The sequence below is a fragment of the Oryza brachyantha genome, chromosome 8 (genome assembly GCF_000231095.2).
Source record: "Oryza brachyantha chromosome 8, ObraRS2, whole genome shotgun sequence".
Classification (NCBI taxonomy): Eukaryota; Viridiplantae; Streptophyta; class Magnoliopsida; order Poales; family Poaceae; genus Oryza; species Oryza brachyantha.
The window spans coordinates 8,659,730-8,802,796 of NC_023170.2; the positions used below are offsets into that span (position 1 = coordinate 8,659,730).

Sequence of the window (143,067 nt, forward strand, 5' to 3'; positions counted from 1 at the left end):
TGATGTGACTAAATACTCATACATGTGAGAGGAATAGAAAACTATATTCTATTAAACTCGTATCATGTCCTATCATGCTATGATTATGAAATGTGTGACACTCATTTAATATTACAGATACTTACCCGTTATCCAATTATCCGAGCATGAAATATGTCTAGAGTCCAAACATGTACGAATGTGGTTGCATAAATCATCTAAATTAGTATTACTAAGATACATATCACCAGAAATTTTGATTCAAATAGATCAAGTGAGAAAAAAAACAAACTTTTAGGCCCATTTGATACAAAGAAAATCCATATAAATTTTAAAGGATTTTATTTCTATAGGAATTTTTCGATCAAAGCTCTTTGAATCAAATGAATGATCCTATGAAATCTTATAAAATTCCTATAGAATGTCTCTTCCCATATACGTTTTGGAGGAAATTTAACAAGAGATAGAACCTAATGGAAAAAATTGTTTTGAGTCTTTATCTCCTTAAATTTCTATGTTTTTCCTGCGGTCCAATCAAACAGTCATTTCTACATTTTTCTTATATTTTGCAATACTCTGTTTTACACCTGGATTCCTGTTAAAATCCTACGTTCTTTCTATTCCTCCGTTTTTCATTCCTGTGATTAAAAAGGGCCCTATAATGGAAATCATGGCTTGTAACACCAGACTAGACAGCATGTAAATTCCCAGTCTATACATGGAGTACCAAAATTTTCTTGAGTGTGATATTATGGCACGGTAGGACTCTCTCATACTGTTTACACCTACTTTGTCCTATTTCTTTTTTTTTTCCAAAAACAGCATTGGATTGTCCTAGGTATACATAGCCGTAGTAGGCCGTGCTGTACCTATAATTGGAAATTGGCAACTTGCACGTTTAATTTTTAGCAAATCACGCCCACATTCACGTGATCTACACTCCACGAGCAAAAAAAAAAAGGTAAAAACGTCAAACAAATATACCAAACAAATTAAAAAAATATCAAGATCCAAATGTATAGAAAAGTAACTTTTTTTTTCTGCTAAGGGTATAAACGCACTGCATAGATTCTCACTGACCCAAATTCCCCCAAATCAAATCCAAAAAAGATAAGGGAAAATTGCAAGGATACCATTATAATTTTACGAAATTATAGATATACCATGCTGGCCCACGTTTCATTGCCTCGTATGAGTCCTACGTATCATTGAGATACCGATGACATATCTAACTTTGCAAAATCATAATGACAAGGTTAAAATTTTTCAAAAAAAGTATATCACATAACCAAATTAAGTAAAAAGCCATGGACCAAACTGTAAAATGGCCACCACCACCGCCGCTAAACTTAGCCAAGCCTAGCATCGAGTGCTCGCCGCATTCGCAGCGCAGCAACGCGCACGCGGCGGGGAGACGAAACCCCACCCCACCCCGTGGAGGAAGGAGGGGAGGGGGAGAGATGGGGCGGCGGCGGTCCGTGCTGCTGCTCCTCCTCGCCCTCACGGTGCTCTCGCCGCTCGTGCTCTACACGCGCCGTCTCTCGGCGGCGCTGAACCCCGCCATCCGTGAGACACAGAGTTCCTCTCTTCTTTTTCTTTTCTTTTTGGGATTTGACGGCCTTTTGTCGGGCGGTTTCTTGGGGTGGGGGGGGGGGGGGATTGCGTTTCTTACGGGGTTTTGTGATTTCTTGCAGAGAGGAGGGATTTGCCTGGCGAAATCGCGAATCAGGTGCGTGCTTTCGGGGGTTCTTCAGAGGGATTTGGGATTCTTGGGGAGGCGGGAGGGGGGGGGGGATTTGTTTGGATTTTGATGGGAACATTTTTGGTGTTTCTGTTGCTAGGTCCGTGGCGTCAAGGCTAGCAAGCTAAATGCGCTTTCTCTGGTAAATTTCTTTTCTTTTTTGGTGTTCTTTTTTCTTGGTCAGGCAGATGAGTAAAACTGGAGAATTCTTTTTGGTTCAGGAAACTGTGAGTTCTTTGAAAGAACCCGTTGGCATCGTCTTCTCGGAGGAATCGCGTGAATCTGGAAGCAAATCCACTGAGCCTGGTAGCCAAGCTTTTGGATTTATTTTCTTAGTTTTGTTTACATCTTCTGTTCGTACATTCATGGAATCAGTATGTGAAATTTAAATGTTAGGCTTTTCAAATTATGGTCTTTCGATTTTTTGTTCACAGTTCGTTTGCATGGCAACTGTTTGTAGAATTGCTATTGATGAAGGCTGGGGAGCACAAGAACCGGGTGCTTTCTGAGGCCACCGCTGCTGATGGTGCCAGATCGGAAGACGAGGACTTGATCGAGCAGGTGACAAGCAGGGAGGGAGAAGGAGATGATGGCTCAACGAGGGTGTCACTCGATCAGCAGCAGACAACCATGGCATCCCAACAGAGATCTGTTTCTGAGGTTGATAGTTTATTATTGTCAAGTTTGATGTGCATCTTACCAAATTTAGTTAAGTTGTCACCTGTGGGTTAGTCATTTGGACCTCCGCTTGTCATTTAGCTTTGTGAGCTTCTATTTGGGATTGCATTATTAGTGTTGGACTGTTGGGGGCCCGAACTTTGAATTTGGTAGGTAGGGTAAGTCTTTTTGCACTTATTATACCTAACTTATCAATATCTGGTAATGTTCCTTGCATGTCAAAGGACATTGGCATCTTGAGGTATCTTCTTTTCTTGTCTTAGTAGGTCAAATACCTGAGATGCAGTATGTTCGACATTAAGAATGTGCTGGCAAATTGTTCTGCTCATGCAACAGGAAACTATTTTTCTTTTTGTTGAAATTGTATTAACTTATCCAATGAAGCTCTGTTCAACGTAACTTATTTGTTTTATAACCAAATCTGTGGGTAAATGATGTAAGTGAGGTGTCCTTCAGAAAAGGATGAAGATCATAGTTTATCTGGCAACTGTTAGTGCTCAGTTTATTGTAACGATATTTATGCTGTTAACCTACTATGCTAATGGTTAATCATGTAGTGTGACAAGATTCAAAGCATTCAACTTCATCAATTTTCTGCAATGACGTGTCTTTCACCTTTTCATTAGTTATGCTCTTCTGCTTCAGGTTACTGTTTAAGTTATGCTTTGGGCATGTTTTTGTCAATATGTTTGCCTCTTTTAGTCATTCCTAAACTTTCCTGTAAGTTAACTTGGCTCCAAATATTCTTGCCTTTCATGTTTGTCCAAACAGATGATTTCTTAAGTTGAGATTCTTGTACTAACTTTGCAAGGCATCCCTAAAAAGTGTAGAATGTTGCACCTGGTGTGAGGTCCATTTCACACCATATTCTCTCCAACTTTTACAAATATAAGGCACAGAGAAATCTAGACAATGTTTTTTTTGGAAAGGAAACAATCAGACATTTAAAAGTCTGCTCACACGTACGCACACACACACACACATTTTCACAGTTCCCTTTGTTGACTAGACATTCGTACTCGATATGTTTTCATGTTTCTACATCAGTACTATCAAATGTTTGGGGTCACCAACACTTCTACTCATGCAAAAGTTGTGCCATATTATTATAAAGTAATGATAACATATTCTATTATTGTTTCCTTTTTAACAAATTGCATTTTCCACATGTTGAGATCATGACTCCTTTCTACATGGTTTCATTTTTATTGTATGGTCTTGTATTTACAGGTAAGTTCATTGGAGTCTGTATCTGAACAGACATCCGTGAGTGTTCTTGAGGAAAGCTCTCTAGAAGGAAATAATGATGGTCAGAGCAAAACTGCTGTTTTGCTTGATACTAGGATCCGCAATATCAGGGATCTGTTAATTAAGGCAAAGGTCTACCTTGGCCTTGGAGCCATTCGAGCAAATCCCCAGTACCTCAGAGACTTGAGACAGCGGATACGGGAAGTTCAAAAGGTGCTCGGTGATGCATCCAAGGACTCTGATCTACCCAAGAAGTAAGGGTTTCCTATCCTGTCTGATTGATACACTTAACGTGTGCAGGATAGTCTCCTCATCAATTCTTCTGTAACCTTTTCATCTATCTTTATACTTGATCAGTGCCAATGAGAAGATGAAAACGCTTGAGCAGACACTGATCAAGGGAAAACAGATGCAGGATGATTGTTCTCTTGTTGTCAAAAAGCTTCGAGCTATGCTGCACTCAGCTGAGGAGCAGCTGCATGCACACAAGAAGCAAACTGTTTTTCTAACACAACTTGCAGCCAAAACCCTTCCCAAAGGTCTTCACTGCCTCCCCTTGAGACTAGCTAATGAATATTTTTCGTTGGATCCTGGCCATCAACAATTCCCAAACCAGGAAAAACTTGATAACCCCAAACTATATCACTATGCATTGTTCTCTGACAATATACTGGCAGCAGCGGTAGTTGTTAATTCAACAGTGTTAAATGCCAAGGTATGTATATTCACTCCTTGTTTGAATTACTCTAGTACGTTATAGCAAGCATCATACTGACTGGAATTTATTTTATTTGCAGCACCCTTCTCATCATGTCTTCCACATAGTAACTGACAGACTAAATTATGCTCCAATGAGAATGTGGTTCCTCTCTAACCCTCCTGGAAAAGCAACGATTGAAGTACAAAACATTGAGGAGTTCACCTGGCTAAATGCCAGCTACAGCCCAGTGTTAAAACAACTTGAATCTCAATCAATGATTGATTACTACTTCAGGACACATCGTGCAAACTCAGATTCAAATTTGAAGTACAGAAATCCAAAATATCTCTCTATTCTCAATCATTTGCGATTTTACCTACCTGAGATTTATCCAAAGCTCCACAAGATTGTCTTTCTTGATGATGATGTAGTAGTAAAGAAGGACCTAACCAGCCTCTGGTCAATTGACATGAAGGGGAAGGTAATTGGTGTTGTAGAGACTTGTGGAGAGAGCTTCCATCGTTTCGATCGTTACCTTAACTTCTCAAATCCAGTCATTGCGAAGAATTTTGACCCCCATGCTTGTGGATGGGCTTTTGGAATGAATGTCTTTGACCTGGCTGAATGGAGGCAACAGAACATAACTGAAATCTATCACTCCTGGCAGAAGCTTGTAAGATTCACACCTTTAATTCCTTGCATAATTAAGTACTTGCTAGAATTTTAGTCTCTCTATCTATTGAAGTCAGGATACTTTGCAAAAATTTTGTTGTTTTGTAATGGGCAGTCAGTATTCAACTAGGACTAACTTGAGGGCTGCACGCCTTTATACTTAGAATGTGATGGCATACCTAATTTTTTTAAGCTAAGTATTTCGCAAAGTGTTTAGTGGTGATATCGGCAATATTTTATGTTATTAACATATCTGATTTTCTGTTTACATTATGTCATATCATGGCTTAATTGTGTAATCACATCTATTATATGTAATTATCTTTTTAGAATGGTTTGAATTTAGTGTAGAAATTATCTGAGAAAATTATACAGAAATATGGAGACCGCAGATAATAAGTGTCAGATGACTTGAGTGCTTTTAGTGCTATTGCCGATTTGTCTACTTTCATGTTTCACTTTGGTTTTTAACATATATCAATCTTTGCTTGCAGAATCAAGACAGATTATTATGGAAACTTGGCACTCTACCTCCAGGTTTGATTACATTCTGGAATAAGACGTTTCCCCTCAATCGTTCGTGGCATGTTCTTGGTCTTGGTTACAACCCACATGTAAGTAGCAGAGATATTGTACGTGCCGCGGTCATACATTACAATGGCAATATGAAGCCTTGGCTGGAGATTGGTTTGCCCAAATTCCGAAACTACTGGTCAACGTACCTCGATTATGATCAGCCCTTCCTGCGGGACTGTAACATCAATCCTTGAAGAAAGATGGCACCTTCAATGATCCATACTGACATAACCAATAGATTTCCCATTTCTGGGTGTTGCGAGCATTAGTTTAGTTTTTTCTAGTATTTGATTGATTTTTTTTAAAATTGTAGATTTCAGGTAACTAGATTTCCTTACCACCTGGCCGTTGTATCCCTACTTCTGCATAACTGCAGATATAGTAGTAGTTGTAGATGTTTTGAGACTACATTCTCTCCTGGGCAGGAAAATGTTTTGATAGTGTGATGGTCCTGTGAATGGCCTTTTAATCTGCATTAAAGTTGGCTACAGGCTGTCAATTGAAAAGATGGAAACTGTACTCCAGTCCAAATAACTGGATTTTACACCCAATGACCCGTTGGGTGCTCATGCTGTTTCAACCAAATGATTTGCCAGACGTGTGAGCTCGTCTTGTGTCAAGTGAAGGTGCATTTCCGTGGCACATATGTACTCAGCTCCTTTTTGCTTGGTGACATGCTGGAGATCCCCATCTAAATAGCTTGCATTGTGAATGGCCTCACGAGGCTGGCTATATCTGCAGTAGACATGAGACTTGTGACGCGCCGGGGCTAGCATGGCATAACTCATCATGCTTTGTACCAAAGCGGGCAGTGTCAGCACGCAGGGGTCGAACGGATGACCGAAGCACAATCCAAAGGCCGCTAGTCTTTGTGTTAAGGCTGTGCCAGCCCAAACACGACCCTTTTCATTAGGGCAGGTTGTCTCGGCTGCTCGACGCCTCTGGCTCTAGGGTTTCCCTGCCTCCCGGCGAGCTCGACTGCTTGAAGGCCTCGTTGTTGGTCCCATCGTAGAACGTAAGACAAGATTTGTCCAGAATAAAGTGCTCCTGTTGTGTCGTGTTTTGTGGGTTCCACATAAAATGAAGAAAAGACAGTGGCCTGTTGTCGGAGGCGGCAAAGAAGCTCTCGTTGAAGTACCGCTGTATGCAAGCATTGTAGAAGAACATCTCGGTCAGGGCACGTCTTGGTGATGTCCCACACCGAGTCGTCGAGGCAGGGACGGCTAGAGGTGATAATGGGTCTAACCATTTTGTCTACAAAGTTTCAAGGCCAGGTTTAAAACGAGTTGAAAATAAAATTGTATAGAGTTTTGAGCTAAAAAAATTTTAAGAATTAAATAGGATTGTGAAAGAACCCACGGGCCTTGGCCCATTCCCATTCCTAAGCATGGCGGACGATGTCCACTAGGACTGTCAAAAAAGCTCGAAGCTTGAGAGCTGCTCAAGCTCGGCTCGTTTCAGGCTCGGTTCGAGCTCCTAACGAGCCAAGCCCGAGCCTGATCGAAAGCTCGCGAGCTTTCTCGAGCCAAGCTTGAGCTTCTCACGAGCTTACATATATATATATATACATGTTATTTTATTGTTTATTTGATAAAATAGTAGATTAATAATAAATTATTATATATTTAAATGATAAATTAATTTATTTTAGTACTATATATTAATTTTAAATCTTATTTATAATTTATTTAATATAATTGACTTAAAATTATTATTTTTATTTGTAAATATCATAAAAAATATATATTAATATACTCAAACCGAGCTCGAGCCGAGCCTATATAAGAGCTCGAAGGTTTGCTAGGCTCGATTTAAGCTCGGCTTGAGCCTGTCTCGAGCTCAAGCCTGGACAGGCCAACTCGTTCGAGCTCGGCTCGTTGACAGCCCTAATGTCCACGTAGCACTGGGCGAAGATGTACGCCTTGTTCGGTGAGGCGCCGGTGACATTCTTAGCGAACTTGGACGAAGACACCGCTACGGTGGCCAATGGCGTTCCTCGGTAGAGCTACCCGTGGTCACATGACTCTAGGTAAAATTCTAATATTTAGCTATTTTAGTTTATATTAATCATATTATTAGTGAAAAATAAGAATATTTTATATATTATAACATGTGTAGGATCCCGATATTTTTTGTTATAGGTTCGCCACCTGCGGCGATGGGGGAGGGCGTAAGGCTTGACACACCGTAGGTGTAGTTGGTGTTTGTTGCTCGAGCAGTCCGTGTACACCGGGATGTTATCAGGCCATCGGGCCATTTCCATGCCAACTCATGAGGCATGAGCCCACCAAATTTTTTGAATTTTGAATTTTATTTATTAAATAATTTACAAATTTAATTTTACATTTCAAAAAAATCACGAAACTAACCTCCTGCCGCCCCCTGGGAGGACGGAAAGGTGAGGTGGCAAACGGCCACTCGGTCGGGACAAACGGTTGGAAACAGCGTCATGGCAAAATTTGCATTGTGGCCCTTTCCGCCCTCTGTAAGGGCGGTAAGGACCTAAATTCAAAATTTGTCATGCCGCCCAGGAATTTTTTAATTGAACCACGGTTAGATACGTATATGTATAAGGTATGTAATTATTTAATCATAAATAGTATCTTGGCTCAGTGGTTAGTACATCTCTCTTCTATTTAGGAGATCCAAGGTGATGCTACCAGGACTTGACCTCTAGTCTCTTGGATAGAAGAGTGGGACGATGACCACTGACCATGGTTGTAATTGTGATTAAATAATTACATATGTTATACATATACATATCTAACCGTGGTTCAATAAAAAAAATTCTCGTTTCAATCGAAAAATTCCCGGACGGCACAGCAAATTTTGCATTTTGGCTATGCTAGGGCCTAAATGCAAAATTTGTTGTGCCGCCATTTCGGGCCGTTCGTCGCGACTGAGTGGCCGTTTGCCACGTCACCTTTCTGTCCTCCTAGAGAGCGGCAAGAGGTTAATTTTGTGATTTTTTAAAATACAAAATTAAATTTGTAAATTATTTAATAAATAAAATTATAAATTCAAAAAATTCTGAGCCCGCCCCCATGTACGGGCCGTGATGGCCCAGCCCATCTACGGCCATGCTTTCTTTCATGCCGTACCGTAGGCCAGCCCACGAAAGCACAACCAAGTTTCATGTCTAAAGTCTGAAGCTGTAGAATAGGTGTCTGTTTTAGCATTCGGATGTGATTGCTGGGATTTCTCCATACATGTTTTATCAGATTCGTCAGTCTTGGTCTGTCCTGCGAAATAACCGTGTCTAATATTTTAATCCTTGCAGATTACAGCTGGTAACAATGTTTTATCTTAACTGCTGATCCAAAGGGATTTGGGTGCATCATTTTCTTTGCCCTAAATTATGCAGCCAGATAACCCCATGGTGAGAACTAGCTAGAACTGCTATCTTAAGTTTGGATTTACATGATGTGACCTTTTCTGAACCGATTCGGGTTCCCGTTACTTTCTCCGTTCTAAAATAAACCAATTTTTTATTTTTTACCTATAATTTTTGACTCTTCGTCTTATTCAAATTTTTTTTGCGATTGATATTTTTGTTTTTATTAGATGATAAATTATGAATAGTATTTTATGTGTGACTAATTTTTTTCTAATTTCCTGAAAATTTTTCAAATAAGACGGATGGTCAAACGTTGGACACGGAAACCGGAGAATTAGTTTTTTCTGGGACAGAGGGAGTACGTAGTTTATTCCTCGTGAGTGTTCCTGTGCTGTACATGTCTGACAAGTCTCGTTCCAATCAAGCATGTCTGTGATGATGTAACAACATCCGGTATCCACAAAGTTTAGTCATGATTCAGAAAATAGATGCCATGCAGCAACCGGCCGGCAGCTCACTTATACCACAGAATCGGCTAATTAATCAAGCAACAAATATAGATAGTAGATAGAGACAGATAGAAAAATTAAGAAACAAAATCATCTAATTAAGAAACATGAAGAGAGAAAAAAGGGAAACTTGCTAGGTAAATTCCCGGACGCTCAGATGGTGTATATATGGCAAAACCATCTCCAATTAATTCTCGTCGTCGTACACCGGCCGGCGCGGCGAGGCGTGGTTAGCTAGGTCGGCTACCCGCACGGCTTCGGGTTCTGGTAGCCGCCGTACTTGGCCTTGATGTTCTCGCACTTGGACGACGTGACGCCCTTCCCCTTGTACCGCAGGTCCACGTCCTGCAGCACGACGCCCTGGCACGGCACGCCGCACTTGAGCAGCACCGCCACCGGCGTCGTCGCCGTCCCCTTCACGTTCTTGAACTGCACGTCCTTGATCGTCACCCCGGACACGAACTGCAATGCAACGCAACTCCGACGGTGTCAGCTAGCTAGGTCGGGTCGATCGGTGTGAGGGGAGGGGGGTAGCTAGGATCATGGACGAATACCTTGTGCTCGCAGTTGTAGTAGGGGCAGTACTTCTGGTCGATGATGATGGGGTTCTGGACGTCGTTCATGACGAGGTTCTCGAAGAGCATGTGGGCGGCGACGCTCTTGGTCGGGGAGTTCTCCCACGTCTTGATGCGGACGCCGTTCATGGTGCCGTGGAACGTCATGTCGCGGACGTGGATCCGCGTCACGTCGCCCTCGCCGACGTACCGGCCAAGGCTGCCGACGCTCATGCCGTGGCCCGGGCCGCAGTGGACGCGCGCCACCTCGATGTTGTCGTTCCCCTGGCCGATGGAGATGCAGTCGTCGCCGGTGCCGATGGTCGTGTCGGCGATGGTCACGCCGCTGCTCCGCTCGATGTGGAACCCGTCCGTGTTGGGGCTGTTCCCCGGCGCGCTCACCTTCACGCCGCTGATCTTCACGTTGCTGTTCTGCAGCAGCGCGAAGTGGAAGAACTTGCTGTTCAGCGACGCCACGTTCTGCACCACCAGGTTCTTGTTGTTCACGAACAGCACGTTCTGCATCCATCCGTCCATGCATCGCCATTGTCACACGGTCACAAGCTCTTCGATCGGTTAGATGATGGAAATGCATGCATGGTCACGTACGGTGGGGAGGACTTTGCAGTCCTTGCGGATGGGGCACTTGTTGAAGGGCCAGGAGGCGGCGCCCTGGCCGTCGATGGTGGCGCCGTTCTGGCCGGTGACGGTGAGCTGGTTCACCCAGCCGAACTCGATCCAGTCGTTGCCGAACCGCTTCAGGTCGGTCGCCGCCTTGAGCGTCCCCTGCAACGCAACGCACGGGTCGCCGCCGGTCAGCCACGTCCTCAGTCACCGATGCTTTTTGCAACTGCACTCGCATGTCGCGTACGGACGTAGTGGGCGGCCATGGTGGACCGGCCCCGAGACACGGGCGGGACGGCCTAACTGCATGCCCATGGTGGTGGGTGCGGGTACTTGCCTGCATGAGGAAGGTCATGCTGGAGGCCTTGCTGCACGGCCCGTGGAACTGCACCGGCCCGATGTAGTAGGTCCCCGGCGGGAGCACCAGCGTAACCGCGCCGGCCGCCGAGCACGCCGCCTTCCACGCGGACATGAGCGGCTTCAACCCATTCCACGGAAGTAGAAGAAAGTTAGCGCGTCGCGTCGCGAGGAAGAAGAGAGAGACCACGGGGAGAAGGAGCTCCGATCCCCAGCTAGCTACCCAGGGCGCCTACCTTGGTGTCGTCGTTGACGCCGTTGCCCTTGGCGCCGTAGTTCTTCGCGTTGAACGTCGGGTTCCCGTGGTACCCCGTTGTTGAGGACGACGACGCGTTGCCGCCGCCGCCGCCGGCGGCGGCGGACGCGCAGAGCGCGGCAACAACAACGACGACGAGGAGCAGCCGCTGCCGCGCCTCCATCTCCACAAAGCTTGCTTGGCTAGCCCCCTCCTCCCTTAATCACTCACGAGCATATATACAAGACAGATACCTTACAACCTCGCCGCCGGCCGGCCGGCCGTCGTCTTCTCTCTCTCAGCCTCAGCCGTGCGTGCAGTGAGATCAAGCTAGCTAGTTCACTCTACTCCGGCAGCGGGGAGAATCCGACGATGTCGATGGGGTCATCGGGATCGGGCCACAGTACACGATCTGACGCGCGCGCGCACACGGCCGGAGTGATGGAATCGATCAAAGCAAAGCAACGAGTGGGTTTTCGTAGGGGGGAGGATCTTGGCCTTATAGCGGTCGGGAGGGGGCTAAGTTTAGAGCACTTGGAGCTCGTCGCGCGGCGGTTGTGCGGCGGAGCCCCATTGTATGTTCAGTGCAGTAGGAGTCGCGAGAGCGATCCATGGATGGATGGATCTGCATGCTCTCTCTCTCTCATCGGCCATCGCTCTGCTTCGCGCGCGCCACTGAGTTCAATTTGTTTCCGGTGGCGTGTGTGGTCGGTCAAACACGATCTGAACCCATAACTATCTTTAGACCACAGCCCAGTTACGCTGCATGTTGGTCTTCTCTGTTTTTTTTTTCTCCTTCTTTCTTTGCAGTTCGTTTTTCCTTTGTGTTTTTTGAGAGAGGGGTGGATCGGGGTGGTTTTGCATGTTGGGTTGATTTGTAACGTGAGAGCAATTCTTACGCAAGACATTAGTCATGGTTTTTATACCCTATATATCTTAAAAAAATTAGATCACTCTTACCATCAGGGACGGAGCTAGGTCCCTTTGTCGAGGTGAGCTGACCATAACAAAATATATAATTTCTTAACAAAATACTGCTTATATCTAAGTACAATTATATTGTTTAATGGAGTTGACCCCAACGATGTTTTTAGCTAGCTTTGCCACTGCTTAGAGTAGGTATAATAGCATGCTATAAACCGGCTGTAAACATATTTTAATGAGATAAGAGAGGAGAAAGAAGAGTAGTGAGCTACAAATTTGTATCTAGTTGCAGCAGACTCCAAGACGCCGTGTGTATGACAGGTGGGACATGATAGTATATATTTTGTCGGTAACTATTGTATGAACTGACTGTTAGATTAACTATAGATGAATTAGAGCTAGTAGTTGGCTATACTATTGAACTTGCTCTTACCATGCAACAAATTTACATGTGAATTTAATGTTATCTATATCTTATCATGCATTGAATGTTATGTAGAAACCATGTCTTTTTTTTTCATTAACTTACTTGTCACATAATCCTTTATTCTATATGACGGCTTATTTAATTATATGAAAATCATACTAGCCATTATATCGTGGATGCTCTCGTGTATACAATTACTTGTACGTTTTTTGGGTTCATACTGTCCGGATCTTTAGAGCCTAACGACGGTATGCTTAGTGACCATTTAAAAAGTCTAAAGAGATGGATGGTCTCGGGTGAGGCCGGACTTTCTAACCCTATGCAATTAGATCGTTTTTAGCAACGGCCACAAACAATTAATTGGATCGGGTTTGTTATATATGTAGTTGGATTTTTAGACTCTTTGGTGACTTTTGGAGCCCTCTCAAGCTGGTGCATGCTTGTGCAAACGCAGGAGTCCATCTTGGAGCTAAATTAATTCATCCTCTCCAAGCTCAGTGTTTGTTCTAGTTTCTAGTAGCATTGTGTGTGTCCATCAATGAGTCCTTGCGTAGTGCTTCATGGGTAAAGACATCTCTTGTTACTCTTGATATCTGTACGTACCTAGATGGTTTCAAAGGCAATTATAGTAATCTCTCAGAAAATTGTGGGAAACCAATAAGTGTTCTGAAGGGTTCAGATTGGCCCCGTGGATTGGAGAAAAATCACCATATGGGAGGGCCTTTGGACTTTATGACCAAAGGAGGGAGAACACTCATCTGTAGAATGCTCCATTGAGGACTAATGGAGATTGCCGATCTTTTATACCTCGGGAAAAACTAGGTTTGTCTTCTTTCCTTTATCTTTATATTCGTTGCAATTTACTACTAGCTCTCTTGTGTTATTGTAATTTTATTTTAGTAGACTTAGTAGTATTGGTAGTACAGGCTATAGATCGTAAAACATGAGATCACTTAGAACCTAGGCATTTAGGATAATTTTAGTTGGCCATGTTTTAGTAATCCTATTCAACTTCCTCTATGACATCATTGATCCAACACCATTAAATTTGTACATAGGTTTCGTTTTAGGCTCATGAAAAACACTCATAATCATTCAATAGAACTGACATCACTGTCAAATTCCATCTGAGTTCACCACAATCATAAAAACAAGGTGAGACCGTATGTGTGGAGGGCATGCTCATGGTCGGTATAGTCAGTCAGCAGCAGTGACTACAGCGAGCAAGGGGGAGCTCATCGTCGCCAGCATAGCACCCCACTAAGGGCTTATTCGGTTTGGAGGAATTTCAACATTAAGGAATAGGAAAAGTGGAGGATGTATGGCAACAATAATCCATAGAAATTTTTTTAAAATGTTTGAGTGGATGGAAATTTTCCTATATTCTCTCTATATCTTGTATGAAGAAAAAATTCCTTTGATTTTTCTATGGTTCATTCCTACAAGCCGAGTGGCTTTTAAAGAAATTCAATCCTTAGGAATGGGATCCCTTATTTTTCCTTCAAAACGAATAGACCCTAAATGGACTCGTCCCCCTTTGTTGTGGCTAACATGTCTCCTCTTTCACTCGTTCGCACTTGCTACCACTTGCTCACTCCTCCTCCCCTTGTCTGCCCTCACTGCCATCGTTGTCACGTCCCACGTTGTTGTCCACTGCCCCACCGACGGAGAGGAAGTGTAAAGAGAGAAGATAATTTTTATTTTATTTTCTCTATTTGATTGACAAGTGGGTCCCACGAGCTGATTGGGATGTCACGTAAGCAAAGCCACCCCTCCATACTGCCTAGGGACCAGTATGAAATGGGATTTATAAGTTCGAGGTTCAAAATTCCTGATATTAGATCTAGCAATGACTTTAAAACTAGGCATCAACCTGAGGAACCTAAGTGGACTTATTCCTCATGTAAAAGCTCACGCACAGTGCACGCAAAGCCCATCATCTTTCAGCGGCCAGCACCCACCACACAAGGCCCAGAAGCCTAACAAAACAAGCAGCAGCAGCAGCAGCCGGCTTTGGCTTCCCTTTGGTTTCTCAGCGACTCCGCCGCCCCAACGTCGCCTGCCAACCCAAAACCACCTCGCCAGCGCCCCCCCCCCCCCCTCGGTCTCATCGAAAAACCCCTACTTCCCCCTCCCTCCCTATTACTACCACCTTCCCCCTCTCCCTCTCCTCCTCCGCCTCCCAGCGACCTGCACGCTCCCAGATCCTTCGTGCATTCCTCCTTCCTCCCGACCCGAGGTGAGCCGCCCTCCCTTACCTTCTTCCTCCTCGCCCCTGATCCGTCTCCAACACCTCTTCCGTTCTTCGCCTGTTTCGCTGCTCCGTGCTTTTTTGCCCCTCTGCGAGATGGGCCAATCATCCCGCCTCAAATCTTTCGTGTGTGGAGAGAGATGGAGAAATAGACGGGGAGAGAGCGAATTTGGGACGCTGTTACTGTGATCTGTTCCTTTTTTTTTGAAAAAAATAACTTTCTTGGACGAGTCGAGGGGATGTGAGTTTATTGGTTTACCACCGAAATGGTTGTTCTCTTCTAGCCAAATCGTGCTTCCTCCGGGGGGTGGGAGTGATTTCTTTGATCCTTGGGCAGCGTCGTCGTTAGCGTGTTGGATTCTCGCTTTGATCTTTTTTTTTTTCTGACAGGATTGGTTCTTTAGGCCGCTTGTTTGTATTCCACAGTTGTGAAATAATTTCTCAACTGAACTGTGGAGGTGACAGAAATCTTTTTATCTCGGTTTGGTTTTGTTCTCTTTGTCTGAATTCGAGCTGAACAGTTTGAGTTTGAGCTGGTAGTATGGATCCTTCATGTACCGTGTTTTGATGATCTGATAGTGCAGGCTAACTAGCTGGTAGGACGAACGATGGGCGCTTCTGCAACTGCCGGGATGCAGATGGTGGCTGCACGCCCCTGCATGTCATCCTCCCAGGGAATGCTTGCTTCCAGGGCAGCTGTCTCTCGGACTGCCCACGCCCTCAGCAGCAGCAGCAGCACTGGCTTTGCAAGCTGCCCCAAACTCTGCTACTCCAGCCCTCTTGGCTCTTCAAGGCGAAGTGGTGTTGCCATAAGAGCAATGGCCAGCGGAAGTGTCCCACAAGGGCTACCAATTGACCTTAGAGGTAACTCTTTTAGCATGTAGTATGAACTAATCATGCACCTATCAATGTTATTTTTTTTCTTTCACGCATTCAGATTTTCATGTGCCATTTTGATTGCTTAAGTTCCATCATCTAAAGGTTTTGCATGGCTGAAGATGCAATTTTCTTAGCTATTATTAACAATGTGAGCTATAGTGAATAATGTGTGCTTATTCTAGATCAAAACATCTAGAATGTCAAACTTGAACTCTTTATCGAATTTAGTTTTTTTTTAAAAAATAATTTCTGGGCCTAGGGAAACCGTTAATGCTCTTTTGGTTACCATTTATTAGTAATATGGTGTTTACTATTTTTTGATATGCTAGAAGAAGGGATTCACATCCTCTACCATAATGGTAGCACCATTACAACCACTGACATGTGGGCCTGTAGAAGGATGAGATCCACATGTCAGTGCCTATAATGGCACTAACATAATGATAGCGGATCCAAGTCCTAATTGCTCATATGCTAGTTTATATGATGATGATGATGTACGAGGTAGGTTCTTATAGGGCTTGGATCCCCTGCCATTATGTGCCAGCCACCAACATATGGGTCCCACCCTTCTATGGGCCCAATTACCAATATATCCAGCCGCATATCCTGTGCAATTGACAAGTGTTTCAATCCCATTATCACTAGGTGTAGATGTTGTAAATATTCCAGAGAAAAGAAAAAGTAGGGTTTGCCATAACTCTATGTTCAAGCAAAAGGGCCTTGAAAATTTTAAGAGATGTAGAAATGTCAAGCTTAATCTCTTAATGATTTGAGAATTTTCTTCAAACCTTATGTGCTTTTCAATGTCCTCATCCATGAACTCCGCAGTTGAAGAAAAAAAAACACGATTGGAGGGGAATGGTTGCCCCTAGGGCCTTTCATTAAGAAGAAGTCTCAACAAAACCATCCAAGAAAGACAACAACCCCCCTTGTGGACTCACTCCCTACGGATCAGTCCTAAACCCATGCTTTGAGGCTCCTGCCCCGTACACGAGGGCCTGACCTCTATAGGCCCCTATGGATTAGTCCTTAACCCGTGCTTTGAGGCTCTAACCCGTACACGAGGGCCCAGCCTCTATAGGTCTATTCTTAACACTTGATTTTGAGGGCGAGCAAGTGACCTTTTTTTAACCAAGCCTAGGATTCACACCCGTGAGGAGTCGAACCTAGAAGTTCAGAACCTAGAGCTGCTACTTGAGCACTGTAACCAGGCCCTTTCGCACTCGACATGTTAAGAAAAATATCAACTTTAGCATTACGTGCTTGCTCAGATAAAAAAGGGGCAATATAAATGCTTTCATCAGGCAGGATGAAGTTTAGTGGCCCATGTGCATTACCCAATGACAGACAAATGAATGAATAATCAGAATTTCAGAGGAATTTACATGTTAACTACTAGCATTTGTATTTACTTCCATATTGCTTTTGTTATTTTTTTGATTGAAAAAGTGAAGGAGAGAATAACAAAACAGGAAACTTAACTAAGGCCGCGTTCAAAGTGGGAGGATAAGTTAACTTATCCCTGGCACGGAAAACGTTGTAATATATTAGTACATGATTAATTAATTATTAATTATTAAAAAAATATAAAATAGATTAATATGATTGTTTAAAACAACTTTCCTATAGAAAATTTTTGCAAAAAATAGACCGTTTAGCTGTTTGGGAAGCGTGTGCGCGGAAAACGAGAGGGATAAGTTAACTAACGGGAACCACCGAACGCGGCCTAAGTTGATAGTAGGAAACCTTTTCAGTTGCTGCAATTCTTCTAATGTATGTACGGTCTCTCAGGTAAAAGGGCATTCATTGCTGGAGTTGCTGATGATAATGGCTACGGCTGGGCCGTTGCAAAAGCTCTTGCTGCTGCTGGTGCTGAAATTCTTGTTGGTACATGGGTGCCTGTAAGTGGATCCAACTCTTGCAGTGTCCAATACTGATGCTGTCATTTTTTTCCTGTCATCCACTTCATGGAGAATTCTACCGTTGCAGGCACTGAACATTTTTGAGACAAGCCTAAGGCGTGGAAAGTTTGACGAATCACGAAAGTCCGTATTATAGTTCCACAACAGTTATATCTACTACATTATAGCCTAGTTCTGAACTCAACATTTATCTGTTATCTAACCGTCTGTTGATACAGGCTGCCTGATGGATCTCTTATGGAAATTGTTAAAGTCTATCCACTCGACGCTGTCTATGATTCCCCTGAAGATGTTCCTGAAGATGTAGTTTTCTTATTTATTATTTTCTTCTGTTTAGCTCCCGATGTGGCTTTGTGACAAAGATTTTTTAAAAACTTTTTAGGTCAAAGGAAACAAAAGGTATGCTGGATCATCAAATTGGACTGTTAAGGTGTGCAGATGCAAACCATTTCATTTGATATGTCTACCTGGTTGATATACTTGCCGGTGCATTAGGCATTTTACAACTTCTATAATAGTATGGTTTTGTTCTTTTGAAAGCTTTTGAACTTTGACTAATGTGTCCCTATTTTTATTTGATAGGAAGTTGCTGAGTCAGTCAAGAATGACTTTGGCAGCATTGACATACTGGTGCATTCTCTTGCTAATGGTCCAGAGGTATAGTATCTCTGCCTATCTACCTTTGTGCTCACCGCGAGTGAGAAATTATTGTTAAAACATATTACACAACCTAATGATCACCTACTCTGTTTGAAGGTAACAAAACCACTGTTGGAGACATCAAGAAGAGGGTATCTTGCTGCAATTTCAGCATCAAGTTACTCCTTTGTTTCTTTGCTTCAGCACTTCCTTCCTATAATGAATCCAGGTAGTGCTTATCTCTGCACTTATAACTTTCTACGCTTGCACCTGATCCATTATCTTAGACACTCCTAGATAAATCATGCTGTCAGTTTATTTGGTCAGTGAATCATAGTAATGCTGCTCGTTTTGTTATGTATAGCATATCTCATGCTCTGAACTGGATCAAGCTTTTATGACCACACAACAACACTGAAAATTATCATTTAACTGCGCTGAGAAATGACGAGTTATGATGCTCAGCCTCATACTCTTTTTCCTTGGCGCTGTCTCATACATGTTTAATATTTCCAGGTGGTGCTACCATCTCTCTAACATATATTGCATCTGAAAGGGCAATTCCTGGGTAACTACATTTTTTAAGATTCAGAGGAACAAGTTTATTTTATATCATTACTTTGATGTGGTTATTCTGATGATACATTTTTTTTTCCAGCTATGGTGGTGGCATGAGTTCAGCTAAAGCAGCTCTTGAGAGTGACACAAGAGTATGGTCTTATAGAATAATATGACATTCATATTGCAGCTATTCGTTGTGCCATGAATGTACTTCTTTTAACCTTTTTTTATGAAAATATTTGTAGGTACTTGCATTTGAAGCTGGAAGGAAAGGCAAAATCAGAGTTAACACCATATCTGCAGGTATTTTCTTCAGTAGGAACATTCCTCTTGGAATAAAGCTAGCATTGTAAATGTTGGCACTAAGTGATTACCTATGTGACACCATTGGAAACGTTTCTTTCTAATTTTACACTTGAATTTCGTTTCTCAGCATGTGTATATATGAATATGACATGCAGTTCCCTTCTATGATTCACGCAACTGTCTAGGATCTCTTTCTTTAATGATGTAGGATAGCCGTAAGTTCGTTCTGATTTGGTGAATTTATCCACAGGTCCTTTGGGAAGCCGAGCTGCCAAGGCAATTGGATTCATTGAGAAGATGATAGAATACTCTTATGTTAATGCACCGTTGCAGAAAGAACTGTTGGCAGGTCCAAAACCATCCCATTTTCCTATTACATACTGTCTGCTCTCGCTTTATTTGAAAGAACAACTTTTCATCCAGATGTACTCTAACGAAAGCATTTGTATTTGAACAGACGAAGTGGGTAACACTGCAGCATTCCTGGTGTCTCCATTGGCTTCTGCCATCACTGGCTCGACTGTTTATGTTGACAATGGACTCAACACAATGGGACTTGCAGTTGACAGCCCTACAATATCATCATAAGAGTTGTATGGTAGATAGATGGATTTTCCTGCTTCATTGCGGCTTGATTCTTGAATAAATAGCTTAGTTAATATAAGAGCTAAGAGCTAAGAGCAGGAAAAAAAAAAGAACAGGAGGATGAACTGGCTTTTCTCAGACTTACCCCTTGGAGAATATATTATCCATTTGGTCCTTCACATTGGAGTAATTTCTGGTCTGGGGCACTCAAGCAATATTACTGGTGGTTTGCAACGATGCAAGCAGCCAGTTACCCATTTCTTGTGCTGTATCTTGAAATTTTCATCACTGATAATGTGTTTCTTCGTACAAACTTTGTTAGTACAATAAAAATCATGTGCAAGAAATAATAATGGATAATGTTTGGTAGTCCCTTATGTATACCTTGTTCTTATCTTCTGCAAAATTTCAGAGTGGTGTTACTGCAATTCACTTGTTTTATTTAAAAAATGAAATGATATGCTAGCGCAACTTATAGCGTTCCAGAATCGTGTACGGTATTTAAAAAAAATTAGAAGCATTACATGACAGGTTCATAAATAAAGTTCCTAGTCGAGGATAACGAGTCTGAAGCGACAAAAGGAACACAAACTTTATATTCAAATTCTATTTTTTTATAAAGCTCTCCCAGTTAGTGATTTCCTCTACTTGTCTTCAGAATCTCATGAGCTTAACTTGCATTTAGCCATTGACTTCCAACATAAGTTACATGTCACGTCAAATGATAAATTTCTCTTCTATTCGCATATTTACAAAACAAGCACTTCACCTCGTTCTCGTTGGCAGGATCAATTAGGCCCCCATACTCCCATCCCATATCATATTGTACCATACAAACATCAAAGTATAAAACCAATTAGGACACTCAAACACATGTTGTATAAGGGTGTAACTAGAGCAGATGAGAGAGGAGTAGAGAGCTAGCCGGTTAGGGAAGGGAGGGACTGAAGGCTAGAAGAGTATAAATGAGGTAGGACTGAAGGATTAAAGAAAAGATGAGGGTCGGAGAACTAATGGAACAGGAGGGTCAGAAAACTGATAGGAGAGAATAGTTAGCTTGCTGGTCATTGCATCACCGGAGAAGGCACTACTGATGGTTGCTTGTGTCGTATAACGACAAAGTCATCGCCAACTTTCCTATTCTCCAAACCCAAATTCCCTCTTTTCTGCATTCACGACTCTTGTTGAGATACAACCACAAAGGTTTATAACCAATTTTACTTGTTGGCTTGTGCCTAATTGGGCCAATGAGGTGGAGGGAGCTTGCATAATAGATTTACCATTTGACATTATACTATGCTTTATCATCCTAAAATTAAAATAACTACTTTATGTTGTTTGATATCTTCTTGAGTAGGGGATTGAGATAGACCCCCCTTAAAGGGTTCGGCCTTGGGGTCATGATCATGGAAGAACTCAGGAAAGATTTGTGGATGGGGTAAACATGCATGGAAATGGAGTCGAGCAAGTATATAGGTTTAGGTCGCACGGGGAAGGGGGTATAATACCCTACTCCTATTATGTGAATGATAATATGAAAAATGTCTCTCCTTTACCCACTCTTGACCCTCCTTTTAACTCTATTAGGTTTTACCACAAGGCCTAGAGCAAGAGATGGCTATAGGAAAACAGTAAATGCACAGCGATGGAATAAGTACAATAATGGCATAAATACTTAATGTGGCCTATCAAGGAGCCATTAAACATAGCCACGCTGCTCCTATTGATACATAGTGCTGAGACATCTATACACGATTTGACATTTGTTCACTACTCCAACTTCCAGCCATCAACACAGCTCCTAAAGCCAGATGGTTCCATCTTGTTGGGCCTTAGACAAGACAAACATCACTCTGACGTTGACAGGTAATAACGATGACACGACAAGTGGGGCGGATGTGTTAGGGCGTGCACGCACCTATTCCTCTTTCGGCGCTAGGCACTCATGCCCATTATATAAATCTTTTGTCAGGGGCTAGCGTCGGATCTCCGAATGTCAATCTAACATCCGAAGAAGAGGTGAAACAGTGGCTTTTGCCTCTATTCGTCTAGGGAACATGGAGATGAGTGTCGGGGGGCGGCCGCCCCGACGCCCCTTCTGCTAGCTTGATGGGGTCGAGCGTTGGGGCCCACCACCATGGGTTGAGTTTTGGAGTACCCCTTCGGAGGCTACTTACCATGGCATTGGGGACCCTGGTTGTCATATCGTTGAGAAATATGTTATTTGGTTTTTAACCACAATGTGCCATAGTTTGCCATGCATAAGATTAGACAAGTTTGACTTATGTAACTAGTTAGTTGCATCAATAGTTATGGTAAGATTCTCTACCGATGAATTAGACTTCACAGGTCAATGATTGGAAAATTATGCTTAGATTCTCTTAGACTTGCCAATGTGTGGACATAACCTTTGTAAGTTTGGTAATTTTTGTTGGTAAATAGCGACGACTTTTTTAAAAGCTAGAAAAATACCCAGCCGTTTGTTGCGAGATCTATTAAATTAATCATAGTAATAATTGAGTTTTAAAGTTATCAGGTAAAATAGACATATCAAATTGATAATTCTGCTGCTCGACCAATTTTGCAAAACATCATCTCATAGAAAAAAATCATAGGAATGAATATGTACCATTATGAAATCTAAACATGACGCGCTTGTTCAACCTTGATACCATAATTAGATTTGATTGCATACTTGTCTCCTATTTAATTCGTATTTTATTGTGAAAAAGTGCTAATGGTACATATATACATAATTACGTATTTCCTCCATTCCTTTTTATATGATGTCGTTGACTTTTAAATCTATGTTCACCATTTGTCTTATTTAAAATTTGTATCCAAATATGCAAAATTATAAGTCATACTTATAGTTTATATGATAGTAAATTATATAATAACAAAATAATTAATAATTATATTTTTTTATAAGACAAATGATCAAATATGGATAAAAAAACAAACAATGACATCGTATAAAAAATAGGGGAAGTACTAATTAAAGGTGAATAGAAAATGAAGAGACCACTAATAAACGTGAAAAAGTAACTCCTGATCCAACTGTTGATATCTATATGGAATATGATCGAATGGTTTAGGACTGCTGATGACGTGGTTTCGTTCCTGACCAAAGGTTGTCGGAGTTGTGTTCTCTTGTGAAGGACAGTGACCACAGATTGACAAATCAATCGTCAAGCCAACCAGCGCCTTGCAGGAAAAGCACTAACATATGGTGTAGACAATTAGCAAGGAAAACAACAGAACCACTGTACTCTCTAAGTCCTCATGCATATTCCCTGCATGTGCTGGTTCCGTTAAAGTGCGATTCGGATCCCCTGCCATTGCTTAGCAATAGCAGAGTGAAATTGACAGAATACTATAGCAGATATACTGTTTTATGGTGTAGCATAGCACCGTAGCAGATGAAATGATGAATGTTGCCATCCATCTCTAAACAGGCGGCTAACACTCACTCAATGACATCACATTATTCCTCCTCTGACATTAGCATGAAATGATAGAGGATCCGATTACGTTAAAGTTCTGATAGTCTCATTGTTGATATGCTGTCAGAGTTTTTAGAGTCGGAGGATTTCTGATACATGAATCATTAATGTCACATTACCTGGAAAGCTAACTCCAATCCTGATTAAAGAAGCTCTTGTGACTAAAATCCGAAATCTAGCCTTTCTCGTCTCATACCTAGCCATCTGACCATTGGATTTAAGATGGCCAGTACCCAGTGTTAGTTAAATTATTGTCAAGACTTGTGTACCGTTAATTACCTAGAAGATATTGAAGTGGTCGGTAACCGCCGGTAGCGACTGAAAACTGCTCGTGCTACCCTTTCCCCATTTTGCAAGCATAAATCCATAAGCGGGTGAATTTTATTTTTCAAAAATAGAGTTTACGTTTGAGAAAAAAAATATACTAGCGCTTCAATGAACGAGAAATGAATGAAGCTGTCAGGGTACGTAGGGTATTTAAATTAAAAAACTAAATGAAACTAGCAATATACCCGTGCTAACGCTACGGTATCAAAATATTTATATACGTCATTTAATTTTATATTAGTCCAATTATTTTTTTTTCTAAAATATATCTAATTGCACTTTTAATTTGATTAAGTCATATATGAAACATATATGTGCTAATGAATGATGGCATTTGATAATAAAAATTAATTAATTGAAATAAAGTTTGTATTTTAGACATTGTACAATTTTATCTACCATAGTAATATTCAACAAAAAAAAATCATGAGCATATGTGACAGGTGTACCATCCACTATGCTATGAAGGCATGTGTATACTAAAGATGGGCTAAATAGGAATATTTTTGAATATGTGCGTATGACTTTTTAATACAATGTAATTAGGACATATCTTCTAATTCATGTAAAATAAAATATTTAGTCAAATTCGTATAATCCTATTAAATAACTTTTTTATCACAATTTAAATAAAAATCCACTACAAATCATAGGTCAGGTAAAAGAAAAACTTAATGATAAATCTTAATTATATGAAATTCAGAAATTTAATTGTGTGCATAATGATTAATCTTATAAATTTCTAAAACTCAGTGAGCCACATCTTTAGCACTTTTGGTAATTATAGAAATACACACACAATATATAGTATAATTATAGGATATATATGCATGAAAAATGTATATATATTTATTTTTGATAGGAAGTTTCTAATATATAGAAAAAATTTCTATGCATGACAGTGGTGGATATAGTCGATCTGGGTTATTCAATTGAGGTTATAAGTATTTTTGACTTTGGTCAAAGTCAAATTGCTCTAAGTTTGACCAAGTTTATATAAAAAAATACTACATGCATTTACAAACCAAAACACACATATTATGAAAATATATTCAATTATAGATTTAATGGAACCAGTTTGGTGTTGTACATGTTACTATATTTGTCTATAAATTAGGTCAAACTAAGATTAATTTAACTTTGATCAAAGTCAAAACGACTTGTAACCAGAAACGACGGGTATACACACTCATCTGAACAGTAATATTTATCATATACAGTTTAACAATACAATCATGTAATTTTAAAACTGTACAAGACATTTATAATATCGTTAGCTGATTTATTTTGCTGAATGTGCGAGGTTGATGATTCATTAGCTGATCCATGGAGTTGGCCCTGATGCGTATACATGGAGGATAACAATGAAGCCATCGGGTATGGGACAATGCATCCTTTGTCTGTTGATCGATCTCACTTGCAGAGAAATGAAAGGAGCAATCTCTCTGCTTCGGCAGCGTGAATCGTGTAGGACTGTAGGGGGTGACATCCATCTATTACATGAGGAGAGGACACTCGTGGATCGAAGGTGGGGAGGTCGATTCGTTCATGCAGATGATTTACTCATCAGATTTATCCAATAAATTATGAATTATTTGGGTTGATGTACTGTAAGATATGAGTTGGTACATTATAGAATAGACGAGATTAATGATATACACAGCATTAGTATTGTGAATAGAACAGTTATAACGAGAGTGCTAAAAATACTTATCTTTGATAGAACATTTAAATTAATTTAGTGGAGTGAGTAAATTATTTAGCCCTTTGTTTAATTAGAACGTATCGATTTGCTGTGAGAGCGTGGAGCCCCATTCTGCTGCCTCGTGTCCGGACACCTGGCACAACACATCCTGGCGTCCCACACGTGTACGTGCTCTCGTGTCCTCGCCTGGACACTTCCACGTCCGCACGAGTTCGTTCGTCGCCGGACTCGCCGCACTATAAAAATTGCCAGCTAGCTACCTGCCTTTCACATCCGCTTCCAGAATTAAATCCTAAAGCTTCTTCCACGTACTCCTCCAGTCCTCCATAGCTACGTACTAGGAGATTCCAAGAAAGAGAGGGAGGTAGCCACCATGCAGGCCGGGAAGAACGCGATGGAGTCGGCCAAGGAGGCCGCGGCGAACGTGGGCGCGTCGGCGCGCGCCGGGATGGACAAGACCCGCGCCGCCGTGCAGGGCGGCGTGGAGAAGGCGACGGCGCACAACGCGTCGGACAGGGATGCCGCGGAGGTGAGGCGGCAGGAGCGCGTGCGGGACGCCGAGGAGGAGAAGCAGCGCGCCGTGCGTGCCAACGCCGACGCCAAGGCGCGCGTCACCACCGGCGGCGGCGGAGCGTACCACCAGACGTCGTCGCAGGGCGCACCCGGGGTGGCGGCGGAGCCGACGGGCGGGCACGTCCAGGAGGGCGTGGCCGAGAGCCGGCCGGTCGGGATGGCCACCGGTACCGCGCGGCCCAGCGCCGCGCACAACCCGCACGTCGGCAGCGACTTCTCGCAGGCGCGCGGCACCGGCGGCCAGTACCAGTGATTTCCTAGCGCTATCTGGAATTCACTTCACTACGAGTGAATGAAAATAAAACTGTCATGTATATCATGTGTGAGCGATACTTAATTACGAATAAAATAGAACCACTTCGATCTGTGTGTTTGCTTTCGTTTGTTCATTTTTTATGAATAAATACAACCACTTTCCGATGGATAATCAGTGTCAAACGTGCCGATCTAATTCCTCTGTATGAATGTCCCTTGAAGACGAGGAATTTGCTATTTTGGCTATTATTGTCGGTAAAATGGGTCCGGTATCCCGATGGGAACATGTTCATGTTATTTCCTGTGTTCATGTTATTTTCTTTTCGATGAAAGAGTCAAAACTATCTTTTTTATAAGAAGGTCAAAAACTCTCGTTTTTATAAAGAAACGATAAGAAGGTCAAAAACTCTCTTTTTATAAAAAAGTTTCTCTTTTTTATAAAAAATAAAAAAGTTTCTCTTTTTTATAAAAAAGTTTCTTTTCGACGAAAGAGTCAAAACTATCTATTTTTTATATAATAATGTCAAAAAAAACTCTCTTTTTTATTTTTATAAGAAAGTTAAAAGCCGCTACGTTCACGGCTGTCTCGGATCCACGTTTTTGTCCCGGATCCACGTTTCTGTCCGTGGATCCACGTGCCTGCCCCGAGGGGGTCGGGCCCGCCTTGGATTGTAGAGACAATCCACCCTCTCACCCTTGCCCTATGTACCAGGTGACGCACTGACACGTGATGTGAACGTGTCCAGCAACGTGACGTCCTGTTACCCCTTTTAACGCTCCACTTCCTGTTACCCCTTTTAACGCTCCACATTTAACTCTATGTCATTCACGTGGAATTTGTCATTCATGTGGTGTGTCATTCACGTGGTGTCAATATGTCTGTTTAATGCGCTCTGCTCTTTAACGTGGAATTTGTCATTCATGTGGTGTGTCATTCACGTGGTGTCAATATGTCTGTTTAATGCGCTCTGCTCTTTACGTTGTGTTATATTGAACACGGCATTTAACGCTGTCATCCACGTGGTGTGAATATGTCACTGTGTTTAATGCGCTCTGCTCTGCTCTTCACGTGGTGTTATATTGAATGTGGCATGCGAGAGGCGTAGTAAGCGGTCAATGGACTAACATCTATAGATGTGATGGCAGACCGAAAGCGTGTGCCTGCCCCTGGGAGTGGATGAGATTTGTGTCAGCTCTGTCTTGTTCATCATTAATGAAGAGATTTTTTTGCCTCCCTATATGGGAGAGACGACACTCCATTTTCGAGCCGCCTGTTAACATTAAAGTTAACTCGTGACGTGTCACACGCGAAGGCATCAGACTCTTTCTTAGATCGTTCCAGTGTAGGACCCAAATTCTTATTATACACGAACGTACCAGTCAGTTTGATTGTGTAACTGATAAGATGAAAAATAAAACAAGTCGATCGGTTATCGCGCCGATGGGTAACTAATAATCCAGCTGATCGGATGTTGATGTCGTAGTGTTTAGTCAATAGACTGAGCGATCGGCTGCTTGCATCGGCTGGAAACTCAAATATAAATAGACTTGAATACCCTATTGCATTCATTTATTCTTCCTCTCTTAGGTGTTATTTGTTGAGTACGGTGGTTTGTACTCAGCGTTGTTTAATTTTTTCCTACTAGAGCAAGTGTCAGAGCCTGGGTCAGAATGTTATTCGCAAGGGTGAAGTGAGGTTTTGTCTGCCGTCGAGAATGCTTGTGGAGTGGAGCCGTGTTCGCCAAGCTCAAGATTAGATGGTTTTAGTTCATTTTTCTTTTTCACTGTATTTCGATAGACAATTGTTTTTATTTATTTTTAAATCGTGAAACTGTGTATTAATTTGTCATAGTGTGTACTCGGGCTGATTACTGGACCGAGACTTAATACAAGCTATTGTTCAGAAATTGGTATAAATTTATGGGCGTGACATTGAATAATTAAATAAATAATGAATCATGTGGTATGATCGGCTAAAACCAACTTGCATGTAATACTCATAAGACGATGCAACAAATAACTGCTGATCTAAATAAAACAAAGTCGATTGGGGTAAAAGCAATGTAGTAAATCAATTGACTACTCTAATGATATAAATACAATGAATATGCAAAATAGCAAAGATCATTGGCTATGATCGACTGATAGTCGATAAAGATCTATGAAATATCTAACCTAGCTTACTAGGAATAATCCTAGAAGATCAGACCAAATCGAGACAGTTCAAGACCACGCCTAGCAACTCAGGCTAGATACTAAAAAGATCTAGATCCCTATTAAGCCGATGAGCCGATGATTGATAACTTATCGGCTGGTACTTCGATAAAACATTGAGCAAGATACATCAATCTGATATAAACTATTTGATAAACACAATCTAATAGATCGGACCGAACCAAGACAGTACTAGATTGAATATGTCAAATAGCAAATATCAAACTAACGTAGATCACCCAAAGTGGTCGACTAGATCAACTCAAGATATGAAAGTAACCCAAGCTGAAACTGATACGATAAGTAGCAATCGTACCAGCAGATTAGAAGATTGGACTAAACCGAGACAGTTATAATCTAGTGTATACGATTACCAGGGCCGACAGAACATAGGACTTACCTCTTCCTGAAGATCGAGACGATACTGTCTCGCGTCAGGTGCCAAGTTCCGCCGGTGATGAAACCTCGGTGAGGAGGGTGGCGATGCGCTAAAAGTAACTGATCTATATTTAGTGGATGTAGATGATTTACAATGACTCCAGGCATACATATTTATACCCATAGGTGAATATGAGTCCATGTCGAACACGACGCGCGTTTCCTAATAGATAGAAGGAAACAACACAAATCCTATTTGAACTCTATCTCTAATCCCTATTGAATACGACAAATCTAATCCTAACCGGACACAAACTCTCTTAGAGATAAAGTGTGAGGACGTCACAAAGCCTAGGTGGTGCAACGCTCCGAGGCATGTCACCACGAAATATCTGGATAGATGGGGTCTCAAATAAAACCCAAATAGTTATGGTAACCATCCAACCTCATCACAGACCCCGTCATATCTTGAAGAGTGCACTACAAAGGCTCTAAGCCATCAGATATGAAATAGAAGACCATTGGAATAGCCGCCAATCATCTACGTCATACGCTCGTCAACTACTCGATGGTGGAGACCAAAAGCGTACCCTAAAGACTCGATCTTAACAAAGTCATATTCCATGGTTATCTCAACCATTTCGAACCCATCCTCATGTGGGACTAGTCGTCCAGGAATACAACATAGTCTCACATAAATCTTCTCAAGCATGATATCCAAATAATAAGAGATTGTAAGCATAAAGCATAAATAGTCTTAATAAGGTTCTAAGTAGTACTTGACGACAAGCCATAAATATTGGTTCATGAGGTAAGCGTGCTACCCAAAAGCCTATAGGCAAATCGACTAGGGTAAATCCGTAGTTAGAATCACACTGGAAATCCGCAACATCACAAGCTACATCAAACTCCTCATCCAAACAGTCAGCAGGGTCTGAGAAAAACATATAAAAGAAAGCAAGAAATCAGTACATTAATCAAATAAATATACTGGCAAGTCGGGAACAACCCTAGCATACTACATGTTAGCCATATTCAAGGATAAGATGTGTATAGGTTAATTTGCATAAATGTCAATTTTAGTTCACAACATGTTTTGCAACGGAATTTTATAACAATAGTATAGAGTAAGTAAAACTTGTAATGTAAAAGAATAAATAATACACATCTACCCCTCAAGGTAGATCATCACCTCTTACCATCATCTCATCACCATTCACCGAACTTTATCCAAGTTCACCAACAAAACATTCTAACCATTTCCAAGTTCACAAGAGTTTATCAAAATCAACAACTATACTCATGGGACTTCACCATGCCGCTCATGACCATGAGCACGGCTAATCGATTAGTTTTAGACTCTGCAGAGTTTGTACAACTTTTAAGCCCACATGATATGGATCGCTCTAGTTGACCCGATACCAATCGGTATCACCACACTCTACACATTGAGTGTGATCTAGAGGTCATAACGAAACTGTTACATTGTTTATTGTCTAGCCTTGCACTAGCACGATGTGTGTTTACCCACGCTACTTTCAAGGTAGTGCCACTAGGTAGCGGGCCCACATTTTAACCTAGCGCCGTAAGGAACCCAGCCTGGAATCACTCACGAGGCACGACACCATTGTATTGGATAGACTACCCGCTCAAAACATCACATGCCACATGTGATTAATCAATTTCACCATATCACAAAACATAGGAAGTTCCGATAAGTTACCAAATCCCGGTAACCCATACCCTTCGGCCTACTAAGATGCAAGGCTAAACTCTAAACAACTTAATAACTTAAAGCTAGCCCATACATAGCACACGTGGTTTGTACTGTTTTCATTAGTTGGTGACATAGAGTGAGGTCCTTAATCGACCCGAGCGAACGCTCCCCCCATCGGTGTACAACTACCACCATATGTACACCACTCGCCGCCATAGTCTAAAAACAAGTTATCTCTATTTTCAGTTCACAATACTCACACATTTAAAATTTTGTCCAGCCATATCAAAATAAACTTTTTCACATATAAAATTTATCAAAATGAGTAATTTGTAAGGCAGTAACCGAATATAAGCATATAACGGCAATATAAGCATAGTATAATACCAAATAACATAATAATTCCATTCAAAAGCACACTAGGGTTACAACCAACAAGGATTCAATATTTCAAGATGGTTTATGCAGCAATTAGGTCATATCTACCATTCCCATATTTATATTTTATATAATTTCTTTTTACCAAAATTAATACTAGCTATCGTATGTATGTTTGCAATAAAATCATTTAGCCCCATAAAACAGAGGATTAATATGGTCAATTTTAGAAGTTCTGCTCATTCTCTACTTTAAAGAAAATAGAAATCAATTTTCCAAATTAAATTCCAGCCGGGTCCATATGCCAGTGAAAGGAGTTTTGCAAAGAGGCCCTTGGAAGTTTAGTGAATCAACCCATACTCCCTTACCACATGGGCAGGTGACAAGTGTCCTCGTTCTTTTGTTTATTTCCAACAAGATCCTTGCTATAGTAATATGAGTCTTGAGAGTTTTCAGATTGGACGCTAGAGTTGATTAAATTCAAGAAATGAAGTCCCTAGCTAGCTCACAAGTGTGTACAACCATGCTTGAGCTCGGTCTAGGGCTCGCCGACGGCGATCGGTGGCATGAATCGGTTCGAGCACAAAAGAGAAAATGTAGAGAGGGTTCTTGCGCATCCGTGAGTGGTGGTGGTGAGGGAAATGATGGTCCGTAGCCCATGTAACATGAGCAACAACGACAGTGTGTCTAGGTATGCCCATGCATGTGCATGCAAAGGCTTGGTTAGTGCATGCAAGGGCTTGGTTAGTGCAAAGGGTTAGTGCATGAGCTGTCTCAAGGTACCAAGACGCTCACTAAGCGGAGAAACGGAGGAAGCGAGGTTCACGGGAGCAGCGGAGACGGTGGCCGACGGCGAGGTCGGTGACGCCCACCACATGCTCGACAAATTGATTCTAGGGCAAAAGGGGTACGGGTGAGCTCGGCGTGATGCATAGATGACGTTCCATAGGAAGGAAGAGAGAGGGACTCACCGGGGATGCAGAACGACGATGACTAAGTTGCCGGAGCCAGGAAAGATGGCCGAGCTCCGGGCATCCTGGGCGTGGGGTGTGATTTCTTGGACTGGGAACGCGATGTGGGGAGGGTGCCATTGCTTGTGGTGCTCTAGCTTGAGAAATAAGGAAGAGTGGAGTGGGGGGAGTGAGAGAGAGGTGACTAGTGCACTCATGGTGTTCCTTGGGCACCCATTGGGCATGGAGGGCGGTGTATGCTGTGAGTAGAGAGTGGAAGACTGTCATGTGGGTCCTAGAGTGTGTGGAGCCCATTTGCAAGTGAAAGAAATTCGAAAACTGGCTTGGAGGCTAAGTCAAGGAGGGTTGCATGCCAAGGATCTTTGGAGGGGATTAAAGGGAGATTTTATGCAGCAAGAAACCTGGGCTAGTGATCCTCTTGGTTGGGGGTGATGTAGAGAGTAAAAGTGCTGAAGTGGTTTGGGTTAGAAGTCTCTGGTTTAGGCTTGATGAAGTGATGAGCATGGGTTGACGGTATTGATTAGTAGCAGTTGACAGTGCAGTTAGCAGCTGATTCGATTTTTGTAGGGAGAGAAGAAAGGGTTAGAGAGTGATCCAAGGTGTGCCACTACTCAGGGTGTTAGAAGAAAGTTAGTAAAATAATTTGGTTGAAACCAAACATCAAAAAGAGATTTTGAAATAAATTTTACAGAGGGAGCAAGTTTGAATCTGCTAAACAGTTTTTCAGTATTTTGGAGATTAAAGTAGATCAATGAGTTAGCAAACCTTAATAAAAAATTATGAAAATTTGTGGGTTGATTTCTAACATATCAAGTTATTTTTAAGAACTTTTGTAGAATTTTTGGATGCATATAATTACCAAATTAATTGTTTTTGTGACTCTAGGCCTATCATTGCATGTGATGATGAGATAATTAAGATCCAAAAACAATTAAAATCACTCCACAACCACATGATTCATTCAAGTTAAATTTAGTTATCAGGTTTACAGGTTTGGGTATGTTACATAAATGAAAATTCCTAAACTAACTTTAAAGATAAAATTACACCATCATGCCTTGGTCTTCATGATTCCCTGTTGAAAGGGCTATGAACCTACCAAAATGCTTAGAATTCTAATCTCTAACATTAAACTTAGTTAGTAAACTAACTTCTACCATCAGACCATTTTAGCTCAAATCAACCTTCCATAAGTAAAAATTCTCATTTTAGCACTGCAGCCTCCAACCATTCAAAATTCTGTTTATTTGATGAAAGACCCTCCCAATTAGTTAAATTTCACTCCTGAGTCCTCCATTTGTTCCAGAGTTCTCTAGACTCTTCTAGAAATCATCCCAAGACTGATTTGACCAGATTTAGTTCTAGAATTTTCTAGAACCTTCTAGAACCTTTTTAAACCATGTGTACCTTCAGTTTTTAACTTCCAAAACCAACAGCCTCATTGTTTTTATTGAGGTTATCTCAGATTTTAAACTACCAACCATTGGAAAAAGGTAGAAGAGGATAGAAGGATGAAGAACATAGTAGAATCAGTAAACTAGCAACAAAACCACGGTTAAAGGCCTCCAAAACAGTATGCATTCATAGATTTTTTTTATCTTTGAATGAGTGTGTCCTCTAGATTTTTACCTTTGGATGAGTATGTTCCCTCCAATCTTAACCTCCAGCAGCCTATAAATAGCCCCAAGCCTTCAACTCTCAACCCACACCATCCAAACAAGCAAGCAAGCAAGCTAAAGCCCTAGAATAGTAGTAGGGATCTGTCCTTCAAGAAGAAGAAGGAAAGAAGTAAGGTGTTGTCCTTACTCACCCAAGGAAAACCTCACCTTACCCTATTCATTAGAGGAAGCATTACTAGAAGGCAGCCGAAATAGCGACACCTACAACCAAGCCTAGGGGTAGTGCTATAGCAACTTTTACAGTAGCTGTAAGCAAGAAAGGAAGAAGAGGAGCAGTAGCCCGGAGGCATCAAATGGCTAGCCGGCCAAGTGGCGGCTGTAGCCTCCCAACCGAGCCACTCGGGAGAAAGAGAAAAGAGTAAAGAAGAGGAAAACAAAAGGAGAAAAGAAAGAAAAATCTTTTGAAGTTGAGGTAAAAAGGGACTTATTTCGATTTCCTACCCACGTATATTCGACCTCCTAAGCCTTATACTGACCAATTAACCCTAGGATTTCTACTAATATATCATTCATAAACTAGATCCGACATTATTCCCTTATATATAAATGATGCAGATATCGGTCAAAGCACCGGAAAGCTTCAGGGAATTTCGAATAATCCAACTGATTATATTGCCGAAAATCTAGGCAAGTTTCCTTAATCATATTTTATTTTTCAAATTATTTTAATTAAAATTATTGCACTTGTTATTACCTTATGCATTAAATAGTTATTTTGTCTAAATTATAAATCTATTAGATATTAGTTAGAGTTTAGACAAGGGAGGTCCATACTCATAACTTATGGCGGATAGAGGATGCCTTGGCAAGAGTTTTATTTGGTGGAAAAAGGATTCTCTATATATGGATATAATATAAGTCTAATAACCCATTTTCATCTATTATTGTTATGTCGTATCTCAATACTAACCACAGTACTGGTATAACTAGTCTGAGTCTAGTACCATAGTTTTATATTCTACCTTCTCATGGGAGAGTAGTAGCTTGTAGATGTATGGATTCTGCTGGAATGCCATATATCGAATTGTTGGCGCTATATTCTGCCATGGGTGGCGTAAGTGGAATGTAGTCTACTTACAAACAATGTGGTATTCACTATGTGTGGAGGAGGTTAAGGAGTATAAACTTTGGAAAACAACTCTGCTCTCTAGCCATGCCACATGCTCAGATGGAACGTGCATTTCTAGATGGCATAAAAGCTAAGAGTTGCTGTGGGTAAAGTAGTACCCCTCTGCAGAGTAAAATGTGGATATTCACTCCTTGGTTTCTGGATTGAAACTTACGTACGTAGCAGGAAAAGGAATCTATAGGAGATTCTAGCCTGCGGATAGGTGAAAATTAGTCTTTTCATAATAAAACAAACTATTTTCTCACAAACCTATCTTCGTCAAAACTCATCCTTGCATTGAATTCAATTATCTAATTTCCCTAAAACTTGCTGAGTACAAATTGTACTCACCCCTTGTACTACTTTATTATTTTAACAGAGTCTTCGGCTTTATCAAAATACCAGTTTGACTCAGGATATATTTTACTTAGTGGATCCTGAAGTTTTTTACTTAGTGGATCCTGAAGTTTTATTAGATTCTGAAGAACCACACCAGAAGTACCTTATGGATGAAGATGTAGAAGACTAGGACTAAATATGTTTACAAATAGTTTGTACTAACTATGTAAAAAGGGTTAATAGTTTGTACCTTGGGCTTATAACTAAATAATGCCTAATTTCTATAGGAAGAATAAAGTTTCAGTTATGTATATCTACTAACTACTTTCTGCTGTAATACTCCGATAGGATTATTATTTGGAAAAAATTTATTTTCCAAATGCTAATCCGCTAGATCGCATCATTAATACTGAATTGTCAGAGCAGGTCGCTTCACCTGTTGAATTCGAACTCTTCCAGATAAATTTTCATCGATGATTGCACCTTTACTTATCCAAATCCAATAAGAAAATTTACCAAATTTTGGTGTTAATAGTGCCCCATCATTGCCTCCACCGCACGTGGATATGAATGAATTGAGGGTCTTCGGCATTTAATATGGAAGAGACGACGGCGGCTCCACCCACGTCACGACAGGACGTGGCCTAGTCATGAAAATGCATTTGCTGTCGTCAAACGTCTCTGATTAGACGGGTATTAAATGCCCTATGTTGTGTATTTTCTTTTCTCCTTAGGACTTGTGTCCAAACACCTGTGGGAACTCCTTTCACTCTAAAAGGAGGCCCTTGCCTAAGGCAGATAGAGAGCTCTCTCGGGAGAACGAAAACCACAAGGGACATGGTGCGCTTTGTCACTAACCCTAACTCGGGTATAATTCCTTGCATCCCGAGCAACCAAGCACAGGAGTAGAGTTTTACGCTTCCCAACTGCCCGAACCAGTATACATCGTCGCGCTTACACTGTTTCCAAGGGGCCCGACCCCTCTCCTCTCATTGACGAACTAGCTCTCACCCGCACCCTCGGTCAAACCAACAAGGGGGCCCCGTGGCTTCCCGCTAGAGAAGATTCACTCTCCGATAGCTATGAACCTGGACAACTCACTAAAATGGCTACTTCTCTAAAATGGTCATATATTCATGTCGACTTCTATATTCATGTGGATGTGGACTTCTATATTCACATGGACTTTACGAAATCATGGACTTCTCTAAAATGGTCTTATATTCATGTCGACTTCTATATTCATGTGGATATGGACTTCTATATTCACGTGGACTTTATGAAATCATGGACTTGTCTAAAATGGTCTTATATTCATGTGGACAGATTCATGTGGAATTCTCTAAAATGATATTATATTCATGGTCTTATATCCAGGAACACCCTTTAAAATTGCCATACCTATTTGAATTACATATTTTCTTAAATATTTTCCTAAAAGAACACTTGAAAGGACTGAACTCCCCTTCTAACTCTCTTTACATGTGAATGGATGCTTCTGGCTCTAGGCCATCACGGTCACAGGTGTCCTCAGTGCTCGGGGCCAGCCCTTTAGGCCATGGAGTGATTGGCGAAAAGCTAGACAACAGACGTGAAAGTGGGCCACCATATGGGCCATCATTTTTGCCTAGGGCGGTGGTTGGATCTGGCACTGTTGGCGGGTAGGTGCCGGTCTCCATGGCACTTGGGATGGGTGCTCCAAGCGATGACGCCATGGGAGGGGGGTGGGCGACGATTGCGGTGGCCCACCTTCGCGTATGTCATTCGGCTTTTTGCTCCTCGTACCATGGCCTGAAGGGCCGACCCCAAACACTGAGGACACCAGCGCTCGCACGCCGACGGTGCCAGCTCTAGTGACCTAGAGCTAGGAGCATCCATTTACATATTGGAGAGAGTTAGAGGTAGTTTAGTCCTTTCAAGTTTTCTTTTAGGGAAATATCTAAGAAAATATGTAATTCACACAGGTATGACCATTTTAAATTATGTCATAGGATGTAAGACCATTTTAGATAAGCCCACGGTTCCGTAACCAGTTTAGTGAAGCTATCCGGTTTGGCAACCAAAATAGCAAACTCCTCGTTGAAGACAATTGCACATATATGTAATCGGATCGTGCTACACTAATTATTAGTTTGCTGCAGTATTTGTCTGGCAAGGAAGTTTTGGCAAGTTGGTTTTCTACCTTAGGCTTATAGATATTAAAACAATATTTTTAGAATTGTACATAGCAAAATCTACCATGAAGTATTTCTTTCTCCCTATAATCATCACACTGTTCATTCAACACTGGTCGGAATAAACAAGTTCTAGAGGTGTCGGTTCTAGAGGTGTCAAATTTCTTGCTTCTTATGCCTTGTGAGGCTTGTGAGCTTGTTTTGATTGCACACAAGTATGACACTTATAGTCTTTGACTAAACTGAATTTTCAGGATTAAACTCATGTTAGCTATGTCATACAACTAAAATTCACATGACAATATCGCGAGTGCCACACATTGGACTCATCCTTGTTGCTTATAGGGTTCACAACTTTATTACACATTATCCCAAGAAAAGCGAAACAATCCTACGCTGTCATAACCTTTAACCTTTACCAATAAAAGTTTCATATTTAGATACATCATATTTGTTGGATTTAAACACAAGTCTAAAACCATATCTACACAGTAAACAACTACTAACTCGATTCTTCTTTATTGAAGTGACATGTTGCATGTTCTTCAGCTAGACGATTTTCCCCCAAATAAACTTCAGCTTGACCGTACCAACACCATGAACACTGTAAGCGTTCTGTTCCCATCAAGGAGGAATCTCTACCAACCTGATAAAAGAAAACAGGGAAATGTCAGCACACACATGAATGTTAGCATCGGTACCAACCCACCAGTTAGGTGAGTGAAAAACAAAGAGAACTATAGGTAAAAATTAACCTACCTCAATGTTCCTCCACCATCACTAACAACCATATTTGTAGACTTTTTGTCCTTGCGATTAGGACAACCTTGGCCCAATGCCTAGGCTTACCGCACACAAAACAATCACCCTTCATCTTTCCCTTGTCTTTGGTTGTTTCCTTAGGTTTGACATCAGGTTTGACTTTCTTACTATTGTGGGATGCATGAGGGTTCTTTTTTAGCACCAAATTGGCGCTAGAACCTCTCTCGTCCTTTTTTCCATGGTTATCCTTTTGCCCTCGCCTTATCTTCAACACCCAAAGAGTCAACGAGATCAGTAACACTAACTCTTGCTTCTTGTGTTTTAGAGAAGTGACAAAGTCCAACCAAGAAGGTGATAGTTTGGCAATAATGACACCTACCACAAACTTGTTCGACAACTTGTAGCTTTTGTTCTCAAGTTCGTTTGCAAACATCTAAATCTCATGAGCTTGTTCCACTATAGGTCGGTGATCGATCGTCTTGTAGGGGATAGAATAGCTCCATAACATACCACTCGCTGCCAACATCAGAAACTCCAAAGTCCGAACTTGGCCTCAAGAGCATCCCGCATATCCTTCCCTAAAGACATGTGCATGTACAAATCCACTATGTTATCGGCTAGTACAATGATCAATGTTCCATGAAATAGGCAATCCACAACCTAGAACTTAGCCTCTCTTCAGGAGAGAGAGGCGGTTCACTTGGTTTGCCTCGTGAACCAAAGAAGCATTGCATAGTCGTTGACCATAATAGTGCACATGTTTTTTATATTTTATAGTTTAGTCCATTAAAAGCATGTGGTTTTAGTGATGTCACAAAGCCAAGTACCGAAGAAGACCTATCAAGTTTTTGAACTGTTGGAAATATGGTCATGAATCGACATAGTTTAATCTAGAAAATTAAAGTAATAGTCATGACATTCACACGAGAAAACGATGTTAGCATGGTGATAAACATGAACATGCTAACATATAGAAAACTTCTACAACATATTTAGCATCAATGGAAGAATTGACAAAATACCTAGAGAATGCTCTAGTAGATGATGAGACAATTGTATTGCATACATTGGTGTTGTCGTTCTCGGTATCACCTCCTCTAGTAGCACAACTGCTAGTTCCTGCGCCACCTTTAGTAGCACCAGTAGTGGTGTTCGACATGTTGATGTAGAGGAAGAAGAGCCCGACGAAGAGGTTGCAGTGTAGTTAAGCAAGAACAAGATTAGGAGCAGTCATGCCGAGACACTTTCCAAAAACATGATCACCCGTCTATCCTCCAGTAGCGCAATTGGATGGAGTTCTGGATGCACCTGCTTGTCCCGAGCACCCACACATAGGTGATTAAGACCAGAAGTAGCGCGGGAACAAAACAAAGAAGAACCACCTAGGAGGAACAGTGTGAGAGGGAAGCACATTTATGCCTGTCTTGGAGGTGGACTTATATACTGCACGATAGGGAGAAAATCCACCTTCGTTATTGTAGTAACAATGGAATCAAATCTGATATTCAAGTCGAGATTGATTCGTCCATTACAGGAGTAACAGTGAAATTCCCGTCCATTGCAAAATAGAGAGAGAGCAACCACTGTCGGCCATGGCCTACCCAGTCTCAACTGGTCAACAGGGACTCTCTAATAGCTCACTGTTTAAGTTAAGATCACTTCAGTTAAATTTCCAAGGTGGATTTAATCCCTATAACTTTAATTGTGGACCAATGAAAATTTGTTGCGAATAATAAATTGGGCCTAGCCCATTTATTCCAACATTATCCACCCCTTTAACCTACAATTGTCTTCGTTTTCAATAACTACCTCAATTGACTTTTATTGTTTTAACATTGACCACTACTCACTTCATCCAAAAATATAAAAATATAAGATTTTAAAATTTGTCTAACAATATGACATCCATATCATTGTATCAATCTAAACCGTATTTTATTTAATTTTTTTTACATACTTTCCCATCTTAATTGAACACAATCCTTCGTTCTCTTGACTTTAATTTCCAAAAAAAAAAACACTCAACATTCCAATATTGTTCCACGGCGGGGTAAGTAACATTAAATTATATGACAAGTCATAGGCTCTGATCATTTTGTGTCTTTTTCTTTATTTACAATCTTTTAATAATAAAACAACTAATCAAAATTTAAAATAAATTGTGCCTAGTATTAGTTATTTAAAAGCAAAGGAGTATAAATGTGGACGTGCCCAACTATTTTTTTAGTGTATTTAGGATTGATAATGTACCCTCTATTTTAACATATAAAATTTAAGAACCATATTAAAATGGATGGATTAAAAATTTTATGGAGTTTTGACCTAAAAATAGATAACAACTGAGTTAAGTTGTGAAATGGCTCTTGGCCCATTATCAGCATGTTCAAAGGTAGGGCATATTCAAAAGTAGTGTCCACCTTGGACTCTTATCTTATTCACGTTAGTAAAATAACCCATTTTATAACAGTACGTACAAAAATAGAATCAAGTGTGGTTCTTCATTAATACAATAAGATATTTTTTATTACGCTATTTTCCTTTTTATCCACTCTCATGCAACGAAGTTTCCTTTAATAAATGCTAAGAGTTGACTCTAAGCCGTTATCATGCATGATAACGGCTTTTCTCTCTCATTCTCTCTTTTGTCCACGCAACAAATTTGTTTACATGACGATTAATAGAGTCAGCTAATAAGCATATTTGTATGTGCCATAAGTGTACTAGTTGTCTAGGTCCTACTTACTCTACTCCATAAAACTATCCCCACTCCAAAATATAAATACTTTTATGTTGTTTACCATAGACCAAGTGAATATTAAAAATTCTTTTTAGTCATTCCAGTGATTAATTTTTGAATTTTGAATAGGTTATATTTCCGTTAAAAAATTCTGATTAATTGTGGAATTATTTCAATGATTGAAATCATAATAATCAATGCATAAATGATTATATTGTGATATTGAAATGTTTATATTTGGGAACAAATGAGTTATATTTTTTTATACCTTGCTTAGATTTATTCATTGATCATGTACACGGTTTCTATATTTATTTAAATTTATTATTATTAGTTAGAGCTAAATAACCACACTAAATTACTTTAGGTTAAATAGGATCAAGGGTGCTTACTTTTCAAAGTTTCTTATGAGATTTTTTCATATCTTACACGCACACTTTCCAAATACTTAATAATATATTTCTTAAATTTTTTTTACAAAAGTCTATAATCTCTTTTTATTTTTTTATCTTGTAGTTAATTTCATCGAGTCGTTTTTTAGCACGAAAAGGAGCACAAGCCGGGGTCCTACTCCTATTCCGTCGGTGACTCCAACGGTACTACAGGCGAGGCGACAAACGAGCCGGGCCACACGTGACACCCGCGCCCGCCCGCCTCCCTCCGGACCTGAAACCCAGTCGTCTATATAATCCCCTTGGCGTCCGCCGAATTACCCTTTTGCCCCTCCAATAATTTTGCCTCCTTGCCCCTTGTCCGCACGCACGCGCGCGTCCCCTCCTCCAGCTCCCACCGCCTCCCGAATCGAATCCGCCCCCGCCCCCCAAATCTCGCCGGGATCCGCCGCGCGCCGCCCGGATTCGCCTTCCCGGCGCCGCGCCCTCCACCGGATAGGAGGGGCGCTGCTCCGGTCCGCGGGTGCGCGGATCTGGTTAGGGTGGGCGGTGCTCCCGGCGGCTCGGCGGAGGAGCGACAAATCACGGTAGCGTTAGTGGTGGCGGTGACGGCGGCGGCGGAGGAGGTTGATTTGGTTGTGTGAGTCGTGAGCTTATTGGTGTGCCGGGTGCAGGTGACGCGCCATGGATTACAACCCCGTGGACAGCAGCGGTGAGCGCGTCGGAATTGGATGGCTAGGGTTTTTTTCGCTAGCTTGGCTTGTGGATAGTCTACGCTTTCATGAGTGCATGTCATTATTCCGGCAGTTCTGCTTGTCATTTTATTTACTACTATAGGGTTTTGCGCCATTTTCTTGGAGATTGTAAGTGCCTAGCTTGGTGGAAGTGGAATTTGTTTTTATCTGGTTATTATTGGCTTATCGCTAAACTTCGATGATAGGTTTAGTTCTGGAGCTTGATTTTTTAGTTTTTATGAAGACTGATGTGTACAGCAAAGAAAAGCTGCCATTGTTGTTCCAAGGAAATGTTCGATGCGATACTGCAGGCTCTACCTGATTTGCGCTGCATTGTTGGTAGCAGCTGACGTTTGGATGGTCCCATTGTTATTTCTTATTGTATTTTACACGAGGAGAATAAATCTTAATCAGCACCAATGTACTATAGCTTGTGCAAACATGTCAGTATGATATTCTAAATTCTTAGGATAGTTACCAGTTCAGTAATATGGATGTGCATATTATATCACCTTTTCTTTCAGTATAATGTTCATGCGACATGCCAACCTTTTTGTGGCTGGTTTTCTGTTCAGCTAAATGGTGGTACAATCATAACTAAATAGCTAACCCTTAACTTGTGCGCATATTATCTTTCATTTCCAATAAGTAATTAATTAATTATAAGTCCAGTAGTAGGGGTGATATTTTGGATGCTTACTATACATTTATATAAGCCAGTAAATGATAGGAGCTTGTAGAAGTATGACTAAAAATCATGCGCGCACATGATTTTTAGTCATACTTCTACAAGCTCCTATCATTTACTGGCTTATATAAATGTAATAAAAAAAATGAAATTGTGTGCTAAGCAATTTCTAATTTGTTTCAGGAACTGATGATGATCTTCCACCATCATATCAGAACAGAGGTGTAAGAGGTGGTGGGCGTGTTAGTGGTAATGGGAGAGATATTGTTAGTGCTGTTCCATATAATAGAACTCAGCCACAGACAGATATGGAAACACAAATTCATCAGCTTGAACAAGATGCGTATTGTTCTGTTCTTCGTGCATTTAAAGCACAATCTGACGCTATTTCATGGGTACATACGTAACTTGTCACCCTTCATCTTCATTTAGTGTGTTTGTTGGGAGTTCTTTTTTCTGCAGAACTGACCAAAGGCAAATTTTAATAACCTTTTCAGGAAAAGGAAGGTCTTATAACTGAACTTAGAAAGGAGCTAAGAGTGTCTGACAAAGAGCACAGAGAATTGTTAAACAGAGTGAATGGTGACGATATCATTCAAAGAATAAGGTACAATATTGGGCAGATACACATTTTCAATGGCAAAATGCCACTTTTTATTTCTTAACCTCAAACTTTTTTATTCAAGGGAATGGAGAGAAACAAAATCTGGGCATCAGGCAGATATGGTGAACAATACTCAGCGTTCACATGACCGCATTCCCAGCCCTACCACCTCTGCTCGCAAGAGGCAAAAGACATCACAATCCATCCCTTCATCATCTGTACCTGCACCATCGCCTGCTGTGCATTCACAGGCACTAACTGCACCAATGCAACCATTGTCTTCTGCAACAAAAAAAGTAGCTCCATCAGGCACAAAAGGCAAAAAGACTAAGCCAGTATGTGTTGATTGAAATCTGATGAGACAAACCCCAATTTTTCCAATTGTGGTGTTGTAATGTCATATATATATATATATTTTAAATTTTGTAATTTTCTTGAAGGGTCAGAAGTTACCAGGTGGCTCTGCAGTCAAGACCATGTCTTCTGCTGGTCCCAGTGGCAGGGGACCTGTTATGAATAAGAACCCATCAGGTGGTCTTCCTCCTGAACCAATATCAGTAAATCCATTAATCGGACGTAAGGTCATGACTCGGTGGCCCGATGATAATAGCTTTTATGAGGCAACAATAACTGATTATGATCCACAACTGGTATGATTTATTTGTATGCAATTACATTTATTTTTGTTCAAAGCATCTTCACTTCTGATGTGCGTTCTCATTAATCATAGGATCGGTATGCATTGGTTTATGACATAAATACACCAGATGAAACCTGGGAGTGGGTTGACTTTAAAGAGGTAAATGCCCCTTATGTTGATTTGACTTGTGATACTTCGTGACCTGTTAGTTTGCTGTTGGTACTGTACTAATGCACCAATTTAATCCAAACTTTGCAAAAGCTAGAACAAATTATGCCATACATGTGATGACATTTAAAATTTATGTCAAACTTCCGTTTATAGCTTGATATCTATATAGTTATATGATTAGTATGGGAAAAAATGATGGATGCCTTTTTACCTTTAAGTGGCTAAAACTATGACCTGACTGTTATAGTGCTTCCAAACCTTGCTCGATGCCTTTTTAACCTGCTTCAGTGTGTTCATATGTGATGACACACTTTGCTGTACCTATGTAATGACAGATTTGATTTTTTGCCTAATGTGCCTCATAAAAAATTATTGTGGATTTCCTAAAGAAGCAAACAGTTTAACCCAAATACTTGCAGATATTATGACTTTATTCTGTTTTTTTGAGGGGAGTCTTTATTCTGTTGTTAATTATAAAAGAAAAGGCAAGGATGCTACTCGCATTTTCAATTATCCTAAGATGTTCTGTTCACTTTTCTTGCAACAAGAGCTTACTTTTGAAGGGCCAATATATTGTCTCTTAGATACCACTGTTCTGTTTGCTTGTAGAGTTCTTTTAGGGGAAGTTTTTTTTAGACTTAATTGCGATCACAGTGCACAGATTTGTGTGGTGGATGCAAATAGGTGCAACATGTGAAGCGATTGCCCTTGTGCAGCAACTTGCTTATTGTCCAAACCAGGGCCAAAACACAAGCAAATTGGTGCTTTTTAATGCTGACTAGCATGCCATATCAGCTTGTATGTCAGTAGGACACTTGGAAATGTCGTTTTGCGTAAAGAATCCCATTGTTTCTTCTGTCCTCCATTGCTCTGGTTCAGCATGGTGCCACCAAGTTGGGTGGTGACCTTATTAGTAGAGCAGGATGGTGCTGGCTCTCCGATGACAAAGCACACATCCTCCAGCATACGGTGAGATTGTTTCTCACTATCACGAGTTGAATGCACTACAAATGTGTACTCGCTCACTGCTGGCATCCTTATCACACCACATCAGCTCATTAATCCTGTGTGGCTCTTTTTGGCCTTAGTTCCAACTGTATAAGTAAATTGTTGCACCGGATCAAGCATTTTGCATGTTGTGTACCTATCCGTACCCTCCTAACAAGTTCTTGCACCTTGAGCTTAGCTTACCCTTTCTTTTATACCAACGCAAGTAATCGAAAATCTTAGTATTTCAACACGAAATCAAAATTTTGTATTATCAATTGTTTTGAGAGCACAATATGCATATCTCCTTTTCTTTGAGAGCACAATGTCAATTGTTTTGAGTTGAATTCTATTGAGCCAGATGATCTGATTCTTTGTATTTCTTTCTCTGTTTGTCAAAAGTTACTTATGTATTTAAGCAAGAAGTAAGGGTCTTCCTTTTATTATGTTCATTATTTCTTGACCTTGGTTGCAGATGGCACCTGAAGATATTAGATGGGAAGGTGGTGACCCTGGAATAATCCAGCAAGGCCGTGGTGCTTCTGTTCATGGCGGTAAGAAGTCAAGCAACCGTAATGGCCCCATGACAGGTGCTGGAAGGGGGAGCAGAGGGCCGCAGAAGAACACATCAAGGAAAGACTTTCCACCTTCACAAAATGGTGTTGGGAAGAAAAGCTCGGATTGCATAGAAATACTCCATACAGAGACACTAATAAAGGAGGTTAGTTCAGAAGAAACTTTGCCTATTTGTTTAGACCATACAAGTATTATCTGCTCTATAATGATAATCTACTTATCTAGGTGGAGCGGGTTTTCAGTGCAAGCAACCCTGACCCGCTTGAAATGGAGAAGGCAAAGAAAGTGCTCAAGGTAAACATGGACATGCAGAATATTATGGTTAGCTTCTCGTCAACTTAACTAATAGATATTCCTGCAGGAGCATGAACAATCTTTGATCGATGCAATTGGAAGACTTGCTGAGGCATCAGATGGTGAAAGTGGTAAATAATAGTCTTGTTGTCTGTCCCTTCCATTAGAAATGACTTAACTATTTTTCTAAACCAGATAAACCATCCACTATTACCTAGGACAATTGCCTGAAAATCATGGCACAAGAAGTCGTTGTACCCTAGAGGGTTAGCTGAGCCAGTGCCTAGCTGCTAGCAGTGCCTAGGCATTGCCTAGGACCATCTCAACTTGTGAATTTCAACAATTTAGGAAGCATATTACGTATAAATTACACATCAGAACACTAAAATTGCAGCACAAGAGCCCCCAAGGCAGGTTATGCACAATCTAATGCCTAATCGTGATGGCTATACCTGGAGCCTATGCAGCGCTTAAGGCTGATTTTTAGAACACTGCTCAAAATGGAGACGTTTCAAGTTTAATCATGCTTGGACAGGAAACAATCATTTTAGCTATCTCCTACAAACCATCACACTAGGTGCGCAATAACATATTGTGGATGGCAGAACTACTATGATGTAACTCTCTCTGTGAGCACTAACGGAAAGTAGCTTTGGCATTCTTCAAATTTTAACAGAGGAGTATCAATTTATTTATTGACATGCTCCTTTCTTGTCATGTCGCTGAAGCAGATGAACGGGCACAACCCTTACAACACAACCGTGGATGGAGAAACCATCATGGTGGAAACTATGCAAATGATATTACTATCGATGGTCACATGCTTGGGGATGCTGATGCCCTGTAAACAATTACTGAAATGTATACAGAACCCCCCTTACTTTTTTATCTATTGTATAACTTCAATGCTGATTTATTCTAGATTAGCACTAGGTTCAAAAGTATCATCTAATTGCTTGAAATGAGTTTATCAGTTATGATGGCCCTTTCGGATTGTATAACTTTTGGAAACTTGGTGAGAGGAGAGCGTTTTGTAGAATTGTAGTCCAGCAGAGAGCATGGTGACACTGTAAAGTTAGATGTGGAGACAGTTTTGGTGTCGTACTACTGTCAGATGTTGGCCCTAGAAATGTATTTTGTTCTGTACTGCTCGGAGAGTAAGCTTGTCGGATACTAATCGAGGTTATATTGCAACTTCTATTTTTGCAATGTTTGTCGGAGTGCTGATTGATACGTTTTTGCAGGAGTCTCCACTTTTTTTTATGTTTGCTCTCAAGAACGGCTATATTGTTACAAAACATCTAGATTCCTTTGTAATGTCAGAATTTTATCTTTTTCCATAATATTTATAAATTTTGAATTAATTAGATTTTTAAGCATCCGATTGACTCTGGAACCATCATAACGATTGAAATAGTAGAAATTAATGCAAATATATAAATATTATGATATAAAATTTAAATCCTAAAAATGCTTATATTTTAGGATAAATGTAATAGTTATACATGGAGCATTGGTACCATTAATGTAGATTAAAATATTGTAGCTACTTAAACCCCACCCCCCTCCACACACATTGCGGCTGCATTACATGCAATCAGCCTAATAACCTGGTTGATTTGGTTGATTACATGCTATCACTTCGTATTTAAATTTACGAGGCTTTGATATCTGAATATGAAATTTACTGTTTAGCTTTCTTATTTTTTGAAAATTATTTATTTTGTTAACTTATTTTATCATTATAACTACTTTAAACATAACATATAATTTTAATATTTGCACTAATTTTTACATAAATTAAATGGTCAAATGTCGAGTTTAAAAGTTAAATGTCATACATTAATATATATTAAACTATGGAAGGAGTATTTGATAACTAGCGTGATAGTGTTGTTTGATAACTAAGCATGATCTACGGTATAAGTTATTCTTAGAGTGATTTGTGCAGGTTTGCTTTTTCGATTTATTAACTAGTATTGCAGTAGGATGTATTCTTATTTTCTTAGAAATCGTTTGCAATGTCCTAATGCATAGCTTATGCTTTTATTATATATATGCAAATGATTATGCTTTGGATTAAATTAATGGTTAAGTATGCTTTTGTTAGAATTTGCTATGTGGGTTTTTGCCCATGCGAGAAATAATTTAAAAAAGAAAATATGACATTTTTATTCTGTTAACAAACGTAAATGCCGAGACAGAGAGAGCTCCAAAAGGATATGTGAATAGTGAATTAGCCATTTCTTAATCTAAGGCCCGTTCGTTCCCCCTCTATCTAACCCTAAATTTCCTTGTTTTTTGCGCACGTATTCCAAATTGCTAAATAGTATGTTTTTTGCGAAAATTTTTCATAAGAAAGTTGCTTTAAAAAATCATATCGATCTATTTTTTCTATTTTTTTGAATTAATAATTAATTAATCATGTACTAATTTATTATCGTGTTTTTCACGCCGGGTAAGTTAACTTGCGCCGAACGTGGCCTAAGGTCTATAGGGACATTACAAACCTAGTTAATTCTAGGCATTACTGTAATACACCAATTCTCATTCTAAAGACAACTAGACTAATTCATGTTCCTGCAATAAGGTTGATTCATAGCTTTAACCATGGTTTTACCATGGTCTTAAATCCATGACGCCTCATTGACTAGGCCAAACAAAATGTCTTTATTCGGCCTTGGCCGCATTCGGCAGTATTATCTAATCCAGATTTCTCTTTTTTTTTTCGTGCGCACGCTTCTCGAACTGCAAAACAATGTATATTTTGCGAAAATTTTCTATAGGAAAGTTGCTTTAAAAAATCATATTAGTCTATTTTATAATTTTTATAATTAATAATTAATTAATCATGTACTAATATAATGTCATGTTTTCTATGCCGGGTAAGTTAACTTGCCACCCCACCGCCGAACGCGGCCAGCTAGATGGTTAGAGCTATAAATCGACCTTATTGCAAGGACCTGAATTAGCCTAATTGATGTCTTTAGAATCAGAATTAATGCATAATACTAATGCCTAGAATTAACTAGGTTTGGAATATCCCTATATATAAGGGACCTGAGTTCAATAGGCTAATTACATCCTTGCCATTATAAATATGCAGTTTAGAAAAATACCATTATAATTCAATAAATTATAAATATGTCATTATAATTTTTTCTCTATCACAACCATGTCATTTTATACGTCTTAAGAGCAATGTATTTTCATAGTGATCAAAATGTCCCTATTACTCAGTGCTCGAGAACATTGGGCCGGCATGGACTAGCCGGAGTCGACGGCCGCAGGGCGACCGGCGCGGTGACCACCACGGTGACGGCCGTGGGTGGCCGGCGCGGTGACAGCGGACAGCCGTGACGACGGTGAAGGCGACCGACGCGGCGATGGCAGAGGCGACGGCCGTGACGATGGTGAAGGCGACGGCCGCAAGTGGTAGCGCGGCGACGGCTGCGGACTTGTCCCCATGATGCCCAAGAGAAGAGAGGTTGGCATTATGATCCATCCAAGAAGGGAGAGGAGAAGGCGACAATTATGGGCTAGAAACTTTATATTTATTTTTGGATCTGAGGTGTTTAGTGCAAAAGTTCGCGCTTCTACTTAAATTAAGAAAATATATATGGACCAAAATAAAAGGTGCTAGAGGGAGATCTGCATCATGACGAAAATAGATTTTGAGCTCGTAGCGTCTTCCTACGTGGCAATGCCAGACCACTCAAACGAGTGTAAGTGCTTGTATAGTGAATGCTCTAAGAGTGTGGTTGCTCGTATGACCTTAGCCTAGCTCATCTCTTTCATCCAGGCTGAGTGTAGCCTGGCTATGGAGATACAGATGTGTTTGTTTGGTTATTTGTATCAGATTAGCCTTGCTCGTATAAAATTGTGTTTGGTTTCTTGTACGAGAGATACGGCAGAAAAGAGATTTTGTTTGGTTGATTGCGTATAGCATATATAAGGCTACCAATATATAAAGGAAAAAAATGAGCTACACAATACATTCTCAGAAAAAAGAATACCAATCGATGAAATGTCCAAATAATCTTTATATCCGATAATCTTAATTGATCGTCAGTCGTTTATATTCGATAATCTTTATCGATCTACATGCTTAGTAGCCGATTGTTTTACTACTTATACATCTGTATCGAATTCTCAGTCGATCTAAGCTTTTAACAGCCGATTGTTTAGCCTATCGGCTAAATACTGCTATATCAACATCCGATCGGCTGGATCTTCAATTACCTATTCGATCGATAGCCGATCAACCAGTTTTATTGTTTATCTTGTCAGTTGCAGGATCAAACTGACTGGCATGCCCACACACCTTCTAAGAATTTAGGTCCTGCACTGGAGCGGTCTTAGAGTGACTCCTAAGCCTTCGTGTGTGATGTGTCATCGGGTCAACTTTTGACGTCAACAAATTTTTTTGGCACGCCCAGTGGGACACGTGCTATTTTTACTCACAAGTGATCGTCTGATGAGAAGCCAGAGATGTCTTCTCTAGAAATCAATGCCTAGAATTTGATCACAATGGAGGATTTGAGTGAAGAACAAAGGCAACTGGTGGAGCAATATGTGTTAGATTTTGAGAAGCATTGTCTTCAATCTTTCGTCATGACACCAGAAGAACCGGTTCAGAAGACTCAACTTCCGAAACCAATGGATGAAACACTTCAAGATGTATTGAATGAATCGGTTCATCGTGGTTTATTTGATCAATCTGGGGTTTTAATGAATACATTGCAAGCTTTGATCAAGACTACAGCTGATGAGTACATTACTCAAGGAATTCGACTCGGGGGAAATATCGGCCAACAGAACCTCATCAGTACTGGCACAATGAAGGCAATGCAAAGGATGATGAGTGGGCCGATAAAGTTGTTAAGATCATGAGGGAACATTTTGGGATTAGGCCAAAGGAGGAGATGTATATATATGTATCGACGACCATATCCTGAGTGGATTGATTGGGTTTCGTTGCCTCTCCAACATATGATCCCAGAATTCTCCTTGTTTATAGGACATGATAATGTTTCTACAATTGAACATGTCAGTCGATCCCTAGCACAATGTGGAGAGGTATCGGCTATTGATACTCTGATGGTTAGGTTGTTCCCACTGTCACTTTCTGGATCGGTATTTACATGGTTTTCATCATTACCTCCAAATTCTATCAGAAGCTAGGCCGATCTAGAGAAACAGTTTCACAAATACTACTTTGCTAGCATGGATAAGATGAGACTTACATATTTAATTTTGGTTAAGCAGCAGGAAGGAGAATCGGCTATGGAATATATACAAAGATTTCGTAATATTCACAACCGATGCTACAGTCTGGACCTAAATGATAAACAGTTAGCCAATCTTGCATTTGGAGGAATGTTAGAACATATCAAAGACAATTTCTTTTCCCATGAGTTTGAAAGTCTGGCACATCTAATTCAGATAGTGTCGGCTCATGAAAGTCGTTTGCAAGAGACAGAACAAGAAAAATGTTGGAGTCATCAAAGCTGGAAGAGAGAAGATAATTTTGAAGCATGAGTTCTCATACTCCAAAACTAGGGGGCATGTGTTAACGCCAAAATTTGGTAAAATTTCTTAGTGAATTCGGATAAGGAAATGCACAATCACCGATGAAAATTCTATCAGGAAGAGTTCAAATTCAACAGGGAATAGTAAAAACCAAGACATGACGACGTAATTTTAGAGCTAGTTTTTTATCTTTAAGAGAGTTAGAGTTTGCTCGAGGCATCTTATTTCTTTTTATCTGTTAGGAAACATGTGTTGTATTCAATAGAAATTAGAGATAGAGTTTGTTATTTCCTTTTATCTATTAGAAATCATGTGTTGTGTCCGATATGGACTCATATCCGCCCATGGGTATAAATATATACACCCGTGGTCATCATAAATCATCTACTTCTACATAATATAGATCAATTAATCTTGGCACATCACCACGCTCCTTACCGAGGTTTCATCACCGGCAGAACTTGGCACCTAACGCGGGGTTGCATCGTCTCGATCTTCGGCGGAGGGGTAAGTCCTACGCTCCACTAGCCACGGTATGATTAGCCACGTATCGGCTAGATTAGACTGTCTCGGTTCGGTCCGATCTTCTGATCTGCTCGTATGGTTGCTAGTTATCGTATTAGTTTCAGCTTAGATAACTTTTGTATCTTGAATTGATATGGTCGACCACTTTGAGTAATTTACGTTGATCTGATATTTGCCGTTTGACATATTCAATCTCGTATTGTCCCAGTTTAGTCCGATCTATTAGATTGTATTTATCAAATAGTTTATATCATGTTAATGTATATTGCTAGGTGTAGTCTTGAACTGTTTCGGTTTGGTCCGATCTTCTAAGATAATTTCTAGTAAGATAGGCTAGATATTTTATAGATCTTGATCGATTGTACGTCGTCTATAGCCGATGATCTTTGCCGATCTACATGTTCATTATATTTATATTTAAATCAATAGAGTACCCGATTGTCTTACTGCATTATGTTTATACTAATCAGCTTGATTTATTTAGATCGGTAGTTATTTATGTTGCATTGGCTTATAAGAATTGCATGATAATTGGTTTTGGCCGATTTTAACACATGATTCATTATTTATCTAATTATTCAAGTATATTCGTATCGGATTTCTAGTCGATCCAAGCTTTCAACAGCCGATTGTTCAACCTATTGGCTAAATACTGCTACATCGACACCCGATCGGCTAGATCTGTCAGTTACTAGAATTTAGGTCCTACACTATAGTGTTCTCAGAAAAGGTTACTTTTTTGTATCTAGCTTCTATGACAAGGCGGTGGCCCAATTAGTAGAGAGGTAACAAGATGCGTAATCAGGTTAATTTTTTATATCTGCCTTCTGTGATAAGGCGGTGGCCCGGTTAACAGAGAGATAATAACACGTGTAATCAGGATGACTGTCTTATCTCTACTTAACGTAACTGAATTGGATAAGTCGCGTGTACCTTATCATGCACGGTGGAGTTGATGGTTGATTGTTAACAAAAATCTAATCAGCCACGCATGGTGGAGTTGATGGTTGGTATGAAAATTGACCAAAAATTAAAACTGAAAGTTAGTCAAACATATAAATAAGTATAAAAGTTGCAAAAAAGAATCATTGGATTTGGGCAAATTAAATACTGGAATTTCACAAGTGTAAAAGTAAAGTTGCATTTGTCATTTTATCAGGGCATTCCCAACCCATAACACTAGATATGGTTTCTATAAACTTTCCATCATCAAGAAACTAGTATTAGACACTACTTTTTCAATGCAAACACCACTATTCCACACTTAAATTTAATGTTACTTATCTCACATGATATCTTGGATGTTGTGTAGAAACCATGTCTCATGCAAGACATGGTTTCATTCTCTTTACTCATTTATTCACTTGTCACATTATTTTTCATCCTATGTGACAACTTATTTAATACTATGGATACCATTATAGTTATTGGGTTAGGAATGTCCTCATATATCATTAAAAAATACTTGCACGTGAAAACTGGAGCGTGTCTCTAGATACATGAATAACAGATCCTATGTTTATGCCACGTCGCAAAAAGGAAAAAAAATAGTCAAGAAACAACCAAGGAATGGAAAATGCTAAGGTCCCCTGTTTCTGACACAAGCTGCGACCTTTCTAGCACCAAAAAAGGGAAATTAGGTGCATTAAACAAGTTCATGATGCGCTAGGCTCATAGGAATAGTGTCAAAAAAACAAAAAGTATTGTGGTGCAAAGCTTGAAGTAGTTTTTTCATACCCATTTACAAATGTAAACTAAATTGGAAAAACATGTAGCATAAAAAATAAACTTTCAAAAAATTAGTTACACAAATTAATAACTAAAGGTTGTACATATTTATAGCATAAGTTGCACATATTTGTAATATGAGTTGCAAAGGATTTGTTAAAGCACAAAAAAGTTGGTTAGTTGCTTTTGTGGAACTTAATGATAACCACGGCAGTGTGCCTAAACAATTATTTGTGCTCCACACCTCCAACAGATCCTAAGGAAAGCCCTTACTAATGACAAAGGATCAAAAGGAAAAATACACGGCTAGCATATTCGTACCATGCTTCATTGCTTGTGCTTTAACAAATGTTTTAGCCAGCTTAAACATTAATTTTTCACACCCTTCAACAAATGTAAACTGATTGAAAAACAAGTAGCATAAAAAATAAACATTTAAAAAATTAGTTGCACAAATTAAGAACTAAGGTTGTATGTATTTATAGCATAAGTTGCACATATTTGTAATAAAAGTTCACATCACAACTTTGGACCACACAAAATTTATCAATGCATCAAACTAGCTCAAACATGAAAAGTAGCATATAAACTGAAAAAGGAAACTCATATTTAATTGCCCATACTATGATGGATGAAATGTGTACATCGTGACAGATTTAAAACTGAAGTAAGAACACCCCAGTCATCATGTCCTAGCTGTCATATTTTTTAAAAAAATATATCCTCAGAATTCAAGAAAAAGGGTGATCCAAAATCTTACAAACTTTTTGCCTTGTGAGCAGCAGCCAAAAAATCACAGCTAACCACCCCCCCCCCCCCCCAACCCCCTCATAGAATAAAAAATGCATGAATGAGACCTCCACAAACAAAATCTACTCTATGTTACATTTATTAATATTTAGTAGCTTCAGCTGATACTTGTAAAACACACCAACAAATGCATTCGAAAAAAGCAGCTTGCATGCACAAAAGAACACAAAAAAGTAGCCCGTTAAACAAACAAAGGTGAGGTTCACGATAGAAGCTATAGAAAAAAAAGAGTTTTTTTCCATCCACGAGGAGGGACAATAAGGTACCACTCATTTTTATGTAAAATTTGATATCTTTTACTAACTAAGGTATCAAGAGATACTAGATACTAAATTTTTTATATAGAAAACAGTGTTACCTATTGGTACCTTCTCAAGGATAATAAAATTACTTAAAAAAACGCACACATCACCTCCTTGTTACCTTGTATTTTCAAAAGGTACAGTGGATTTACCACTCCCCAAACCGCTAGGAAAAAAAAAAGCACCAAACACACGCCTCCGGTTCCGCTCACACCATTGACGCCCGCCAGCTTGCTAGCTCCTACTCCCTTAAGGCCGCGTTCGATGCGAGGAATAAGATGTCTAACCCCTCTCGTTTTTCACGTGCATGTTTTTCAAACTGCTAAACGGTGTATTTTTTATGAAAATTTTCAATAGAAAAGTTATTTTAAATAATCATATTAATCTATTTTATATTTTTTTAATAATTAATAATTAATTAATCATGTACTAATTTATTACTACGTTTTCCACGCCGGATAACTAATCCCCTTCTCCAAACTACCGAACATGCTAGAAGTTGTATCGTACTACATCCGTCCCATAATAACTCTATTTATTATTTTTCCGTGTCCAACGTTTAACCATTCGTCTTATTTGAAAAATTTATAGAAAAACTTAAAAAAATTAGTCATGCATAAAGTACTATTCATATTTTATGTAAGAATAAAAATATTAATTACAAAAAATTTTTAAATAAAATGAAAAGTCAAAACATTATATAAAAACTGAAAAATGATTTTATTTCGGGACGAAGGTAGTAGAACACACTCACAGATTCAAGAAAAAAAACTACTACCTCTATCTATGAATATTTGACGTCGTTGACTTTCTTATAAACATATGATTATTCATCTTTAAATATTTTTGTCAAATATATAAAGTTATATATGCATAAAAGTATATTTAACAATAAATAGAATGATATAAAATAATTAATAATTATGTAAATTTTTTGAATAAGACGAATAGTCAAACGTATATAAAAGATATCAACTGAATTAAATATTCAGGAATGAGAAAGCAGCACTTTGACAGATTGGAAAAACAAAGAAAAGAAAAAAACATTACCCCGCGCGGGGCTGCACAAAAACACACGAATGCACGCACTCCCTTGCCGAGTTGCCGGAACCCTCAAATCCGGTGCCGGTTAGCTTGTTTCCCTCCGGTGATTTGAACCAGCGAGGCACAGAATCCAGAAAGAAAGGGGAGAGAGGGGCTAGCCAGAGAGAGAAGAGCGGAAGACCCAAGAAAGAACAGAGCAAAAAAATTGGAAACTGATGTCACTACTTACGGGCATTACGTCACCTCCCATAGGTAGAGATAGCACACTATCTCTAAACATTTAAAAAAGACTTCTTCTTTAATGGTCTATCTCTTAGCAAATAACTCATAGTATAAATGACTATAAAATTCATTCTTACTTGACATTAAAATATATGCAAGAGACTAACTCTTGATTAGAGCAGGTACAATAGCACGCTGGGCTAAAGGGCGGAAAGGGGCTAAATGTAAAATGCACATGCGCGTCCCGGGAATTTTTCACGAACGAACCGTAGTTTGAACATATATGTATAACATATGTAATTGTTTAATCACAAATACTCACTTGGCTCAGTGGTCATTGCCACTATCTTCTATCCTGGAGACTAGAGTCGAATTCTCATAGTAGCATTCTAGATAGAAGAGGGGACAATGACAACTAAGGCAAAAGACTGCTTGTGATCAATCAATTACATATGGTATATATATATGATCAAAATGTGGTTTAATTGCGAAAAGTTCTCGGGGCAGCGTGGCAATTTTGTATTTACCCCCTTGCCGCCCTTACAGAGGGCGGAAAGGGGCTAAATGTAAAAAGGCCCGACGTGTCGTTGCCGGCCTACCCTCCCGGGCGGGTGGCCGTTTCACATCAGCATTTCGCCCTCTTAGAGGGTGGCAGGAGGTTAATTCTATAAATTTTTTAAATGTAAAATTAAATTTGTAAAATATTTAATAAATAAAATTCAAAATTCAAAAAGTTCCCCGAGCGAACGCATATAAAAAAGCGTGCACAAATCTTGTAGCTTCATCGCACGGCTACAAAATCAACTGATGAATAAAAAAAAATTCAGGCGACTGCAGAATAGCAAGGACGAAGGAATATATAAAACGAGGACAGTAGTGACCAAGAGAAAGGGAGGACTCAAATGAAAATCTCAGTTTAGCCAAAGGTAATCAATAACACTATAGTAGGTATTACCCTTAATATCAGCGCAAATCTATCTAAGTAGCTTACTCAACGTGTTCTTTTGTGGGGTAGGTAACCAGCGCATAAAACTTAGGAGCGAATTAGCATATGATTAATTATTATTAGTAATTAAAACCTTAAAAATGGATTAATATAATTTTTTTAAATCAACTTTCTTATATAAAACTTGCACAAAATACACATTGTTTACCACTTTAAAAAATGTCTACGCGAAAAACAAGGAAATCTGTGTTAGTTAACCTTGGTAAAGAACATGGCCTCCTCTCTATGCTCAGCCAGTCCGAATGGTGTATTAATAGTTATTTCTATCCTCATTAAATGGATTGTCACATAAGAAAAATAATGACATGACAATGTAATTAATAAAGAAATAGAGGAATGAACTTCCTCGCGAAGAAAACACGTCTTTCTCTTCACCCAATGCACTAAGAAAACATCAATTTGCATTTGAGAGAAACCATCAATTTCTATGGGGCATATATTATGCTTATTATTGGCGGGAGAATATAGAGTTAGGAGAAAAAGATAAAATAATTATTACTCAAAGACACATACACTATGAAAGATGAATTTTACATATGATTTCTTATACTGTGTTAACCGTGTCAGTTCCTTCTATTGACACTGCCTAACGACCTTCATTTCATGGATTCATTCCGTATGGTTCACTCCATGGTCTAGACACTCGTCGATAGGCGGGATGTGACTTGGATTCCTTTTGGGAATTCAAGGCGTATGCATCTTCGCCCAGTTTAGTTCCTTTTATGTTCACCCGTCACATTGAATATTTAGATATATGTATAAAACATTAAATATATTTTAAAAATAACTAATTGCACGGTTTGGTAGGAATTTGTCAGATAAATTTTTTGAGCCTAATTAATTCATGATTAGTTTTTTTCTCGAATGTCCATGATTAGTCATAACTGCTATAGTAACTCACATGTGCTTAGGACCGATTAATTTTAAAAATTGTCTCGTGGTTTCTTGGCACCTTATGTAATTAATTTTTCAATAGTTATCAAAATACTATTCCAACGTGCAATCAAACATCCGATGTGACATTCAACCCAAAAATTTTCCGCGAACCAAGGGCCTGTTTAGTTCCTCAAAAGTTTTTCAAAAAACATCACATCGAATTTAATTTTTAGACACCTAAATAGAGCATTAAATATACATGAATTAAAACTAATTACACAGTTATGGAAAAAATCGTGAGACGAATCTTTTGAGCCTAATTAGTACCTGATTAGCCACAAGTGCTACACTGACCTATATATATTAATGATGGATTAATTAGGCTCAAAAGATTCGTCTTGTAGTTTTTTGGAGAAATCTGTAATTCATTTTGTAATTAGACTACGTTTAATACTTCAAATATGTGTCGGTATATCTGATGTGATATTTTTGCAAAAAAAATTTACAAACTGAACAAGGCCTAAGCCCCTGTCTAGTTCCAAAAACATCACATTAAATCTTTGAACACTTAAATAAAGCATTAAATATACATAAACATTAAAGCTAATTACACAGTTACAGGGGAAATCGTGAGACGAATCTTTTGAGCCTAATGAGAACGTGATTAGCCATAAACATGTGCTAATGACATATTAATTAGACTCAAAAGTTTCGGCTCGCGGTTTTTATACGGAATCTAAAATTTGTTAATTAGACTATGGTTAATACTTCAAATATATATTAAAAATTCGATGTGATGTTTTTATAAAAAGGTTTTGCAAACTGAACAACACCTTAAGATTGGGCAAGCTTTTATGTGATGTGTTGGTTGACTCCTAGCACCAAGCCAGAGACCTATGTCCACGTATGACTGAAGATGAGGAGCGAGTTTCATGTGACTCTTACACACGGTCTCCTCATCAATACGCGTCACTCTCCATAGGTGACAATCCGCTAAGACACTCCATCCACCACATAGGCTAAGATGATTATTTTAAGTTCAACCGGTCAGTCGAATTTCACCAGTTCCACATAATTCTTAATAGACGATCATGCATAGAGTAAAGATTATGTTTACGAATTTATCTCGATTACAGAGCCATATTACACTACAAGATGTAAATACACATTCATGAGTTGACAAAGTGCAACATAAGCATCACGTCATAGTATTATTGTTAATTAATGCACAAACTGTCAATGGAAACTAGTACAAACTGAACTACAAATTAACTGTCAAGCTGTGGTGCTTGTTTATTCAACACCTACAGAATCCATCAGTACATATGAATGAAATGATAAGAGGGAGAGGATTATGAATAGATCAAGACATCTTCGACTAGATCGATCAGCAGCTACCTTTCAGTCACATGCATGTATGTTAATTGAAATTCCCCCCTGTTCCCCCCAAAATGCAAATGTCTCTTCAAGATTTATAATCACGACAGGCGAATCGCGAAATGAAACGAGATGAATTACACAGACGGAAGTGGAGGCAAAATTCAAATTAACACAGCAAGGCGAGCGCGTCAAATTAATCAGCAGCAGCAGCATCCCTCCCCTTGCATCTTGTTTACGCCTTCTTCTTCACTTTGCATCTCGCCTGCACCGCCAGCGTCGCCGTCGTCGCGGGGCAGTTGATGTCGGCGCCGTACACCGTGTGTACCACCGGCAGCACGCACGAGTCCTTGCCGAGGCATTCCTGCTCGTTCCATTCATTCCATTCCATATCCCAAATCATCAGCAAAATCATCATGTCGTTAACCAAGGAAAAAAAACATGCATACAGGTAGGGTAATGCACGATGAGCTACACTGCCACGGCATGCTACCCCAATCTTTTCGCTTATGCTTATAAGCCAAAATCTAAATTTACAGCTTTAAATTTAGAGTAAATTTTAATATTTTCTTGTCGAAGTTTATTTTCCAGCGTTGTTATTTTAGATTATAAAGTTTTATTTATAAATAATTTTTGTGCGCAAATATACTGTTTGACGATCACCCTCTGCATATGTTACCTTCTCAACGATGGCCTTTGCGTCGGGAGTGTGGCAGGTGCCGGCGGTGAAGTTGCCGCAGGCGCCCTCCGGGTTGCCGAAGCTGGCGAAGACGACCTCCTGGATGGTCCGGTCGGGGGGGCAGGCAAGGGTGCCGCGCGTGCTGTGGTCCTCGGCGATGAGCTTGATCTGCCCGCCGGCGCCGTCCGACTCCCACGTCTTGATCTGCGCCGGGTTGTGCTCCGAGATGAACACGCAGATGTCGTCCCTCCGCACCGTCTGCACCAGGATGCCGCCTGGCTTCCCGAGCTCCTCCTCGAATATCACCAGCAGGTTTCCCTTGGGTTTCAGGTACGCTCGTGGGATGTGGTATCTGCCATCAAACGGAAGCCAGACAACATGGCAGAAATCGGATAAGATTTGCTCAGGTGCTTTTTTACCATTCTTAAAAGAATATCTTGAGATATCACATTACTCAGCATAAAAGTTTAGTACCTTGAGTTACCAGATTTATACGCTAAAATTTTTGTATTTTAAACAATGGTAAAAAAGTCATTTGTTCTGTATGCCCCCTTCTTCTCTAAGAAATGAAACCATTTCATTCATGTTTACTGGGCTCTACAATTTTTGCGAAAAAAATCTGCATATGAAGTTTTAAAATGACTAGTTCAAATTCTATTTTCAACTTGGTAATAGTTAATTCATTCATTGGTACCCTCAAATAGTTATCATAAAATCATTCGGCCTTGAAAGAAAAGAGGAAATCACTGAAGTAGTGTGGGAGCTTGCTTACACTGATTGAGAAGGTTGTCCAGCCAGAGTTCTGAATGACGTCCAGTAGCGACCAAGGCCTTCTCCGTTGACAAACATCATGCCCTTGCTCATAGAGCTCATGTCAAGAACAACAGGATCATCTCCGTCTGGCTCATCAAAGTATCTCTGCCATGCCATCGAATAGGTACCAACACTGAGACTTGGAATCAAATATTCCAATGCAATTATATATGATGTCGGCGATCGAACTATCGATCAGGTAAGTTATTTTTACTTGTTGAGCTTAATTACCTTGTACCAAGTGATCGGTAGGTCATTGTCTGCTGGCTTCCACTGAAACTTGGCCATTCCTTTCTCCGTGTAAATCTCCTTGTCCTCGCCTTCCAACCTGGCCTGTTTCAAACCACATAGACTCATCAGATGGAGGTACATCCTTAGATGTTTATTCAAATTTGAACTTATTCAAATCAGCAATTTTACCATCATTTAGAAAGTATTAGAAAATACAATATTTTCTTCTATAAATTTTGGTATCTCAAGTTATTATCTATCTTGAGATACTAAAATTTGAGAGCGAGAAAATTAGTACCTAGAAGTATTTTCTAAAGAATGATAAACATATTTTAGACGAGCAAAAGTGACATCTTTGAGAAGTTACCGGAAGATACCACATTATATAGTATAAAGTTTGGTAACTTCGGTTATTTTGTACCACGAGTTTCAAAATTTTAACTATAAATTTTGGTATACTTTTTTAAGAACGTGAAACTAGCCTATAAACAAACCCTCCCATTCACTTCCAAAGGCAATATCTAGTACCTTATGACCCCAGCCATTGCCTTGTAAGTCCAGGGTCCCTGTGTTGAGACCCTGCACCACGCAGTCCTGAATGCCGCCCTTTACTTCAACAAGTTCACCACCACTGTCCTGCAAAAGACAGACAAATCTGCATAGTTACCGCCATTTTTTTTTCATCCAGGGGAAAAATCATAGAAAACAAACTTATAACAAGAATTCGACACCCCTACACATAGTGTCATCAACCAAACCAACCCAAGGGTTAAGATCTAAACTATTTTGTGGCTGTTCTGTTGTTTCCACCAAAACTTCTACTGCTGCAAAACTGGTTCAACACAGGATCAAGACAGAGTTTCTCCCATGTCTGAGATGATGCATTAATTAAGCAGGTTGATGGAGTACTGTACCTTCATTCCCATCGACGAAGACAACATTGCGATATGGTTAACACCTATTCTTAGATCCATGGGTTTTTCAAACACAAAGCTCTTGTCCCTCTTGCTTCCACGCCCAGTGCCTTAAATAGGTGGTGATTATTTTTTTCAGTCCAACGTCAACTAGTGATATTGATATATGCATGGGAGTAATTTGCAGAGTCTTAATTAGTCCAAGTTACCTACGAAGGCGTCATTGGCAAATCCTATCATCGCATGTGCAGTGCTTTTCACCTGAATCACAGGCCTGATATCACGCCTGAAGGGCAAATCGTCTGACTCCAAGCGAAAGCTGCATTCCATTATAAACAATTACAAACGGTAGTCAAGTACTGCCTCCGTTTCATATTGTAAGACTTTTTAGCCTTGTCTAAATTTATTAATTAATGAATGTATATAATATATATATATATATATGTCTAGATTCATTAGCATCTATATGAATTTAGATAAGTTTAAAAATCGTACATTGTGAAACGGAGGGAGTAGTTTTCTCTTTCTTTTTGTTTTTTTGTCGAGAAAAGCAAATAAATGCTATTGCATTCATCACATCGGACAAAGCACTGAAGGAAAAAATATACCTTGTGGTGTACCACAGATAGTCGCTAGTGTCCTTTGTTTGGTTGTATTGCTCCATGGGTTCCTTTGTCCTCAGCTTGGTTTTGTGATACTTGGGAATCGCCTCAGAGTACATCTCCCACACATTATTCTTAGTGCTCTCGTCAGAAGTATGGAATGATCTTTCACTGTGTTGTACAAAGACCTAGCATGCCATATGTGGAACAAGCCATCAATGATTTTCGTCTTGATTGAAATATATTCAAAATAAGATGTATTTATTTCTTTCATATTATAAGTCTTTCTAGTTTTGCTTAGATTCATATGTACTTATGAATTTTAGACATATACAAAACATATACATTGATGAATTTAGACAGAGCTAAAAAATTTTATAATAGAAACGGAGGGAGTAATTTGTTTTCAGTAAAAAATCTTATAATATGGAATGGAGTGAGTAATTTGTTTTCGGTAACTTGATGTTATACACGTGAGCAATTTTACAGTCCTTGAGAAGGTACCAGGAGGTACCAAATTTTACACTAAGAGCTTTTTTACTAGAGATTTGCTCCGATCTAACAAAAAGTACCTCGAGGTATCGGTACCTCGAGATATCGGTACCTCGAAGTACCAAATCATTTCTCACCATTGGATCTAGCTGAGTAGGATGTGTGTTGTAGCGGTACCTCGAGGTACTTTTTGTTACTTTTTGTTAGACTGTAAAATTGCTCTTTTTATCATTCTTGAAAAAGTACCTCAAGGTACTATAAAAAGTATGTGGTAGCTTGAGGTACTTTGTACCAGGAAGTACCAAATTTTACACTAAGAGTTTTTTTACTAGAGATTTGCTCCGGTCCAACAAAAAGTACCTCGAGGTATCGGTACCTCGAAGTACCAAATTATTTATCACCATTGGATCTAGCTGAGTAGGATGTGTGTTGTAGCGGTATCTCGAGATACTTTTTGTTACTTTTTGTTAGACTATAAAGTTGCTCTTTTTACCATCCTTGAAAAAGTACCTTAAGGTACTATAAAAAGCGTGTGGTACCTTGAGGTATTTTGTACCTTGAGATACCAAAAATTTACACTAAAATTCTTAGTACCTTGAGGTATTTTTCAAGGATGATAAAAAAACCCTTACACTAAAATTTTGGTATCTCTCAGTACCTACTTTAAGGACTATAAAATTGCTCCATACACATACCCTCTTTGTATTGTAGACGACGGTCTTGCAATCTGCAAGGATGGAGACAGAGCGGCTAGGCACATAGAACTTCTCCCCTCGGAAGACCACAGTTCCATCTTCCCCTGTGTTGTTGTTGGAGAGGAAAGCCAAGCACAGCTTTTCTTCAGGCAACTCAAAGTTGTGTGCCTGCAGGTATGTATATACATGAAAACTAATCAACCCTGAAGAACATTGGTTACTAAATTACAGATGACTGGAAGCAGCTGATCCCAACCTCATACCCATGGCCCAAGATCTCAAATGACTGCTTCCCCCAGAGAAAGGCTTTCTGGTATGACCTGATCACACTGTGCAGGTCTCTCAGATGCCCAAATTTGGGCTCCTTGCACATGCCTAAATAGAGATTGTGTCAGAGTCAATACACATGCATAGATGTAGCAGAAAGAAACATATGAAGAGGCAGGGACACAATTGTTGAAACAGTCTAACCGTATTCATCCATAGGAGCTTCATCATAGTATCCAGTCAAGACATATGAAGCACCTGTCCTCCCAAAATTTGTTCCACCATGATACTGTTTGGAGCAATTTCATATGAAGCAATTGTCAACACTAATTATGGTAATGACATTACAGTTACTAACATGTAGGTCTCATGCTCTCATGGGCCCACATGCCAGTGACGGTAATAGTAGTGACATAACGATAGATGACCTCAATCTCATCTAACAGCACAAGAAAAGGGAAACCAAAAACATATACCATGTAGTAGTTTACCAACGTCCCACCCTTGGCAAAAAACCGTAGCACAGCATATGCAATGTCCTCAGCTGAACGCTGAGCTAGCTGGTCACCGAAGGTTCTGAACCTGTGGATACCAAGAAATCACTTCTTTTAATATTAATTTCTGTAAACTGACAGGTGATAATGAAGCGTGACTTCTGAAATCTACACATTTTTCTCAGTTACCACCATGTGATTCACAGAATCACAGTCATATATAGTGCTGCTAATATCAATACAATAAGTTAATAAGAGCATCATGGTTACGTACTCCATTCCATTCAATGGTAAAAATTTAGCAAATCAAGTAGAATATATGTTGAGTATGTATCAAGCTTACTGTGCAGTCCAATTCTCAGTCCACAAGCGTGGCTTGTTTGTATCGCGTAGAGTCCATGTATCTCCACAGTGCCTTCCATTGCAAGTAGGGATCTAGCGAGGGGGGCAACACAAATTAAAGGGCTGAGATGAAGTCATCCAAAATCGTTGCTTTTATACTCTCTCTATTTCGCAATGTAAGGTGTTTTAGTTTTATCCCGAGTAAAACTTAAAACAAATTAGTTACATTAAACCCATCATTTCATTTATTTTTTTAATATATTTGTTTAGTATTTGAAATATTGCTATGTTTTTTCTACAAACAAAACAACTTATAATGTAAAACAAAGGGAACACGGATACGCGTTGTATCTAATTATGAGTGCTTTTACAGTTTTTGGCTTATTTTATATAGTACTTTCTTCGAATTTATTTTGTTTGACGCCATTGACTTTTGATCTATATTTGACCCTTCGTCTTTTGAACACGGAATTGTTTTATTGCTAATTATGGAATAGATGCAAGATAATCAGGAAGTTACCACTTCTCCTGGAGCCGTAGATTGCTTGCACATAATCCAGGGAATTCCAATCCCTGTGCTAACGGCCATTTCAGCTGCCCATTCCAGGTACTTGTCCCCTTCTATTATACGATCTTTTTTTATATTCCCGTACTCGTTCTCGATCTGTCATTTTATGCGCAACTTATGGATGATTAGTATATATGCACGAGTATAAATGTAGCACATAAAGTTACTTGGTAAATGGAATCACGTAGGTAGAATATAATTAATTGACCTGTGATAGAATGATGGGTCCTCCTTGAGGCGCGAACATCTCCTCATCCTTCAGCTTTTGCACTATAAACCTCACAAACTTCTCCATCTCCCTCTTCATGACAAAACAGATGGTCATCATCAGCATGAAACACTTTCACCTATAATTGCATATTAGACAATGGAGTCTATGAGACTATACCTTGAAAGGTTCATTATTAGCCCTGAATATAATGTGTCCGATCTCCCTAAGCCAATAAGGCAAACCACTGGGAAAAAAATGTGGAGGAAAATAATAGAGCAAGAATTGGAGCAATCAGATTCATTGAGAATAATATCAGAACTGCAGAGGAGAGAACTAGTTAGTTTTATTTGTCACACGGACCCATGGTTCCATTCTGCCTGGATGAATGGCCCTATGCGAATGATTGCGTACATATCGTTGTCCTTGATCAGCTTGAGGAACTTGATCAGGTTGAATCTGCCTCCGAAATTGTACTGCGATAATGCGAACACAGTTGTTATATATGGATTTGAAACTGTGTCTAAGTATAGTATGAGATAATTCCAAATCCAATTAATGCTGCACATTTTTATAATTTACAAGCATAATTCCGTGCCATGGTAAGCTTTGTTCGGTTAGTTGGGATTTAATCCCCAAGAGGAATCTATCCCGGAGGGGTTTGGGTGAACCCCTCCCATGTCACCTAATCCCCGTGGGGTTTGAATCCCTAAGTTTTTCATAATCCCTTCCATAAAAACATTCGTTCGTTTTGACAGAGATTTATAGAAAGTAGCAGGTTGAGATTTTACGCATTATTCTATAAGATAACGGGATTTTTTCCACACCACCGATTGAGAGGATTAATTCCTCGGCCAAGACAATGGAAAAAATCCCAGGATGGGCCGGGCTAGAACCCCGACTAGGTTTAACCAAACACCGATTTTTCTGTGGGCCAGGATTTATTCCGGGGTGAGGGGGAGAAGTCCACGGGGTTGTGGCCTAATCTTGCCCAATCCCAATCTAACCAAACAAGGCCTAAAGTGGTACTGAATCGATCGACCGATCGAAAGAGATTTTTAGCGTAAAAATTTGATACCTTCGGGTTACTTTATACGTCAAGGTCATAAATTTCAGTGCTTCTCGAGGTATTTTCTTAAGGAAGATAAAATTGCCCTATATGTATATATACCTTGCCAGGCTCAGGCTCGTGGCCGTTCCAGAAGACGTACGTCTCGATGGTGTTGAGGCCGCCGAGCTTGGCCTGCTTGATGAGCCGATCCCACATCTCGGGGGGGCTCCGCGGGTAGTGGATGGCGCCGGAGAAGAAGAGGTCTCTCTTGCCGTCGATCATGAGGGAGCGCTCGTCGTAGGAGACGACGGTGCCCTTCTTGGTGAGGCTCCACTCCGCCGTGGCGCCATGGAGCTGCAGGACGAGGAGGAGCGCCGCCGCCACCGCGGGCACAACGCCGGCGGCCGTCATGAACTCGATCGATCTACGCTACGTACGAGCTAGCGAATGGCAGCGTGGGTGGGTGGGGGTGAGGGACGACGACGACGCAGGAGATCTCGACGAGGGGTGTCATCGTTGCGGTGGAAGCGGTCACTTTGAAGGTGGGGAGGGGCGATGCCCGGGAATGGCCGGCCACGCGGGAAGGGAGGGGGGAGGCTCCCATGGGTGGTGGCCATGCAACGCGATGGACGGTCGGTCCGTGGATGCCCATACCCATGCAGGCTGGTGGCCGCACAACGAGTTAACGTAGCCCCCGGCCCCTTGCATGTCAAAGCCGATTAATGGATGGCTTTAAGACATGATGCCAGGCTCAGGTTAGGCTTATCAAATTCTATATATACTGGTTGAATGTCCGTGCTTTGCTATGGATATTTTCCTATAAAATATGTTTGCTCGTTTTTTTCTGTAGAAATATTCAACATAATTTGATTATATATGTCACTATCCATTTATATCCATTTATATTCGGTTGTTTCTTAATATTAAGAAAATAAGGGGGTAATTCAAAAACTTTACGATAAGGATAGGTGGGGCGGCACTACCTTCTTTTAAATATATATTAATATTAAAAGAAAACAAGTGACTTTTTAATTTTTTAAAACATTTTAAATAAATAATTTGCATCGTATAAATTTTTTGGCCAAACCATCACGTGGTTCATATGGTGGTATGGCCAAAAGATTCATACGGTAAAAATATTTTTCTTCGAGATTTAGTAATAAAAATATGTATTAAAAAGGTTTTAAAATAAAAAAATCTAGGCGGGGTGACACGTTCACCACCACCACCTCCTCCTCCTCCTTTTAAATGAGTATAAATTTTAATCTCAATTGTCTTGTGAAAAATTATATAAAGCCCTTAATTTATTTTAGTTATATCGTAATTCGTATTTTGCTGGCATCCAATATTTTTTTTTCTACGTTCACCACTGCTGGGGCACGAGGCAGATGACACTGCTCCACCAGAACTCAGAGTATGACTTATGCATGCAACAGCAAAGATTTTTTCGACGTCCTTGCTCAACGAGCTACGGCCAATTATTATAAATTTTCCGCATAAACAAAGTGCGCACACGCTGACATAATTTAAAGAAAATACAAAGTAAAATACACCAACACACGACAAAAGAACCCTTGAAAAACTGAATTTTATTCAAGAAATGTTACAGTTGACTGAGTAAAACGTCAAGTTAATTATACATTGTAAACCAAAAAGTTTAGTGATTAAAACATTTGAAAGATATGTGAAATACGGAAAAATACTAGTTGATCATTTCGTTCTCATACACTATATCGAATTTTAACGGTTGGAACATACATATTTTTCACCAAAATATAATCATGATTTTATTATAAAGATTTAATTTCAACAAATACAGCAGTATTTGGAGACTTTCTTTGTTAATATAAATAGCTTGGAAGAAACACTTCAAACTCATATATGGATATTTTTCTCTGTTAATGCTTACATGCTTCCAATGTTAGATGATAAATTCTTGAGCTGGACCCCTTTCATGTTCGGCCCATCATGTTCGGCCCAGCAAGCACAGAGGTAGCCGCAGAGAGAAGAAGTGTGGTGTAGAGAGATGGGGCACAAGGAGGATGTCAGGAATAAATCCTATAAACAAAGCGATTGATATAGGTTCAGGCCACGCAAATATGTAATAACCCTAATCATGTGGTGTTTATGTGATCTTTGGTGGAATAGAGGTGAGGGATCTCGAACTAGAGCTTCCCTTTTCTAAGGCATGATCCATTTTTTTTCATGTATTTCCCAGAGAGTTCTCCTTATTTTTTTTCATGTGAGTATCGATGTCCGTCCGTCCTTCCTCTCTCATAGACATAACCCTTCTTTTATAGTCACAAGAGGTATCACAATGTCAAGGCAGGGACGTGGAATCCAGTTTACCCGCGGGAACCTGAAGTCTATACAACCCCCTCAACAAAAATAACGTACTAAAAATTGCCCAATATGCCCAATATACTTGAGGTATATGCTACCTATAAACCCTACTTATCTCCTCTATCCTCTCCCTCTCCCCTGGTTGCCAATTGCCAGCCATCGACCGGCTGCCGCCGCCTCCACGCCCTCACCATCTTCATGCCCTCAGTCGAGTACGGTGTGCATTTTGGCTTTGGTTTGGCTTCGAGGCACAGGTCGAGGACGGGGCCAGGGCCATTGGTGACCAACCCGGGTCCATTGCCAACCCTATATAGCTCTAGTAGTATCATAATTAGTTAGACATGATCATCAATCAAAACATGTGTTGATCATCTAATCACGTTTATACCATATATGATATTTAACCAACAAACTTTGAAAAAAATAGTAAATTACAAGAGTCTCGTAAACAAATCACACATTCATGAATCAATAATAAGTTATAAGAGTACATGATAAATATGTAAACACGGTATGTGATACAATCATCTCTATTATTGTCTATGACATATCACTAACAGTAAGCCTCAGTACGAGACAGCACAGATAAGTTGCCAGTCAAGCATCTTCAGCGAGCACTCTATGTAACTTCATTTGTCAAATGACAGCAAGATGTTTGCTCAAAGTTTATGCTTGACAAGCATCAGTAACAGTGGTAATCAGCTTACTTAGGTCACCCACTAAAATTATACGGATGCATTCTAGAGTTCTCCGATAATCACAGCTGAGAATAGTAATGTCTTATTATTGTTTAGCCAGTTTCGCCGCGGATGATAAGCATCGCTGCAATGGAAGATTTTCTTGGTCCACAAAAACTTGACCGGTACTTCTGGATATAAGACCTTCAAAACCAAAATGTCCAAAACTTTCTACAATATCTAGGAAATATTACTTGATAATGAACGCATAAGCATACAAATCAGTGTGGAGCACAAGGATACCACAGTATTCGAGAATACAAGACACGATATCAGCAAAGTGGGGTACATTCTTGCAAAGGTTTTGCGCAGAGGTAATTTGGCTCAGGGAGTTTGACCCAATAACCTGACGTTTGGATTTGCTATGTTGGTCTTCCCAGAGCCAGAATGTGTTTACATTGGCTCAGGGAGTTTGAACCAATAACCTGATGATATCTCTGTGCAACTGCATAAGTACCCATCCAGTTTTCCTTCCATTATGTTGACAAGGCAAGTTGATGGGAATATCGATCAGTAATGATGGAGCAGCTCAGACATCAGATATCATTTTAGTGCCACAAAATATCTGAAAATAACCAACTCTATCATTTTAGTGCCATAAAACATCTGAAAAGAACCAAGTAGACCAAAATAAGGAAAACAAGACTGGCATACTGATGAATACCATCTCAATATTTGGATTAAAACAAACTGTAATTAGAGCATGGATATACGGGGTAAAGGAAGATATTTTAAAATCTGTATAAACCAGCAAGGCAAACTAACAATGAATTGTTACAAGGTCATGGTTCACTTGTTTCACAAACATCCTCCATCTAAAGTTTATTAGCTCACAAGAAAAATGTGCTGCAATTCAGTTGGCAAAACATTTTAGATGCAGCTGTCCCACCATAACACAATGGCCTTAATGTATGAAATGGTTATATGGACTGGTTTAGATGCCTGAATCAGAACTTGTTTGGTAGCTCCAAGAACATATGTTGCAACTTGAAATGCAATTAGCAAACACGGCATCAGAACATCTGATATGCCACGAGTACCTCAGGGATTCCAAATTCCTATGTCCTTTATGTACAACACCATGGTTTTTTCATGCCCAACTGTAAGCTTGTTCTAATCTGCACTTGTTATATGGGGAATTTTGTTTGAGCGCCGCAATCACGCGAAGAAGCAGTGAGCTAAGTGAGAAGACAGGTCAGCTCCATTATTTATTCCAGTTAGTTCAGGTCCAGGATTATTCAAGTTAGTTTGGAATTTGGTTATCTCTTTAATTCTTTATCTAGATGAGGTTAATTTCCTTTTGATTTGTTATGGTTAGATAAGTTGTTAGCCAGATGTAATCCTCTATAAGAGGCAACTAACAATGAATGAAAAAGGCAAGCAAGAAATTAGTCCAATCTATCTCTCTTCCTTCCGTCACCACATCTCTGGAGAGGTGATGTTGTAGACCTTGGCCTCCCATTGAGCACACCTATCCCTTGTGGCATCTCGGACCTACGCCAAGCCATAATATCTTGGTATTATAGACGACGACGATCCTGCCATCCACACCATCTCTGACGTCCCTGAGGACTAGAAGGCTAGCCTCGCCAATGTCCTAGAACGCCTAGACACTTTCATTGGGCAACTCTTAGACATGAAAAACCAACAAGGGACTCATCTTCATCCTGTCGAATTGCTCTTGCCACTACCAGTTCCCACGGTCGTCTTGTCAGACATCACGATGGACTTAGTGGAGGGGTTGTCACGCGTGGGCGCAAGTTGGTGATCTTGACCATCATGGACCGCTTCTCCATGTACACGCATTTCATCGCGCACAGACATCCGTACATAGTGGAATTGGTGGCCAAGGCGTTCTTCGAGGAGGTTGTGCGCCTCCATGGCATTGCAATGTCCATCGCCTCTAATCACGATCTCGTATTCACTTTGGCATTTTGGATGTCATTGTTCAAGGCCACTGGCTCCAAGCTGCATCAAAGCTCCGTTGTTGACAGTCCTTAAATACCAAATCCGACCGTTAATTCCCGCACACAATGAACATAAATGACACATCCAACATAATGGTAGGGTTCATTACTAACCATTTCCATAAATGTTGTGAAATATGAGTATCCAGTGAATTATGGGAAAAAACAGACCCGTCATGCGAAGAAACACACACCAATGAAGCACAATTACACGGATTGAAGGACCCACATGTCAGAACAAACCAACATATTTTGGACCAAATCACCATGCACCGCCTTAGGGACCCACATGTCAACCTCCTACACAAAGTCAGCGGCGAGAGGAGCCCACCAGTCTGCCAAACACCTAGTTTGGCCGAACTAGCCTAGTCACCTCACGCTAGTTGCTTCCACGTGGACACTCCTAACGCATCTCCAATGACTGTCGCAGGAGTTTACCAATCTAACCAGTTGTCATAAGGCCCTACAAAAGGAGTTTACTCTCAAAAAACACACAAATCTTGGAGTTTCTCTTCTTCCTATCAAGGCTACTCTCTCTTCTTAGAGTTAGAAAATAGGTAGAGAGTGAGGGGAAGTTCTAGAGGGGCACCAGAGATGTCAACACTCTCTCCTCCGACTTGTACCTCAGTGGATGCTTCTTCTAATAAAGTGTTCGAGATTTCCCTATGGTTATTTAATTATCTTATCTAAGTAAGATATATTCTCATCATTGCAGGTTTGTCGCTTGATATTTATATTGAGTGCTCTAGTACTAAGACTCTAGATAAAGAAGGAAATTCTTGACCGAGGCTAGAGTAGTAATCAATAACATAGACATGGTGTCTAGGTAGAGGTTACCTTCGTTGGTTATGTGCTCCACACATTGAAGAGGTAGGCGGAGATGGTGACAACCCTAAATTGCATCCCTAGCAACCCTCCACATTTGAGTACATCATAGAGTTGTTGGCCGGACTACCTCTCAAGAGCAAGGATGAGCCAGTACCCGAAGCATTTGATAGAGTTTTACTTTAACTTAAACCATATGAATCCTCTATATCCCAAGACTACCATAAGTTGTTGTCCTTAGATTTGATACCCTTGGAATACTCTGAGGTGAAGTGATACAATGGTATTCTATTCTTTTGCAGATTTATCTATGATAGTAAGAAAGACCAACATCTGCATTCCACCCTCATGGCCAAGCAAAGGCCATCAACAAAGTGATCGCCATGTACATCAGTTGCTTTAACAGTGACCGACCTCGCCAATGCTCAACTGGATACCATGGGCAAGGTATGTCTACAACATGTCCTTCCACGCCGTGCGCCGGGACACACCGTTCCACGACGTTTATGACCGTGACCCACCATTGCTACAGTCCTACACTCCTAGCAAGGTTTGTGTCGCAGCGGTGGCGCAAGCATTACCAGAACACGAGTTCTTGTAGGATGTACAAGCTTGGTTGGAACAGGCGCAAGCATTAGCAAAACGCGACGAGTTTTTGTAGGACGTACAAGCTTGGTTGGAACAGGCGCAGCTCCTAGCCAAGCGCCAATAGGGCGGCTGCCTTCAACATGGGACACTAGGTGTGGTTGCGTCTTTGCCTCCGCATGCCAGCGTCCCTGCCTAACATCTCCCAGGGTAATTTGCAGCCTTGTTTCTATGGGCCATACCAGGTTTTAGTGGTTGTCAAGGTCTCAAGGACGTCACCTATCCCCTTGCTCTTCCAAACCGATCCCGCCTACATGATGTCTTCCATGTGGGTCTTCTCAAACCATTTGTGGGGACACCGCCTGCTCTGCCTCCAATACACCATGGTGCAACATTACGAATTTCAGTGCCATTCATGTACGGCTAGTGTGGGGCGTTCGTCAAGTTTTGGTATAGTGGGAAGGACTACTGGCATTATCAACATCCTAGGAAGACCTTGAAAATTTCCACGTGTAGTATCCATCTTTCTAGATTGCGGACAAGCTGCTTGCCAAGGGAGGGAGAGATGTTATGTGAGGAATTCTGTTTGAGTATCGCAACCACACGAAGAAGCACCTTAGTTAAGTTATTAGCCAGATGTAATCCTCTATAAGAGCCAGTTAACGATTAATGAAAGGCAAGCACGAAATTAGTTCAATATATTTCTCTCTTCCTTTTCGTCACCATGTCTCCTAGAGGCGAGGCTCTAGACCTCACCCGCCCATAGAGCACACCTACGCCTTGAAGCATCTCGGACCCACGCCAAGCCATAACATCACTCAACATGCAATGGATATGCATGTGTTGAGGGAATTTAGGATGTGTTTGGATGGAGGGTTTTGGGTGGATAGGATATGGCGGCCCATTTTTTGTAGATGTTTGGTTGGTGGGCAGGAGTGGGATAGGGCGGCCTAGAGGGGAATTTTCCCCCCAAATGTCGGATAGATGAATCCGGCCGATTTGGCCAGATTTGGGTGCCCGGGCGAGTCGGGCGACGACGACGACGTGGTGCGGTGGCGGCAAAGGGAGCAGTGGTGAGCGACGGAGCAGGCGACGAGCGCAGCAACGACGGCGACGCCGATGCGTGCCCGGCAACGACGACGACGTGGTCCAGCCAGGAGGAGGGAGTAGCAGTGAGCGACGAGCGCAACGGCGACGCCGATACGTGCCCGGCGACGACGACGACGACGTGCCGCCGAGAGGAGGCAAGAGGCGGCAGAGGAGGCATGAGGCGGTGGCCGGGGGTTGGAGGCACGAGGCGTCTACCGGCGGGAGGCGACGGCGGCGGCTGGGGGGAGGAGGCGCGAGGTCCCCGCCGACAGGAGGAGGCGGCGGCGGCGGTGAGCCCCCGGCGGCCAGATCTAGCTGCTTTTTTCCTTTTTTTCTTTTTCTTTTTTCTGTGTATTTATAATGGAGATAATATTGTAAATTGTTGGAAATTTTATGATTTGTATTGTGTATTAAAATTTGATGGGGGTTATACCACACCTACAAATTCATCCTACTCCCTCCAACCAAATAAATAATTGGATCACCAAATCCATCTTCATCCCTACAACCAAACAAAAGACTGGATCGCCATATTCGCACAACCAAACAAAAAACTGGATCGCCGTATCCAACAAAATATGAACCGCCATATCCTATCCAGCCTTGACCATGAACCAAACACACCCTTAAAAGAGATCTGCCTCCTTCTGTTATATTGTAGTTCATCATCTACATGACTGAACCAAAACTATCTCCCTTCACATGTCATTATGGTTTTGTCTAGTTTAGAAAAAAGGAAAAGGATATTACACAAAGAAACATGCCATAAGAAAACAGCGGTGCTTGCTTACCCAAAAAAATCCACTATACATGCTCAGTGGAAAATGTTTCTGAAGAATCTGAACTAAGAAGCCTTTCTGCTTCATCATTAGCCTCAGCTTGTATACGCCATTGCTAAATAAGTACAAGAGGCAACTGTTAGTCCATATGAAACATTTTCTTCTCAACAGCTGATGAGCAGAAGATATACTTGCCTCTTCAAGACTATCAATCTCCATTAGTTGCTGTATTTGTTCTGATATCCTTTCCTGGAATCAGGACACTAATTATTAGTAATCATACTTCATCCACGTGATGAATAAATAGGATATCTAAACAACTTGAACTTACCGCACTGCTTGCTGCTTCAGCAACAATAACATCTGAATCCATCTCGACTTCAATTTCAATCATAGAACACAGCTGCAGTGGCATATCCAAAAATTTCACTGTTTAGCTATATTGAATGTAAATTGCATTTGTATATATCATGTATAAGTTTGCTCTATTACTTTTGCATAACTTTCCATCAGCTCAATCTTTGCTAGGAGTGTACTTTCCAAGCTTTCACGTACCCTCTTCACTCTACCTCGACGAGCGCTGGAAATAAGTTTGATCAACACTTAATTATTTTCACAAAAATATGTAGTAGAACAAGTTCAATTCAACTGGGTTATATACTTAGATGATATATCCGTAACTAAATAATTAAACTAGAATAATAAAATAAACTGTCGGAACTTGGAACTTAATGAAATTACCGATATGATGGTTCGCCTACTGCTAATATCTTGTTCTCTAACTGAGACATTCGTGCAAGCATCCACACCTTTGAAAGTAAATTTAGAAGTTTAGGACTTCATGCTTCAGGATTTTACTTTTAGCAGAGAATAAAGTGGTTAGGGATAACAGATTTAAACCTCCTTTTCGATAAGTTGTTTCAAATCCTTGAGACGATTCTGAAGCATGTCATATTGAGATAAAAGTTGTTGCCGTAGAGCAATTATATCTACTGTCTTTTGTGGAAGCTGAAAATAACATTGGATTAAGGTCAGAGAGAATATAATGTACAATGTAGTTTCTAACCCAAAACTGCTCCTAATTCTTTCACAAAAGCATGTCAGCCTAGAATGCATGTGATATAATTTTGTCCAAAGATAATGAGTGATGTCTAAAATATGCATACTTGGATATATGGAAAACTCAATGAATATGAGTAAACATGTGGCGAAACCCACGTTAATAACTTGTATAAAAATGTGTAATGATAACATTTTGCAGTCAAAGAGCATCTTATTGGCGTTGCGAAGTTGAAAATGACGTCTTTTTTACTAAGGAAGTATAAGGTGCTAGGTTTCTTTAAAAAAACACTAAAAAAATGTTTTGAAGTTATACTCCCTCTTATCCAAATACTATAAGACATTTTAGATTTCTCAACTCTTACATAAAATAACTTTGAGGAACTTGCTTTGCCATTGCTTCACACAATCACACTTACTACTACTTTCATCTTTTCTGCTGAGAGTACGATTGAAGGGAAACAAGTAAATTATTCGTTGGTATTACATGACCCTGTTATATTCTTCTGCCCATAGTTTTTCAAATTTCCTACTAGTGAAGAATACTAATCCCTGATGCTTCCTGCACACTAAAGATTACTCACCTTTCGAATCTCTGGCAGGATGACTTGATTTAGTGTTGTTCCAACAGCTGCTGATGCAAAAGCAGTTGCTGTAATAAGTCTAGGGAGAGTTGGGTCAATGAATGCAGAGGCAGCATCTCCAGAAGCAAGCAAAGCAAGAGCACCGGCCAACAAATATGGATTAAAGACAAATGGTCCCTCATTCTTTGATGGAGCTCTTAGTAATCTTGAGACTTGTCTGTTGATGTGATTAGTGAGAGACATGGGTTCTCCTGCTCTATACCCTTGTGAGCGTGCATAAATTTTCAGGGGGCCCATTTCACGATAAACATTTGATGGGGCAGCCAAGGAAATGGTCACTCTTTCTCCTTCTTGAGCAGGCAGTTCTACAGTCTGTGTGGCAAATCTATGGGTCCGAGCTGTTCCTGAAGGTGTGCGAATCTGCAAAATAAATGACCCAAGCATGCTCTTAACAGCACTGCCAAGAGATTATAAGAACTGAAGAACTGTGCGATATTTAAAAAATGGATTGAGCTGAATTTTCTGGTGGAATGTTTTTATTGCAGCACCCCAGCCAATCCCTGCCCAACTATCTTACTGGGGTAGCGGAAAATGACAGAAAAAATGCTGGTGCTCAAATTTAGAATTAATGGATTGAAGTATTGAACGATATTTGGAAAGTACCATATGAGGAATTTCTCAATGACTGTTTCGTCTGAAGTCAATAGTTGCCGATTGAAAACCAAAATGTGAACATGTTGACCTCAATTAGCAAGTGTTCAACTTGTTCCCAAAACTTTGGCAGGATATTATCATCCATGCTACTAATATGGGGCCTTTAGGTTCAAACCAATACACGTGATAGCACTTAGCCATTTGTTGCAACAATGTTTTCTACAGTTTTTTTGTGAAAATAAATCACATTCTTCCAAAAAATACTATGTAAAACACTTTTGCCTCACATGGCGGAGACACCATGAAGAAGCATCTTCTTGGGTGCAAGAACCAGAAGAATCATGCTCTTCAGCCTCTGGGAAATTTGGAAAGAGCACAATAATAGGAATTTTGAAGGAAAACAACAGCAATCACAAGGAGTTCTGATCCAAATCAAATATGGATACACTGCTTGTATCTGGTAGTGCAAGAATAGCTTCTAAGAGCATCCCCAACAGCTCATCCATCCCATCCTTCATCCTAAAAATAGAGGATGCAGAGTAAAAGTTGAGCTCTAACAGAACATCTCATCTATTTTTGGATATCATCCATATTAGGAGAGAGAAAATCTATATTTAGATGTTCTCTCTCCAATCCTCCAAATAGATATAGAGGATGCCATAAATAGATGATCTGCTAGAGTACAAAAGGATATGAAGGATGAAAGTGTTTTAGATGATTATCCAAATGAAGATATGACCAAATTTAGATAAGCTGTTGGGGATGCTCTAAGATGGTAAACATGTCTGTGTGTGTAGCTCTATTCTACCATTAAAGAACGAGCAGCTCTACTACTTATTCATAGAGGAACAGTTTCACCTAAATATATATAATATATTGTAAGGGATCTTTGTATCTTGATATCCATCAACAGAAAATTTATGTTGTTCAAAAATTTCAAAAGTAAAGATGTTTGTAAAAAAAAGAAAGCACAACAAGATCTATTATGCAGCTTTCGAAAATGAAGACTGGAACTACCACAATAGAGTGCACAGCAGCTGGAAGACCGTCTTTCATCACATTTATAAATCGCAAGGCCTTGTCCAAAGCTGAAATGTCCATGCTGCGTTCGGCAGGAGGAGATCCTTAGAGAAGTAATGTTAGAAGCAGTGTCATATATGGTACCATTGAGAAAGTAATAGAGGTATGCAAAAATATCTGCTGCTATAACAATAAAAACAAAATCAATCAAGTTATTTCAGAGAAACAAACAAAATAGTACAATTAATTGTCCGTGGTTATAACAAAATCAATCCTTTTTGACATGACATAAACCCAATATCTGCAGAGCAAAACCTAAATAATCAGGATAAGAAGTTACCTATACAATAGCCAATCATACCACTGAATCTAAAGAAAACATTTGAAAACTGGCTGATTATATCACATATGACATGGCTGATTATGCTACAAAAACTGGCATATCAATTATTTTTAATGTCCTGATGATTACCTTTTAGATGCTATCTTCTATGTTCTAACAAAAAAAAGTTAGTACACAAGTCCCACAGTTAATTGAAGGACATATGTTTCACAAGAATATTGCCCAAAAAGTTACTACAGACAACACTATGATCCAAAGCCACAAATATAACCTAAGAAGAAGAAGATCATGACATAGCATTGACAGTTTACAACTCCAAGAACTAACCTGACTTCTTCAGACTCAATACTCATGATATCTCCAGAAAATAGTTCATATTGATATCGGCACTTTGAACAAGAAACAATCTGTAAAGTAATAAAAGAAATGCTAAGATTTCCATTACAGCATTACAAATAATCTATATTTTCCTAAGATGTCCTCTCTTAACATTTTCTCAACTTTAGAGGTCTGTTTTATAAATTGCCCTGTGAGCTAAGTGAGTAGCTTAAACAATTAGGTTGGTGGTACAAGATGTTTGTACAGCATCAAACCTGAGTTCCATGCTGAGGCTGTGCAACAGAGACTGCTACCATGCAGCTTGGACAGCGAATAACCATCCCAAACGGGACCTGTAACAAGTAAAATCTATCATTTTAAAAGTCCAATGATATGTATTCACTGTTTTTTTCCTTTAGAAATATCTCAAGTTTTCTAAGCATGAAATAAACTTCCATTCACCAAGACATTCTTATGTAAAAGTTGATGGCAGGCGACAGTCTTGTGGACATTAATGGATTAAAGTTGTTGAAAATTTATATATTATATCAAACCATAACAAAAAGAGTTTTGCTGAAGAGGTGCTAATATTTGGTACAGAAAGACAATCATAGTTGGGACATTTTTCACTAATTATTTGGAAAACAAATAGGATTTGCATGCATGAACTAATTGCAGTTATATATCCCCAGAAAGCTACATTTAATATTATTCTTCTGTAAACTCAGTACTAGTTAGAATTGAGCATAAATTTATCGGGAGAATCATTATGAAATCAATAATTGACAAATGAACAGGCTCAGGTAGCTGGCAGACGATGTTCACTGACCAAGGTTTTCAAGCAAGAATATAAAATCTGAAACGACACCATCATTCCCCAATGTGCCACTAAAACACCGAAACATCATGCAACGCACACAAGTCTGCAACACAAAAGCTCACCTCCTCTGCCGAAGATATGCCTGCGCGGGATACATAGTCGATTATCCTAAGAGCATCAGAAACACGCAGACCCGCTGCCAATCGCTGTACAAGCAGCGCGTAAGTCCGTACGTCCGGCCTCGCCCACCTCCAGGCCCCAGCTGCAACCACAGGGACTCAGCACTCCCCAATCCAAACATAGGGCACTTACTACACATTCGTTGTAAAAAAAAAAACGTAAGGAATGATCCGATGACCCACCTCGCGCGAAGCCGGACCGCATCGCCTCGAACACCGAGAGCGCTAGCTCAACATTGCCCCGGTCAAGCGCCGCCGCGACGATCGCGTTACAGTCGGGCGCGTCCAGACCGCCCGTGCCTCCCGCCGACTCCGCGACAATGTCCAGCGCCTCAGCGGCGTCCGCGGCGCCGGAGACACGCCTGAGCATGTCGGCATCGAGAGAGGTGGGCCCCGAGTCTTCTGCGCCGCCTGCGCCGCCGCCGCCCGCGGAGCTGGCCCTCTGCAAGGAGCAAGAGCCGGAGGACGAGCAGAGGGGGGAGAAGGAGAGACCGGCGCTGGCGCGCCCGAGCGGCGGGGAGCTGGCGGGGCGCGGAAGACGGTGGGCCGAGGGGGAGACGAGGGCGAGCGCCATGGCGGACGCGCGTCGTCTCACGGGCAAACTGCCGAGCACATGTCGCGCAGGCGTGAGGCGTGGTTTGTTTGGATGAGGCTTGGGTGGCGGAGACAATTTTCGACCGTGGCGACCGGGAAAAAGAAATGGTGGAGACGGGCTGGGCTCTCCAAGTCAACCACCTGTGATGAACGCCGCGTGGACGGGAGAGGGATCGGACGGCTCGCTGATCAGCGGGCCGGGGCTCCAGCGCGAGGCACAGCCGCACAGGGGGCGGCCCGCTCCACCCACCGGCTCGAGCCGTCCGACGCCTCTCTCCAAGTTTGTAGGTTGCAACGGCTTTTAAGCCAAAAGTTAAATTTTAAAATTTAACTTTAAATTTGATTTTGATTTTGTAATTTTTCTCATCATGGTTTGATTTATCGCTTTTGTTTTCGAGTCATTATGAATATGTATATGAAAATTTTACCTATAAATTATTTTTCGTTGTTTCGTTTGTCTTTCTTAAAAAACGAAATCATGGGAGCTTTGGTGTGTTTGGTTTCCTGAATCGGGTTGAAACTAGCTCGGCAGATGCAACATCTATTCTTTTGGTTCCCTGTACCTAGGTCTTGAGCTGGCTTGAACGATTGCTAACGGAGTATTTGATCTACCTGGAAATGTATGTGAGTTTCGTCTTTAAAATCATCATGAAAAACAAAGGGATTAAAAGATTAAAAGAGAGATAGACAAAAAAAAAATTCCAAGTGGTTGATCTCATGCTTAAAATACTCCAAAATACCTATGTTTTTAGACATTCCTAAGGAAATTCAAAAAAGTTTGATAGAAGCATTCCTTTGTTTGAAAGGAACATATAGGTTTTTTCCATAGGAATCTAATCATTCAAAATTCATTTATTCCAAAGGAGCCCTAAAGACAACTTATAGACTATATTTTTAAACAACAACAATAATGATGATAATTGTGTCGGTTATAAGCATATCACATAGGATTGAATGTTTAGCTAGAGGAGAGAAGTGAGTGAGTGATATTAAGTGAACTACTAAGTAATATCCACTTGCACATGAGCTCCACAAAAATAGGGCACACCACTAATGCATATAAGTCGATATATATGGAGAGAAATATAAGGTTGAAAATATAATAAAAAAATATTTCTCTTGTTTATTGTGTTCATAGACAACTATTATATGATCTATCTATATTTTTGATGATGTGGCATATACAGACAACTAGTAGCTGACTATATTATTAAACTTGCTCTAACTGAATGAGACAATTTTAATTAAAGGTAGGTTAGTTAGAGCTCTAACTTTAGGAGAGAGTCTGGAGTGCAGTCGTGAAATGTTCTATGAAATGTTTAGAATTATACGGTGGCAGACAAAAAAGCGAACGCTAGTCCGCCCGCTAACCTTAACTCTCTGTATATACAGATTTCTATATACAAGCTTTTCATATATAATTTTTTATATATGATCTCTTTAGATATATCCTTCTAAGATGATTTAATGTAGATATTTTTCTACTAGGTACTTTATATGTTAATTTTGTTTGTATATAAATTTTCTATATATAAACTTCTATATATAAAGATAAAATTTTATGCATACAAATACAAAATTTTGTAGACCTGCCTCCGCGGACCTATGGTTCTTGTTGCGACCTTCATCTCTTACCTAATGCCATAGTGCCATTTAGGTCATCCTCAATGCAAGTTTTATGGACACAATTACCTAGAGAGGCATGTCATCTAAAAAGTTTAAAACTAGGATGAAACACCCCTCTCTCAATACATAGTTTCATCTATTGTTATTTTCTAGGTTACATGCAAGACACAAGTTGTCTAGGTAATAGTGTATAGAAGGTTTCATCCCCATGAAACTCATTTCATCTCTTTCTTCATTAATACTTTGCCATATTATCAAAAATGCCTACATGACACCTTATTTATTGTCCATGAAACTCCCATTGATATTGGTCTTAAGACAAATAGAGACTTAGAGAGAGGTGAGAGTGCAAGGGGGTATGGGTTGAAAATTTAAGACTTGATTGCATGGTCAAACCAAGCTGGCTTGAGCAGATGACTGGGACATTTTTGTCCTTTCCTAAAATTGTTAAAATGATAAAGTAATGAGGATAGTGTATATAAACAAAAAGCCAAGCAATTCGAGTATCTAGTAGGCAAACTCATGCTTTTTTAGTCAAGTATAGCAAAGGTCACATTTTTTGATATCCCTGGTATTTCATCAAATTTTATATACAAACTTCATGTATAGAACATCTACATATATAAAATTATACATTATATACCTAAACTTTTTATATATAAATTTTAATATATAGAAGATTAATATGTATGTACTTTCTACGTATAACCATTGATACATAAACTTTGTATAAATGAATTTTGAAAAAATAATTTTAAAATCAGAAGAATATTTGAACTTTCTATTTATCTTGAAGTGGTCCAAGTAGGAAACATGCATGCATGCTGCGTGGGAAAAAAAAGTTCTTGTGCGTCACGTGGACGTGTCACACATACGCCGTATGGAGGAAAATATTTTTTTCTTTTAATTTTTTTAATAAATAATTTTATTATTAAAGCTCGAAGAAAAATATTTTCACCAATGTTGTTGCCTATCACCGACACTGGCGTGGCGAGCCTACCACGCCAACCAACTTGTGTGGTAGTGTTGTCTTGACACGTCATACGTGGCTAAAAGGTTTATATAAAAAAAATTTCGAGACTTAATAACAAAATTATTTGTTAAAAAGTTTTAAAAGTAAAAAAATCAAGGGATACCGTGCTTAAAAAGTAACGGCCGTGGGACACATATTTCAGATAGAAAACGGTTTCTATAAAACAAAGTAAACATAATTGGTGTAAATCAGAAAAGGGAAAGGAGAACATATTAGCACGCATTTCTATGAAAGACTTTTTATATTAGCACGTATAACAGTCATCCCACCACATCGATTGATCATCCCGGTAGAAAAAAACAATCTACATTCAACGTGGACTATTGTACGTGCCCTGGCTCATTGAAATTACTTTCACCATCATAAGGCATGGCAGTCTATAATTTACTGATGTAGGTAACACAGAGTCATGTTTGGCTAATAAATGGACCAAGCACAATTTAACTCAATTCTAGAAAAAAGAATTTTAACACACCTAGCTTTTCTTTCTTAGCTAGGGATATATAACCCGCAGAAAAATGTTCCTCGTTAACCACGAATTGTCATTATTTGATCAATCCCAACATTGCAAGGTGCATAATAATTGGTATAGTTCACCAAAATATCTCTCTACCCCACCTACAAGTTGACCATAAAGTTGAACGCATGTCTTTTTACCGACACCCGTGCTAAACTATGTGTTTTTATAAAAAAAATTAGAAAAGCTGCTTCAAAGTATCATATAGATCCATTTTAAATTTAAAATAATTAATACTTAATTAATTAATTAATCATATATACTATAATGGCTCGTTTTGTTTTGCATGTCTGTTTTTCCCGTTTCCTCTAAAACAACCCACCTGTAGTTCTTTCCGAATTACTACTTTTGTTCTTAAATACAGACACTTCTAGGTTGTTTACCATAGACTAATTAGATAAAAAAAATCCTGTAGTCATTTTATTGGTCTATTTTGAAGTCCCAGAGAGACAGCCTAGAGGGGAGCTGAATAGATGTCCTGAAAAATCTTTCAAATCGCAGCGGTCAGTACAGGGGCCGGACCGTCTGGTCGACACTCTCGGGTTGGGCCGAGAGCTCTGGCCGGACCGTCCTGGTTAGAACACCGGACCGTCCGGTCAGTGAAAAATGTAGACTTGACAGTCTACTTTTCGGTGATGTTCATGGAAACGTGATGTGATTGTGTATGAAATAAATCAGCAGAAAGATCGCAGGAACAAACAAAACATGAAATCACAAGAACAAAGACACGAGAGATTTATCCCGAAGTTCGGATCTTTCGATCCTACTCTTCGTTGAGGCGCTCCCGCGAGCGGGATCTCGCTCGATCCTTTTCCTCTCTTGCCTTCCTCTCACAAGGCCAACACGGGTCTCCGAATTCACACCTAAGGACTAGCAACCCCTTCGATCGACCACCAAGGTCAAGATCAAGACGGCTTACCCTAGGTTGCAATCCGCTCTACCCTGCAGCCCTCTATGAGAAAGCACAAGAATCCACTATCAATCTTACCTATTTTCTTGCGAAGGTTAGGCACCAACCTTCACAACTTGCTCTCGGACGATCCACATGAATCGGAAGCTCGCGGGCGACGCCTATCCGCCTAGGAGATCAATCTCTAAGAGTAATAGGCCACCTTGACTCCACATGCATCCATCAACGCCTGAGAATGAACACTCTATCACTCACTAACCTTAACACTCTTTCTAAGACATGATCCAACAATTAATCTCTCTAGGAGGTGTATTGGGTTAGGGGGAGGCTTGAGAGGTGCTAAACTTGCCCTAGCAACCAGAAAACTCGAACAGAAAGCCTCTCCAACGGCTAGATCTCAAGGGTCCCTTTTATAGGCTGGCAGACGTCACTTAGCCGTTGGAAAAGAAACCTAATCGGACTGTCCGGTTAGGGGGGCCGGATCGTCCGACCGATACTTAACTCAACCACTCCGAGCAGGGGCCGGACCAAGGTTCGGACCGTCCTCCCACCGGACTGTCCGGCCAGGGGGCCGGACCGTCCGGTCCCTACTGCTTGGAAAAACAGCACCGAGACTCCCCTCGACTTTGACTCAACTCTGATCACTCTTGGATGCATGCTTAGCTTCTGGTGACCCCTCTTAATAGTATGGAGTTCCTACGACTCAAAAAGAAAAATAAAATATGCCTTCGAGCGCCTTTGTCTTCGTAGAGCCGTCGTTTCGGGTCACACATGCTCTAAGTTTTATCAAGTAATCCTTCAATCGAATTGATCTTTTAAACTTCTCTGCAATCACAGCTCATTAGCGCAGACATGCTTGGCTAGCATTGTCATTAATCATCCAAAACTTCGTTTAGGGGCTAGATGCACTTTCACATTTTTGAATTTTGAATTAATTAGACTCCCTGTATAAGCATCTATTGACTCTGGAACCATTGGAATAAGTGAAATCATGGAATCAATGCATAAATAGTTATAATATGGTATAAAATCTGAATCCTACCAATACTTATATTTTGCGAGAAATAAAGACAATTTTATAGAATATTTATATAAATTATTGTATTAAAGTATAAGAATAATCTATTTCAAGGGATGGCTAACAACTTAAGGCTGTGTTCGGGGAGAGAAGTGGATTAACGCATGATTAATTAAATATGAGCTAAAAATCCTTGAAAAAATGGAATAATATGATTTTAGAGCAATTTTTCTATAGAAAGTTTTATAGGAAACATATAGTTTAGTGATTTAGAAAACACGTGTGTGTAGAAGATGAGACGGTAGAAGCGGGAAAGAGAGAAAAGACATAAGTGAAGTTGGAAGAGAAGGAATGCGCTATGTTTTATAGAAACGGAATATTCTTGTTGTCACAATATTTTCAACTCTACAAGGTGAATTGTTCATGTTCAAAACTAATCCCTACCTCTATGCTTGCCTTTGCCGAAAAGTCTTCATCAACGACTAGTAATATATCCATGCTAATGCTAGAATATCATAATATTTATATTTATATATTATTTAACTCCATGTTAGTTAAATTTTTAAAAAATAGGTACATGCACTTTAATTTGATTTAATTCATATATCAAACATAAATGTGCGAATGAATGGTGGCATTTGATAATGGAAATTAATTAATTACAAGAAAGTTTATGTTTCGTACTTTGCACAATTTTAGCTATCATAGTCATTTCATGGTCATATACATACCATTCATAATGTTATTCCGGCATGTATATGAAAGATGTGCTAAATATGAATCTTTTTTAAGACGTGTGTATGTCTCTTTATTACAATGCAATTGAGATCTATATCTTCTAATTCATGTAAAATAAAGTATTTAGGTAAATTCGTATAATTCCATTGAACAATGTTCTTCTATCATAATCTAAACGAAAATCCATTGTAAAACATAAATCTTAATCATATAAAATTTAGAAATTTATAATGATTAATCTTATAAATTTCTAAAACTTAACGAGGCACAACTTCATCACTTTTGCTAATTATATAAATGTACACACATGATATAGGATAATTACAGAATGTATATACATAAAAAGTGTATATACTTATATTTTATAAAAAAATTAAAATGTTTTTCTATGCATGATAGTGACAGATTTAGAGTTGATGTATACTATTCAATTGATATAGATAATTTTGGATAGTTGGACTTGTGAGACAATGAAATGAGTTATGTGTTACTCCCTCCGTCCCAAATCAAACCAATCTTTTAATTTTTTACCTGTAATGTTTTGACTCTTCTTCCTATTCAAATTTTTTTAAAATTAAATTTTTTGTTTTTATTAGATGGTAAGTTATACATAGTACTTTACGTATAATTAATTATTTTTCAATTTCTATTCTTTAGATAAGACGAATGATAAAAAAAAAAATTATATTGTTTTGAGCCGGAGGGAGTACATAAGTCACGGTTAAACTACTGTACATATAAAGCCGCAGTACCCACCGTTTACTACACGAGGACGGGACGGCACACGGCTTTCCCTGTCCGACCACCCTCGCAGCCGCACGCTCCCTCCCTCCTCGGCGTCCTCGCCTTCCGCGAGGGGGAAAAGCGGAAAGAAGCGAGCGAGCGCCCCCCGCCCCCCTTCCACCACCACCTTCTTCCAGAACCTTCTCGACCTCCGGCTCCCGAAATACCTGAGGCTAACGGCTAACCCTAGCCGCCGCCGCCGCCGCCGCCGCCACCGTCCCAACCTCCTGCAGGCTCGCCGCGCCGTTCCGAGCCCAGTTGGTGCCTCCGGGACCGGGAGGAGGAGTCGAACCCTAGTGGGGCGGCCGCCCGGCTGCCTCCGTATGGCCGGGGGTTGCAGAATTCTCGGGGAACCCTGAGGGTGGGAGGCCTTAGTAGGGGGCGTGGGGGGGGGGGGGGGGGGGGGGGAGAGAAGCCTTTCGCCGAACCCTAGGGGGGCTTGGGGGAGGTGTGGGCGATGGCGGGGGAGCTGGGGCAGCAGACGGTGGAGCTAGGGTCGGTGGTGCGGCGGGCGGCGGAGGATTCCTATCTGGCGCTGCGGGAGCTCGTGGAGAAGTCGCGGGTCGAGGCCGAGGGGAAGAACGGGCAGCAGAGGTCCGACACCGAGAAGAAGATCGACCTGCTCAAGTTCATCGACCGCACCCGCCAGCGCATGCTCCGGCTCCATGTGCTCGCCAAGTGGTGCCAGCAGGTTTGTCCATTGATCCCCATTCATAGTTTTTCTTTTGGGTTGCGTTTCACGAAAATAATCAATTAACTAGAGACTGAGAATAGCTGTAGAAGTGCGCAAAATTTAATATGCCACGTCCAAATTGGCTTCTAATTTAGTTTCTAATCCCTTGCATGTATTAATCACAAACTCATTTGTTCAGTAAGAAATTGGAGTACTGTGCTCTGAAATATTGTTTTAAAAATCTTGCCCTCATCATTCTGGCATACCAAAGTGATGTTTACCTTATCGGAGCTAAAAGTGAAGGCACTCCTTTTTAGTATGTTTGTTTCATTCTGGATGAAAATAATGTAATAGGAAATAATTGATCGTAATTTGTTTGGGGCTATTAGGAATTTCATCAAAAGTTCACTAGAAAGTATTAAAGCGAGTTCAGTTATCAGCAGAGAGGAATGCTTTTACCTTTTAAGCTGTATATGTTCTATAGACTTCAAATAACTAGGCGTGTGCACATCTTGCTTCAGGTCCTGATTATTATTAATTTCTAGTGTTCTATGAAATGTTTAGAATTACGTTGTTTGTAGAGTGTGTGAGCTTTAAGCTTAAACTCAAAATCAGAACAAACTGACAAGAAAAGTATATCCAGATAATTGGACACTGCAGTTAATCTGGTACAGTGGTTTACTAACTCAATGACACTTATGACTGATATCCTCAATCAGTAGGAAAAAAGAAGTTGATTGTAGATGCTGTCTTTATAAAATATAGATTTTCTGTCTATGTGTGTCCGTGCATGCAGACTTGCCATATTTTCTAAGAATTTCATCATTATACAAAAGTAGTTCATTCTTGAATTAAAAAACTTGCATATTTATACTTATAACATTTGTTTTTTTCTTTAAATACCACTATGTATGTAAGTCTTGAATACCCATAATATAAATCCTGTGTCTGCCACTGGTATATTGCATAGCATGCAATAATTTCAGCGAAGCATAATAAGGATAGGTAGTTTTAAGCTGTCCTTGTGTATTACCCATAATATAAATCCTGTGTCTGCCACTGGTATATTGCATAGCATGCAATAATTTCAGCCAAGCATAATAAGGATAGGTAGTTTTAAGCTGTCCTTGTGTATTTACCTTATTTTCTATCAGTATAACTAGTAACAAATTAGAAAACTAAGTCTCCTTCATGCACATGCTACCCAAATGTCATGATTCCTGAATTTCATAATTGCAATCATTGCTACTGTTTCTTGCAGGTTCCTTTGGTTCATTATTGCCAGCAACTTGCATCAACCCTCTCTAGCCATGAGACATGCTTCACCCAAACAGCCGACTCACTGTTCTTTATGCATGAAGGGTTGCAACAGGCTCGTGCTCCCATTTTTGATGTTCCATCTGCTATAGAAGTCCTACACTCAGGGAGTTATAGGAGATTGCCAAAATGTGTAGAGGAAATCGGTACTCAGAACACACTATTTCAAGATGAGCAAAAGCCCACTTTAAAGAAATTAAACACCCTTGTGCGGACTAAGTTACTCGAAACATCACTTCCCAAGGAAATATCCGAGGTTTCAGTGACTGATGGAATAGCCAATGTTCAGGTGGATGGAGAATTTAAAGTTCTTATTACATTAGGTTACCGCGGGCATTTCTCACTATGGAGGATTTTGCACATGGAGTTACTTGTTGGTGAGAAAACTGGGCCTATTAAGCTGGAAGAGACGAGGAGATATGCTCTTGGTGATGATATTGAACGGAGGATGGCAGTGGCTGACAACCCCTTCATGATTTTGTATACAATACTCCATGAATTATGTATTTCACTTGTTATGGATACTGTAATTAGACAGACAAATGCTCTACGACAGGGCAGGTGGAAAGATGCGATAAAATCTGAACTTATCTCAGATATCCATAGTGGCGGAGGACAAGGTGGAAATAGTGCTCTAATGCAGCTTGGTCAAGAAGGGGAGCTTGATTCAAGTGGTTCTAGGATACCTGGTTTGAAAATTAACTACTGGCTAGAGGAGAAAACCAATGCTTCAGCTGAATTGGATTCATCTCCATTTATTAAAATTGAGGCAGGGCAATATATGCAGATAAAGTGTCAGCACAGCTCTTTTGTATTGGATCCATTTACAGATAAAGAAGCTGATCTTTCTATTGATCTGAGTTGCATTGATGTTGAAGCTGTAATTTTGAAAGCGATTGCTTGCAATAGGCACACACGTCTTCTGGAAATTCAAAGGGAACTGATTAAAAATGTTCAGATGTCTCAATCACGAACTGAGGTTATCCTGAAGCAAGAAGTTCATGGAGTGGGCTTTCAGAAGGTACCGTTATGGGCTGTTGTAATTAAGGGTATTACTGCAGCCACCTTGTCTTTTTGATATTTGATGCGCTGACTATATTCATAAAATGTGTAGAAAGCACATAGAAGCGACTCCGATGATTGTTGTACAAATGAGATGCTTCAGGTTAGGGCATATGGACAATCATATATTCACCTTGGAATAAATATCAGGTCTGTTTATTATTTAATTAGTTCTGCTCTATGATTTATGCTTTATATCTTATTTTTCTTGACCTTACATCCACATGATGTCATATGATTTTATTTCAAAATGTTTTATTTCATGTACTCTGTCAATGTAGCTTAACAGAAACCTCATCATTTGTCTAGGCATACATTAGTAAAATCAAGCATCCTACATTATAGAAGTACTAGTTGTATTCTTGGCAAGTGTGATGACACAATCTCCATTTGGTCAATCAATATACCCGTACTGTTATAAATATATTAATGGCCACAGTTTAAAATATTTGACAACATTATTTCCATGGTGAACTACTTTTTAAAACTTGATGGGAGTATTCCAGATAAGCATCATGGGGGAATTTTTGGTCCAAACTGTTGTGTGGCAGCACAAGGGAAAAGGAAGAGGAAGAAGAAACAGGGAAAACTGTGGCGAAGTGTTTTAGATGGAAAGTTGTGGTCCAAACTATTGTGTGAATTGGTACCCCAGAAATTTTGTGGAATTCTTTGAAATTGGCAAAATCATTGTGCTATGGATGGTATATCCCCCTTCTATCTTCTCTTATTTTCCTATCTTGTATCCTCTCTCCCTTGCCAAACCTAGGCCCTTGCAAGAAGCATCCATTCCCTTCCTTCCCCTCTCCTCTTGTCCTGTCCCATAATCCTTCTCTCTTTCTCTCATCCTTATAAAACCCTAGTGCCTCGTACCTTTGATTTTCTCTATCTGTGGGGGCTCCCAACGTCTTCAGCCACCAATCACCTCCTTCCTCTAGATCTCCTTTGCTGGTGAAGCTGTCTTTCCATGAAAGCTTTGGAAGGATACAACGGCAAGCTTTAGATGGCGATAGCAATGGAGGACCATCAGCAGCAGTTAGGACATCTCTTCTCGATCTGCCTTTATTCTTTCTTCGCACCCCCCGTCATCCCTATCACGCACACACACATGAGGTGGGCCTTCTGGTGATTGCTGCCTGCCAATTAGGTGTGTGGGTAACCGATTACAATTTCAGTTAAATATCTCAGCACCATGTCATGGTAATGATACCAATGTCGATATTTGTATGATCTTTTAAGGAGCATATATTTGTAGTGAAAGGCCTATTTCCCTGTTTTGTCCCACAGTATGGGTGGTGCAGTGATGAATTCCCTATATTCCTATTTATCCTCTGTATTTCAGGAGGGATTATATTATGATGAACAGGGAATAATAATAAGATATTTTGTAAACTGTATCTAATCCCCATATTTATTGCATGGTCAGTTTCCTTTCCAAATCATATAGCCTTTTTTATTTCTATATAGGAATGGTCGATTTCTCCTCCAATCACCAGGGAATATATTGCCACCTTCAGCAGTATTAGAATCAGAGGAAGCTCTCAACAAGGGGAGTACAACAGCAACAGATGTTTTTGTGAGTTTGAGGACCAGAAGCATCCTCCACTTATTTGCTGCTACTGGAAGTTCTTTGGGCCTAAAGGTTGTTTGATTAACTCGTGTCGTTATTCCTTCCCCTTATATTCTCACTTTTCAGCTCTTAGAGTTTATTTCTTGTTCTTGTTGAATACTGGAAAATTTAGAGCTTGGAAATTTTATATGGCCAAATAATGTTGCACGTGATTAAATCTAAAAACTTTCTAAATACAAATGCAATGATCGATGGCATGCGGGGCAATGTGCGTGTTGATTGATGCTGATTAAGTGATGCGTGGAGAAGTCTTGGTAGTGCTGCACAGACCAAATCCTGGATGGAGGGAGTATTAGCTAGTGATCAATGCTACATCCGAAGAAACTTAGCTAGAGTTTAGTGACGAGTCAGATACTCAGATACTGATAGGGGACAGGATGTTTTGGTGAGGATGCTGCTCATTGTGTGAGCACAGTGATCCAGGCATCGTAATTCTTTTTGGAGGTTACCTTGGAGATTGGTGCCAGTCCCCTGCCTAGGATACTGATCTGATTTGCTCACCCAGGCAGTACATACATAACAATTATGTTTGTAGTAACGTGTTATGTAATGGGCTGCAAATATCCAGAAAGAGGTTTTTGACACAAATGAAATTAGGTGTTACTATCCAGTTTATCAATTCTGCTCCGTGTCGTAATGATTCCTGCTCATCTTAAACCAGACAAAGAGGTTGTGATAATCTCTAGTAGGTGTTAGAATATGTGCACTTACAATGGTTTAAAAGTTGATTATGCATATGAATTATTTTTCGCCAAAGTTTGGTATACAAGTGAATGTGTTATGCATGTCTTGAGGACATATGTACTTTTAAAGACAATGCCTCTGGTATTCTAATTGAACTTTGCTATCAGTACTTGTGTTACTGCCACCTACTGGAACATAGTGAATGTCCTCGGCTGTGAATGTGGCTGATTGGCAGTTAAGAGTCTTCAATATTTTATAACTTCTTTCCTTTATGTTTCACACTTGCACTACATCTTATTCTGGTATCCTTGGTGAGCACTTGTTAGATTTTTCTTTACTATGCCAAATTGCCAATTGAAGATAGACAAATTTCTGGTCGCAAAAGAGTTACGTTTTGGGCTATACACAGTAAATTCCTCTCCAAAAAATTGTTTATTGTATATTAATATCTGCAAGAATGTGCTTATATCTTGTGCATGAGATGATATATGGATTTGTCCAAATCACTCTTTTTGACTGGAGGGAGTACTAAATTCTTACTTTTGTTATGGTTATTCCAGGTTTACTCTCAGTCTCAAGTTACTCTGAAGATTCCAAAGTCAATACTATATGGCTCAGATTTTATGGTTATGGGATTTCCTCAATGTGCAAATGCCTATTATCTTTTGATGCAACTTAATAACAGCTTCCAGCCTGTTTTTCATTTGCTTGAGATACAGAGTACTAAAGGTGACAAGAATAATGCTGATGCAAGTACTGATGCTAAAGAAGTTATAAGGTTTATCAGGATTGACATTAACAAATTAAAAGTAGATGAAGATTTGCAAATCGGCAGTCTTTTTGATAAAGATAAGTTACTGGCGCTACCAAATGTGGAAGATAGACCTCAAAGACTAAGTGGACCTGATGAGCTTCTTCCTGCACGGCCTTCATTTTCTTCTGTTGTTGATGAAGTATTTGGATTTGACACAGGCTCTCCAAAAACAGAAAATCAGCGTCTTCCATCCTATAATTTACCATCTAGTCATTCTAGTTATCAAGTTGGTCTTCATGGGGCTAATGGTGGAGCTGGCTCACCTGTTAAGGATTATGGGTCACTACAATCTAACATTAACTCTGCAAAAGTTACTTCTAGTATCAGTCTAAACAATTATCTGCTGAGTAATTCAAAGCAGGCACAAAGTACAACTGCCTTATTTGGTTCAGTTCCTGCAGGTATTTTTTTACAAAGTTAGCTTGTAAATTTGATCATGACTCAAGTACAGAAGTATTCTTATTTCATAAAATAAACCAGGAGCTATGATACTGTGTCCTTAATAAATAAACATTGAATGTGTCTTTTCTCACATAATCAAATAAATGTCCATGTAGTTATTTAATAAGCTGGCATTCTTTTGTGATTATGTCTTTCCTTGGAAATTGTCAGGTTCAGGGAATATCTCCAGTTCACGCCCTGAAGGTGCATCTATAAAACGTTCTCTTTCAGAGTTCTTGCGGAATATCCCACCACTAAAGCAATCTGATGGTCCAAGTAAGCGAAGAAACATGCCAGAATCTATGCTGGATGGTCTTCCTTTAAAGGCTCATTCACCCAACATGCAACCTGGAACAACCCTCACCTATGGAAAATTACTTGAAGAAGTAAATAGTTGCATTACAGCAAATATTTATTCCTCTGTGCTTCTTCATGTCATAAAGCACTGTTCAATTTGCATCAAATATGCTCAGTTGACTGCTCAGATGGATTCTCTGAATATTCCACATGTAGAAGAAGCGGGCCTGCGGACACCATCCTCTAATATTTGGTTGCGCTTACCTTTTGCTCATGATGCTTCCTGGAAACATATTTGCTTACGCCTTGGTAAAGCTGGAAGCATGTCTTGGGACGTTCGGATCAATGATCCACATTATGGTGCACTGTGGAAACTCCATGGAGGTAGCACTAGTACAGAATGGGGTTCTGGCGTTCGTGTTGCAAACACTTCTGAGGTGGATTCACATATTTCTTTTGATGATGATGGGGTCCTTTTGACTTACAACACTGTTGAGGCTGATAGTGTACAGAGGCTTGTCTCAGACTTACAACGTCTTTCAAATGCTCGTGCATTTTCTTGTGGAATGCGGAGATTGATCGGTGTCAAATTAGATGACGAGCTAGTTGAGAATCAGGCAGCTGCAGAGAAAAAACTGCAGTCCAGAAGAAATGCTTGCAGGGACAGGTTATCTGAACAGATGAGAAAAACTTTTAGAATTGAGGCTGTTGGTTTGATGAGCTTGTGGTTCAGCTATGGTGTTGTGCCTATGGTTTATTTTGTTGTTGAATGGGAGGCTGGTAAGAGTGGGTGCACAATGCGTGTTTCTCCAGATCAGCTATGGCCACACACAAAGGTTTGGCCTCGACAACTATATTTACTGCCTCATAATTTGCATATCCTAGTATTTAGGACAACTGATGCGTTAATACCAATTATATTGTACTTTTACTGATACAGCAAGTTTGAAGTTGAGTTTTTTTTGGGAACAAACTAGTTCTATTATCCTGATATGGCAGCTATGCAGGTTGGTTTGCATGGCACATGTTTTTTATGTTGATAGTCAACCCAAGCATGCTCTTTTTGTAACTCCAAGTTGCCAAATGCACATAAAGGGTAGTTTCATTTGCTAACCTATTGAAATTCTGGCAGTATGGTAGGAAACCAAACACTGCATGAAAACTAAACCAAACTAAAAATTTTGTTAATACCAGTATGTTTTATGGTGTCATAATCTGGCACCAAAGCAAACATCACTCCATATCAATTTTTGTACAGTAGAGAACCAAACTGACTCTATGTTATCTGTATTGGGCTGGTGCTTGTTAGATCAGATTTGGTATGCCAAAATTTGTCTAGCAAAAGAGGTTTCTCCAATCAGCAAATTGCATCACAAAACTTATATGTTGCTACTTAGGCATTCCAAGTTTGAAAATTTTTAAATAGACAATTAAAATTGTTTGCTACTGAAGAATTTATTTGCATGGAAATTCTCTTGTAACCATGTTAACGTAATGCAGTTTTTCGAGGATTTTGTGAACGGGGATGAGGTAGCATCTTTCTTGGATTGCATCAGGCTCACAGCAGGACCGTTACTTGCCCTTGGCGGCGCTATTCGTCCTGCAAAGATGCCTGTAACTGTTCCTGCTGTTTACAGTGTTGTACCAAAGCAAAACAACATTCTTTCAACAGTGGGATCTGCAAACAGTTCATTGCCAAGTTCTGTGCACAATATGTCTGTCCCACAGGGTGCTGCAGTAGCACACGCAAACAGTCATCTTCAGACTTCTTCCATGCTATCTGCTGCAGGACGAACTGCTCCTGGACTAGTTCCTAGCTCCTTGCTGCCTTTCGATGTTTCTGTTGTGCTCCGTGGGCCATACTGGATACGTATTATATACCGTAAGAAGTTCTCTGTTGACATGCGCTGCTTTGCTGGGGATCAGGTCTGGCTTCAGCCAGCAACACCTCCCAAAGGTGGACCTTCAGTTGGTGGATCATTACCTTGCCCACAATTTCGACCTTTCATAATGGAGCATGTTGCACAGGGTTTAAATGCTCTTGAACCAAATCTTTTGAGTGCTAGACATACTGGTCCACAGTTGAATGCCAGTGCCAGTACTGTTTCTGGAAGTCAACAATTAACTCCTACTCCGAACCGCTTTGGTGGTGCTCCTGGGGTAGCTAGGCCAACTTCAAGTGTTGGTAACCAGGTAGCAACTAGCTTGAGTCGTGCAGGCAATGCCATGATGGCTTCAGGATTTCCTTCAGGAATTGCTGGATCTCCTGCACACCTTTCTCCTGCAAATAATATTCCTGCTTATATGAAAGGAGAGTTGAACACAGCTTTTATTGGGCTTGGGGATGACGGTGGCTATGGTGGTGGCTGGGTTCCTCTTGCTGCTCTTAAGAAGGTTTTGCGAGGCATCCTTAAGTACCTTGGAGTTCTATGGCTGTTTGCGCAGTTGCCTGATCTTCTGAAGGAAATACTGGGTTCAATTTTGAAAGATAATGAGGGTGCACTCCTAAATTTAGATCATGAGCAACCGGCATTGCGCTTCTTTGTGGGGTAAGATCTATTTTATTGATATTTCGGTCATATTGTCAAAAATCTGAAATATCTATGAAACTGCTGTAAGGTATGTCTGATTGGCATTCTCAACAACGTAATGCTACTACAGTCAGACTGTGGTACCAATGCAGTGCAGAAATCTGCTTACTAATTTTACTACTGCCATATTTAGTTCAATGTTGAATGATGAGACTGTATTTTGACACTGACAAATCCTACCCTAGAAAGATACTTGCCCCCTGAAAAATTTTCAGGTGACTGCACTACCGATAAGGTAGTTGTACTTACTACATTATCTCTTCTCATGTCATTTTTTGGGGTCCTCTGTTGATCGCCTCATTGAAAGGAGGTTGTTTGATTATCATTTTGCCTTTTGCATTTATGAACCAGGCAAGAAAGCCATATGCCAAACATTTATTTTGATGATAATTGATAATTACTAGTGTAGGAATGGAACTGTCAAAATATAAAGTCATGAGTGGCCTGGTGGTCTACAAGTAATAAATATTGTTTAGTGCGAAATGATGGCTAGATATTTGTAAATCTCTAGACGTGTGGTATGACTGACTGCCAGGATATACCCATATGTGGATTGACTAAACCAAACTGATTTGGGCTAAACCAATGTTTGCTGAGAAATGTAGATATATGCCACTGTAGATTACCTATATTAAATTTCCCTTTATATTCAACTGAATTTTCTCTGTTTCCTAAATGTCTTGTGATTTCTCAACAAATATTTTTTCTGATGATATTCATTTTCCATCCTGCAGTGGTTATGTATTTGCTGTTAGTGTTCATAGAGTTCAACTTTTGCTTCAAGTTCTTAATGTGAAACGGTTTCACCACCAGCAGCAACAACAACAACAGCAACAGCAAGCTCCTCAGAGTAATAATGGTCAGGAGGAGCTAACAGCATCTGAGATAAGTGAGATCTGTGACTATTTCAGCAGACGTGTTGCCTCTGAACCCTATGATGCTTCTAGGGTTGCATCTTTTATCACTTTGCTTACATTGCCTATTTCAGTTCTTCGAGAATTTATAAAGCTAATTGCATGGAAGAAAAATTTGTCCCAAGCTCATGGAGACAATGCTACTAGACAGAGGGCACGGATTGAACTCTGTTTGGAAAAACACCCTAGATTGGTTTCAGATGATTACACTTCAAGCTCTTCATCAAAGAGCAATATTCATCATGATAGAGCCAACAATTCAGTAGATTTCGCACTAACTTTTGTACTTGACCACGCTCTTGTACCACAAATGAGCATATCTGGTGGTGCAGCTTGGTTGCCTTATTGTGTTTCTGTGAGAGTAAGGTACACCTTCGGAGACAATAGTCACATTGCATTCCTTGCAATGGATGGGAGCCATAGTGGCAGGGCTTGTTGGTTACAACACGAGGATTGGGAGAGGTGTAAACAGAGGGTTTCTAGAGCAGTGGAGACTATGAATGGGTCCGCAGCAGTTGGGGATATGAGCCAGGGTAGGCTAAGGATGGTTGCTGAGATGGTTCAAAAGCAACTGCAACTCAGCCTAGTGCAGCTTAGAGATGGCCCTGGCTCCGCTGCATCATGAAACACATATCTTAGATACTTGCAGTGATAACATTGGTAAATGTCAGCAAGGTCTATACTTTGGAAAACATGGTCATGCCAAACTTGGTGTTCACTACCAAACAGATGCAAACATGTCTATATTTCAAGGCAGTGTCAGACAGTGAATTTTTTCAGCCAATGTCCACAATTGGTCAAGTTACAATTTTATAGGCAGAGGCGAATGCCTCATAATTTTGTACAGTAATATTGGTAACTAGGTGTGCTGCTGACCTCAGTCTGCTGAGCATCCTCGAAAACCATGGTAGAGCATGATTTAAGTATCTCAGGACTCAGTAGTGGTCATGACAGGGTAGGCAGCACAACGTTGCAGCGCGTGGCTAACTGGGGCATCTGTTTTAGGGGATATCATCGACAAGCACCTGAACTGGGAGTTGCTTGGTTGGGTGACTTTGGAACTTAACCTTCTCTATATTGTCTTTTTGCAGAAAGGAACTCAAATACATCACTTATATGTTTATATCTGAGCTCCCCCACCTCATAGTGATATTTTAAAACGCAGCCAGTAAAAGGCCGCAACAATTTTGGGCATCGCATGCTATTTTGGGCATCGTCATGGGAGCTAATCAAACGGACGGTGAACGAATTACGGTTGATTTTGAGAAATTGTAGAGAGAGATAAAAGCTTTGTAATATGAAATCTGGTGCTTGTGGATTTGGATTTAAAGGGGGTAACAGACCCAAATAGCCAGTAAATACTTGTGCTGCGGAATAGTTATGATTATACTCGTAATGTACTTATGCAGAAGTGTATGCATATTAGGACCATTTACCAATATAGCATTAGTCTAAAAGATATCTGGGAAAATAGCATACCGTCTGTAAAATTGAGAAACTGTAGTTACTTAGAATTATCTTACATCCGTCAAAGTGACTACCATTTTCTCGTAGTTTCACAAGATTGTTTATTTCCTCACAAGTGAATTGCTTTGATGGTGTAGGAACTTATGTGATCATTTTTTCTTCAATTAGATCGTTTTGGCTGGGGTTAGTACCTATGCTACAAAGCGGGTGGTTGTATTGAAGCAAGCGAACACTCAGTGCAGGTCCCCTCTTTTTTTTGCACTTCTTTGTGCCTGTACACTTCTATAACATAAATTAATATACGATCCTCTCTCGTAGTTTCTTGGAGCACATACCGGTCGCTTCACGAGAGGACGACTCTTTCATCATTTACCGCTGGTTGTGAGGGGTTTTTTTTTTTTGCAAAATAAAAATTGCCATACAGACGACAGTGAAACAACTGTTATGCATGGCTTTATAACTCTCGCTTTTCCTCTCTTTCCTTCGTCTCAGCATTTAGTCTCGCCAGTGCTTTCATCACACAAAGTGACATTTAAACACCATAAAGAAAGCGAAGGCTTTTGAATTGTTAATCGACGAGTTTATATGCTCCATTATCATTATTACTACGAGTGGGGCTAATAAGTGTTGAGGCGAATTAATTAACAAAAAAGCTAGGCAACAACATAGGTGGCTCCGATTAGAAATGTGAATATTTCATCAGAGCCAGCTATCCGGGAGGCCGATGTTCTGGAACCTGAAGGAGCGGTCGTCGGAGTCGTCCTTGCTGAGCACGATCTCCGGCCCGTCGCCGTCGAAGGCGACCTCGTCGGCGTCCTCGCCCCCCTCCCCCGCCCCCGCCTGCTCCTCCTCGTCGCCCTGCTGCACGATCATCATCTGCACCGTCGCCGGCCGGCCCGCGGCGGCGCCCTTGAGCACGGCGGAGAGCGGGAGGCGCTCCCACATGAGGAAGTGGAGCGTGACCGGGCGGAGCGCGTGGCGGTGCAGCGACAGCCGCTGGCTCAGCGACACCGTGTCGAAGCACCGGACGTCGCCGCTGGTGGCCGTGGCCCAGGGGAGCACCTTCTCGTCGCCGACGCGGGACACCACCAGGAGCTTCGACGCCCGCCGCGCGCGCCGGTACAGCTCCAGCAGCCCCGACCGCGTCGACGCCACCCCTGGCGTGCTCTCGTCGGCCACCGACGACACGTAGATGAACCCCTGCTCCCATCCGTGTCAAATTAAACAAAACCGTTGATCCCGTTTCCAAATAATTGCGCAAACGAAAACTTCACAACATTTTAAAGCACATTTACATTTTGAAAGGTGCATCTGTTAATTCGAAATAAGGCTGCACGTACGTTTTGTGATTCATGCTCGCTTAATCCATATCAAAAGAAAACTGTTGATACTTTTCCAAATAATTCGGCAGATGAAATTTCATAATTTTTTTAAAAACCTTCCTGTTTTGGAAGGTCCATTATTTGAAATAAAGCTGCATTTATATTTTCAGATTCAAATTCAACAATATTTTGGTGACATGCAGGTGTGTCTTATGCCTATTAGTAGGGGGAAATGTTTTAATCACTCAAGTGGACTTGTTTTTACATGCCCTCTAAAATATGGAAAAATAGGCAACATATATTAACATGCGATATACTACCCTACAAATATACAAGTTCAAATTTGATAACCATTAATCATAACCCCAAAAAAATGACTAAATATCCGTATAACTGCTCAATTGAATTTGTTATTTTTTTCTACAATTTGCCGAGGTTGAATTTGAAAATTAATATCTATGAGGTGATGTATCACATATTGATATATCTTATCAAAATTTGTAATTAATATTTTAACAAAATGCAAAAACAGGGATTGACATCCATTCTTGTAGAGTTTTTAGTTATTTAATTATTTGAACGATCATGGTTTTCTATTACTCCGTACCTAAAAAAAGGATTTCTGGGTTTTTTTAGTCGTGCGTTTGACCATCCGTCTTATTTGAAAAATTTTATTAAAAAATTAAAAAAATTAGTCACACGTAAAGTACTATTTATGTTTTATCATATAGTAACAATAAAAATATTAATCATTAAAATTTTTCAAATAAGACGAAGAGTTAAAAATTCTAAACAAAAACATAGAAATTCGTTTATTTTGGGACGGAGGTCGTACTGGTTAAGAATTTGTTGTACAACAAACGATGTAACAATGACTCGCAAAATGGAAGCAGAGTACGTGCTACACAGCATATATAAAAAACTTTGGGTATATTAATTTCTGTCAGGCGTGCTACCTCTTCGGTGCGGCTGATAGCAAAGCCCAGCCTGGTGTCACCCGGCTGCAGCTTGATCTCCAGCGCCATCTCCCCTGCAAAAGGCGCGTACCATATCCGGATCGCCCTGACCACGCCGATATCCACGCCATGGTAGTCCTCGAACCCGTAGAGGCTCACCGTCGCCATGTTCGCAAGGTCGCCCAGGGAGTTCATGTTCACCGTCGACGATGCCACGTCCCCACAGATCTGAATCAGGCAACCAAAACAACAAAAAAACACCAATCCAACCCTCCATTTCAGTTCCAAGAACTCAGTTATGTATACACCCAAGCTATTCTCTGCCCATCCTTCCACAATCTGTCACCTCACTCCGAGGCGAAGCCAGCTAAAAATATCACTGAGTCATCTCATCTCCATTGGACAGAATATTTTAGAAATTTCGTCAGGGTCGACTGACCCTGGCGGCAAAAAGGGCTAGTTCTGTCCCATAACTTGCTGAAAATCATCCCAAATCCACACTTGTTTGTGGCTATCCAACACACTAATTGTACCGAACCGCATGGTGTTTATGGCTTACGTACCTTAGTGAGCAGTGCCTCTGTCTGCATATTCATCGGGACAATTGGCACACCTGACATCTGGGAGGACATGACCCAGGCCTCGGCCCTGGCCAGCGTGTCATCCAGGGAGTGGAACTTGGTCTGTGACTCGTCGGTGGCCCGTGGCAGGAGCAGCAGGGAGAGGAAGCCGCTGTTGCCGGGCACCGGCAGAAGATCCATCATCTTCCTCTCCCATGGGAATGCTTCGTACGCGTGGCCGAGCTTGGAGTTCCGCAGCGCCGCGGCTGCCCCCTTGATGTTCTTGGACTCTTTGCAGCCATGGTTGGGTTGCATATGGTGAGATGTCATGGAAAGTATGAAAACTGAATATATCGTGAAAAATATGCACAGAAGGATTTATGGTAAGTAGTATATTCCTTGTGTGGAAAAGTTTAAGAAAGTTTGGGATCTAGTGGTGACTCTCCCTAGATAGCCTGTTGCCCCTGTGCTTGCTGAGAGTTTTTTTTAGGTGGGAAGTTGCAACATAATTCATGAGTGACGTAAAGAAATGGCATTTGAAGAAAAAGAATAGGAATTATGCAAGCTTTGGATCGAGGAACATGCATCAAATCACTACAAAATAGCAAGTGAGCATTGTTTAACTGGAAATGATGCAGTCTTGGATTTTGATTCTTTGAGCTCCCGAAGGTCCCAAAGCTCAAGATCACATGCAAGTGGTCCTCTTTTTATTTTTGTTTCTGTACGAGGGTATAACTCAGGACGCACATGAACACACACGCCTGCGCGTCCCTATCACACGCTTAGGATTTTGAATACGCACGCATGTAAGAAAAAAATCTCTGGGTGAGACGCGTGAGCTGCGATCCTAGATCGAACTCGCGTGAGCTGCTCGCACACCCGCGCAGCTAGCCACCCGAGCAAGCTCAGTTCTCGTGGTCCTTTTTCATTCTTCGTTTTTGTGTGACCGAAAATCAATGTTCAAGAAAGGACTTCAAAACATGGGTCTACCTAGTTTCATTAAGGATTTATAAAGCAGAGGTTTCATTTACTAGTTTTTGTCAGAAAGAATTCAATATATTTCTACAAGAAAGAGAAACAAATTAATTCTTTCGCTACAGATGGGGCCTAACTGTTGGCGATCGCAATTTAATCAGGTTGGTGGCGAATGACTTGATATGCAATCATGAATGCATGACACATTCATATCAAAGTAGTGGGACAATACCATATTGCACGACTGAATTTGCGTGGTTCTATATATACCGTGTATTTATCTATCTAGCCTGTGACATACTATCGGCCTATATATAAAAACATAAGTCCAAAAGAGAAAAAAAAACACAGATGGCTTGATGAGCTAGCGCAGGTATTTTTACGTTTATTTGTTTTAGCTAGGGTCAATAGCGTAAATTATTCAGTATTAGTTCATGCATCAATATAATATACATCAGTTTTTTAGCCTTAATTTTAAGTTGCAACTATTTTTTTGGCTGAGGATGCTTGAAAAATTCTATCACGGTATCTTCAGATCAAGTGGAGCTGAGATTCACGTATATATATGCTTGTCAAATACTTTGATTTCTATTTTATAATATAACTAGTTGCATGCATGCCTGCCATTTAGAAAACTGAGGGATGTCGCTCCTCACGGATTAAAAGATTATCCCCATTTGTAAGTTATTTCCCAGATGCTAAGCTAAGACGACGATTCATTATTGCTAGCTACTCCCTCTAGATTCATATTTCGTATGGTCTTGCATACCACATTTTTTAATATAAAATTTGTATCTCAAGATACTAAAATTTTAAGTGGAAAGAGTAAAAAATATGTATAGATTAGTCTTATAAAATACCAGAATAAAATCAAACAATTATTTATTTCTTTATAAACTATACTAAAATATATGTTTTGAAGATCATGGTATTGTCTCAAACATAGAAATTAGTAAGGTGGAGAAATAACACGTAAGATTCACGATAGGAAAAATGACATTTTTGCTCGCTCTTTCTCCTCTATTTTATTTATTGAACTGACATGAGGCCAACACCAAGCCATGCAACTTGCACTATAAAATGTGACATTGAATCTTTGGGTATATGTAGAAACAACATAAGCACTAATAACAAGGATGATTAAAGAACATCCCTCTTGGAGGAAAACAATTGCCCTATGGTTTTCTTGCCTACTATTATGGGGTACATAGGCTCCTAGGCATTCGTCCGGCCCATGGCACTAAAAAGAATACAAAATTAATAATGGTAAAAATAACGTCAATTTACAGAGATGACCGACGATAAGCTTGCATGGTTAGCAATATATAAAATCCATTAGTGATATTAGGAATTAAAAATATTTTCTAAGTGTCTGTTTGCTGCTATTTCTTATTAAATAATCTTCTGTTCTTCCTGCCATTAAACAAACGTCTCCTAGCTAATTTACTCCTTATATTTATTTGTAATGTTTCTACATGTCTCAAGTTCCATGTTCTTTGGCAGTGATGCCACTGGCTACCGGCGGAGGTGTCTATTATCTGAGCTCATCTTTTGTAAAAATTCATCTATTTTTTAACCCAATTCCGGGTCCAGTATCTACATTCGGTCCATCCATTTATATTTTAAGAAAAATTAGAAGTCTCCTCACAAAAAAAACAACAAACCTGTTGCTCTGTTCTGGAGCATTTATAATTGGTGTCAAGAGTGATATATGAACCAGTAGGAAGGCTGTGTTGGCGGGAGACGCTTGGAAACTTACTCCCACGTAAAAAAAAATAGCGAATTAATATATGATTAATTAAATATTAGATAAAAATTTACCAAATAAATTAATATGACTTTTAAAAGATATCTTTAATTTCTATAACTTTTTTTATAATCGTACCGTTTATTAGTTTGTGAATCGTGCAGCGAAAATAAAAAAATTAAAAGTTGGGAAAGGGAGAAAAAGGATGGGCCAGTAAACATGTTTACCATGTATCAATAAACCGGCGATCACATTAGAAGATTTTAAAGTTGGCAATAAGTTAGGTCAAAAAGGCAATCAGAAAATAGGTAGAAACACATTTCTGTTTTCATCAGGTTGTTCAAATTAAGTTTGTTTGCTGTTTGGTCGTAGCCACAGATTACAAGTTTTGACTAGGATTGTTTATTGATGTATGCACAGCAGAGAGAGAGAGAGAGAGAGAGAGAGAGGAGGATGCAGACCTTGTTGCTCTAGGCTGTCACGGCTGGAAAGGTCGCCGTCGACGGAGCCGTCGTCTCCACGTCCGCCGCCCTTGCGCCCCTTCCTCCCGCTGCTCCCGCCGGTGGAAGACGACGACGACCGGCTGAGGTCCTGCGCTGCCGCGGCCGCGGCCGCCGCCTCGTCGTCCCCACCACTCCCGCCAGAGGAAGCGCTGCCTCCGCCTCCGCCAGCGCCCGACGGCGCTTGGTGGTCGCCGCGCTTGAACGCCGACTTGAGAAGCTTCTGCATGCCCCGCTTCTTGGCCGCCTTGGCACAGGCGACTTCTCCAGTACCCGCTGCCGCCGGCGGCGGCGGCGGCGGAGGCGTGGTGTGGAGTTGCTGCAGCTGCAGCGGAGGCTCCGCCGCCCCCGCCGCCGCCGTAGGAGGAGCAGGCAGCTGCGGGCGGGCACGCACCGGGCTGGCCTTCGGCTTCGCCGGCGTCTGGGAATGCATGGCCGGCCGGCGAGAGAGGGAAGGAATGCAGCGGGTGGGTGAAATTCTATGGAAGGCGCGTCGGCGTACGTACTTGTATTTGTATATATAGGTGTGTCGATTGCGAATTTAGAATGGCGTGGTGACTTCGGGATTTGGAATCGGGGCGTCGATTCTGACGAAGGAAGAGGATTTGAAATTGATTAATTAGTTCAAGATGGGAGTTTTTTTTTTATCGCATGTACCCTTAGTCGGTTCTCGCATCACCGCCCGTTTCGCGCCATATTTTTAATACCCCCTTTACTAAAGACTGTATTCGTTTGCACTGAACCAATTGTGCCAAAAGTAGTCATGTTTATACTTCTCGAACGGTTAAATATGTATTAAAAAATATACATAGTTAGTTGATCAGCTGATTTTGAACTTCGTACTCATTAATTGTTTATATAGTAAAATAATTATAAAATAAATCAGATCATCTTTTATCTTTTATATTCATCTAACAAAAAATACAACTTAAATGTTTAAATGATAATTTTGTTAATTTTCTAAGAGTTCATCTTATTTTAAAAAGTTACATAATTATAATTTATTTTTTATGATTGGATTTATCAGTAAATATACTTTAATTATAAATTATATTTTTATATATTTATGCAAAGAGCAATTTTATCATTCTTGGGAAAGAATCGCTTGGTATTAAAATTTAACTTAGAATTTTGGTACCATGAGTCAGAAAGTACATAACTGGAAGTACTATATTTTAAATTTATATACCTATTTTTAAGAATGTTAAAATTGACACTACAATAATTTTTTAAATAATACAAATGATGAAAAGTATCCTAAGAAATTAATGGTGTCATTTATTAAAACGAGATAAGTGTCGTACAATATATATAATATATATAGAGTATTCATAGTAAACGGTATTAGGTGCCTGTGGTTTGAGGCTCCGAGCGTACGTCCGCTAGCAGTTCTCTTATGACTCATTCGAAACGAAGAAAATTTCTGAAAATATTTGATGGAAATTATACTAATTAATGGGAAAGTTTTATAATTTCTACGTTTCAAATGAGGCATTAGCAATCGAAGTGTTTTTACACACACTAGCTAATGAGAGTGTTCTCTCGTTTCCTCAAAATACATGAACATCATTAAGAAAAGATCTGATAAAATTGATGATATATGTACAATATATGTTTGCCAATAAAAACAAATTGGAGTCAAAATTCGACTCGTAAAGGTACCAAACCGTCATCAATATTATTTTCAACACTGTCATCTCATCGTAGTTGTGTTTGTTCCGCTCTTGCGTGAAACTTGGCCTTTATACATTAATTTTTTGACTAGTCATTGACGCAAAATCTAATGATTCGACGTGCTGGTCACACATAAAAGTTTGAAAGTCTTGTATCACCCAGTGTAGACCTAAATCTCAGATTTAACAAATGATAGTCAGTTTGACTCTAAAATTAACGAGATATATGAGAAATGTTAAACCCAAAGTAATCACCCAACCTTTTAGCCGATAGACACATCGGGACCTAGCTAATTGTAGGAATTGGAATTTGTATGTAATGAAATAATGTAAATGACCATCATCGGCTGGAATTTCATATATATCACCACTACCTATATATACAAATACTCTTTATTTTATATCTATACTTCATTTTAAAAATAAAAAATAATGATAGATTCCATATATATACCGTTCCCATTAACTCTACCTACTCATATGTTAATAAAAAATATGTAACAATTAAAATATAACATATGCAAAAAATAATGTTAACAACATATTATGATATTTTCTAAAATTAAATACCGTTACAACGTACGAGCAATGTGCTAGTAAATTTTAATACCAAAAGATTCTTTCTCAAGGATGATAAAATTGCTCTGGATATAAATTGTAAGAATATAACTGTAATTAAAGTATATTTACTAGTAAATCCAATCATAAACCATAAATTATAATTATGTAAGTTTTTAAAATAAGATGAACTCTTAGAACATTATCAAAATTATCATTTAAACATTTAGGCTGTATTCTTTTGTTAGATGAACATAAAAGATAATTGATGATCTGATTAATTTTTATAATTATTTTATGGTATAAACAATGGAATTAATGAATTAATGAGTACGAAGTTCAAAATCTCCATTAGAGCTGATCAACTCTGTATATTTTTTAATACATCGAGAACCGTTCGTGAAGTATACACATGAGCTACATAGTTTCAGCACAATTGGTTCAGTGCAAAAGAAGACAGTCTTTAGTACAGGGGGTATTATTATGGTGCGAAACGCGTGGTGATGCGAGAACACGACTAAGGGTGCATGCGATAAAAAGAACTCCCATCTTGAACTAATTAATCAATTTCAAATCCTCTTTCTTCGTCAGAATCGACGCCCCGATTCAAAATCCCAAAGTCGCCACGCCATACTAAATTCGCAATCGACACACCTATATATACAAATACAAGTACGTACACCGACGCCCTCCATAAAATTTCACCCACCACTGCCTTCCTTCCCCCTCTCGCCGGCCGGCCATGCATTCCCTGGTACAAAATTACGAGGCATTGCCTCTGCCTATAAAGTTGTCACTTGACCAATTGTGAATACTGGCTGAAAGGAATTCACTGTCAGACACTTGCTTGAAATATAGACATATTTGCATCTGTTTGGTAGTGAACACCAAGTGTGGCATGGACATGCTTTCCAAAGTATAGACCTTGCTAACATTTATCAATGCTATCACTGCAAGTATCGACGATATGTGTTTTATGATACAGCAGAGCCAGGGCCATCTCTAAGCTGCACTAGGCTGAGTTGCAGTTGCTTTTGAACCATCTCAGCAACCATCCTTAGCCTACCCTGGCTCATATCCCCAACTGCTGCGGACCCATTCATAGTCTCCACTGCTCTAGAAACCCTCTGTTTACACCTCTCCCAATCCTCGTGTTGTAACCAACAGGCCCTGCCACTATGGCTCCCATCCATTGCAAGGAATGCAATGTGACTATTGTCTCCAAAGGTGTACCTTACTCTCACAGAAACACAATAAGGCAACCAAGCTGCTCCACCGGATATGCTCATTTGTGGTACAAGAGCCTGGTCCAGTACAAAAGTTAGTGCAAATTCTACTGAATTGTTGGCTCTATCATGATGAATATTGCTCTTTGATGAAGAGCTTAAAGTGTAATCATCTGAAACCAATCTAGGGTGCTTTTCCAAACAGAGTTCAATCCGTGCCCTCTGTGCAGTAGCATTGTCTCCATGAGCTTGGGACAAACTTTTCTTCCATGCAATTAGCTTTATAAATTCTCGAAGAACTGAAATAGGCAATGTAAGCAAAGTGATAAAAGATGCAACCCTAGAAGCATCATAGGGTTCAGAGGCAACACGTCTGCTGAAATAGTCACAGATCTCACTTATCTCAGATGCTGTTAGCTCCTCCTGACCATTATTACTCTGAGAAGCTTGCTGTTGCTGCTGTTGTTGCTGGTGGTGAAACCGTTTCACACTAAGAACTTGAAGCAAAAGTTGAACTCTATGAACACTAACAGCAAATACATAACCACTGCAGGATGGAAAATGAATATCATCAGAAAAAATATTTGTTGAGAAATCACAAGACATTTAGGAAACAGAGAAACTACAGTTGAATACAAAGGGAAATTTAATACAGGTAATCTACAGTGGCATATATCTACATTTCTCAGTAAACATTGGTTTAGCCCAAACTAGCAAACATTGGTTTAGGCAACCTACATATGGGTATCTCCAGGCAGTTAGTCGTACCACTCGTCTAGAGATTTACAAATATCTAGCCATCATTCGCACTAAACAATATTTATTACTTGTAGACCACCAGACCACTCATGACTTCCTATTTTGACAGTTCTGTTCGTACACTAGTAATTATCAATTATCATCAAAATAAATGTTTGGCATATGGCAAAATGATTATCAAACAACCTCCTTTCAATGAGGCGATCAACACAGGACCCCAAAAAAATTACATGAGCAGAGATAACGTAGCAAGTAAAACTACCTTATCTGTAGTGCAGTCACCTGAGAAATTTTTAAGGAGGCAAGTGTTTTCTAGGATAGGATTTGTCACTGTCAAAATACGGTCTCATCATTCAACTAAATACGGCCATCCAAAAGTTAACACCCCCCCCCCCCCCTCCTCCCCCAGGATAAGAAAAAATCACAGCATTAAAAAATGAGAAGATCAGTGTGTAAAATAGATCTTACCCCACAAAGAAGCGCAATGCCGGTTGCTCATGATCTAAATTGAGGAGTGCACCTTCATTATCTTTCAAAATTGAACCCAGTATTTCCTTCAGAAGATCAGGCAACTGCGCAAACAGCCATAGAACTCCAAGGTACTTAAGGATGCCTCGCAAAACCTTCTTAAGAGCAGCAAGAGGAACCCAGCCACCACCATAGCCACCGTCATCCCCAAGCCCAATAAAAGCTGTGTTCAACTCTCCTTTCATATGAGCAGGAATATTATTTGCAGGAGAAAGGTGTGCAGGAGCTCCAGCAATCCCCGAAGAAAATCCTGAAGCCATCATGGCATTGCCTGCACGACTCAAGCTAGTTGCTACCTGGTTACCAACACTTGAAGTTGGCCTAGCTACCCCAGGAGCACCACCAAAGCGGTTTGTAGTAGGAGCTAATTGTTGACTTCCAGAAACAGTACTGGCACTGGCATTCAACTGTGGACCAGTATGTCTAGCACTCAAAAGATTTGGTTCAAGAGCATTTAAACCCTGTGCAACATGCTCCATTATGAAAGGTCGAAATTGTGGGCAAGGTAATGATCCACCAACTGAAGGTCCACCTTTGGGAGGTGTTGCTGGCTGAAGCCAGACCTGATCCCCAGCAAAGCAGCGCATGTCAACAGAGAACTTCTTACGGTATATAATACGTATCCAGTATGGCCCACGAAGCACAACAGAAACATCGAAAGGCAGCAAGGAGCTAGGAACTAGTCCAGGAGCAGTCCGTCCTGCAGCAGATAGCATGGAAGAAGTCTGAAGATGACTGTTTGCTTGTGCTACTGCAGCACCCTGTGGGACAGACATATTGTGTACAGAACTTGACAATGAACTGTTTGTTGATCCCACTGATGAAAGAACATTATTTTGCTTTGGTACAACACTGTAAACAGCAGGAACAGTTACAGGCATCTTTGCAGGACGAATAGCGCCACCAAGGGCAAGTAATGGTCCAGCTGTGAGCCTGATGCAATCCAAGAAAGATGCTACCTCATCCCCATTCACAAAATCCTCGAAAAACTGCATTACGAAAACATGGTTACAAGAGAAAATTTTAAAGCAAATAAATTCTTCACTAGCAAACAATTTCAATAGTCTATTTAAAAATTTTCAAACTTGGAATGCCTAAGTAGCAAAGTATAAATTTTGTGATGCAATTTGCTGATTGGGGAAACCTCTTTTGCTAGACAAATTTTCGCATACCAAATCTGATCTAACAAGCACCAGCACAATACAGATAACAGTCAGTTTGGTTCTCTACTGTACCAAAATTGATATGGGGTGATGTTTGCTTTGGTGCCAGATTATGACAATGTAAAACGTATTGGTATTGACAAAATTTTTAGGTTGGTTTAGTTTTCGTGCAGTGTTTGGTTTCCTACCATATTGCCAGAATTTCAATAGGTTAGCAAATAAAACTAGCCCTTTAATGTGCATTTGGCAACTCGGAGTTACAAAAAGAGCGTGCTTGGGTTGAGTATCAACATAAAAAAACATGTGCCATGCAAACCAACCTGCATAGCTGTCATATCACGATAATAGCACACTAGTTTGTTCCAAAAAAAAAAAACTCAACTTCAAACTTGCTGTATCAGTAGAAGTACAATATAATTGGTATTACAGCATAAGTTGTCCTAAATACTAGGATATGCAAATTATGAGGCAGTAAATATAGTTGTCAAGGCCCAAACCTTTGTGTGTGGCCACAGCTGATCTGGAGAAACACGCATTGTGCAGCCACTCTTACCAGCCTCCCATTCAACAACAAAATAAACCATAGGCACGGCACCATAACTGAACCACAAGCTCATCAAACCAACAGCCTCAATTCTAAAAGTTTTTCTCATCTGCTCAGATAACCTGTCGCTGCTAGCTTTTCTTCTGGGGTACAGTTTTGTCTCTGCAGCTGCCTGATTCTCAACTAGCTCGTCATCTAATTTGACACCAATCAATCTCCGCATTCCACAGGAAAATGCACGAGCATTTGAAAGCCGTTGTAAGTCTGAGACAAGCCTCTGTACACTATCAGCCTCAACAGTGTTGTACGTCAAAAGGACCCCATCATCATCAAAAGAAATATGTGAATCCACCTCAGAAGTGTTTGCAACACGAATGCCAGAGCCCCATTCTGTACTAGTGCTACCTCCATGGAGTTTCCACAGTGCACCATAATGTGGATCATTGATCCGAACATCCCAAGACATGCTTCCAGCTTTACCAAGGCGTAAGCAAATATGTTTCCAGGAAGCATCATGAGCAAAAGGTAAGCGCAACCAAAGATTAGAGGATGGTGTCCGCAGGCCCGCTTCTTCTACATGTGGAATATTCAGAGAATCCATCTGAGCAGTCAACTGAGCATATTTGATGCAAATTGAGCAGTGCTTTATGACATGAAGAAGCACAGAGGAATAAATATTCGCTGTAATGCAATTATTTACTTCTTCAAGTAATTTTCCATAGGTGAGGGTTGTTCCAGGTTGCATGTTGGGTGAATGAGCCTTTAAAGGACCATCCAGCATAAATTCTGACATATTTCTTCGCTTGCTTGGACGATCAGATTGCTTTAGCAGTGGGATATTCTGCAGGAACTCTGAAAGAGATCGTTTTCTAGATGCACCTTCAGAGCGTGAACTGGAGATATTCCCTGAACCTGACAATTTCCAAGGAAAGACATAATCACAAAAGAATGCTAGCTCATTAAATAACTACATGGACATTTATTTGATTATGTGAGAAAAAGGCACATTCAATATTTATTTATTAAGGACACAGCATCATAGCTCCTTGTTTATTTTATGAAATAAGAATACTTCTGTACTTGAGTCATGATCAAATTTACAAGCTGACAACTTTGTAAAAAAATACCTGCAGGAACTGAACCAAATAAGGCAGTTGTACTTTGTGCATGCTTTGAATTATTCAGCAGATAATTGTTTAGACTGATACTAGAAGTAACTTTTGCAGAGTTAATGTTAGATTGTAGTGACCCATAATCCTGAACAGGTGAGCCAGCTCCACCATTAGCCCCACGAAGACCAACTTGATAACTGGAATGACTAGAGGGTAAATTATAGGATGGAAGACGCTGATTTTCTGTTTTTGGAGAACCTGTGTCAAATCCAAATACTTCATCAACAACAGAAGAAAATGAAGGACGTGCAGGAAGAAGCGCAAAAGTTCCACTTAGTCTTTGAGGTCTATCTTCCACATTTGGTAGCGCCAGTAACTTATCTTTATCAAAAAGACTGCCGATTTGCACATCTTCATCTATTTTTAATTTGTTGATGTCAATCCTGATAAACCTTATAACTTCTTTAGCATCAGTACTTGCATCAGCATTATTCTTGTCACCTTCATTACTCTGTATCTCAAGCAAATGAAAAACAGGCTGGAAGCTGTTATTAAGTTGCATCAAAAGATAATAGGCATTTGCACATTGAGGAAATCCCATAACCATAAAATCTGAGCCATATAGTATTGACTTTGGAATCTTCAGAGTAACTTGAGACTGAGAGTAAACCTGGAATAACCATAAGAAAAGTAAGAATTTAGTACTCCCTCCAGTCAAAAAGAGTGATTTGGACAAATCCATATATCATCCCATGCACACAATATAAGCACATTCTTGCAGATATTAGTATACAATAAACATTTTTTTGAGACGAATTTACTGTGTATATCCCATGCACACAATATAAGCACATTCTTGCAGATATTAATATACAATAAACAATTTTTTGGAGAGGAATTTACTGTGTATAGCCCAAAACGTAACTCTTTTGCAACCAGAAATTTGTCTATCTTCAATTGGCAATGATCATTTTTGAACATTTCATTTTTGTTTATGCTATGATCAATCTTGGACGGAGGGAGTATAATTCATTATATCACTGGCTCATTGCTCCTATAAATTGACCCTTACATGTAGACTCTTAGTATAAGCTATGCCCTCAGTATGAAACTGTTAGCAAGAAAACTATTCAAGCAATTAATCACACAAGACAAAAGAAGCTGTACAATATTTTACATACAGGAAAAAAACTGCTTTACACCCTCTCATCTCTTCCCACAGTTTAGTATTCACTGTACAATCTTAAACTCGATAAAATAACCACCCATCTAATTTCAATAAAAGAATTACGCCCAGAGTCAAACGGATGGTTTGCACCACGCTCACTACCAGTGGCACGGACACCATGTCAGCACATGGGGATAGCCGACTCATAACTTTGTCTGTCCCTCTCCCATTTTATGTTCCCATTCTTCAGCCTCAAATCCCTAATCACATTGCCATGACATGATGGTGAGTGCCTTCACCCTATGCTGACATGGATCAAAATTATCTTGCCTATTGGACTAAGGGGTATAATCTATTGGTATTGAAATTTGAGGAGGTGATTTTTATCCAAATTCAAAGTTGAGGGGTGAAACCTATACTTCCGAAAGAGTTGAGGGGATTAGTAGACTTTGTCCTTTACATAATTGGCCAAGATTGTTGGCACAATTTAATACAAACATAAAATTTGAATGAATTTTGGATATACTGATGTGGATATAAAGACTAGATTCAATCAAGAAAGTATTTTGAGAACAAAATCAAAAAATTACAGGACTTAAGAAAGTGATTGATGCAAAACTAAGTATGGCGGCATATATTTCATAGGAACTCTTTCTACAACAATTTATTCATAAGAGACATGGTTATTTGTATTTAGAAAGTTTTTAGATTTAATCATGTGCAAGATTATTTGGCCATATAAAATTTCCATGCTCTAGATTTTCCAGTATTCAACAAGAACAAGAAATAAACTCTAAGAGCTGAAAAGGGGAAGGAATAACAACACGAGCTAATCAAACAACCTTCAGGCCCAAAGAACTTCCAGTAGCGGCAAATAAGTGGAGGATGCTTCTGGTCCTCAAACTCACAAAAACATCTGTTGCTGTTGTAATCCCCTTGTTGAGAGCTTCCTCTGATTCTAATACTGCTGAAGGTGGCAATATATTCCCCGGTGATTGGAGGAGAAATCGACCATTCCTATGTAGAAACAAAAAAAAGCTATATATGATTTGGAAAGCAAACTGACCATGCAATAAATATGGGGATTAGATACAGTTTACAAAATATCTTATTATTATTCCCTGTTCATCATAATATAATCCCTCCTGAAATACAGGAATAAATAGGAATATAAGGAATTCATCACTGCACCACCCATACTGTGGAACAAAACAGGGAAATAGGCCTTTCACAACAAATATATGCTCCTTAAAGGATCATACAAATATCGACATTGGTATCATTACCATGACATGGTGTTGAGATATTTAACTGAAATTCTAATCGGTTACCCACACACATAATTGGCAGGCAGCAATCACCAGAAGGCCCCGCCTCGTGTGTGTGTGCGCGTGGTAGAGATGACGGGGGGTGGGAAGAAAGAATAAAGGCAGATCGAGAAGAGATGTGTCCTAACCGCTGCTGATGGTCCTCCATTGATATCGCCATCCAAAGCTTGCGGTTGTATCCTTCCAAAGCTCTCATGGACAGACAGCTTCAGCAGCAAAGGAGATCTAGAGGAAGGAGGTGATTGGTGGCTGAAGACGTTGGGAGCCCCCACAGATAGAGCAAATCAAAGGTACGAGGCACTAGGGTTTTATAAGGATGAGAGCAAGAGAGAAGGATTATGGGACAGGACAAGAGGAGAGAGGGGAAGGAAGGGAATGGATGCTTCTTGCAAGGCCCTAGGTTTGGCAAGGGAGAGAGGATACGAGATAGGACAATAAGGGAAGATAGAAGGGGGATATACCATCCATAGCACAATGATTTTGCCAATTTCAAAGAATTCCAGAAAATTTCTGGGGTACCAATTCACACAATAGATTGGACCACAACTTTCCATCTATAACACTTCACCACAGTTTTCCCTGTTTCTTCTTCCTCTTCCTTTTCCCTTGTGCTGCCACACATCAGTTTGGACCAAAACTTCCTATCTATACACACCTTGCCATCGACACCTTTGCTCCCTTCGCCATTCCTATGCTAGCCTTCCACTGAGTACCCCCAGCGTCAATCTCCTGTACTCACACCTCTTGCTCACCATTACATTCCATATTTCATATTTGTCAGTGCCCTCATCCTTGGCAGCACCAACATCCATGCTCGCCAACTGTCTCCTGCTTGCTAGTCGTGTCCCATTCCCACGCCAACCTCCCACACAGCCAAACTTGTTGGCTGCCTCCTGCTTGCTGGCGTCGATTACAGCCACGTCCAAGGCAGCGAAAGAAGTTGGCAAAATCTTTGTGCAATGAATGCAACTTTCTGCAGCCACTGGAATGCCTATTTCCTACTGAATCTATGTATATTCATTGGATAAAACATGTCCCAACAACAACTAAGAGGTCAAGTGCCCAAGCACACCTATTATGTATAGTTCTTATTATTAAGAGTGTAATCAATACTCCCATCAAGTTTAAAAAAGAAGTTCACATTGTGTCATCACACCTGCCAAGAATAAGACTAGTACTTCTATAATGTAGGATGTTTGATTTTACTAATGTATTCCTAGACAAATGATGAGGATTCTGTTAAGCTACATTAACAGAGTACATGAAATAAAACATTTTGAAATAAAATCATATGACATCATGTGGATGTAAGGTCAAGAAAAATAAGATATAAAGCATAAATCATAGAGCAGAAATAATTAAATAATAAACAGACCTGATATTTATTCCAAGGTGAATATATGATTGTCCATATGCCCTAGCCTGAAGCATCTCATTTGTAGAACAATCATCGGAGTCTCTTCTATGTGCTTTCTACACAATTTATGAATATAGTCAGCGCATCAAATATCAAAAAGACAAGGTGGCTGCAGTAATACCCAATACCCTTAATTAAAACAACCCATAACGGTACCTTCTGAAAGCCCACTCCATGAACTTCTCGCTTCAGGATAACCTCAGTTCGTGATTGAGACATCTGAACATTTTTAATCAGTTCCCTTTGAATTTCCAGAAGACGTGTGTGCCTATTGCAAGCAATCGCTTTCAAAATTACAGCTTCAACATCAATGCAACTCAGATCAATAGAAAGATCAGCTTCTTTATCTGTAAATGGATCCAATATAAAAGAGCTGTGCTGACACTTTATCTGCATATCTTGCCCTGCCTCAATTTTAATAAATGGAGATGAATCCAATTCAGCTGAAGCATTGGTTTTCTCCTCTAGCCAGTAGTTAATTTTCAAACCAGGTATCCTAGAACCACTTGAATCAAGCTCCCCTTCTTGACCAAGCTGCATTAGAGCACTATTTCCACCTTGTCCTCCGCCACTATGGATATCTGAGATAAGTTCAGATTTTATCGCATCTTTCCACCTGCCCTGTCGTAGAGCATTTGTCTGTCTAATTACAGTATCCATAACAAGTGAAATACATAATTCATGGAGTATTGTATACAAAATCATGAAGGGGTTGTCAGCCACTGCCATCCTCCGTTCAATATCATCACCAAGAGCATATCTCCTCGTCTCTTCCAGCTTAATAGGCCCAGTTTTCTCACCAACAAGTAACTCCATGTGCAAAATCCTCCATAGTGAGAAATGCCCACGGTAACCTAATGTAATAAGAACTTTAAATTCTCCATCCACCTGAACATTGGCTATTCCATCAGTCACTGAAACCTCAGATACTTCCTTGGGAAGTGAGGTTTCAAGTAACTTAGTCCGCACAAGGGTGTTTAATTTCTTTAAAGTGGGCTTTTGCTCATCTTGAAATAGTGTGTTCTGAGTACCGATTTCCTCTACGCATTTTGGCATTCTCCTATAACTCCCTGAGTGTAGGATTTCTATAGCAGATGGAACATCAAAAATGGGAGCACGAGCCTGTTGCAACCCTTCATGCATAAAGAACAGTGAGTCGGCTGTTTGGGTGAAGCATGTCTCATGGCTGGAGAGAGTTGATGCAAGTTGCTGGCAATAATGAACCAAAGGAACCTGCAAGAAACAGTAGCAGTGATTGCAATTATGAAATTCAGGAATCATGACATTTGGGTAGCATGTGCACGAAGGAGACTTAGTTTTCTAATTTGTTACTAGTTATACTGATAGAAAATAAGGTAAATACACAGGGACAGCTTAAAACTACCTATCCTTATTATGCTTGGCTGAAATTATTGCATGCTATGCAATACAACAGTGGCAGACAAGATTTATATTATGGGTATTCAAGACTTACATACATAGTGGTATTTAAAGAAAAAACTAATGTCATAAGTATAAATATGCAAGTTTTTTAATTCAAGAATGAACTATTTTTGTATAATGATGAATTTCTTAGAAAATATGGCAAGTCCGCATGCACGGACACACATAGAAAATCTATATTTTATAAAGACAGCTGTTATGTGGGAGCTGAAGCATCTACAATCAACATTCTTTTTTCCTACTGATTGAGGATATCAGTCATAAGTGACACTGAGTTAGTAAACCAGTAAACCACTGTACCAGATCAATTATTTCCTATTACATTATTTTCATCCAGAACGAAACAACATACTAAAAAGGTGCTGCCTTCACTTCTAGCTCCGATAAGGTAAACATCACTTTGGTATGCCAGAATGATCAGGGCAAGATTGTTAAAACAATATTTCAGGGCACAGTACTCCAATTTCTTACTGAACAAATGAGTTTGTGATTAATACATGCAAGGGATTAGAAACTAAATTAGCAGCCAATTTGGACACGGCGTATTAAATTTTGCTCACTTCTATAGCTATTCTCACTCTCTAATTAGTTGATGCTTTTCGCGAAACACAACCCCCCCCCCCCCCAAAAAAAAACAAAAAAAAACAAAACTATAAATGGGGATCAATGGACAAACCTGCTGGCACCACTTGGCGAGCACATGGAGCCGGAGCATGCGCTGGCGGGTGCGGTCGATGAACTTGAGCAGGTCGATCTTCTTCTCGGTGTCGGACCTCTGCTGCCCGTTCTTCCCCTCGGCCTCGACCCGCGACTTCTCCACGAGCTCCCGCAGCGCCAGATAGGAATCCTCCGCCGCCCGCCGCACCACCGACCCTAGCTCCACCGTCTGCTGCCCCAGCTCCCCCGCCATCGGCCACACCTCTCCCAAGCCCCCCTAGGGTTCGGCGAAAGGCTTCTCCCTCTCTCCGCCTTTCCAACGCCCCCTACTAAGGCCTCCCGCCCTTAGGGTTCCCCGAGAACTCTGCAACCCCCGGCCATACGAAGCAGCCGGGCGGCTGGGGCGGCCGCCCCACTAGGGTTTGACTCCTCCTCCCAGTCCCGGAGGCACCAACTGGGCTCGGAACGGCGCGGCGAGCCTGCAGGAGGTTGGGACGGCGCGGGCGGCGGCTAGGGTTCGACTCAGGCTCTTCGGGAGCCGGAGGTCGAGAAGGTTCTGGAAGGCGGTGGCGGTGGAAGAGAAGGGGTGGCGCTCGCTCTCTTTCCGCTTCCGCTTTTCCCCGTCGCGGTAGGCGGGGAGGGAGGGAGCGAGCGGCTGCGATGTTGCTCGGACGGGGAAAGACGTGTGCCGTCCTGTAGTAAACGGTGGGTATTGCGACTTTAGAACGCGTTCCGGCGAGGCAGAGTTAGGGATTGTTTAGATTGTAAAAAAATTTTGCAAAAACATCACATCAAAATTTTAAACATATATTTAAAATATTAAATTTAATCTAATTATAAAATAAATTTCAGATTCTACCTGGAAACCGCGAGACGAATCTTTTGAGTCTAATTAATCCGTCATTAGCACATGTTGGTTATTATAGCATTTATGGCTAATCACGTCCTAATTAGACTTAAAAATTCGTCTCACTATTTTCTCCATAATTATGTAATTAATTTTAATGTTTATATATATTTAATGCTTCATTTAGATGTCCAAAAATTCGATTGGATGTTTTTAGGAAAAAAATTTAGGGACTAAACAGCCCCTTACAGGCGCAGGCAGCGATGACAATTTTATTGATGGGTATGGGTACGCGTGGGTACCCGATCCGATGGGCATGAGTATGGGCATAATTTTTTGTCCGTGGATTTATCGTCTGTGACCCGACTACCTAATGGGTAGTGGTCGGGTTTTAATTTTTACCCGTGGGTAACCCGCGTCCGACCCGAATATAATTTTTCCCCCAATTAGCCCATATAAAAAACCATATATATTTCATTGTGATGCTATGGTTGGTTGGTTATTAGTTCACTATTTTTAAGTGTGATACTGTGGGGATACCCTGTTTGAGCTTGGTATCCCGAAATCATCCACGATCGTCTAGGATTTCGATCGTGCACAGGTTGATAAACAGAACAGCTTCGATTACAATACCAGTATATTTTACATGAAATAACATAAAAGACAACTACAACAGCTTTTAGGGGCCAAACGGCCAAACTCACACAACAAACTAACCTACAAGCAAAAGAACCAAACACAAAACCCAACTGAACACCACAGGCACGCCTGAGAGCAGGCCGACCTAAAAGAACTCCTCGCCACAAAAGAACTCTTCACCTTCTGACGCTTCTTCGGTGAAGAACTGCTCCTCTGAACCACATTATATGCAAATGGTGAGTACTAATGTACCCAGCAAACCACAATCCATGAATACAAGTAGGATACATGCAAGTAGTACAAAGATATAGGGTTTACTAAGAAGGGTTGATAACAAGCCTATTATAAGTAATTTTTCCCTATTTTTGGTAAAACAGTTTATTTGTAAACATTTATAAATCGACAGTTTAAAACGTAGCAATATTAATCACCATCATTCTCATCTTATTCCAATCCAAATTTTAATTATAAAATCTACTCATACCATAAGAAAATAGGACTCACCCAATGACACATCTCCATTAACCAGGAGCACGGCGTATTCGAATACAATATGACTACAGTGCCTACCCAGCTTTACCCACACGATACCTCGATTGGATCAGAGTCGAGATAACAGAACCGTTCATTAGTCCCACTTACTACTAGTACCGCCCAGTGGGATATCGTCCGTCCTAGCAGTCGGGCACTCGCTCGGCCACAAGCAAGGCATAGTAGGGTCGATGCTTTCACGGGTGACACTGTTGTGAGATCAAGTCAACTTGGCCCGCGGCCTCTTACACATATCCACACCTATATGTTCCTAGAGCCGCTAACATTTGTTCATATAGTGGGACCACGTACTAGGTTAAGTCCGATTACTTGGTCCTGTGGATGAGCGCAAACTATATCACTTTCCATGGCATAAGAGGGTTTTTATCCTTATATCCGGGGAAGCAGATAAATTAACACAACACATGCATATAATAAACACAGTAATACATGTCAAAACATTCAGATCACCGACCTTCACCCGGAGTCACCTTCCAGATCACTCAAGACGAGTGATTTATATCATGCAGCCCGATAGTGGCACCATGTGACGACGGGCACAGCAGATGTATGTGTATAGAAGTTTGGTGGTATTATCCACTACAATGTTATTCTGAAGTGCTCAAAGTTATACCTAGGCTATCAAGGTATAGGATGTAGCAATTCAAAGTATTGGCTGTAATAACAAGTATATAGAAAGACAGTAATTAATGTAACAATATTACTTCAAAAGTAAATCATACGCCAAAATAGTATTCACAATTAAATAATGCATAAAATACTAAGTGGTTCTCTACTTAGGTTCTCGAGATGGTCAAAGGATGGCTTCGTGGCTTGCCTTGCGCAACGTGGTCTTCTGAAGCTTCAACGGAGCCTTCAGGGTCCACGTCAGCTCCTGCGGGGTTGGCGGCGGCTTCGGGTTCATCTATCGCACACACACAAAATAACAAACCAAATAAGCCTATAAACAAAATCTATAAATAAACGAAATAAACAAATAAAGAAAAGACAAAACTGAAGCTGAAAAAGATAGATTAACGATTCAAAGGGGTTTGAAAGGCTTCGAATGAATTTTAGGAATTTTTGGATGAATAGTGATCCTATGTATAATTTAGGGTTATGCCTTCGGAATTTCGGCTGACGATGAAATTGTTGGTATTGAATTTAGAATGACTCTAGGAGTCGGACGATGGTTCTCGATTTTAAATCCGAATTGAAGGTCAAAGAATTATTTAAAACAGAGAAAATAATTATTTTTGGATTTATTTTGAATAGAAAAAGAAATTAGGATGGACTCCAATTATTTTATTTTCTTTCTCCCTTTTATTTATTTTATTTTATTTCTTTTCATTTCTTTTTTCTCTTTTTTCTTTTCTTTTCTTTTCTTTTCGTTTTCTTTTTTTTCTCCTCCTCCTTTCTCTTTCCTCCTTTCTTCTTTCCTCTTTCATTTCCCGTTCACAGAGGGGAGAGGCCGACGGGGTGGGCGGCGCCGACGGGGTCATCGTCGACGGTGGGAGGAGCCGGATCCGGCCAAGGGGCGGCGGATCCGCGACCCAGGGGTGCGGTGTCACGCCCTGAGTTTTATCCTAGTTAAAACTCAATTAAATAATGCAGTAAAAATAATTGGTTAATTAAAGTTTAAGAGAAAACCCAGTGTAATTTAATTTAATTAATTGGAAGCTTTTTCGGATGTTCTAAAAGGTCCCGAAAGCATTTTAAATAATTAACATGATTTAAATTTAAATTGCAGTCAATAAAATTTGCTCTAATAAACTTAATAAAAATCGGCAAAATTGGAGGCAATTTCTTTTCTTTCCCTCCTATCTTTTTCCTTTTTTCCCCTTCTTTCTTTTTTCTTTTTTCCCTTTTCTTTTTCTCTTTCATTTTTTCCCCTCCCTGGTCGCACCACCCTCCTCCCTTCTTTCCCTCCTGGCCGAACCCAACTCCCTCTCCCTCACGTGCACGATCTCTCCCACCACTTCCCTATTCATGCCATCCCCCTCCTCCCTGCCAGCCGTGCAGCCCCACCTCTCTCCAAAATCAATTCCTAATTCTTATCCCAATGAAACTTTATCTATTCCTTTTTTATAGGGGATGGATAACTAGATTAATTTATCTCTAGCTCCCATATAAATACCCCCTACACCCTTGCCTCTTTTCCCCGTCTCCCTCTCCTGTACTCCTCGAGCCGCCTCCTGCCGCCCCTCTCCTAGCAGCAAGTCGCTACAAGCCCTGCTGTTCCTGTTCGCAGCAGCCATTCGCCAGATTTACTCCACCAAATTTCAGGTTCGCATATATTTTATTCTTGTGAATCAATCTAAATTCATCTATCGTTTAATTGTTTAGGTTTTCTAGCCGAACAGCGAGGAACAACAGCAATCCGTCGCTGATCTCTCCACCAAATCTCAGGTTCGCGTACGTTTTACTCATGCGAATCAATCTACCTTTGATCTATGGTTTAATTGCTTAGATTTTCTAATCTAATTAGCTAACGTGAGATTGATCTACAGTGCGGACTTTAATTTCGTACACGTAGATTGGTTTAACGTTAAAGTCGTCTAATTCTAGTTCAGTGAGTCGTTAAATCTCAATTTAAATTTAACGGGTCGTTAATTCCTGTCGTTGTTCCGCTAACAGTTCACGGCTTCGCGTCTCGGATCTAATTCGTCGTGCGAATCTCTGATTCATGCACGTTTCGGTCCTGTCATGCGAATACACGTTCTGTTCGCAATTTTCCAAGCCGTGGCCCAACCCGCGCTCGAAGTCTCCATCGCCTCCTTTGGCCAACTCCTTTTCCCTCTCCGCCGGCATGCTAGCCTTCTCCACCCGGCCCAATAGCCTCGGCCCACTCCTCCCTTCCGGCCTCCTCTCCCTCCTCTCCTCCCTTCCCTCCCGCTGGGCCGGCCTAGAGGCCGTGGCCCACTGGCGCCCGAAGTCCTCTCCTCCTCCCTCCTCCTTGGGACACTGACAGGTGGGCCCCACCTGTCGGATCCGTCTCCCTCCTCTAGCCGCACCCGCTCGCGCCGCTCGCTGCAGCGCTGAGCTGCTTCGCGTCCTCGTCGCGCCGGTTGTGCCTCGCCTGTGTCGTCGCGTCGTGTCGTCAGCCAGCGCCGTGTCCACTCGCCGCCTCTGCCGCGCCTCGACGTCTGTGCCGCGTGTGCCTCACCACCGCAGCTCCTGTGCACCGCACCGCCTCACCTCGCTCGCACCAGTGTCGCCGCACGTTTGCCACGTCACGCCGTCGAGCCGTGCCACGCGTGAGCCACTGCCTTGCCTGCTCGCCGACACGCAACCGAGCCGCTGCTCTACCTTGCGCCGCGTCGAGTCGCCACCTCTGCCACACCTCGCGCTCGCCGCCGCCACGCTTCTGCGCTCCGTACTCGCCCGCGGCCGCGCCGTGCCGCCTCGCCCCGCCCGCGTCCCGCAACGGCAGCGCGCAACCACCGAGCCGCTTATCCCGGCGCTGCATCCCGTACCCGCTGCAACCACCAGCCGCAATCCGCGCCGCCGCTAACAACCTCTCCGCCTCCCCGCGTCCCACGCGTCGCCGCCAACTGCCATGCGCAATCGCCGGTCTCATCCGCGCACCGCCGCGCTAACCACCTCCCCGCCCTACGTGCTGCCGCCACCTCTAAATCGCCTCCCCGGCCGCCGCTGCTCCCCCTTCGCCTGTTTGAGCCGCCGCCGCTCTTCCCCTCGCGCCGCCGTCGCCATCGCTCGTGTGCCGACGTCGCCGCCTCGATGCCACCCCTCCACACCGGGTCGTTGTCATCGGCGCTAGTGAGCTGATCTCCCCTTGCTCCCTCCGTTCTCTCTCACGTCACCACTGCGTCGCCATCGATCTTTGCCACCGATCTCCTCCACCGAGCGCCGATCGTCGCCGCTGGGCGTCGTTCCCTCCACCGTCCCGAGTCGCATCGGCCGTCGTCGCCGCGCCACCCCGGTGAGCCCTCTCTCATCCCTTCCTCGACACCGCCGCCTCTCCTCTTCCTTGCCTCGCGCGGCCGAAGGCCGGTGCTCGTCACTGCCGCCCGTTCGTCGCCGCGGTCGCCGCTTCCTCTCCCCGTCGGCTCCCTTTCCTCTTCTCGCCGTCGCTTGCCTAGCCGCGCGCTGCCGTTGTGCCGTCTCCGCTCGGGACATCGTGCTGTGTCATCGCCGCCGCCGTCGGGCATCGTCCCCGTGCCACCGCCTCTCTCCCGCGGCTGGCGCCGCCACCCGATCCCGCTGCTCGGTGCTGCTCCGAGCCACGGAACCCCGTCGCCACCTCCGCCTCCCCCACACCGACTCGCCGTCGCCGTTCTCATCGTCGGTGAGCCGCCGCCATCCATTTTTCCCCTCTTTCTTCCCCTCTGGGCGCCACTGCCAAGCCAAAGACGCCACCACGCGCGTGCGCGCTCCAGTCGTCATCGCCGCCCCTCCGCCCGCCACCACCTTCGCCTCCGCCAACCACCACGCCACCGTCACGCCGGTCGCTGGCCGTCGCTGTCCGCGCGCCGCCGTCAAGGCCGCCGCCTCTCCTCTCCTCGGCCACCGCTCTTGCGTCACTGCCGCCGCCCCTCTCAGGTTGTCATCGCGTAGCTCTGCTGCTGGCCGCATCGCCTCCGCGCCGCCGCGCCGCTGCACCGACGCCCTTGCCCGCACTACCTCCCCTCCGTGCGCACGCCACTCGCTATGCACCATCGCCACCGCCATCGGGCAATGCCCTCTCGTCGCCTCTCCCTCGGCTCCCCTTCCTCCCCTACCGCCGGCGCTCGCCGTGCGCCGTCGTGCCACCTCCGCCGGTCACCGGCCGTCGCTGGGCGTCCGCCGCCGCAGCCGCTAGCGCGCCGACACCACCATGCTCGGCCGTCATGCCGACACCACCATGCTCGGCCGCCGCGTAACCGTGCTATTGCTTAGCGCCACCCCTCGCCGGTCGTTGCCGGTCCGCCGCCCCACCGTCGCCATCACCCGCCACGCCGATCGGTCGAGCGCCAGCGCTTCCCTCCCGCACTCTCTCCGTTTTCCTCCACTGATGGGTGGATCCCACCTGTTAGTACTCCCTCTCCCCTCTCTCATTTGGGCCCCACCTGTCTGTCCCTTGCCTCACCAACATTTGGGCCTCGCCTGACAATCCCCTCTCTCCCCCTTTCTCTCACTGACCCGTGGGGCCAGGCTGTTAGCCTCCCATCCTCTCTCTCCCCCGAGCAGTGGACCCCATGTGTCATACTCTTTCCCCTCTCCTTGAGTCACTACCGAGTGGGCCCCACATGTTAGCCGCTGTCCCCTCTCTCTCCCTTTTCCCAGGCTCACCGATCAGCCGACCGGCCTCCCCTCTCTCTCTCCCCCTCGGGCCCCTTTGTCAGCCTCTGGGCCTCACTGACCAGTGGGCCCAGTGCGTCAGCCGACCCCTCTCTCTTGTGCTAACGTCGTGCCTCCAGTTAATTGCGCAATAATTCATTAAGGTTTTCTGTTTAGTTTAAAACACAATTAATCTTCTAAAATTCATAGCTAAGTCATCTAGTCTCTGTTTTAGTCCATTCAAATTTCATTAAATCCATAAAAATGCCAAGAATCCATTAAAAATAGTTTCTTTCTCTGTTTCAGTAGTTTTATAGTTTGTTTTTGCTTGTTTTGCCTTGTTTGTCGTAGGTTTTGATCCCGTCGCAGCGCTATTCGTCCTTGAAGTCGTCGCCGAAGTTACTCGTGGGTCCGAGCAAGGCAAGTGGCACCCTTCTTTGATCATATTGATCCCATGTTTGTAAAATCCCTACTTAACATTCAAACATGCATTGTTTTCTACAAACCTATCTATTTTATTTATCTATTGGGCAATTACCAATATACCCGTTGTTTCCTACTTATTATTATTGTTATCTCAGGGTTAATTTGACTAGACTTAGGGTTAGGCAATGCTTACCCATGCTTAGTTTAACTAGCTCACCAATTATCATTTAATTATTGTTACACTTTGATAGACCTTAATGGTTGTGATCATGATTAATCTCCCGTTGTGGATTAAATACAACTAAAATATTGCTTATGGTGGGTTGTGGGTGCATGGTTTTGAGAGTCGTGCCCATGACAATTAAGGACCGGTTCTCAGAAAACCCTGAAAGTCTTACACGTACTAACCACAAGCCAGAGTGGGCAACAGTGAAACTTGTAGTCTAACTTGTCCCTATTCGACGTACCCAGGCAAGGGTGGGCGTGATGGAGTATGGATGAGAATCGTGGTGTAACGATGGTCCTATGCTGCTTCCGAATTCACCTAGGCACAAGAGGGGGCTGTCCGACTTGGTGTAAAGGAGGGGGCGAAACTTGAAGTGCGGTGTGATTGTCTAGGGAGGGTTAGGTGAAAGGTCTTATCATGGTTTTCGTACTGAGATTGAAGTGCGGTGCGATTGTCTAGGGAGGGTTAGGTGAAACGTCTTATCATGGCTTTCGTACTGAGGTATCGTGGTGATACGTTGGGGCATGGTAGCAAGCTTGGGAGCCATGTCTTGTGGGTAAAGTTGTACACCTCTGCAGAGTAAAACTATTCGAATAGCCGTGCCCGCGGTTATTGGGCGAACTGACAGATTCACTGGGATTAGTTGAACCCCTTTAATAACCTGATTAACTTGGAACTGGTTTGATCCTGCACAATGTGGTGTAACATTGGCAGTGGTTTGGGTTTGTCGTAATGTGGTTTAACGTTGGACAGAGGGTTGACCCTATTGCAGTGTGGTGTAGCACTGGACAGTGGTTTACGTCTGTTGCAACGTGGTGTAACGTTGGACAGTGGATGATTATTTTAAACGTTAATTTACTTTTATATCAATCTATTTTATTTATCTGTTTTGCAAAATTACTACAGCTTTGTGCAATTTAACCTTAGCCTATCCTTGATATCCTATTGCATTCATTATTCTCCCTCTCTTGAGTGTTATTTGTTGAGTACGATGGTTTGTACTCAGTCTTGCTTAATTTTCCCCACCAGAGCAAGTGCCAAAGCCTGAGTCAGAAGGTTGTTCCAAAGGTTAAAGTGAGGTTCAGTCCGGCGTCGAGAATGCTTGTGGTGTCGAGCCGTCATCACCAGCTGAAGCTGAAGATTAGATGGTTTAGTTTGATGCTTGTGGTGTCGAGCCGTCATCACCAGCTGAAGCTGAAGATCAGATGGTTTAGTTTGTTTTCTTTTTCACTATATTTCGATAGATAATTGTTTTTATTTGTTTTTAAGTCGTGAAACCGTGTATTAATTTGTCATAGTACTCGGGCTGATTTCTGGACCGAGATTAATGCATCCTATTGTTTAGAAATTGGTATAAATTTCTAGCGTGACATGCGGGCGACCTCGCCCCATGGGCGGCGGCGGCCGGGAGGCGGCCGGTGGGCCTGGCGACGGTGACCAGCGGCAGGTGGCGGAGGCTGCCGCGGCGGCGGTGCTCCAGCGATATCTGGCGCGGCGCGACGGCTAGGGAGGTTCAACGAGAGGCGGGGGTGCTATTGGCACTGTCGGCCGAGCGCGAGGCGGCGCGGTGCCATGCAACCGGCGGCGGCAAACAGAGTAGCGGCGGCGGCACCAGTGCCGGCGTGATTCCGGCGACAAATTCATCGGGGAAGGAGAGGGGAAAGGGGTAAGAGGCACCGGTGAATCCATTTTTACCGTCAATTTGTTGGATGGAGCAGCTGGGATGATGAATTTTATGGGCAAACACTGGCGGCCAAAACCTCAACTCCGGCGAACTTGAGCTTTTCTATGATGGTTTCGGCTGTGGGAGGTTGCGCGGGTTCAGGGGAAAAGGTGGAGGGGTTACGGTGATCCTCTCCGCCGTTGGCGACGATAGGCGAGGTGGATAGAGGAGGGAGATTTGAGAGGGAGGGCAGAGGCGGTGGAGAGAGGCGGCAGCGAGATAACGACGAGAGATGATTGGGTTGAGCTCTGCCTCAAGTCGGTTCGGGCTACGTCGGTGCTGAGGCACGTGCTCGATGACGACGCGTGGCGACCGAGCTGCTGCGTGGCCGTTGCCGACGACGGCGTCGGCGCCCACAGGAAGAATGTGAAAGAGAGAGATGGCTGGGTGAATGGATGGATAGATGGCTGGATTGGATGAACGAGCGAAACGAAGATTCGCGCGAGATCGGTGACAAATCCGAATAAACGGGCTCGAAGATTTTTGGTTTGATATAGGTTTAAAATATTTACGATATTTTGATGAAATATAAATATCGGGGATTTGGGTTCGGACAAATTTAAGTGAAGGTGGTATGGTTCTGAATTTTTGGTGGCGATGGTTGGATATTGGGGTTAACGGAAGAGTTAAATTTGATGGTTGATAATTGGGTGGATGGCGAAGAACGAAAAGATAAAAGAAAAAAAAGAGAGTTTTAGAAGCTCTAACTCGACGAACGAACGAAGAATGAAACTTTTTAAAATAATTTCGCAAAAATTTTTCCCTGAAAAAACTAGTATGTTACAGATACTATGATTTTGATATCATTGTTCTTTTTATTTGTAATTTTGAGTTTATTTGTTTCTTTTACTATTTTCTATGTATATTGGATAAGAAATTACGGATACGTTTATTTTGAAATACCCACCGGGTGCGTAGTGGGTACCCGAGCGCTCGCCGGGTATGGATATGGGTATAATATTTTGCCCGCTAAGCAATTCAGGTACAGGTCGGATATTCATGGGCAAGTATTGGGTCAGGCATGTTCCTGTTCCGCCCGTACCCGACCTGACCCATTACCATCCCTACTTACAAGCTGTGGAAAAGATACGGTAGATCAGTACCTAATGAATTATTAATTATAAAAAAATCATAAAATAGATTAATATAGTTTTTAAAGTGTTAATTGGATCCATGTCATTGCAAATATACCCGTTTACAAAATTGCCATTACAATTTATCTAATTGTAATTTCTTATCTTTTATATCTTTTATAGACATACCACTTTCTACGTATCGAAGGCTATTGGGCCCACCTGGCATACCAATGTAATTTCGTATGTCCCAAATTACCCCCCGCTTTATTTTGCTTCATCTTTTCACTCATAAAACAATGCCGCCCCGCCGTCGAGTCACTGTCGGCCCCGCCATCGCCGCACTGCTGGCCGCCCGTTGCCGCGACCAACTCAACTCCGCCGTCCGTCGCAGCCATCGACTCCATCACCTGGAGGGTGTGCAGCCACGCGCAACAGGTCCTGACGCCACCACCGCCCGCTGGCGACGCATCACACCACGGCGTGGATGGGCTCGTGCAAGGACATGTCGGTGTAAGGGCACTGGTTTTTTCTTTCGGTTTCATTGATAGCAGAAGAGTACACTAGCTAGCAGAGCCTGAAAACGCTTGCTTGCGTCCCACCCCTACGAAAACTATTGCCTTGCTTGTTACTCGCTCAGTGTCAGTAGAAGGAAGGAGCATGTCCGCGTCAGTGACGTCGTAGAAGACCACGCACGCTGGGGCGAGGTCGCGACGACCTCCTCCGGGCCGTTCCGGTCGCGCAGGCCGCTCTAGGAGAGCGCTTCATCGCCGCCGTGCCGACTCCGCTCGTCCTCGCGTCGGCTACCCGCCGCCCTCATCTCCACATCGTCGCCCGCATTGGCCGGCCGCGCACCACCGACGCCGCGCCGACCGTCATCAAGACATCGCTCGGTCGGTTGTGCGACTCCGCCGTCGTCGCGCCGACCGCCATCGACACTCTGCTCGGCCAACCGTGCAACTCCACCATCGAGACTCCGCTCGACCAGCTGTGCGACTCCGCTGTCGCCGCGCTAACCGCTGTCGAGACTATCCTCGGTCATAGCCAGCGGTCGACTCTGGTTGCTCGCCCCCGTCACTGTGCCAGCCACCTATCCACTCTGTTTCGGCCCCACCTCCAGCACTGAGAATAGGGGCATTTTGGGCCATACAGTCTGTCGGGTGGGCTAAACAGCCTTTAATACGTAGAAAATGGCATGTCTATAAAAGATGAGAAAGTAATGCCATGTTTACAATTAGGTAAATTGTAATGGTAATTTTCTAAACTGGCATATTTGCAATGGTATGAATCTAATTAACCTTTTTTAAAATCAACTTTTTATAGATTTTTTTTGCAAAAATAGCATGGATGTGGCAAACCATGGAATCTGAGTTAGGAAGCAAAGGCAAGCATAGAGGCTAGGGATTTGTTTTGAATGCGAACTGTTCACTTTGTAGAGTTGAAAATATTGTGGCAACAAGAATACTCCGTTTCTATAAAACTTCGGTGAAATTGTGGCAACAAGAATACTTCGTGGAACAACTTGCAACGGTAATTGATAGCAATATAATCATTTACATGATTTGTTTGGTTTCTCCGTGTAACTACTGTTTACTTAACAATGTTTGGACGTGGCAAGGCAACGGGTGGCAGGCAAGCGCAACATAACCGCAGGAGACAATTGATTAGGCAACCTGATTAACTAAAACTGGTGTATGTAGATCAACCGCCTTAGGCAATTACGCATCTCGCATACATTTGTTACCAAACATGGAGACAACCAGTGGTCAGTGGAGATGCCCAATTTATATTATAGCTATCATTCAGGATCTAAATTTTGATCCTAAATTTTTATCGAGCATAAGCCTAACATTCACGTGAAGTTTATAATAATAGCTATCATTCAGGATCTAAAGCTAGGTCAAGCCATAGCGCTCCGCCTTACTCGGAGCATAATCAAATTTATATTGGGCAGGGATTTGATTCTGGGCAATTCGATTATGGTTCAGCTCAAACAAACGATTGTAATGAGATCCATTCGTATTGCTATCTGATATAGGCCAAAAATGGCCCAACCAACACCTCCTTAGGGTATTCCTTCTCTTCCAAGTTTAGTTATATCTTTTCTCTCTTTTCCTGCTTCTACCGTCTCATCTTCTACACACAACTGTTTTCTAAACTGTTAAATTATATATGTTTTCTAAAATTCTCTAAAAAAATTCTTTTTAACAATCGTATTAATCTATTTTTTAATTTTTAGTTAATATTTAATTAATCATGTGTTAATCGACTGCTCTCCCCCGAATATAGCCCTTGGTTGTTAGCCATCCCTTGAAATAGATGATTCTTATACTTTAATACAATAATTTCTATCAATATTCTGTATTTTTTTCTCTTCGTCACAAAATATAAGCACTTGTTGGATTCACTAGCAAATTATCCGTGCGTTGCAACAGGATTTTATATTTTAAAAATATCATTAAGTGAGAATAGTTGACACATGTAATCCTTGGTTACTTTTTCTTAAAAAAATAGAATACAAATAAAAAAGAGGAGGCATTATAAACTTTAAAAGCCCAATAAAAATAAATGCCCAAAAAGCCCATTTAAATACCCTAACCCTACTCTTACTCTCTCTCCACTCACTCACTCACTTCCTCCCTCCCTCTCTGTTTTGGCAGCGGCGGTGGCGCGGCAGGCACGGGCGCGCGATGGTGAGGGGGGCGCGCGGCAGGGGTGGCGGTGCGGCGGCGAGGAGGGGCGGCGCGTGGCGGCACGGCACGACGGCGATAGTGTCCTCATCGCTCCCTCTCCAACGGCAGTCAGTCCTCCCTCCCTGCCTTTTCTGGGCCCACGTGGGGTCCACACATAAACACTTTAAGTTGAGCATAACTTAACTCTCTAAACAGTTTTACGTTGGCAAAAAAGTTTAGAAATAAACAACTATGACATTAGATGCTTCTGAAATAAATAAATGAAATAACATAAAGACTTAACACTAACTTTATTTCTCTTTCTTTGGTCCATAGGGACCCTAAACAGACTTAACTCTTTTTCTGTTTGGCTTTAGGGACCAAAACCAAACTTTAACTCTTCGGCCCAAAGGCCCTTTATTTTCTCTTGGTCGAGGGAGCCACATCAGACTTTTTTCTATGCGCAAGCAACCGGCCACGGTCTTTTTCTTCCCATCTCGTGCGCTTTCCCTTACCCATGCCGCAACCTAGGCCTAGGTCCGGATTCTTACTCCGCGTGCGCTCCTACGTGGGCCATATTCGGCCCATTCATTTGTAGTCGTCCGATTGCAGGTGGCCAATCCGATGGTCGACTGGTGAGATCAGGGTGGCAAATACCCTGACCCAACCGCCGCTGTTGACTGGAACCCTAACCCTAGCCAGCCTTGGCTCCCTCCTCTCTCCTCCTTCCTCCAGCGACTACGGCGTGGCGCGGTAGCACCGGCGCACGTGCTGCATGCCGGCCTGCTCCCTTGCCCGTCACCTTCCATTCCTCCTTCCTCTCGCCAGCCATCGTTCGCTGGTGACACGACGTGGCTTGGCCACGCTTCTTTGCTTCTTCCACGTCGGTGCGCGCTAGATCGTCTACATTACTTTGACCTTTTAGCACCTTTTTGTGCTGCACAGAACGTCTTGTGGTAATGATCCATGATCCTTTACTTACATGGTTTCTGGTTTACGTGTTAGAAATTTTTATTTTACGCTATTGTAGGCTACATGTATCCCTACAACTTTGTTTGTTGTCACTATAGATAAATCAATATATATTACTTCTACGGATATACTATCACTATTCACTAGTAGCATAATTATTATTCACCTCCCGACGCACGTTGATCATTGTGGATTTAGATCTTATGCAGTACTGCTGTCACACCCGGAGTTTTGTCCCAAGCGTAAGTTCGTAAAAGAAATCCGTAAATAATAATCGGCTTAATTAACTCAGGAAAAATCCCTCTAAAAGAAATTAACTTAATTAAATCGAGGTTCGCAAATCAATTAACAGGATTTAAACTCAAATTGCAGAAGTATAAAATTTGGCCAAGCAAATTAATTTAAAACTCGGCAAAAGTGGGCTTTCCTTTTTCTCTCCTTTTTCCTTTCTTTTTCCCTTCCTTCTCAAATTGGGCCGAAGTCCAATTTTCCACCCATTCCTTTTCTTTTTCCTTTTTCTTTTTCCTCTCCTCCTTCCAGGGCCGGCCCAGCCGAGCCGGCCCACCTCTCCCTCCAGGCCGGCCCAGCCGACCGGCCGCCTCCTCTCCCGCGCGCGTGCCTCCTCCCTCCCGGCCGGGCTGCCTCGGCCCAGCGCGCCGCGCCCTTCGCCCGCAAAGTCCGTCGCCGCCTCCCTCCGCCTTTGCGCCACTGACAGGCGGGGCCTACCTATCAGCGACCGCGCCCGCGCTGGCCGAGTCCGAGCCCGCGCCGCGCCGCCGCTGACTCCAACTCCTCCGCCGCAACCGCCGTCGCCGCAACGGCCGCCGCCTAGCCCGCCGCGTCGCCGACTCGGTCTCCAACCACCGCCTCCGCCCTAGCCGGCCTCCCCGCGCTATAAATGCCCACCGCCGCTGCGCCGTCGCCCACTTTTCCCTCTCCGCCCAAAGCTCTCGCCGCCGCCGCACTGTCCTCCTCCACCGCCGATCGATCTCGCGTCTCGCCGCCGGTCGCCACCGTGGAGCGCCATCACCACCTCCGCCCTGCTGTCACGGACTGGTTGCCGCCCCTGTCGTCGCCGGTGGGCATCCCCAGCGCCCGCGCATCCTCTCGCCACCCGGTCGACGCCGCGCCCGACCTCACCACCGCCAAGCCCGATCCCATCGCCCAGTCGTCGCCGCCGCGCCGTCGGACGTCGCCACCTATCCCGCCTCCTCGCCGACCCTCTGCCGCGTTTGCCTCCGCCTGTGAGCGTCCCCACCTCCCTCTATCGTTCCCTCCACCGCCGCCGCTGTGCCCTCGCCGCATCGTCGTCGCCGAGCGCCGCGAGTCACCGGTCGTTGCCGTCGCGTCATCACCCGCCACCCTCGTCGCCTCGCCGTCACCGCCGTTCACCGCCGGAGCGCGCCCGCCATTCGCCGCATCGCCGCGCTCGTCGCGCCGTCGTTGCCTCCCCAAGCCGCCCGGCGTTCCCGTCGTGCCGCCGCGGTGCGACGCATCTGCCGCCAGCCGCCGTCCCGCGCTGTTGCCGCTGGTCGCGTCGTCGCCGCCGCGCCCGCCGTCGTCGCCACCGCCGGGTCACGCCGCCGCCACGTCGCTCGAGTCGTTCGCCACCGGCCACGCTCTCCTCCCCCTCTCTGTTTTCGTCTCGCCGGCCGGCGGGTCCCACCCGCCAGACTTTCCTTCCTCTCTCTCCTCCCCGGGCCCGCGTGTCAGCCCCTCCTTCCCCCTCTCCCTCACCGACAGGTGGACCCCATCTGTCGGACCCGACTCCCTCTCTCCTCGCTGACGTCAGCAGCCCCATTAATTGCGCAATAATTGATTTAGGACTTTTCTGTTTAGTCTAAAAACCCAGAAAATTCTAAAATTCATAAGTAATTCATCTAATCTCCGTTTAGGTCCATTCAAATTTCATTAAATTCATAAAATTGTCAAGAATCCATTAAAAATACTTTCTTTTGCTGTTTCAGTAGAGTTTGTGCCTGTTTTATTTATTTTTGTGCTTTGTCGCTTAGATTCGGACCCCGCCGAAGAGCCGGTTTACTTCGAGATCGTCACCGAAGTTCCCCAGGGGCCAAAGCAAGGCAAGTGGCACTCATCTTTGATCATGTTGAACCCGTTATTGCAAATTCCCTGCTTTGTTTATTCAAATATGCATCGTTTTAATTAAAGTATTTACTGTATTTATTTTCTTCGGGTAAACCTTATTATTATGCCGTTGATTATCCAACTTTATTCATGCTAGACCGAGGGTAACTTGATTAGAGTTAGGCCTAGGTTAATGCTTAGCCGTGCTTAGAACAAGTAGCTCATGGGATCACATTTAATCATGCTTAGTTCTGAATAGCTGTAATAATGATTCATCACTCGGTTCGGGTTAATGTCAACTAAAATATTGATAATGGTGGGCTGTGGGTGTATGGTTTTGTCGCACCCATGGCAATTAAGGACCGGTTCACGGGAAACCCTGGAAGTAATTAAGTGCTAACCACATGCCAAAATGGGTAAGGTGGGATTTGAAGCATGGCTTCGAACTATTTGACGTACCAGGCAAGGGTAGGCGTGATGGAGTATGGACGGGCAATTGTGGTGTAACGAAAGCCTCTGCTGCTTCCGGATCTACCAAGGCACAAGAGGGGACTGCCCGACTTGGTGTAAAGGAGGGGGTGAAACCTGAAGTGCGGTGCGATTAAATAGGGAGGGTTGTGTGACGGGTCCTATCACGGTCTCCTTTCCGGTATACCATGGTGGTATGTCGGCGCACGTTCAAGTGTAGTGGAGTCGTGTCTTGTGGGTATAGTAGTACACCTCTGATCAGAGTATAATCTATTCGAATAGCCGTGCCCATGATTACGGGCGAACTTCCAGCTTCACTGTGATTAGTGAACCTTTTAATAACTTGAGTAAACTGGTTTTCACTCGGGACTACTGCAACGTGGTGTAACGTTGAGTAGGGGTTGGGCCTGTCGCAACGTGGTGTAGCGTTGGACAGTGTTGTGGTATTTTACAACTGTTATTTACTTATCCATTAATGTATTCAATTACCTTTATTCATTTTAATCTCTGTTATTTGTTTAACCGCTGCTTTATTGCAACTAACCCTAGCCTGCCCTTGATAATCCCTATGCATCATTTATTACCATCTTTTTCGTGTTACTTGTTGAGTACGGTGGTAGCCTTGCTCAATTTCCCCCTTCAGAGTTAGAAGTTGAGTCTGGTGGAGAAGACTCTCAGGAGTGAGCTGGTCTACCGTCGAAGCTTTGTCGGTGGACTGGAGCCGTACCCGCTGGAGCTAGTCTACCTTTCTTTCCGCTGCATTTTCGTTAGATTAAGTGTTATTTTCAGTTGTTTCTAGGAACGATGGTTATGTAATCAACATTGTCTTTTTGTGTACCCTGGCTGGTCCTGGACAGGGATTTTAATACACAATTAAGTTCAGAAATTCGTGTGAGGAATTTCTGGGCGTGACAACTGCTCACTCTGACATGTTATTTATAAGACAAGAAGCCCACATATTAGTTGGGTTGGTTCACAAACCCCATAAGGCCGCGTTCAGCTAGAGTAGGATGGGGATATGTTATCTGGCGTGAAAACATAGTACTAGATTTGTATATAAGTAATTAATTATTAATTATATAAAATACAAAATAGATTAATATGATTTTTAAAATAACTTTCCTATAGAAAATTTTCGTAAAAATACACCGTTTAGCAGTTTGAGAACCATGTGCACGAAAAATGAGGGAATTTGAGGTTAGATGTCTTGGAGCCGAACGCGGCGTGGCCTAAGGGCTAATCTTTAGCTCTTTTTTGTATGCAAGATTCCCAAACTACTAAAAATGTGTGTATTTTGCTAAAAAAGTTTGTACCAAAGTTGCTTAAAAATTAGAGTAATCTATTTTTCAAGTTTGGAATTGTTAATACTCCTTTCATTCCATATTATACGACATTTTGGATTTTGACTAGATTTATCCAAATATTAATGTATATATTTTATATATGTGTGTAAATTTATTAGCGTAGAAATAAATTTAGTCAAATCCAGAATGTCTTATAATGCATAATAGAGAGAATACTTAATTAATCATATGGTAATGATATTTCGCTGTGTTTCAAGTTGGCACCGTTTAGTTCATGAAAAGAAAATTTTTGGGTGCCACATAGGACGTTTGACCGGATGTTAGAATGGATTTTCGGACCCAAATGAAAAAGCGAATTTCATAGCTCGTCTAGAAACCACAAGACAAATCTTTTTAATCTAATTAATCCGTCGTTACCGCATGTGGTTTACAATAGCACTTATGGCTAAGCATGAACTAATTAGGCTCAAAATATTCGTCTCGCAATTTCTTCCCTAGATGTGCAATTAGATTTTTTTACCTATGTTTAATGCTTTATTTAAGTGTCAAAAGATTCGATGTGATGTTATCGGACCGTGAGCTCCTTAAGCATGAGTCCGTGGGACTCCTTTGTGAGTTCGGCGCAAGGGTGCAAAGTTAGGGTCCGAAAGCCTTAGCTGTAGTAAAGAAGTAAATGCGGTTGGGTCCGGATTGCCTGCATTAATGTAAACAATCAAGCACAGCAAAAAATACCATGAACAGTACTGTAGCCACAGTGATTTTAGGTACCGTAGCAAATACTGTGCATTAATGCAACGTTTGATCTGGTTTGTCCGTTTTAATCCAATGACAAAAAGATGCTCCAAGTTCTGGTTACTGTAGCCCTCTACAGTAGCAAGTGATCCGGATCGAATGCCGTAAGGATCCGGGGGCCGGGCCTCTCGGTGAACCATGTTCATTTAGACTTCTTTCATGTCATGTACGGCCTACTGCATGTTCGTATAGACTTATTTCATGTCATGTACGGACAGCGAGCGTCGTTGCCGCAAACATGAAGAACAAAACTGGCGATAAAAAAAAGATAAATCTGAAAAAAAGGGGAAAGAAGTGATCAATGGCTTCATCTGCTATTTTTTGTTCCGCATATTTTGATAGGTGATCGTGAATAGGCTAAGGGATCAAATGACTGCAAATCAATCATATAGACTTATTTAGTATCACAGAATCCTTATCCTTTTATCATACATTACTTTGTTCATAACTATTTGAAGCCTAAGTATCTAGGAAATCATCGATACTAAAAACTTAAGTTATTTTCATTAATAAGATCGGATTAGGATATCCAATTTTATATTGTCTTGCCATGATTTGCTTCAATTTTTGTTCATTATACTGATCAATTATGTTCAGCAAGCATTTGTAACCGTAGAAACTTCTTCACAACAATAATTCAAAATCCTAGAAATCAAGAAATCCATAAAATAAATTGTCACCCTCCGACGTTCCTCTCCCTCCTAAGCCTAATTCAACCAAATAAATTATTTAATCTAATCGGTAGCTAACCATAAAAAAATTTTCATAATTAAATAGGAAGTGACATGTCGAGAGTATCTATTTTTTCCCATGCACAAACCGCTAACATGATTTAAAGAGCACAGGAAATAATTTTAAATAATTAAAATATAGATATTGGAACTAAACAAATTTCGTCTCCTCTCTTTTTTTTCCTCCCTCGCTTGGCTAGTGGGCCGAATCGGGCCTCTCTCTTGCGTCGGCCCACCTCTCTCCACCCCTCCTAGGCTAACCCGGCCTATCTCTCTCCCTACGCCCCTCCCTCCCCCTCTCTCTTTGTTGGGCCGGCTGAATGCCATGGCCCAACACTCACTGCCAAGTTCACCTCTCCCTTTACCCAAGCCGCTGGCAGGTGGAATTCATAGCCGTTTATATCAACTAGTTCACTTGGAAATATCATATGTAATGTTTAACTTAGTTTAATATTGATGACAGTGGACATAGGGCATCATGGTATCAATGCAACTAAAACATGCCTAATGATGAATTGTGGGTGCATCGTTTACTAGTCGCGCCCATGGCAATTAACAACCGATTCACGGCAAACCCTAGGAGAATTACAGTACTAACCAGAAGCTACAATAGGCAATGGTGAGATTTGTGGTATAGCTTTATCCTGTTCGTTGTACCTGTGGACACTCCGAGTATTATAACATCCAATGTCCAACGTGACCACCACATACTATTGGAGGAGTGGGATCCATACACGCATAAATAGCCACTCATCCTCGATGTGTCCATGATCACGGTTGACAACCTTCTGTTATAATAACCGGAATACCGAATAGTGAGCGCAAGACATAACCGTAAGATAGCTTGCCAGTCTACTCCGTCATATGCCTATCAACCACTCGAAGTGGCGACCAAAAGCATACCCCAGTGACTCGATCCAAAGCGCTATCCCTGATTATCTCAAGCGATCAAAACCCGTTACTCATGCTTAGCTAGTCCCCAGGAATGCGACTAGCCTCACATTTTCATCGTAAGCAATTAATAGTCGTAACAATACGATATCATGGATAATAAGTGGCAAGGTACATGATACAACATAGGGTCCAAGATCCCAACATACACAAAATGAGTAGCAGGGGAAGACTCAAATAGAGCTCATAAGCATAAGATAAAAGCCGGCGGTGCCACAACCCCACAAGGCAAACCAATCGGGCAAGAGCCAAGCTGCAAGAGAAGCGATCACTCACTGCCCTCGCCACCCCCGGCAGAGCAGTGACCACACAAGAAGTACAACTCATACCCAGAATCCTCACCTGAAAATGCAGACACCGGATTAAGTACAAGATTGTACTCGCAAGTCTTACCCAAAACTATATATAAAAGGGAGAGAGGAGTATGCAAGGTTTACCTTAACTTAAGTCATCTATATTCAATATTTGCATAAAGCCAATTTTATTGAGAAAATAACAGTCAAAGCGATTAAGTAATAGCAAATATGACATCATTTTAACTTGAGGACAGCAAGTATATAATTCTGAAATGCATAAGTAAAAGAGCCCAAACGACGCTCTCACCAACAACAAGGGACTATCCAAGTCCACACCATCATGGCACAGCATGCCAACACCACCATAAAACATAAACTCATCCATATTGATCCACATTTGATGCTAACATAACTGACTAACACATCAAGCAATGTCCATAACCGAGGACGCGGCTATTCAAATAGATTATACTCTGATCAGAGGTGTACAACTGTACCCACATGAAATGAACAAGGATCAAAAGCTACACACCCCGTCGAGTGCGGTACGCGAGTGATACAAGCTCATTACATGTCTTTCCTAACCCCACCCCAACCACCTATACCACGCCGGGGTTCCCGACGACTCAGTCACGTGTGTGCGTGGTGTGACCAAGGTGGGCGCGCCACACGGGAGGCACCCCCGGTCAACATAGGAACCCGAGGCCCTCCAAAGGGCTACCTGCCCTCACGTCTCTCCAATGTGATATAAATAATCACAATTGAGCTAGTAAAGTATAAGCCGGTCCCAAATAAGGCATGTGATAAGTACGAAGGGTGCTTGAATAGATGTCAAAATATTCGGTTCTTGACGACCCAGACGGGGCTACTTGCATCAGGGGAAACCAACCTCCCTTCATCGCCCTACCACCCGTCCAAGTCCAGCATATTTCATCAACTATAATTTAGTGTAAGTGCTCAAGTTTTATGCCCATTAATACAAGTTATATATACACTACAAAATGATAGTACTGTCAATCCTTATACTTCTATTAGCACTAAGCATGCTAAGCATGAATGAAGTAAACAAGCCTAACACTCCTATACGGTGGTGACAAGGCATAAGGTCAGCAATATAACAGGGAATAAATGCATAATTAGGATCTACCAATCCACCCAAAACTGACATTTTAATATCTAGGCAACACATGCATATATATGGTTATAGTTTTGCAACCAAAATATTTATTGAGAAAACATAGGTTCTATATGCTTAGGTGTTTGCCTTCCTGCTGAGGGTAGTCACTATCCTCCTCTGGATATGGCTCGAAACTCTCCAGATTCTTCAAATCTACCGAAAAGAAGCAATATGTGAATAAGAGCCAAATAAACATGCACATGCAAAATGATCAATAAATCATGAAATAAATACTGTGAGTAGAGCACATGTTAACATGAATTTAGGTGAAAGAATCAATAGAATATCACTTATTGTTTAGGAGATAAAAAGTAAATCATGTAAGCTGAATAGTGCAGTTAACAATTAAGCTAGTACCACCTAGTGCACTAGAACCTACTTGCAAACCAAACAAACATGTTACCAAAGATATTATTTTTAGATGAAAGTAAACTACTCACTGGTCTTAAGAAAAAAATATTTCACAACCATATGTGTTGGTATGCTTTAGTTATGAATTTTCCAAGCTCAAACATCATGAGGGTTTTTAATAGTGTACATACAGCTATTCCTATTTTTAGAGGTATTATCAGTATAGAAGTTAGCACTTTTTATTTCACAACAATAAAGAGCTCTATTTTATGAATTTATAGGAATTTGGTTCACTGAATTCGGAGTTCATATGAATTAGTTATGGATTTTTAAACTTCATACCTGTTTCAGCTCAATAGCTAACTCAGATATCGGTTTCTATTTTCACTCCCCTTTCTCCAATTTCCACTGGACTTGGCTCACATGGCAGCAGCCTGGACGTGGTGTTGTGCAAGGCTAAGGCCTCGGGATGACAGCAAGAGACGAAGCAAAGCCCCGGGCTGATGGCAAAAGATGTTACTTAGGGGCTGCTTAAACCGAAATCAAAAGAGATGAAATCGGGGTGAGTTGCAGCCACCTTCTAGCTGCAACAACAAAGTGGATGACCTATAGAACGCCGCTATAGATGTTCAACAGGTGCTGCTGCTGAAAACACCACTCTCTCTTATTCCTTCTCGATCTCTCTCAACTCTCCATGCATGTGCAAGCCATTTGGATGGATGGAAAGCTTAGAATCTTGGGGATCTTATGGTGTGACATGCAGGGCTGGATCTTGGGCTATTGGATGGGATTTGGGGAGGAAAAGAGAGATGAGTGCTCAGCTTGAGGAAGAAGAGAAAGAACAAATAGTGAAAATGAAAGAGGAGGAAGAAGAAAGGGGGTTGCTCTGCCCCCCTTAAGTCCTGAGGTGGGGAGGACGTCCATGGGTGTGTTGTGGGGCTAAAGAGGCACCCAAGGTTAATGACAAGTGGGCCCAAGTCATGGCTGTTTAGGAAGGTGAGAGAGGTGGGTGAAAAACTGAGTATAGAATGATTCTTGCAGTTTTCAGGATTTATTTTCTTTCCCTCTCATGGTAAACTAATTTGACCTAGCTACAAGACCGTGAAAAATATGTGTTCTAGTGTTCAGATAGATTGAGTTACCTAGTTTCCATTTTTGATAGTTTCGCACATAAATTCCAAGTATTTTAAATCTTGTGAAAAGATGAAATTGGTTAGGCTGAAACTTGGTTTGAATTTTTAGGAGGCCTAACCATAGAGCTAAAATTCAACAAAATTTATATTTGTTGATGACAAATAAACTAATATTTGAATAAAATATTAAATATCTATACTTCTGTTCAGGTTATTGATCAAATACAAGTGGTTTCAATTTTACCGATTAGAGTTAATTTTGTTATCCCATATGATTAAATTGCCATATAGTAAGCATGCAATCTAAAAGACAACCAATGCACTTCTAAATACCTAGTTACAAACCTAGGGCTGTTACAGTACCCAGACAAAGTTGAGCGTGATGAAATTTTGATGGACCCCGCAACGGCCAATGTTGCTTCTAGATTCATCTTGGCACAATAAGGGGTTGCCTACCTTGGTTTAGGGTAGGGGAAAATTGCAGTGTGGTGCGCTTGGATAGGAAGGGTGATGCGATGGATCCTACCATAGTTCATTTCTGATATGTCACGGTGACACGTTGGCACATGATAACGTGTTGCAAGGCTATGTCTTGGGGGTATAACGGTACACAACTCATCAAAGTAAAACTATTCCAATAGTTGTGTCTGTGGTTGTGGACGACCTACTAGATTTACCGTGATTAATCAGTCTCATCTTCAATAATATTGACTTAATGGAACTGGTTTAGTTAAGATGAAAGGCTGGGCTTATTGCAATACGGTGTAACATTGGGTAGTGTTTAGAATTACTGTTTACTTTATCTTTTATAACTCTGTTACTCCTTATATACTATTTTGTGCTGCTTTATGCGAATTAACCCCTTAGTCTCCCTCGAAATGTTTTGAATCATATTTCTCCTCTTGGGTGTCATTTCCTGTGTACCATGGGTAGTACTCAGCTTTGCTTTACA

General features: G+C 41.3%; 10 protein-coding genes across 13 annotated transcripts; 5 read left to right on the forward strand and 5 right to left on the reverse strand.

Moving 5' to 3' along the window:
* The first annotated feature begins 1,368 nt into the window (after positions 1-1,368).
* LOC102706314 (probable galacturonosyltransferase 4) lies at positions 1,369-6,046 on the forward strand. The gene is made up of 9 exons (XM_006659986.2): positions 1,369-1,545; positions 1,674-1,708; positions 1,821-1,862; positions 1,942-2,026; positions 2,181-2,380; positions 3,629-3,900; positions 4,004-4,361; positions 4,444-5,019; positions 5,513-6,046. Exons 1-9 carry the CDS (start codon positions 1,440-1,442, stop codon positions 5,786-5,788), a joined length of 1,950 nt encoding a protein of 649 aa, XP_006660049.2. The 5' UTR covers positions 1,369-1,439; the 3' UTR covers positions 5,789-6,046.
* Positions 6,047-9,385: 3,339 nt separating this feature from the next.
* Positions 9,386-11,681, reverse strand: LOC102700259 (exopolygalacturonase-like). The gene is made up of 5 exons (XM_006659243.3): positions 11,212-11,681; positions 10,956-11,096; positions 10,604-10,780; positions 9,995-10,513; positions 9,386-9,902 (listed from the first exon to the last, which is right to left on the reverse strand). The coding sequence occupies exons 1-5, from the start codon at positions 11,392-11,394 to the stop codon at positions 9,684-9,686; spliced, it is 1,239 nt and encodes a 412-aa protein (XP_006659306.1). The 5' UTR covers positions 11,395-11,681; the 3' UTR covers positions 9,386-9,683.
* A 2,997-nt stretch (positions 11,682-14,678) lies between these two features.
* Positions 14,679-20,020, forward strand: LOC102700544 (enoyl-[acyl-carrier-protein] reductase [NADH] 1, chloroplastic). Of its 2 annotated transcripts, none has more exons than XM_015840214.1 (13): positions 14,679-14,800; positions 15,392-15,676; positions 17,486-17,595; positions 17,684-17,739; positions 17,835-17,919; positions 17,999-18,046; positions 18,199-18,273; positions 18,373-18,484; positions 18,772-18,823; positions 18,914-18,965; positions 19,062-19,119; positions 19,373-19,471; positions 19,580-20,020. In XM_015840214.1, exons 2-13 carry the CDS (start codon positions 15,421-15,423, stop codon positions 19,708-19,710), a joined length of 1,134 nt encoding a protein of 377 aa, XP_015695700.1. In that variant the 5' UTR covers positions 14,679-14,800; positions 15,392-15,420; the 3' UTR covers positions 19,711-20,020. The 2 variants fall into 2 exon arrangements, with proteins under 2 accessions (XP_015695700.1, XP_006659307.1); XM_006659244.2 differs by having other exon boundaries at positions 15,397-15,676.
* A 5,515-nt stretch (positions 20,021-25,535) lies between these two features.
* Positions 25,536-26,269, forward strand: LOC102700819 (11 kDa late embryogenesis abundant protein). The gene has a single exon (XM_006659245.2). The coding sequence runs from the start codon at positions 25,619-25,621 to the stop codon at positions 26,069-26,071; it is 453 nt and encodes a 150-aa protein (XP_006659308.1). The 5' UTR covers positions 25,536-25,618; the 3' UTR covers positions 26,072-26,269.
* Positions 26,270-41,321: 15,052 nt separating this feature from the next.
* Positions 41,322-46,723, forward strand: LOC102701095 (protein EMSY-LIKE 3). 2 transcript variants are annotated; one of them, XM_006659246.2, is made up of 10 exons: positions 41,322-41,634; positions 42,528-42,739; positions 42,842-42,951; positions 43,031-43,283; positions 43,389-43,598; positions 43,679-43,747; positions 45,222-45,467; positions 45,548-45,616; positions 45,684-45,747; positions 46,345-46,526. In XM_006659246.2, exons 1-10 carry the CDS (start codon positions 41,607-41,609, stop codon positions 46,461-46,463), a joined length of 1,380 nt encoding a protein of 459 aa, XP_006659309.1. In that variant the 5' UTR covers positions 41,322-41,606; the 3' UTR covers positions 46,464-46,526. The 2 variants fall into 2 exon arrangements, with proteins under 2 accessions (XP_006659309.1, XP_006659310.1); XM_006659247.3 differs by having other exon boundaries at positions 41,326-41,634; positions 46,348-46,723.
* Positions 46,724-58,783: 12,060 nt separating this feature from the next.
* LOC102706591 (beta-galactosidase 12) lies at positions 58,784-66,896 on the reverse strand. The gene is made up of 18 exons (XM_006659987.3): positions 66,515-66,896; positions 65,707-65,819; positions 65,524-65,590; positions 65,344-65,436; positions 65,088-65,231; positions 64,569-64,660; positions 64,208-64,313; positions 63,936-64,020; positions 63,721-63,839; positions 63,465-63,632; positions 62,284-62,465; positions 61,885-61,994; positions 61,676-61,785; positions 61,290-61,397; positions 60,762-60,863; positions 60,490-60,635; positions 59,718-60,069; positions 58,784-59,402 (listed from the first exon to the last, which is right to left on the reverse strand). Exons 1-18 carry the CDS (start codon positions 66,803-66,805, stop codon positions 59,274-59,276), a joined length of 2,517 nt encoding a protein of 838 aa, XP_006660050.1. The 5' UTR covers positions 66,806-66,896; the 3' UTR covers positions 58,784-59,273.
* A 2,316-nt stretch (positions 66,897-69,212) lies between these two features.
* On the reverse strand, positions 69,213-80,346 carry LOC102706871. 2 transcript variants are annotated; one of them, XM_015840743.2, is made up of 13 exons: positions 79,880-80,346; positions 79,640-79,779; positions 78,973-79,050; positions 78,707-78,786; positions 78,034-78,118; positions 76,363-76,782; positions 75,620-75,727; positions 75,461-75,528; positions 75,212-75,299; positions 75,051-75,122; positions 74,915-74,968; positions 74,732-74,834; positions 69,213-70,039 (listed from the first exon to the last, which is right to left on the reverse strand). In XM_015840743.2, exons 1-12 carry the CDS (start codon positions 80,268-80,270, stop codon positions 74,745-74,747), a joined length of 1,674 nt encoding a protein of 557 aa, XP_015696229.2. In that variant the 5' UTR covers positions 80,271-80,346; the 3' UTR covers positions 69,213-70,039; positions 74,732-74,744. The 2 variants fall into 2 exon arrangements, with proteins under 2 accessions (XP_015696229.2, XP_015696230.2); XM_015840744.2 differs by having other exon boundaries at positions 69,213-70,080.
* Positions 80,347-87,372: 7,026 nt separating this feature from the next.
* On the forward strand, positions 87,373-99,097 carry LOC102707147 (mediator of RNA polymerase II transcription subunit 14-like). The gene is made up of 8 exons (XM_015840081.2): positions 87,373-87,606; positions 88,850-89,926; positions 90,020-90,117; positions 91,432-91,606; positions 92,839-93,493; positions 93,705-94,666; positions 95,331-96,379; positions 97,156-99,097. The coding sequence occupies exons 1-8, from the start codon at positions 87,373-87,375 to the stop codon at positions 97,958-97,960; spliced, it is 5,055 nt and encodes a 1,684-aa protein (XP_015695567.2). The 3' UTR covers positions 97,961-99,097.
* A 255-nt stretch (positions 99,098-99,352) lies between these two features.
* Positions 99,353-105,295, reverse strand: LOC102707425. The gene is made up of 4 exons (XM_006659990.3): positions 104,824-105,295; positions 101,644-101,930; positions 101,081-101,308; positions 99,353-100,002 (listed from the first exon to the last, which is right to left on the reverse strand). Exons 1-4 carry the CDS (start codon positions 105,293-105,295, stop codon positions 99,502-99,504), a joined length of 1,488 nt encoding a protein of 495 aa, XP_006660053.2. The 3' UTR covers positions 99,353-99,501.
* A 2,112-nt stretch (positions 105,296-107,407) lies between these two features.
* On the reverse strand, positions 107,408-119,101 carry LOC102701568 (mediator of RNA polymerase II transcription subunit 14-like). Its single transcript, XM_006659248.3, has 8 exons — positions 118,458-119,101; positions 116,495-117,571; positions 116,297-116,394; positions 114,436-114,610; positions 112,441-113,095; positions 111,267-112,225; positions 109,547-110,595; positions 107,408-108,866 (listed from the first exon to the last, which is right to left on the reverse strand). The coding sequence occupies exons 1-8, from the start codon at positions 118,689-118,691 to the stop codon at positions 108,068-108,070; spliced, it is 5,046 nt and encodes a 1,681-aa protein (XP_006659311.2). The 5' UTR covers positions 118,692-119,101; the 3' UTR covers positions 107,408-108,067.
* Positions 119,102-143,067: the final 23,966 nt, after the last annotated feature.

Bases quoted from the DNA above. Each gene is read 5' to 3' on its own strand.
- LOC102700259 (XM_006659243.3), bottom strand. From the start codon at position 11,394: ATGGAGGCGCGGCAGCGGCTGCTCCTCGTCGTCGTTGTTGTTGCCGCG. The intron at 10,781-10,955 runs GCAAGTACCCGC...GTTGCGTTGCAG, and splicing joins GCATGACCTTCCTCATGCAG to GGGACGCTCAAGGCGGCGAC. The intron at 9,903-9,994 runs GTATTCGTCCAT...GTTGCATTGCAG, and splicing joins ACTACAACTGCGAGCACAAG to TTCGTGTCCGGGGTGACGAT.
- LOC102707147 (XM_015840081.2), top strand. From the start codon at position 87,373: ATGGCGGGGGAGCTGGGGCAGCAGACGGTGGAGCTAGGGTCGGTGGTG. The intron at 91,607-92,838 runs GTTGTTTGATTA...TGGTTATTCCAG, and splicing joins GAAGTTCTTTGGGCCTAAAG to GTTTACTCTCAGTCTCAAGT. The intron at 93,494-93,704 runs GTATTTTTTTAC...GGAAATTGTCAG, and splicing joins ATTTGGTTCAGTTCCTGCAG to GTTCAGGGAATATCTCCAGT.
- LOC102700819 (XM_006659245.2), top strand. From the start codon at position 25,619: ATGCAGGCCGGGAAGAACGCGATGGAGTCGGCCAAGGAGGCCGCGGCG.
- LOC102706591 (XM_006659987.3), bottom strand. From the start codon at position 66,805: ATGACGGCCGCCGGCGTTGTGCCCGCGGTGGCGGCGGCGCTCCTCCTC. The intron at 65,232-65,343 runs GTCAATTAATTA...ATAAAATGACAG, and splicing joins GACCCATCATTCTATCACAG to ATCGAGAACGAGTACGGGAA. The intron at 64,661-65,087 runs GTAACTTCCTGA...CCCCCTCGCTAG, and splicing joins CTACGGCTCCAGGAGAAGTG to ATCCCTACTTGCAATGGAAG.
- LOC102700544 (XM_015840214.1), top strand. From the start codon at position 15,421: ATGGGCGCTTCTGCAACTGCCGGGATGCAGATGGTGGCTGCACGCCCC. The intron at 18,047-18,198 runs GTGTGCAGATGC...TTTATTTGATAG, and splicing joins CATCAAATTGGACTGTTAAG to GAAGTTGCTGAGTCAGTCAA. The intron at 18,274-18,372 runs GTATAGTATCTC...CTCTGTTTGAAG, and splicing joins CTCTTGCTAATGGTCCAGAG to GTAACAAAACCACTGTTGGA.
- LOC102706314 (XM_006659986.2), top strand. From the start codon at position 1,440: ATGGGGCGGCGGCGGTCCGTGCTGCTGCTCCTCCTCGCCCTCACGGTG. The intron at 1,546-1,673 runs GTGAGACACAGA...GATTTCTTGCAG, and splicing joins GGCGCTGAACCCCGCCATCC to AGAGGAGGGATTTGCCTGGC. The intron at 3,901-4,003 runs GTAAGGGTTTCC...ATACTTGATCAG, and splicing joins GACTCTGATCTACCCAAGAA to TGCCAATGAGAAGATGAAAA.
- LOC102701095 (XM_006659246.2), top strand. From the start codon at position 41,607: ATGGATTACAACCCCGTGGACAGCAGCG. The intron at 43,284-43,388 runs GTATGTGTTGAT...ATTTTCTTGAAG, and splicing joins AAGGCAAAAAGACTAAGCCA to GGTCAGAAGTTACCAGGTGG. The intron at 45,617-45,683 runs GTAAACATGGAC...ATATTCCTGCAG, and splicing joins AGGCAAAGAAAGTGCTCAAG to GAGCATGAACAATCTTTGAT.
- LOC102701568 (XM_006659248.3), bottom strand. From the start codon at position 118,691: ATGGCGGGGGAGCTGGGGCAGCAGACGGTGGAGCTAGGGTCGGTGGTG. The intron at 113,096-114,435 runs GTTGTTTGATTA...TGGTTATTCCAG, and splicing joins GAAGTTCTTTGGGCCTGAAG to GTTTACTCTCAGTCTCAAGT. The intron at 112,226-112,440 runs GTATTTTTTTAC...GGAAATTGTCAG, and splicing joins ATTTGGTTCAGTTCCTGCAG to GTTCAGGGAATATCTCCAGT.
- LOC102706871 (XM_015840743.2), bottom strand. From the start codon at position 80,270: ATGGCGCTCGCCCTCGTCTCCCCCTCGGCCCACCGTCTTCCGCGCCCC. The intron at 78,119-78,706 runs GTTAGTTCTTGG...TGCCGAACGCAG, and splicing joins ATTGAGTCTGAAGAAGTCAG to CATGGACATTTCAGCTTTGG. The intron at 75,529-75,619 runs GTTTAAATCTGT...TTACTTTCAAAG, and splicing joins AACAACTTATCGAAAAGGAG to GTGTGGATGCTTGCACGAAT.
- LOC102707425 (XM_006659990.3), bottom strand. From the start codon at position 105,295: ATGCATTCCCAGACGCCGGCGAAGCCGAAGGCCAGCCCGGTGCGTGCC. The intron at 101,931-104,823 runs GTCTGCATCCTC...ATGGCTGCAAAG, and splicing joins TGACAGCCTAGAGCAACAAG to AGTCCAAGAACATCAAGGGG. The intron at 101,309-101,643 runs GTACGTAAGCCA...TGCCTGATTCAG, and splicing joins CAGAGGCACTGCTCACTAAG to ATCTGTGGGGACGTGGCATC.